General features: G+C 37.6%; 3 protein-coding genes and 1 non-coding gene across 4 annotated transcripts; 3 read left to right on the forward strand and 1 right to left on the reverse strand.

The window, feature by feature from the left end:
- Positions 1-12,038: 12,038 nt before the first annotated feature.
- Positions 12,039-61,220, reverse strand: LOC134801496 (protein boule). The gene is made up of 4 exons (XM_063774105.1): positions 60,499-61,220; positions 22,196-22,258; positions 13,606-13,786; positions 12,039-13,061 (listed from the first exon to the last, which is right to left on the reverse strand). The coding sequence occupies exons 1-4, from the start codon at positions 60,865-60,867 to the stop codon at positions 12,916-12,918; spliced, it is 759 nt and encodes a 252-aa protein (XP_063630175.1). The 5' UTR covers positions 60,868-61,220; the 3' UTR covers positions 12,039-12,915.
- On the forward strand, positions 43,338-43,410 carry Trnat-agu (transfer RNA threonine (anticodon AGU)). The gene has a single exon. It is a non-coding gene; the product is annotated as a tRNA-Thr (tRNA).
- Positions 61,221-64,921: 3,701 nt separating the features above from the next.
- LOC134801455 (dual serine/threonine and tyrosine protein kinase-like) lies at positions 64,922-96,165 on the forward strand. Its single transcript, XM_063774044.1, has 17 exons — positions 64,922-65,176; positions 78,821-78,939; positions 79,236-79,399; positions 80,059-80,175; positions 81,231-81,638; positions 82,481-82,668; positions 83,269-83,393; positions 83,911-84,119; positions 85,483-85,599; positions 86,245-86,359; positions 87,275-87,474; positions 89,272-89,410; positions 90,181-90,268; positions 90,545-90,712; positions 91,125-91,254; positions 93,354-93,564; positions 96,029-96,165. Exons 2-17 carry the CDS (start codon positions 78,825-78,827, stop codon positions 96,163-96,165), a joined length of 2,631 nt encoding a protein of 876 aa, XP_063630114.1. The 5' UTR covers positions 64,922-65,176; positions 78,821-78,824.
- A 332-nt stretch (positions 96,166-96,497) lies between these two features.
- LOC134801628 (dual serine/threonine and tyrosine protein kinase-like) lies at positions 96,498-101,779 on the forward strand. The gene is made up of 5 exons (XM_063774247.1): positions 96,498-96,508; positions 97,549-97,727; positions 97,856-97,966; positions 98,690-98,838; positions 101,435-101,779. Exons 1-5 carry the CDS (start codon positions 96,498-96,500, stop codon positions 101,642-101,644), a joined length of 660 nt encoding a protein of 219 aa, XP_063630317.1. The 3' UTR covers positions 101,645-101,779.
- Positions 101,780-144,179: the final 42,400 nt, after the last annotated feature.

Below are 144,179 nucleotides of genomic sequence, written 5' to 3' on the forward strand. Positions count from 1 at the left end.
CTTTTTAATGCTAAAAAAATGAACTATAGAACCTTCACTACTTAAAAATACACAAACAACTTAAAAACTATTAAAAACAAGACAAAAAAAAGAGTCAATCACCTATAAGAGGCCGACAGTATTTTTAACGAAATCAAATATTGCTTTATATCCATACTAATCCATACTTAATATTATAAATGCGAAATTATATTATTAATATTATAAATGCGAAAGTGTGTCTGTCTGTCCGTCTGTCTGTTACTTCTTCACGCTTAAACCGCTGAACGGATTTAGTTTAAATTTGGTATAGAGGTAGTTTAAGTCCCGGGGAAGGACATAGGATAGTTTTTATGTCAGAAGTCATCCCTAAAGAGGGTGAAAAGGGGGTGGAAATGAGAAAATTAATGAAGTGCCTGTTAATTGGTGTAAACAATTAAGCATATTATGCTCGAATTGCTATTAGATTTTATCCAGGCGCTGTACTTACTAGTTACTGGTACTAATTCCACGCAGACGAAGTCGCGGGCAATAGCTAGTAATGAAAAATGTCTGTGTGTGTATCCTCAAAGCTTCAATGTTACTAATAAAAAATGGCGGTCAGCGAGGAATTCTTTCCGTCTGTGGTGGTCTCTTGGCTATTCATTGGCTGAAGGCCAGACGATCGTGGAGTCGCGAATACGAGTAGATGGATGTGACTGTAGGCTTTATTCTAGTGTCAAATATCCTTTTTAGGGCTGCGTACCTCAAAAAAAAACGGAACCCTTATAGAATTACTCGTGCGTCTGTCTGTCTGGGTGTCCGACCATTCCCCTTTATCTCCGAAACTACTGATCTAAACTTTTGAAAAAAATACACAAAATAATTCTTTACCTAAAACAGATGACAGGAAAACCTGTTAGAAATGTGCAGTCAAGCGTGAGTCGGACTTAATTACTTAGTTTTTGATCCGACCCCTACAGGTTTTTCACAGGCATTTCATTCACGTTCCACATAAAAAAACTACTACATTGTTACAAATTGGATAATGTACGGAACCCTTGGAACGTGAGTCCGACTGGCACTGTGTAATGTTGTTACGCATGCCCCCTGTGACCTAGGGAGGTTATGTGGGACTCCCATCTCCCATTCCTTTCTCTTAGCGAGAAAAGAGGGAGAAGTCCTACCCACTAAACCCTCATCGGCTTTACCCGCATTGTCGTATGGGAGACGTCATGCGATCGCGAACATTCTGCCATGACGCCCCCTACAGGCTAGCGGCTGGGTCGACCCCACCAGAACGAAGTTTACCCGATGAGTTGGGGACACTCCGAGGTGCAAAGGGAACCTTACAGCCCAAAGTGCGCACTCAACCCATCGGCCCTACTACAGAAGACTCACTCTCTAACAAAACGCGTCTGTTAACAATCAGGACAGATATGGCCGCTAGGTGGCGACAGCGCCACGCGCGGCTTATGGCTAGCCACCAAAATTGGTGTGTAACGGATTTACTTGTAGCTACCTGTTGCAAAGCGACGAAATCGCGGAGTGAGCCATGCCTGGCCCTACTGAGAGATCTGGAGCACATCAGCTGCGTACTGTGCTCGCCTACTACGACGACGAAGCGGTATTCTGTGACTAAGGCTACAATACTTAATTCACAAAGGCTGATATTTGCTTGTAATTTCATGCAAAATTTTAAGGACAGTAGACCTTATTAACCTTAAATACGGTGATTTCAAACGTCAAACTCTCATAGTAGTAATCGCCCATCTCATTCGAAAACACTCGCTTTATAGCCGAGCGACAAAACTATCAGAGCTACACTCGCTTCTCGCTGCTTGCCAACTCGTTTCTAGCAATTTCTAGCTCTAATCGCTTCGTGCCTGAGCTTCGTGCTCATTGTTCTTGGTGGGACCAGTGACTAAGATACCGTAAAACGGGGTGAGTAGGTTTCGCGGGGAGAGGTGGGTTATGAATGGGGAGAGAAGGTTTGAGAGGGAAGTGAGAAGGGATTTTAAGGCTACTGCTACAAAAATAATGTATTCCAATTTAAAATGGAGCTATAGTAATACACATAATAAAAAAAAACGATCCAACAATCTTCCAAAATCACCTTTATATGAAAACCCCTCTCACCCCAAATACGAGGCACTACAGGGTGAGGTGAGTTTTCCTCTTTATCGTCAAAGTTATGAAATGGAACTACCCAAAATAAAATAAAAACTAAAATACATACGTCCGGAACACTTATTATATACACCACTCAGTTTTCATAGTATGTAAAAATAAAATGTAATCAAGGTTTGAATTTCAGTTTTGACCCTACTCACCCCATTTTACGGTATCGCTTGGGCTCCTCCCTTCCGACATGTTGGAAGCCGGTGTTGCTCGAAGGTTGGTGTAGTCTGAATTATTTGCCATATCCTCGTATTCCTGGCTCCCGGACCGTCTCAACCCAGTCAAGGAATTATTAGAGCGAGCCCGCTGTGATGTACATACATTGTCAAACATAATATTTTTAATCTACCGCCCTACGTTTTATTGACAGTATCGATTATTGAGGGTGCTAAGAATATGCAAACAGCTTTTTTATAGTATTTTTAATAATTTATTCGGCTTAGATAATACCAAAGATATAATTTCGTATGAGATAAATAAAGTCTAAGAAAAAAACGTGCCCCTAATATCAAGAAAAAAATATGCTCGAAAAGATAGCGCCATACCTTTGGCCTCATGTATAATAGATGGCGACACCGTTTGAATTTTATCACATATCAGTGAAAGAACAAGGCTTAAAGTAAAATGGCGTTCGAAAAGTTTTAATCCTGTGTCGAAAGATGGCAGTAAATTTACTGTGACTGCAAAATGTACTTTGACAATACGCCTCTATACTAAATTCTCTTTGATAATACCTAATCTTCCTACTGCTGGGCACAGATTCCTCACATGCGCGTAAGGGTTTGGGCTACTGGCTAATAATAGGTCTAGGCCTAGATTGTCCTACAGCAAGACACTGGGATAGTTTCCATATTCCCTCTTAATCTAATAATAGTTCCCAATAAATCATATCTTAAGTTTGACATTTTAATTTAATATCATTGTACATTTTCAGGTAGTTGTAACATTTATTGGTTAACCGACCAATTACAAAACCGCCTGGATCAGTCACTAAACGACCTGACTTTAACCTACATTATTTGATCGTGCAATGTTTTCTTCTAGCCTCAGGAACCATTTGAGGGTAGATTTTGTTTACTTTTATTGAAATACCTAAAGATACAGAGTATACGTACGTACTCGTAGTTTTCGCCGAGACGGCTGTATTTGTAGTCCTTTATTATTAACGTAGGTACACGCTCCCATTTGCTTGTTATGTACTAACATGATACATACTAATAGCCTCCGTTCAAGGCAGCGTATTGTGACGGACGGATAACTACGGAACCCTACATTGAGCATGACCCGACATGCCCTTATCCGGTTATTTCTTGTGTGGCTTGTAGGAGCTATGGTTCGGTTGGGATTGGGAGTAAAGAAAACAACAAAATTACCCATTAATTAAGTTTAATTATTATATGTGACTTAAATCTAATATTATTCGTTATTGCTTCATTGTAGTAATTGTACTTAAGACTACTACTTTGCAAATTTGTTTCACGTTTACAGTGATATGGACGAGTCGGAACGACACTCGCGGAAAAAAAGAAATAAATCAGTGTTTGTATAACAATTCTTTATATATTTATTGTTACTGTAACAATAAGGGCGTCAGCTAGCAGGCGCGAGTGCACAGGGTTTACTAATGTGTTGCAGAAAGTTTTTTGACATATTTTTGTATTGCATAATGTTACTTGGCAGAAATGTCGTTTGGCAGAATTACCTTTCGCATATATCATTTAGCATACAATTATTTCGCAGAGTTTTAAAATCCAGAACCATGTTTTGGCATACTGTTGATGTTACGCGGGTGCCATTGTAGGTAAAATCCGTCGCACGCGTTCTACGCCAATTAAATTAGATCCAAAACAGCGTTTTGAGGAATGAATTCCCAGCAAGCTAGAAATCATTTTAATATCTTCATTAGGTCCTAAATTCGTATAATCCGTCTCCATCTCTAATTTGCTCCATCCCAGGAGATGTGGATAAATTTTAGGGGCCTTAAGAGATACATTTTACCTTGGATTGATAAAACCACTCGATGTAGAAGGGACCCACCATCAATTACAATGTCACTATCAGCAAGGTTGTTGTGGATCAGACACTGGTGAAAAAAAATCGGATTTTAACACGATTATACAAAAAAAAATTCAAAGTGGCGGCGATTTTTTACAATCTTGCCTACGAACTCATATTAAAGTATCTTTCGGATCCTCAGATGTCAATTTTTATCATGATTGGAGCAAATATTCCATCGGACGTACCGGTTTTGAACTACAATTTTTTTTTCCACATCTGCTGGAATGGAGCAAACTCGGATTACGCTAATTTAGAATCAAATGAAGGTATTAAGACGATTTCCAGCTTGCTGGGAATTAATTCCTGGAAAAAATCGAATTTGATTGATCTATCCACGCTAGTTAGTAAGCGTTGCTCATAATTTTTCGTTAACCTGCTCACCCGCTCCGTGCAACCGCGGCAGCTAGAGCTATATATTTTTATTTATAAATAAGACATATATTATATAATTTCAAAATATGTTGTGTTATTGCACAAATAAAAATATACTTACTTAATTAAAAATAACTCAGGTTGGATGGATTTAAGAGAAACATTGAGCCAAGGGAAGTTCTTGTAGGGTATCCTTATACGTTTCTCTTGCCCCGAGCAAACTAAACTAAGTTTCTCTGAAATCACATCACACACAACAATATCAAATTATTACGTAAAAAATATTTAACCAAACGTTATATGTTTTATTTAAAACATCAAAATGACGCTAATATATATTTTGATTTACTTTTCATAGCTTGTAATAATTCACTAATAGGAAGAAATATTACACAAGACAATGTGACATGCATATATGACAGGTGTGACGTATTTAGTGTCATTTTGTGACATATTTATCTTTTATAAATTTTAATTAATGACACCAATTAAGAAGACATTTTTTTGTACTTATATTATAAGTAATTTATATATCTGACTGGAATAAATAACTAATATAAATATAATTAGTATACTATATCAGCGTATTGTCTATTGAGAGAATATTAAAGGCATGACAGGTATATGCTTATATGACCCTAGATGTTAATTAATTTTACTAATAAAATACCTAAAAGAAGTGGCAGTTTTTACTTTTTTAAAGAATTATCGCAGTTTCCAGTGACACCAAAAAACATGAAAAATTTTAAAATGTTCAAAATTACAAAAATTTTACACCGATAATAATGCATATTCTAGAGCCTGTGAAACGTTAAATTATATACTTTAACGCGCATAGTGCAACCCCACGAACCCGAGGTTAAGCTGTTAAACCGTTAACCTAATAGTGTCAAATTGTACTGGTAACCATGGTAACTCCAGGTTTAACCGGTTAGCCCCGGGTTAGTGCAATGGTGCAAGTGGGCCTTAAGGGAATAAAAATACCTAAAGCTTTATTATATTTCATATACGCAAAGACTTTTAAATAACTATTCGATATCCATATTATTACATTATATTCTTACGTTAAATACTTAAGAGACTTACGCTATAACACACAAAAGTCAACAAGAAGGATAATAGATTTATAATAATTATTAGCATTTAAAATATCTATTATTCCAATAACAATATCACATACATTAATAACTAGACAATAATTATAATATAACGATCAACAAGAACATTCGATGATGTAATGGTGTAAGTACCTACATACATTCCAATACGTTCTGCCTATATATAAAGACAAAAATACTTTTCTTTCTTGCCATCTACATCTTATTTTCTAATTATATGTGTCTTATTGCTAGTCTTATTTATTTTACGTGCGTAGCGAAACACAGCAATGATTTTATTAAATGTAATTTTTTATCTAAAAACCAAGGTCAAATTTTAGAGTTAGAAGTCTACAACGATTCTGATAGCATTGCAAGTGTTATTTTAAACGTCAAACTTCTCTGAAATTATGAGGTTCAAATAACACTTCAAAAATCGTTGCAGACTTTGGTTTAACTCTATTTGTATTTTGTTTGTTATTTTTATCACCGCATATATTTGTGCCACGTGATTTAGTGTAAGTAATATAATGCGGTAGAAAATGTGATATTTTGTTTACGAAAAAAGTATTTTAATATAATTCGGTATTTTTTGATATTTTTAGTAACGTTGAAAAAAAAAATATCGTTGTTTGAGCAACTTATTGTTTGTGTCGTTTTATGTTTCATGCCAATTTATTGCAAATTGACTTTAGCCGTTGACACAACCGACTATTATTAATTTTGTGTAAAGAAAAAATATGGATGCACAAAAGTAAATGATTTAATAAATTATAAATCTCATGGGATAATAATCTTACTTTATCATTAATAATCACGTACTTAATCTCATATAGTAATAATAAATTATGTAGACTACATTAATAGAAGGATCGATACTGTGTTGTGTTTATACTTTAGTAACTAATGGTTTGAAGCTTGGCGTAGCGAATGGATCTTACAAGTAGTCAACAATTAAATTATGTATTGCTATAATTTTATAACTATCACTATCACACAAAAAATAATCACTTCAGTAACTTTTTTTAGTTTAATATGATTGTAACAAATGAATATAATTTAGCAAAAACTACAGTAATACGTAACAAATTAACATCATTATATTTTCCGTTGAGTTGGTAATGGTAATAAAATTATACCGAGTTTTTATATTATTTAAATTATAAAAGATATGTTCCATATGGAATAATTATTAAATCAAAGTGATTAATGCAATTTCTTGTGGTTAAAAAATAATCTTAGTTCTTGATTTTTTTGTTATAATTTTTTTTTATCCCTTTATAGTAGTAAAGTAGACGATAAAAAATGTATTTTTTTTTATTTCATTATTTACTTATACGGTAAAATCGAAAGTGTTTACTTCATTACCAACTTAGTACGTCAAAATACTTTCATTTATTATTTCAATATTTGTGGAAGACTAACAAATTTGTCTACAAAATTAGACCTGTTTTTACGAATTTCTACGAATACTATTGCATTCACACATACCCTATACCGCTTTTAATGACTTATTTTTGCCACTAGGTGTTCTGTAGAATTTTTTGACAATAGTATTTCCTCAATTTCACTGTCCAAGGCCCTAGATCACGCGGCCGCGGTAGGCCTAAGAAGCGCTGGTTTGATGTCGTGACAGCGGACATGCAAGAGAACAATCTCACACCTGAGGATGCCGAAGACCGGGCAAAGTGGAGAAGACTGAGCAGGAAAGCGGACCCTGGCACTGGGCCTGGAAAATGCTAGGTTGAAGAAGAAGAAGAAGTAGTATTTGATATTGGTGACGCCAACTACTAGTCGCTGCTAGTTTTGGCAAGGATTAAAGTTGTCAGATACTACCAGTAATTACTGTAGGTATTTTCCTTATTTCCTGTATTTTTAATGTCAGAGTAAAATATGTATTTTTTAGTTGAGTTTTCAACGAAATTGGAACAAAACTAAAATATGAAAAGAGAAATACAATACACTAAATTATATCATCGGCAAATTATTCTAATAAAATAAAAAAAATAAACGACAAAAATATATAATTATTTGTCATTTATTTATTTGTAGAAGAGAATTATTGCAACATGGTGTATGATTTTCGAAACATGTAATACTAAATTTAAATTAATTTCCCAAAAAGTCTAAGATGTTCGAAACCTGCTCTTCATTATTCCTAGAATCTGACATACTTATTTTGAACAGTACATCTAAAAGTATTATGACGAAAAACAACTATCGGTCTACATACCTATTAGCTTGTAAACGTTTCCAAAATGTGCTTGGGATGCAGAGAGATTATGAATATTATGATTGCGAATATTTAAAATTCGGTAATTTTTTTACAGTTCTTAATAAAGGTTTTGCAGGTTACTAATAAAGCAAGCAATATACATAATTATTTAATTTGCCTGCTCAAGGAAAATTCGGGTGAAGTATAGATAAGTGCTGAAATGCAGCCTTAATTATGAATCTACATAAATGTTTTTTGTTTTTACAAATGAGTAAAATGTAAACGTCTAAAGGGTAAATTCCACAAAAGTTATATTCCTGTTAGATACTAGTTCAAATGCTAGTTACATTTCACATTGTTGGTTTAATATTAAAATCATAACCTCACTTAAAACAAACAGCATATACTATCCAAAAATTGGCAAAGAACATGTCAACAAAATTCCAAAATTGAGGATTTTTTGGACTTTTCCTTAGACGAATGATATTATCTTAGTCTATGTATGTGCGAAATTAAGTATACATTGGTATCATTCATTCTTATAGCAGTAAATATTTCTAGATTCTATATTATTCTATTTTGTCATCAAAGACCTACTTCACGACAACACAGATGATCACCAAGGGGAAAACGGGAAATTTCCTTTCGAATACAAGAATCAGTCGAATCTTTATCATAATTTTGCCGTAGTGATTTCAGCGGGAAAATCAAATAAAACTTTAATCAAAAAAGAATCATAGGACGCTAAAACAATTCCATTAATGATAAATACATAGAAGATAATCTTGACCTGGATAAAAGAAATACTTGAGAGATATTTGTATTTTTGACGTTAAAGACTTCAGATAAATATAGAAATGACACTGTTCTTAATGCGTGTATTCCAACACAAATAGAGATATTGAAGTAGTAGGTAAAAGGATATTTATATTTTCAAAAAACATACCTTCAACCATTTAGTCATTCTGCAGTTCTTATAAAATTAATAAAAAATGTAAAGTAAATAAATGTAATATGACGATATAATTTAAGGGCAATATTTAATTTTCCTCGCTGACAGCCTGCAACAACTTTCAATTTTATAACAAACGTGAAATTTATTTATCCTGACATCCTGAGATACAACACAATCACACCAATCGCAACTGTATTGTCATCGTCCCTGTACTTTAAAACTATGAAGGAGACGGATTTGCCCAAGAGCTTAACAATTAAACAATAGTTAGTACAGTTGCAGCAAACATTGTAGAAGATATTAAACCCGTAGATGATGAAAATGACGGTACTGAACAAATAGTTGTTAAAGTTGGTGAGAGTAAAGTTATTAGAAAAGATTTCGTTGTTAAGATATTTAAAAATACAAAATAATTAAAAATTAAGATCGATTAAGTGAAACGGAAATAAAGAATTAAGATAAATAAAATAATTAGTTTTAGTTTCTAGTCAAATGGCAGATACAACTGATAAGTACTCAACGAATAGAATTCAGGACGGAAGGTTTATAATCAAAAGATTCGTGAAGTAATTGATAGCACCCGCTACCTGAGGCAAGCTATTGCACGCTACATACAAGTCAATACACCTACACTGGAATCTAGATCATATATAACTACAAATAGAATACAAATCAACATGCCACCTAAATTACTATTAACTAGAGTTAAAAGTTAGTGAAATTTGATCTTAAAATCACAACATTACAAGCCAATTTACTTAAGACATGACTTACACTCACAGATATCGAATACACTTAGTTATATTAAATAACCTATTCGATTACATTAATATTGTCTAAATTACATCGTTTAATTTCACACCTATACGATCTAGCGAGAGATTATATACAAGTTATATAAAATAAATAACTATAGCATACTGATTTATTACTTTCGATATGTTAGGCAGTAAAGACACTAGGCCACGTAAGGTTGGTACAAGCATTGATAGTGATAGAGATATTTAAATATACTATGATAGATTTAAAAATTCTTGTACTTGAGTAATCCACTGTAAATCATCATCGCCTTTGTGCCAAACAACAACTCGAAGATGGAAAATAATAAAAACACCCCAAATTGTGTTTGACACGTGATGTTAATAAAATTAATAGGAGACAATAAAGTAAATTTAAAGGAACATAATTCACAAGCCGAGTCAAAAAGTACGCTTTGAGCAGTGAAGCTTTGCAATTATTCTAAACTTATAGCTAACAGTAATAGTTCGTAAAAAGATGATAAATTGACAGCATTGGTTACACTAGTCGTATATGATGTCGAGGTATCATAATATAGTAATTGAGATAAAGCCTTACAACTAAAGCTGGTCATTTGACATACTTTGGTAAACTAGCTTTATTACCATCATGTCCCATAACTAGTGTTTATACTCCTTTAAATATTTCACTCACTGTATATTCATCTGGATCATGTTGATTCTCCTTTTCTTGATTTTCAAAGAATATTTCGATTTTTCGTTTATGAGCTTTTTTTAACAATCACATTATCTGTTTCTGATGAATTACCTACTACATTTTACCAAATATGCCAAATGACGACAGCTGTTAAATAGTGAGAAAATACAACATCCAAATGATTAACATTCACGTACAACGTTACGTATAGATTTTTATTATTATTCCCATTCAAAAGCAACATGAAAGTTCGGATACTTGGTCCTATTATCCTTGCAACAAATAAATTTTAGATTTTAGTAAATTGGATATTCTATAAATCTATAAGAAACACAACTATGTCTACAAAGATCCCATTATCACATTCTTCATGCTTTATTGATTGTCTTTTAATAGGTTTAAACTTAACAATTAAAAAATGGTCTTTAGAATCTTTAACACGATGATCCAAATCTACTGCCAGCATGCTTGCAAGCTTGTAAAAAACATCACCGTGTTATGAATTCTCGGTACCAGAGAACATTTCCCCTTTTTCTACGTTATTATCAACTTGTTTTTTTATCAAAATGTGTAGCGGGCATTTCGCCTATAACATTATCATTAGTTATTGCAGGATTATTATCAATAATATGCCTAAAATTTTCCAACACAATTAAAACATTGGGTAAAGGATTATTGACTTTAGAATCATCACGTGGGTCATTATAGTTTTAAAATTTGTCAATTTATAAATTCTTGTCGGTATTCATTGGTGATCTAAAATCGATAGTCCTTTATCACATTTTGGACCCCAGACTTGTTTCAACAGTAACATTAAAAACTAAATATTTAAAAAATATTTCTCTCTGTTCTAGGTATGGGAATCCGAAAACAATCTTATACTAGGGTAAACAAAACTCCTTTTAAAGGATAACAAGCAGTAACAAATCTGTCTTTTAGAGGTAATGTCTTCTATACTAGCAACTTATCTTTGTGCTTTAATTCGTTGTGCTTATCACGCACATTCTTACACTTATGAATATTTCTATAGATGTTTCAAACCACTTTAGAAAAGATCCATTGAACAAACTTTATGATTGATCTAACATTTTTTTTATAAATTAATGTATTCCATGACATTTCTTTTTTTTTCAATAACAACATGTAAGCCACAACACCAAGACAGAAGTTTTGAAAAATTCATCGCACTTATTTAGAATAGTAGACCATGTTCTAGTTACAAGTACCTACAGCATTATAAATTAAACTTAAAGAAATAAAACTGTTCAACATAATATCAATTATGATGCTGTAGGTAAAACACATGCGAGCATCAATGTTTAACAGACACACAAGTGTGTTATTGTGGTGATTTGATTATATTTTCACTATTTGTACCTAAATCTCTTGTCAACCAACTAAAGCATACGATTTGATGCATCTATAGACGTATAATAATAATGATAGCACGTGAAACCTGTTCACTCTTAAATCTAACTGAAGCAACTACATTGTTACCAATGTAAGTAAGAGATAGACGCCCTTAGACAAAATCTTCAAAAACAACACACCTGATTAGACAAAAATCTAATTGAACACTTCTTGCATCACTTAAACGTTCCTATCTTTCATTGTTTATATTAAGTCACTCCATCAGGCCTTAGCAAAATAACAGCGTTGCAATATTGCCTCGCTTGCAAATTGCGACAGAATGCTGAGTCAAAGCCTTTTCCTTACTGCACACATTGCTAGACTCAAGTGTAATTTATTTTTCTGTCTGTGTATATAATTATGTCTGATGTTGTTGTTATCCTTTTATCTTTCACTATTTTTCATATTTTTGTTCCGTGTATGTGTGCTTTATCGAATAAATGACTTTTCTTTCTTGCTTTCTTTCTTTCTTTCATTGTCAACAATGAAATCCATCACACATTCTTAAGAAAAGAAAATAATGTAAGAAACAGTTGCCTTGAGCGTGGTGATGTTTGGAAGACTTGATTAAATGAACGGCCCGAAATAAAAACTGTTTTGAATTTAGACTTTAGTCTGGTGGGAAAATCACAAAATAACGAAATGAGGAAGATTTGTGACAGGACTGATGTACTAGATGCTGATTTACAAAGAAAAGTAACCAATATTTCATGGCCTATAAAACCTTTATAATGTATGACAATTAAATTCTCGTATCGTGGTTTCCCTTTACACTTTATAAACATTTTCAGCAGCAATATCATCCTCAAATTCCAATTCCATTTTGCTCGCTTGAACTCTCTCGTGTGCAAAATGTCAAATGTGAAGTGTTATCAAACATGCCAACAATTTACAAAATATCTCTTTGTCCATTCTTGAAATAACATTAAGTATTACTTTATTAACACCGTCTATTGTTATACGTACCTAAACGTGTTGCAGATGATTCATTTCTATTGATAACTTAGTTTTAGCTGAAATAAGCCTTTCATAGATATTCCAGAAAAATATGACAAAGGCATCATACAATAAGATATCAAGAAAAAAGCTTGAGAACAGCACCTAGTCATCAGAGCTGATACTTAAAAAAAATCTCAGAAATGTACTGAATCATATCGCAAATGAACGAAATTCTGGATAGCATCTAGTCCATCGCAAACCCCTCAGCGAATAGTTCAGTAAATATACGCAGGGTGGAGAGGGGGTGGCGGCACGCGGGGCTGCTTGTCAAGGGGGGCGCAGCATGAGGGCTCGCAGCAGGCGGAGTATGGCGCTGGCACTAAAGTGTACTGCGTTGGTGGGGCATAAAGCGCTGGGGTTGCTGAAATAATTTAAAAGGTTATTTAGATTATTTTATTTGCTGCTGAGGATTTAAAATACATAATTTTTATCTAAATAGACGCACATTTTTATTTTGTTCGTCAAATAATTTGAAGTTAGAAGAATTATTCTTCCTTTTAATTCGTTTAATTTAATGAATGTGTCAAAAATTTGTAAATTTGATGGTCTTGAACACCGCAAGTTCTTTTCTTATCTCTATCTTTTCTCTGCATATCAATTTTAAAACAGGAAAAATAGGACTAAGAACTTCTACACGGTTTCTTTAGAACTCGGTATTTCCTCTACGACGAAATAAATATTAATTGGTCCAACAAAGAATAGATACGATGTTTCTACATAATAGTTCCTTGGCTTTGTGGAAGAAAACTTCTTGGGCTAGATTTAGAAAGAGAAAAAATGAATTGGTATTCGAAGAGATAAATTTGAGAAATAGTGATAGAAAAACAGAAATTAGAAGACAGGGCTCAATCATTCTTTTAACAAAGGAGTAAAACTGGGATCTGGCAAGTAAATAAAAAAGTTACCTTGTCTATCAATGATGTACGTATTGTCAAATGGTAGTGGATACATGGCGTACGGTGGCGGGGGCAGTTCACAGGGCGCGCACGCGGGTAAGGGCGCCAGAGGGGGCGCGCACAGCAACTGGTAGCAGAGGGGGGCGGGGAGCGGCGCCGCCTCGGAGCCTAGGACTGGGAGTTGGCTCATCTGGAAATTTAAAAGAAGCTCTAAAGTAAACTTACTGGTGCTCGACGCGGTCCCAGTACATGTCATCTTGAAACTTAAGTCATTGTCAATAGAGGTGACGGCAAGGTATCATCTATTGGGCATTAGCATGTCGAGCACTAGTACGTTTACCTTATGTAATTGGGGCTGAAACTTAGGGCCTGTTGCATCACCTACCATTGTCGGACTGATCAACGTCACTTCAGCAGTAAACATCTCCCATATTTTTATAAAATATCTGGGGGACCAAGCTTTGCTCGGAAAACATATAAAAACTCAAAAATGCGCGTTTTCAAAGATATAAAACCTAGCCAGATCGATTAATCGCCCCCGAAAAGCCCCATACATCCAGCAAATTTCATCGAAATCGTTTCCGAGATCCCCGAAATATATAAATAAACAAGAATTGCTCGTTTAAAGGTACCTATTTATTAGATAGATATATACATACAAGAATTGCCGAGCCGAGCTCCCGTGGAGCGCCCTACTGTCACACGTGTGATGTTAACTCAATTTGGGTTGTAGCGACTTAGTATCAGACATGTGTTACTACAGATCAATATGGGTCAAATTGCTTTGCATCAATTTGTTGTATGGTGGGCGTTCGACGGGTTAAACGTATAAGATTAGAGAGAGTGACACTGATCGGTGCAACCGATTCGTACTGTTCAGACTGTACACTCTAGTAGCACGGCATCAATTTTTAACACCAGACGCAAAAAGAGGGATGTTATATGTTAGACGCCAATGTCTGTCTGTCTGTCTGTCTGTGGCATCGTAGCTCTCCAACGGATGAACCGATTTTGATACGGGTCTTTTAAGTGAAAGCGAGTTTCCTTGCGGTGGTTCTTAGCTGTGTTTGATAGAAATCTATCCAGTATTTGAAGAGTATCAGCTCTTTTCCAAAATGATGTAGGGCTTTTTTTTTGTATAAAATTGATAATTTTTGGGATATAGCGTAGGGGGTTGTTAAAATTTTTAATTGAACAAACTCTGCTCAAATCCCTTAGAATTCTACTTGTGTTTTCATCATTACTTTTATTTAACTTTTTCCTTAATGTTCACCTAAAATAATAAATTTATACCAGAAGTTCATGATCTGTGGAAACATTGTACAGTAAATACCTGAAAATATAAACTGTAATAGAACAAAGAAAAAGTTATTTATCATACAACAAAGAAAAAGGGACAAAAAAAAGTTAAAAAGTCCAACCCCTTTATTCATAAACGCGCTACAAACCTCAATTAGCTGCCCTTATCTGTCATTTTGACTTATGTATTTGTAAGAAAGGGTTAAAACATAATTTAACTAAATCAGTCCCGTAAAGTTTTATGAATAAGGAGGCAAGTAAAGAAGTAGGTAAGTACTAAGTAGTATCAGTGTCCAAGTGATATTACATTAAATAATTTTATTTGTTCCCTAGTTAGCCCTAAAAATATATTATAAAATAAATTACCCTAAAAATCTCAACCCAAATCCGATCCAAAGCAAATCTCTCCCACAGATTTAACCTTTCAGACGCCTCAAATATTTATCCCACATCGACCCGCTCTGAAATAGCTTACTCAACGCATTATTATTGCAAAAGGAATGATAGGCGGGTATTCTAATCGTTAGAGGAGCGTGGCGAGTCTATAAGTACTCCGTTTTTTAGGGTTCTGTACCCAAAGGGTTTGATGTATTGTTATTATTTTTGCTTGTATGTAAATTCAATGTTAACGTGTAAAAGTGCCCTTGTGGCCTATTTGCTGAAAATTGTTGAAGTTTTTGAAGTGAAAACTTCTTTAGCGGCGCTGGGCACTTTTTGAGGTGGGGGTAAAATAATAAACTCGAGACAGCGTAACGCGTAACGCGATCACGTGACCGTAACGTTAAGATGGCCACTCATTTAAATCAATAAAGAAAAACTCAATGACATTACATGAAAAAGGTTCTAATCTTGTACGTGTTGAAATACAAGGATCTCACAGGTAAGCTAGGTTCACACGGCAACTGGCGAGGTTGCGGAAGAGTACTTCGGCGTTCCTGGGACCTCGCCATATAGCAGCGAGGCGGCAACAGAGGGGTTTTAGTGGGTAAACCTGGGGTCTCATTAGCCCACAACAGGGAGTCCCACATAACCATCCCGGCCCGTCCCCGCGCCGGGTGGTATGCGTAAAGCATTTCCCCTCTTAAAAAAAAAAAAAAAAAAAAAGGTTCACACGGCTACGTCCTGCACGTTTATTCACGTATTCGATTTTAAACGTACAACCAGTCGGGTGTTCACATGGTAGATTTTCATTCGTTTAAAATCCATTTTCACGCCGAATAGCGACAGTTTTCACGCAGTTGTCGAAGTGGGCAGACGTCTGAGATGGATCCACGCTTCATCGTACTTTTATTTTGGTATCGATGGCGATAACGCTTTCGCTGCCGACAAAATAGAAGGTTTTGGGTACATCCTATAAATAAAAAATCTATGTGTAATAAAACTTTTCAAAATTTATAGGTACGCTAAACAAAATTTTTCAATTTCTTTCAATAGACGTCCGTTTTGTTCCACTAAATCAATTTATACTTCGTTATGTATAGAAGATTCGTCAACAATTTTGAAATAACCACGAAATTAAAAATAAAATACGTGCGATCCCTTCAAAAACGCTCGAGTACTATAGATGCTTATTCGATAAAAAACGTATAAAATCGTGCTCTGTGTGAATCAAACAGAACTGTACTACTCGCCACTGCAAACCGAATACGTTAAAGTTCATTCGATTTGCTTTGCAAGTCCGGTAGTAGGTGAAACGATGGCTTATCGAGCACACTTTTTACAGCTTTAATGAATTTATGGAGTACAAAATAAGTACCTAAACTTAGATTTTAATATAATTTTAATTGTATAGCCTGACAACAGTTTATTTGACCCTCGCCATTTTGCGGATTTTCAATGGTACTAATTTCTTTTACTGGCAACAAGTATTCTTTGACAACGAACGTTGGATGTCATCGAATGTCACCGATGTAAACAAACGGAAAATATCTACGAATATATTCAAATATAAACGGTTTTATTACAAAAATGCCAAAAAAATTTACCAAAGATGCGAAAAAATTGTAGTGAATGCAATCAAATACTTACAGCTTAAAAAAGACGAAGGATTACATAGCATTCCAATAAACAATATTTTGAAGTTGGCTGACATGACCGGTATTGACATTTTATAGTGCGGTTTTATTGAACTGGTTTGTTGTTTGGTTGAAACTTTAATATTTCATTTAAGGTTGTAGATCGACGATAAAAATCCTATGATCGAATTGGAGACTGAACGTTTTATAATCGAGGTTGGTGGTCCTGAAAGCGACACAACATCTGATGAAAATCAGACTTCGTCAGAGTCTGAAAACGAAGAATATAGTAATATTGAATATTTAGAATCAGATTTTGACGAATAGGTAAATTGAAAGAACCGAATTCTCTGTAAGCAATGTTTCTGACATTTTACGAGTAACAACATGAAGCCAATAAACACTACCCCGACTATACATGACGTACGCACATTATTGCCATACGTAAGCTGTTTGCAGCGACACTATCTCAGGGTTAAATAAACTGTTGTCAGGCTTTATATCATATTATTATGTAAAATGTTACAAATCTTATTTTGTAAATAATTTCTTGTAAATAATATTTTTGACATGTAATACGAACTATTATGAATAAATATATGAATATGAATATCCGTTTAAACGTATAAACAATGTACGTTTTTTTGCAGTACAAACGCCGTGTGAATGGTTCTATGCACAAAGTATGTGCCACTATTTATCCGTTAAGACGTATACTGCAAAAAAACGTGCAGGACAATGCCGTGTGAACGAAGCCTTACATTCTAACTTTATATCACTCAAATATAATTCAATAAAGCTACATCTTGATGAATTCGCTAGTAAAAGTGAACTCTAATACTGGTGAATTAAACTCAAAATATCATGACCAAATATATTTAAATGCGAGGTCTGCAAGATAACTTTACAATTTCTATCAGAATTTTAAACAATTAACGCTACAAATTTGAATTTCGAATTTTAAACAAACTCACTTTCAGCTTTCACTAACCAGCAATTTCGGAACTAAAGTTTTTCAATAGAAAGGAGGATGGGTCATAGTGCTGCAGACATTTTGGACTAGTCATTGAGTTTTCACTTCTGTCGGCACTCCCGTAGTGCAACCCGTTGTTTTTTTTTTTGTTTTTAAGTTTTTGAAGTTTCGTTTCTACATATGTTTTTTGCATGCCTGTTGGTCTAATAGAACACCACTTATTGTAAGATTACCATCACTGTATGTCTACCTATATTTGCAAATAAAACATTTTGAATTTGAATTTTTGAATTTGTAAAACGGTACCCTATTACCAAAAAGAATAGATAGTATAGAGGGGTCCTGTCATTGTAAATTTTGTAGTCACTGTAAATTTACTGCTATCTATCGACACACGACTAAAACTCAAAATGAAAACGTATAAAGTTATCAAAAAATGTATATATATGGATAAATGATTTTATTATTTTTATATCATTTTGATCCATGTTCATTCACTGATATCTATGTGTTAAAATTGTTAAATATGAAACGGTGTCGTCACGCCATCTAGCCGAGGATAGGCTAAAGGTGTGTGCGGCATCTATTCGAGAATGACTTTTACTTGAATTCCGAGGCACGTTTTTTCCTTAGACTTTATTCGTCTTATACGAAGTTACATATGTCTTTGCTATTACTAAGACTCCGCTTGCTGTCCATCTGTCCGTCTGTCTGTCTGTCTGCCTGCCTGTCTGTCTGTCTGTCTGCCTGTCTGTTTGTCTGTCTGTCTGTCTGTCTGTCTGTCACCAGGCTGTATCTCATGAACAGTGATAGCTAGATAGATGAAATTTTCACAGATGATGTATTTCTGTTGCCGCTATAACAACAATAACTACTAAAAACTGAATAAAATAAATATTTAAGTAGGGCTCCCATACAAAAATCGTGATTTTTTTTGCCGTTGCGTAATGGTTCGTGCGCGTGTCCGACTCGCACTTGGTCGGTTTTTTTAAGATTAGAATCTAATCTCAAAAGTTGTAAATTAACATTTTCTTCCGAAATGCTAGTGATCCTATGATATCTCATAATTACGGTACAATAACATATGTAAACGACACAATAAGTCAGTGCATAGTTACTCAGATTTAGTTTTGGAGGAAAAAGTTACCGGTACCTTAGGTTAGATTATACCATTTCTAATCTAAAAAAAAACACGTATAATATTTAGAACCATCCTACTGATTGCGCCATTAAATCTTACTAAAACATTATTAACCACTTCAAACACAAACCAAATGAATGTTAAAAAACAGTTTTCAATATTGATGATGATTATATTGATATTTTAAAAAATCGGGCATTTGTTTACCGTAATGTGCCGTAAAACATTCCAGGATTGCGAAATTTTCACATACTAAAATTTTGGAAATATATTTTTGTATCAGAATCGAAATTTTCCGTTTCCAAAATGAAAGTTTCCTTTGTTTCCTGTCAAATTTTCGGAAATTCGAAAATTCGAAAGAACTTATCGAACTTTTTGGAACTTACTGCAACATGCACTTTGTATAAGACTATCTACTTAAAAGGCTTAAAGGGGCCCACTGATTAACAGTCCGCCGGACGGTATCGGCCTGTCAGTTGTTCGGAACTGTCAAAATTTTGTTTTAACTGACAGGCCGATACAGTCCGGTGGACTGTTAATCAGTGGGCCCCTTAATGGACGGTATTGTGCCTTCATGGGATGCAATAATAAAAGAGCATAATAATGTCTTTACGGGCAACATACAGAAAACTATACGAGCATATTAAGAAACATCTTGGTGGCACCTACGTCTTTTTCATGTGTAGAATAAAATATTATTTGTTGAAAGTATTCATTAACTTTATTAGAAATGTTTGTGGCTTCAACTCAAAAGTTAAGTAAATATGAAGAAGACGTACGTTTATTTTTTTGTAGCCTTATTATTCAAAAATATTTTCTTCAATAAAAACATGAGCCTATATTACTAAATGTCAAATGAATTTATAAATATGAAATACTTTGACATGTAAAACTTTGTTTTATAAAGGATTAAATGAATGAATGAATGAATGTCAAGTTCCATGGGCTGGTAGTTAAATGATCTGTCCCTTATTGTCAAGGATCTCAAATTCCCAGTCATCCTGGTGTGTTATAGCAGTCTACTCGCCTCTCGATGGGCAATGAGAACATATAGGCCATTTGCAAAAGGCCGCGGGTTTGATGCCCTGTTTTATTAATGTGACCCCTTATGTGGGGACGTTATTAGCATTCCAGTTTTGAGGTCAGATGGATTTAGGTTCATGTAAATACTTTCATGCCTAACGCATTACTGCTCGGAAGAGATAGGCATCATGCATCGCCATTCTATGTATAACTTATAACGTTTAAAATAATGACTTTATGAGTATGTTGATATCAAAATGATTTAATTTAGTACCGTAAAATGGGGTGAGTAGGGTCAAAACTGAAATTCAAACCTCGATAACATTTTATTATTACATATGAAAACTGAATGGTGTATATAATAAGTGTTCCGGACGTTTGTATTTTAGTTTTTATTTTATTTTGGGTAGTTCCATTTCATAACTTTGACGATAAAGAGGAAAACCCACCTCACCCTGTAGTGCCTCGTATTTGGGGTGAGAGGGGTTTTCATACAAAGGTGATTTTGGAAGATTGTTGGATCGATTTTTTTTTATTATGCGTATTACTATAGCTCCATTTTAAATTGGAATACATTATTTTTGTAGCAGTAGCCTTAAAATCCCTTCTCACCCCCTCTCAAACCTTCTCTCCCCATTCATAACCCACCTCTCCCCGCGAAACCTACTCACCCTGATTTACGGTACAAACAAACATTTTACCCTAATGTCATATTAACATATTATTATGTATTACAATTCAGATTAAGGGTAACATTCCATTTCTGACCGCAGCTGCACTACTAGTACGAACGCGTCGGTGTTATTGTCAATTTTCATTGTAAAATGAATGGTAGTGCTGCTGTCGTTGGAAATGGACTGTCACCTTAACAATAAAAAACAAGTCCATTCATAGTTCGTGATCAGCAACGTAGGCTTCGTTGCTGATTAATTTAGTGTAACTTTGAAAACACACGAGAAATTATTCTTAGCGTATTTCATACTGCCCGATTCGAACTTTAAGATACGTCAATTAATAGATCTAGAAACGATATGGATTATGTGTCAGTGTCAAAAGTGACGTTTTTGTTTAAAGAAACGTCACATTTGACACTACCTTATCTAATCATTATCGTTTCTAGATCTATTAATTGACGTATCTTAAAGTTCGAATCGGGCCGATACAGGTTTTTATTGATGGATCTACCTTCTATCTACTAACTAAATATTCCTCAAAAACTATTCTAATAATCCAGAATTCGATTTGGATACAATTTTTCCGTTCCTTTGGCCATCTTTCAGTTGAAAGAATCAACTTTAGCATATTAGTAGATTATCTTTTAAAATAAGGAAATATTCCAAATTTTTGCTCAATGAAATATCTATAAGTGGTTTAAATTTAAGTTGCAAGACTGTATGAGAGACGATGTGAAAATAAAGGATATCGATAATATCGATATTATCGGTCTCGTACCAGTCTGTTCACCCCCTAAAAACTGTATCTCCCCGGCGTTACACCATACTATACGTCGAATAGACGAATAGGCTAGTGATGTTGATAAATGATAAAATCTGTGACAGAAACCTATGAAAGAGAAAGATAAGTGAATGGAACAAGGGCAAGAGAAAGATGACTATAATTTAGTTTTAGGTACGATAGGACCGGCGTAATCTTAAGATTAAAAGTCCCTAAATAAATAAATGAATAAAAAAGGACAAGAGAATGATGATGAAGTACATATTATAACACTTTAAACTCTCGCGTTTTGTACACATATTTAATGACACAAACGGACATTTTGACATTTGCTGGGACGTCAGTCTTTCCGTAACCACAGCTGGTGCAACTCAGCTGAAGCGTCGGAATTTAAGGTAAAAACAATGAAATTATATCGCGGCAGACCATTTTGACATTTGCTGGGACGTCAGTCTTTCCGTGACCACAGCTGGTGCAACTCAGCTGAAGCGTCGGAATTTTAGGTAAAAACAATGTAATTATATCGCGGCAGACCATTTTGACATTTGCTAGGACGTCAGTCTTTCCGTGACCACAGCTGGTGCAACTCAGCTGAAGCGTCGGAATTTAAGGTAAAAACAATGAAATTATATCGCGGCAGACCCGTTTGTGTAATTAAATAGATGAAGTACATGGAAATAATTGTATAATTACCTGCTTCCTGACCGCCTGCGCCACTCGCAAACGGCCCAGCGGTGAGAACATAACACCTCCACTCTGGAAATAAAGAAAAAAAATAATTAGCAAGGTCAAGTGGATATTACAGTAACTATTTATAGTCATAATGTATTTTGAATATAGTGGTTATAGTCATATTGGCTTATACAGCCATGAAAAACGGGGCATTTCATATGAAGCGGACAGGAAAAAAAAAGTGAGGTTCCCGAATTTGTTTATATTTGGTTTAGTTCTTCTTCTAGTAGGTATAAAACCGGACGCCAAATATTTTTTATATATGACGTTTATTTTAAAAATTATGAGCTTTTCAAAAATTACCGTAATTGAAGTTCCGATTTTTTGAAACTCGAATATCGAATAATTAAAATATATAACTTATTATTAAACCAAGCGTTTTGTATAGAATTTTTAATGATCTTTTCAGCGAAGAAATCAATTTTGAAAAAAAAAAAAAAAAATGGTTAAAACCGGAAGTAAACTTTTCGAAACCATTTTTCGAAAACTTTGACCAGTTTTTTTTTTATTTTTTTTCATCTCAAAATATAGCCCTAAGTATGTACAAAATACACTAGAAGTTGTAGAATGGGATCTCCATTGGTTGGTCCAGAAGAAGAACTGAACCAAATATAAACAAATTCGGGAACCTCACTTTTTTTTTCCTGTCCGCTTCATATGAAATGCCCCAAACGTTGTCGCCATGGCTGACACTGTTTCTATAGTCTGCAATAGACTTTCTAGCAAAGACATATGTAACTTCGTATAAGATGAATAAAGTCTAAGGAAAAAAAGTGCCTCGGAAATCAAGAAAAAGTCATTCTCAGATAGATGGCGCACACACCTTTAGCCTATACTCGGCTAGATGGCGTGATATCAGTGAATGAACATGGGTCAAAATTATATAAAAATAATAAAATCATTTATCCATGCAAATATGCCATTGATTCTGGTTGCATGTTTGAGCCGTTTGGGGTGGAGACCCTCGGGCCTTGGGGACCCGGAGCACATTCCATATTTAGGGAGCTAGCGAAGCGTCTCAATGATGCTACGGGTGACCAGAGGGCTGGGTACTTCCTTGCCCAGCGAATTGGCATTGCCATTCAGCGCGGCAATGCCACCAGCCTTCTGCGCACCCTACCATCCGGCGCGGAGCTAGAGCTAGCTCCCATTTTTTATTTGTAAATATGTGTATATAGTTGTTAGAGTTTAGTTTTAATTTTAATGTTTAGTTTAATTATTTTGTTAATTCCAGAAAGGAATGGTGCCAGATCAACCGACTTCGAACTGAGCATGGACGCTGTGCCGATTATATGTTCAAGTGCGGGTGGCGAGACTCGCCAGAGTGTGACTGCGGAGCTCCAAAGCAGACTATCCAGCACATAACAGTCGACTGCCCTAAGAGAAAGTTTATTGGTAACCATGAAGACTTGCTCGCTCCTAGTGAAGACGCAGCCCTATGGGCCAAGACATTGGATATAGTTCTTTAATTCTTTATTACTTTCTAATACTCTAAGCGACTCGAATCTTGCCATACGATTAAATAAAATTTTGTTAATACTTTTGTTTTTTGTTAATAAAAAGATTTATGTTTTATCCATATATATAATTTTATTTTGATAATTTTATACGTTTTCATTTTGAGTTTTAGTCGTGTGTTGATAGATGGCAGTAAATTTACTGTGACTACAAAATTTACTATGACAGGACCCCTCTATTATTATCTTTGGTTATAGTCAGGAATGGTGAAAGCCGATGTCGATGTTCCGGATTATTGGCATTTCGTGCAGCAATGCAGCCAGACTGCAACTTTGCTGGACCAAAGAACGCTGCAGCAACAATTTAGCGATTTTATTTTAGTGCTTTTCGGGTCAATAAAGGCAAAAAAAGCCGTAAGTACTAGTTCTTATAAACCCGCTGACAAAAGAATAGTGATCTAAATTATTTTTTAAATAAATCCCAACTAAATAGTTATTTGTTTTACAAGGGGGCAAAGTTGTTGTTGAACCGCTCGTGCTAATATTGATACCCAAGCAAGCGAAATATTGCAAAATTGAACCACGGAATCTTGGCCGTTGCGAGGGTTACAAAGCACGAGGGTTAAACAAAATTTGCCCCCGAGTGAAACACAAAATTTGTCACCACACCAAGCCGAAGCAAATATTAAATGTAAAATATCAAACAAAATCAAACCAAATCAAATCCAAATGAATGTTATTCAATATTTACCATCCAAATACATCATTTAAAAGGCAATTCTACCAGCAAACATAAGAAAAGAACTCAAAATTTGCATTTGATTACTTTCTCCAAAAATATCCACGGAAGCAATTACAACAAAAAATAATGACCCTGGTATTTCCTCCATAAGTGCCGTGTTTAGAAAGCCAAACAAACACCCTAATCAGGTCACCGTGGTTAAATAGCGCTAATAAACAGGGTGGTTTGATAAATTCTGCCGCGTCACTACCGATACACTATTTCTGCTTAATTTTAACGCGTTGTAGCTACAGTGGGCGGTTTTACGGAAATGTGTAGGTTAAGTTAGAGGAGTTAACGAGTTTATTAAAACTCGCAATCTCCTCAACTAAAATATCAACTTTTTAATCTATTTAGTTCATTCAAATTTGGGTGGACACAGACACAGTTTACCATTTTTCTTACAATTTATCATTTGATACGTCTGGTCTGGTTACAGACAATTCTAGCAATTACTGTAAAAGTACTATATATTATTGGTTGAAAAAGGCAAAGTGCTGTATGTACTCCGTCATAATTATAATGTACAGTCAGAGCCAGCAATACTGTAAGCTTTGCATACAAATTTACATGCAGAGGGGGTATCTTTTCTCTGCAGCTGGCTGCAGCGTCTGTTTCTCCCCTCACTACGCTAGTGGTAAAATTTTTGAATTTCTTGCTTGCTCGGGAATCAATTTTTTGTTTACAATTATTGTTATTTTATTGACACAATAAAAACAAGTATGTAAAACATAAAACAAACATTGGAAGAGAACCCTCAAAGGGATAATTTCGCCTTTGTACTTCTTACTAATTTAATGTTATCTTTAATATTGTCTTTTTGTACAATAAAGAGGTTACTACTACTAACATTTAAATTAAAAAATTATAAACTAAAAGTTCACCCCCTTGTCAAATAAATAACTATTATCAGCACAATAACTACTTAGTTTAATTTCCCAACGCTTGTGCCTTACACCCTCACCTGCGCTAGCGTGTACGCGTACCTTAATTCGACAAAGGCCGGAAAGTGCCTTCCCGTGTATGTGATTTGCAACTTTGTCGCAGCAGTACGGGCCTTATATTCCAATTGGTGTGAAAAGCAAAGGTATCGAGACGTTAATTTTATCATTATAACATAACAGTCTCGCACGCGCTGATTGGAGCGCGCGAAATGTGGATTTTGTGTCAAAATGGTGGTCACATACTGGTTGTTATAGAATGTTATATAACATCGGATGACAGGTACAACCACATAATAGTATCGGTTCTTCTGAGCTCTCGACACGCCATTATGGTAGGGGAGCCCAAGAGGGGATTTTTGTGTTTACTCGAGCGCGTCAGATTAAGACATGAATGATATCTTGCTACCCCGTGTAGTCTACCTTTACACCTTTTAGCCCTCTATGTTTAGCCCTTGGTTAGGGGGGGGGGTTTGGTGGGGGTTTCAACAAATTGTTAAGCAGATTGTTGATTTGGTCATATTAGTCCAAATTAACGCTATAGTTTAGTAATTGTGCTATTACTAAATCTGATAATTATTGGCACGCATTTCCTTAATCTGACGGTTACAATGGAAAAATTTGGCGTCAAACTTGTGTTCGTCAGTTTAAGAAAATACCTACAAATAAGTGTTATATTAAGTTATAGAAAAAATATAGCATTAACGTGGACAAAAACGACCAAACCCACAAACTGCTTAGCGATTTTTTTAACCCTCCACCAACCTCAAGAAATTTAAAAAAATTTGTAGACGCTTTCCGGCTCGCTGGAAAAAAAACTTTATATAACTTTTTGTTCTTATCATCAAATATTTCGATTCCAATAGGTCTGTATGACGCTCGAGTAAATCCTGATTTAGCATCGTGGGCTCCCCTACTATTATTCTGTAAGTAGGTGCAATGAGAACCCGGAAGCGTTTCCTGTTTCAGAATTTAATAGTAAATGAGCATACCATACACGGCTTTTGTTTCAAACGCCTTGATTCAAATTATCCCTTAGTCCAAAATTATGTAGTAATTGGGAAAATTCTATTCTATTCACATTAGGTTTAAAATTCTGTTATGGCGCATAGTTCTATTCTTGTGTGTTGATATGTAGTCTTGTGTTGTAATGTTGTAAATATTTATATATAAAGTAAGGATACATATCAGATACACTAGAGATAGGTACTCGTCAAAAACATAACTTAAGTAGTTTGAACGCTACAGAATAAGTAGTGCATAATTATTTTCCATCGTATTTTCACGGAAACATACGAACGTGTCTTGCTATTTCAGTCATATCGGTACAAAAAGTAAGTACTGAGGTTGACTGAAGTAGCATGACTAAAACGAACGTTTCCGAGAAAATATATTAGCGGAAGGTGCTGGGGGTGGGATACGGCGTTGCGTGAACAAGAGATTACCTTTGGCAGGGTTGGTCCTTAGGACCCAAGGATGGATTTAAGAAGTGGAGCCACCGAGATTTTTGATGTAAACTTTTAGGAGGGTGGGGGGGGGGGGGCTCTCAACTTGAGCTTGATATCTATGTCATTTTAGGTACTAGGCCAAGTTTGCTATCGTTTTCGTATAAATCCCTTAAAGGTGTGAAAAGGGAGGTGGAAATTTGTATGGGGATCCAATAACCGCTGAACCGATTTAGATAAAATTTGGTATACAGATATTTTGAGTCCCGGGGAAGAACATATGATACTTTTTATTCAAAAAAAAATCTCTTAAAAGTGAAAACGAAGGTGTAAGATTGTATGTGAAATCAATAACGGCTGAACCGATTTAGATGAAATCTGTCTACATCTTTGATTTAGTTGAAAATGATACTAAACTTGACATAGAACCTATACTTAAAAAAATATTTACCTCAGACGTCACCGATCCTTAAAACCCCCCCACCCCCCACCTGCATCAAAAATCGGGGTGGCTCCACTTCTTAAATACATTTTAGGAACACAAAAATTGATTCTACCAAAGGAAATCTCTTAATCAGTGAACGCCGTATTTGACCTTTTTATGGCTTGAGCACACTCCACTATATGGAAAACAATTGCACTATATCTGGACACGCAGCTGAGTCGGATATAAAGAAGCAAAGCTCTCAGTTCCTCTGAGAAAGACGTTTTTGCGATTCAATGAAATATGCAAAATGAAGAAATATCTGGAAGACCTTTTGTGATACTGGCAATATTACTGAATACTTTATTAGGTCTTTCGGGTATTCGTGTTATAAAAAGCTAGAATGTCTAGCTTTAGTATTGTAATAACAGGCCCCGTAGGCAGCTGTCACTGTCGCACTAATATGGAAGAGCGAGAGACACAAAGCGATTCGATGGCGAAGCGCTAACGATCGTCACCTTGGCTAAACCGCTGGTCTTATTAAAGCGATATCTTCCCAATAATCTTTGGGTAGCAGATGTTACAAGTAAGTATTGCAATAAATTGTCAGAGTTAAGAACTGGATGGAGATTATCTTTTTATGTCTGAGAATTTCAGTAGTAGTAGTTGTACTTATACAGGGTGTCCCTAGCCATTGGACAAAGCAAATGTACATATACATTAGGGTATTTAGAACCAGTATACAAAGTTTCATAACAATCGGTGTAGCGGTTACGAAGAAATAAACAAATTACGTTTTTTTTTACTTTGGAGCAACCTGTATGTGTTAGTAGCTCCTGAGGTAATAAATAGTATGAAACCTTCTTCGACCGTTTTGATTATCTTTTTCATTTATGACATTAATAAGATTCTGACTTTTGACAAATGTCATCATTGCCGCACATTTTCAAACAAATTGTCAAAAGCACTGCCAATGATTAATACAGTATGTTTCTTTTTGTTGTCGATTATTGGAAATAACTTTTGTTTGATAATTTTTTTTTTTATCTTTTGTTCTAATTAAAAAAAATATTACCGTTACAGCATTTCTGAGAAGTAACCCTACGTGGGATTTCAGGGTTTGTCCAATGGCTAAGGTCACCCTGTATATTGAAAATTGGAAATCGCTTTAGGTATACATCTCAATATATATGCAAGTATGTACCTATATTAAAAGGGACGGAACGGGTATCTTAGAACGGGTCTGGGGGCGATTTTTGAATATCGAACGCTCAATTTAGTCACTCGAATATCGATGGAAAACGGCTAAATGCAACTTTTTCAAATCCGAGTGATAGAAATTTGGAATCTAGTGGTATTGACCTTTTAGTGGAGATATTATTGAACGAAATACACGAAATCTAGCGGTGAAAATTCTAAAATCGGCCTCTTGGTAAGTAAAGAAATTGGCTTAACCTGGCCCACGATAAACAGTAAAAATAAACAGGCATGCAAATTATCCAGGGACGTGGGGATACAAACGTTGAGAGATTTATTTGGTACATAAAAAGGGTCAGGCAGTTATGTACGGGGCCAAGCAAATAGGTCAACATGAGGAAGTCTGGAATATAAGATACTAGATTCTGCCCGCGACTTCGTCTGCGTATAATTATTATTTCCATATACTTTCTTATTACTTCCAAGGTGAATTCTACCATACACCATGAAAACTATCTTATGAGTCTTATGATGACCTTCCCCGGGCCTCAAACTATCACTATACTAAATTTCATTTTAATTAGTTTAGCGGTTTAAGTACGACGAAGAGGTAACAGAAATACTCGGATCGTAGTTCTGTAGAAAGCGACCAGCTTTTTATTTTTGTCAAAGTTGCACCGATTTCAGGCCCAATTCGATTGTACAACAAATAACCTAAAAATACCACACCACAATTGAAAACCTTCTCGTTTACAGAGTTGATAACAACGCTATCTAAAGATTCAAATAACATCGTCCGCAAAAATCTTCCCCTTCAGAAATTTCCCAACAACTTTATCAGCATCGTAAAAAATTTCGCATTTTACAAAAGACCTTTAAATTTGACGAACAATAGCGAAAGACACACAAAAAGGAACTTCAGACGGATTAGACCCTTGGAAATATGGCGAGGGTTCCCCAATCGGGGCCACGGGATTATATCCGGTCAGGATCCGAATGGTAATTCATTAATATCTTGATATACCTACAAGGACGTCTCGGCAGTAATATTGTCGATGATTCTGAGCAACAATTTTCTGGGCTACATTAAATATTTCAGACTTCAAGAGAAAAGAGTTTGTTGGTTTGAATACTAATGTGTTCTTCTTTGTCGTCACACTCTTGTCAGAGTGGTCGTGGTCGTGATACCAGGGCCGGTGGCAAGCCTTCCCGTACCGTACTATTATATAGCCCTTGTTGTACATTCATGGAGTGGTTCATTGAATGCATTTTTGACTAGGTCTGACCAACGCATTGGTGACCTGCCGCGCCCTGTACCTTCGACTTTTCCTTGCACTACAAGTCGTTGCACAGATGTACCAGCTCTACGTGTAATATGTCCAAAGAAAGTGAGAATAATGGGTTAACAATAGATAAAAGTAGTTAGTCGTCCATATTTAAGAGCTATGCTCTTGTCGGTGGAGTAATCGCCACTCTTCTCTTTGCTGGGCCAGCCTTTTAACTCCCTCGTACGACATGACAAAAACTGATCCTGGAGGGCAAGATTGAGGGGAAAAGACACAGAGGAAGACCCAGGCTCACATATCTCAGCCAAATAAAAGTAGGTAGTAAAGCACATAAATTCCGCTACCCTTCGACCATTAAATAAAGAACGCTAAAGGGCAGGGCCGTGGGATTGCTACGGTTGTTTTTGTTAATATTTAAATTTACAGCGAACGAAAATCGCTGGGATGCTTCGAGCAAATCGTGCCCGATCCTGCTATATATATAATTATATACAAAATAAGAATGCCTAATGGCTTTCTACATCCAAAATATTCATGACGAAGTTTATAATAACCATTCAAGTTTGATTTAGATTTATTATGCGACTGTTTAAATCATACTTTGTGATCACATTTTTGACGAATCGACAGTAAAAGGTGATGGCATTTTTGAACAGGTCTACAGCCAGATCTTACAATAAGTGTAGTCATGAAAGTGATTATGTATATGCCTAATCTCAAAATAATGTTTTTTTTTTCTCCACACCCTGAAAATATGAAGCTTTCTAACATATTCCGTTTATGCATACAGCATATGTCAAAGACATGATAATATTTTTGCAACCATTGAGGCGAAAAATATGGACAGAGAAGCAAATTTAACGTTTTTGGTGCTCAAAGTCTTTTTCCACAGATGCTAAGGGTTTTAATGGAGCTCTTAAAATAAGTCGGGGATTATATTGAACACAGGATTAAGCTACAATGAAAAGTGTAGGTACGTTCTTCTGAATTATATATTATATTTCGCACTTGCATTTTCCTTTAATCTTTTGAGAAATCGACTATATAGCTGCCCGATTCTAACTTTACGATACGTCAATTAATAGATCTAGAAACTATTATGGATTAGACGTGTCTGTGTCAAAAAAGACATTTTGTTTGAAGAAACGTCACATTTGACACTGACATATCTAATCCATATCGTTTCTAGATCTATTAACTGACGTATATTAAAGTTCGAATCGGGCCGTAGTTTAATACCTCGACCAAAATTTGATAAGATAAGATGAAATTTGGTACTTATAGATATAGTCTGAGTTATAAAACGGGCATAGTTGTATCACGGAAATATTTTATGATGTTATTAGACGAATTTTATGATTTATTTCGAAGAATACGAGTAGTTGATTCTAAATAAAAAACATAGCATGATACAGATGTAGAGCATACAGCATAATTGTTTTCCTTCGTATTTTCTCGGAAACGTTCGTATATGTCATGCTACTTCAGTCAAACTCAGTATTTTTTGTACCGAGTTTGGCTGAAATAGCAAGTTTATTATGCACTACCTCTGTACAGTCAGCAGCAGAAGTTGCTAAGCGGGCGAGGTGTTCAAAATCACCTTGACACGCTCTTATTCTCCTAACAATAAAGTCGCGTCAAGATCATTTTGAACACCTGGCCCGCTTAGGAAATACAGCTGCTGACTGTAATTACCTAATATAGTGGAATAGCTGTACTTTATATGTTATTTTTGTGAGCGCGAACCGCTTTTAAAAATGTCTCAGACATCTGATGGATTAGAGACCCAACTAAAACCTTGACCAAACCATTTGCATATTTTATTCAACCAATTTAGAACCTTATTTCAATATAATAAGGTATATTTAACGCCTCAGCTGTATCTTCTTTAGGTACCTAAATAGTTGCTAGTTTCAGAACGTGTATCGATTTGGGGATGTTTCGAGATTATTTCGGACACGTCTTCTCTCGGACAGTGTGAAATATTGGGCCAAGATTTTTGGGTTTCTACGGAAATAGTTTGCGAATACTTAACTGAATTCTTCAAATTAAATTACTGAGTTACCAAAAGGGAGTAGGCAAATAGTACCGTAAAATGGGGTGAGTAGGGTCAAAACTGAAATTCAACCTCGATAACATTTTATTTTTACATATGAAAACTGAATGGTGTATATAATAAGTGTTCCGGACGTTTGTATTTTAGTTTTTATTTTATTTTGGGTAGTTCTACTTCATAACTTTTGACGATAAAGAGGAAAACCCACCTCACCCCGTAGTGCCTCGTATTTGGGGTGAGAGGGGTTTTCATACAAAGGTGATTTTGGAAGATTAATGGATCGATTTTTTTTTATTATGCGTATTACTATAGCTCCATTTTAAATTGGAATACATTATTTGTGTAGCAGTAGCCTTAAAATCCCTTCTCACCCCCCTCTCAAACCTTCTCTCCCCATTCATAACCCACCTCTCCCCGCGAAACCTACTCACCCCGTTTTACGGTAATTTGGTAATCTCTTTACAGGTAAGTATGGCAAATTCAAAATTTAATTTAACTTTAGTGGTTAAAATAGTAGCAAAAGTAGTACAAGACTTTATTGCTGTGTGAATAAAATACAAATCAAGTAATAAAACATTTGTAAGTACAAAGGAATACTTATCCTTTTAATTATATGTAAGTATGTAAGTTTTTAGTTATGGCTTGCCTGTGTTCGTCGATTTGTCTTCATGGCATAAGATAAGCTACAATTTAACCGATATCCAAAATGTAAAAGGAAGGGGTTATATATTTATATTTAGTAACCAATTATTAGAATCTGAAATAGATGTATTAAAGAAAAAGTGACTAAGGCCTCCGATGGCCGAGGCCATAATCGAACCAACGTCTTTAGCTAACGCGGCTTTAATGTCCTGAGGTCCTGACATAGGTCCTGACTCTAGACCGAGTTTAGAGCAATTATTTCATGCAACCGATGATGCCAAAAATGCGGGGTGCGCGGGACGAGGTGAGCGAAGTCCCGTGCCTTGATTGGTCCGTTCAAACTACGAACGAGTTCACGGACGTCACACAAAGACACTTTCGACTCGAACATGGAGTAAAATTACCGTATGCGTGGCAGAGGGGGTAGCGCGACTATGCTAAGTCTGGAGGATGTTTTGTCTGTGGGTCCTGACCACTAAACCACGCGGTCACGGCGGTACCCATCCCAAATTCTCAAGTAAATAGGTACATATATGCCATCATTGAAAGACTAAGCTCCTTTGATCAACTCTATACTTCGTTCGTTTTTTTAGCATTAGAAAAAAGGTACCTAAACAATCTTGATGTGTCTTTTTATTGGAAAACACTTTTGAAAAATAAATCACGGCAAAAGTAACAATGATGAATCATACGATTATTTACATTCTTTTGCTTTCATAAGTCATAGTTACTGATTTTTAAAAAGCGTTATTCAATTAAAAGACACGTCAAGATGGCGTAGTCTTTTTCTAATGCTAAAAAAGAAGAACTATAACGGGCGAGAAATTTTTTAAAATTATTCATAAAATAATTTGATTTGTTACCTAGTTGCAATCATCAAAAATTTATAAATATGTACCTTCATTTAACTACAGATGAAATCAGCGAATATCACTAAACAAAAGCTCGTAAAATACAAACTTTCCAAGCGAATTCTGATCATCGTAACTGTGAAAGAGCAGAATGAAATGCAAACGAAAATGCCTGTAGTTCTGAACCAATATTGCCACGGCCGATACCGTTCAAACGTTATTCATTAAATTTCTATTCCAGTTTTTTTGCAAAATCCTACTCGTTTTAGGACTAAGATAATGTGACCGAAGAGCTGGCGGCTACCTCGCACAACGTATCAGCATTGCGATACAGCGAGGAAATGCCGCCAGCATCCTTGGTACAATGCCTCAAGGGCCTATTTTAGATTTAAGCTAGTTATTCATTTCGTTTAGTAGTACCACTGTATATATATTGTATGTAAATAAATGTTTTAAAAAAGATAATGTTAAAGCAATTAAGAGCATAATAATGCATTGTAAAAATATAATTCTCTCTAAGTTCCGCACGAGTACTTAATGCCTGGTATCCTCCTCAGATCGCAAGGTAAGATCACTAGTAAAATAATTATATAAATTATTGTTTCGTTAAAAAGTCCCAATACAAGAAGCGTGCTACGAGAACGGAATCAAACACAATTAGTCGGTTCATAGATGTCTAAACTGGATTAGATTACATTTATAAATAACTATTTGCTAAGTTGACAATCGAACAATATAACGCAAAATTGATACATTAGATTCGATTAATCGAGTCGCAGCAAAAATTCGATTGATGTATAATCGACTAATAAGCCATCGATTAGCAACCCTGGCTCGGTGAACTCGCTGAACGAATAGGTACCTGTCATATTTTATTCAGAGCCTTCAACTCTTCTCAAGTTCCGATTCAGTTACCTCTAACCTGACAAGTCCGACAATGGCTAACCTTTTGTGAGATTCTTTTATTCGAACGCTGAGTTGACGGGTCTTGGGTCTTGAGCGTTGCATTTCAAACGCTTGCCGAGCGAAAAGTTCAGAGTTACGTCAAAAAGTAAAACACCAAATGACTTGACATTTGACAGGTCTAACATTTTATGTTTTAAGACCACTTAGAGCCACTTGAACCATTCACTAACCCGGGGTTACCTGGTTAAATCTGGAGTTTCCATTACAATTTGACACTTGGTTAACGGTTTAACCGCTCAAACCCGGGTTAGTGGGATGGTGCAAGTGGCGCTTAGGAGATAAACTCCGCCACCGTTTCGACCATTTAGCGCCACTTGCACCACTAATTCGGGTTAACCGGTTAAGCCTGGAGTTACCTTGGTTACCAGTACAATTTGACGCTGTGTTAACGGTTTAACCGATTAAACTGGTTATTAGAATGGTGCAAGTGGCCCATAGAAGACAAAGAATGAATCCCTGATTTGTGCGATTTATTTCAAGCGTGCGATTAAAAAAATATAATAAATACAGTGATTGTTTGTAAATATACAGGGTGGAAAAATCGAGTGCCACATGGATGGCAACTACCTTAAATATTGTAAATAACACATTTTGTGTAAAGAAGACTTTCCTTTGTTTTTAAAAACAATAAATTCTGCATTTAAGGATTTATGAAAAATCGCTTGCCTCAGTCAGGACTCGAACCGGTCAAATGTGACAAAAAATCAAATATAAAAGGTAATTGTTAGTTTTCATGGCCTTCCGTTATTCTGATTGTATTTGTTATTTAGAGAAAAATGAACCTTATCAGTAAACCTTTCAATCTGCATCATAAAATACGGCACGTTATTTTTTGTCACATTTGACCGGTTCGAGTCCCGACTGAGGCAAGCGATTTTTCATAAATCCTTAAATGCAGAATTTATTGTTTCTAAAAACAAAGGAAAGTCTCCTTTACACAAAATGTGCTATTTACAATATTTAAGGTAGTTGCCATCCATGTGGCACTCGATTTTTCCACCCTGTATAGGTAAGCTTAGTTGTTAATACCTCGAAGTCACGTAATGGTGGTTTGTTCAAGAACTCATCATGAGCTGGTTATGGCGCAATCGATGAGAATACTCATAGGCTTTTATTGAATACAGATGAAATGGCGTACTTTACTTCACGTGCGTCGGACGGTGATTTCATGAAACGCACGGTGACTTTTAATAGACTCTATGAAATAAAGAGGATTTAATGTTATACATGGCATGATGAAGGTTCAATTTAGACTGGCCAATACCCACATGAAATTGATAAATTATTATATGTTTGAATGGAAAAGTAAACGTTTTTTTCCAAGAATTACCAAGCTAAATGGAATCATTTTTCATGTTTGCAGAACCTAAGTAATTTCCTAGCTTTGACAGTCGATACTATTGTTTTATGTATCAATTATTGTGTGCCTACTATTTCAAATTTCAAATCGAAAGCATGAGTAGTTTGCGAAGTTCGCGAGATATTTAGCGATGTACCTAACAGACAGACAGACGGACGAAGCTGCACCATAAGTTCCTTTTTACCTTTCTAACTGAATACTTAAAAACAACTCCTAAACGTATTTAGCTGTAAAACAAATTTAAGAAAAGCTAAGAATTATGTGGTTAAATTTTAGGTACCTACGTCTACTTTACTTTAGTCTAAGCAGCGGCCGAAGAAAGGGGTGCAGAGCCTTCGTGAACCTGTTCACAAGGATCGGTCACAGCACTCACAGCTGACTCTAAAAGAGTCGGGATGCGACAGAGATGGCTTCAAAAAGGTGGAGAGGAGAAAGAAGTCAGCTCGTCTGAATCAGTGCGGTACCGCACCGACTGGACCTAACCATTTGCTGCGTCCTGCAACACCGACGACGCTGCTGTATGTGTCCCGATTACACTACCTTACGAAGGTCGAGGAGATCGTGAAGTATGTACGAGCCAAGTCCGGATTCATCCTGAGGGTCGTGAAGTTGGAATCTCGACACAGTGTGAATTTTAATTCTTTTGTGCTGAGCGTTCCGACTGAACATCTAGCGACCTTCACCAAGGAGGAGTTTTGGCCGAAGGGTGTCAAGTTCCGGCGGTTCCGCGGCCGGCTCCCTGACACTGCGGGGTTGCGAACTTCATCGCAGCCATAATTGTGTTTTTAGTTTTAAGATATATTTTGTAATAATATGTATGCTAGTTTTAAGGTATTTATCTATGGGCCAATAGTTGCCTGAAAATAAATGTTTTCATTCATTCATTTACTCCTGGTAATAGATTCCTATTTAATAGAGTCTACAGGCCGCCTAAGCTGGCTCTACACCGACTTAGATGTCAAAATGTGTGGAAGTGCGGTTATAAACATAAAAAACCGGCCAAGTGCGAGTCGGACTCGCGTTCCAAGGGTTCCGTATATTACCCATTTTTTAACAATCAGTGCCGGATTAAGATATGTTGATGCCCTAAAGATTTATAGGTGCCCCCTCACCCTCGGGTCATCAAGATTACATTGATTTTTTGGTAAATTGAGAGAAGTTCATTGCCGCGTTACAGCTGAGAATGGAAATCAGTCACATCATTTTATCACGAAAATTGACAGTGCCGCAGCAGTAATGTTGCAACAGAGTACCTAATGCTGTTGCAGTCGCCACCCGAATGTCACCTATATCATAGCTTAGAAAGTAATAGAAACGCGAGCGAAGCGAGCGCGGAAATTTTTCGATATAAAAACGCAATATGATAGACAGTTGTAAATTTTTACTTTTAGTATGGAAATCAGTCACATCATTTTATCACGGAAGTTGACAGTACTGCAGCAGTAACGTTGCAACAGAGTAATGTTGCTGCAGTCGCCACCCGAATGTCACCTTTATCATACCTTATAAAGTTATTGAAAACGCGAGCGAAGCGAGCGCGAAAATTTTTCGATATACAAACGCAATTTTACTTTTAGTCCCAACCAGGCGCGAATCCAGGATTTCATACAGAGAAGGGATGGGACAGTTTTCTATCAGCCTAGCTTCGCATAGGGCTCGATATTTCTTAGGCTTCGATATTCGAGGTTGTTTTCATGCATAAAATATGCAAGAAAGCAGAGCTTGGAATTGAATTGGCGAAGTGTGAGAAAGGCAGTAGGCCTAGCTGCGAAAGAGGAAAGCTTGGATTTGGATCCACGCCCAAGTGTAATTAAGGCAGAAGGCCTCGCATAAGACCTAACGCCGAACCGCAAAAGAGTGGGTTGAAATCGAATCTATGCATGTAATCACGACTCTTCTACTGCTACCGATTGTTTCCCAAAGAATTACGCGCCATTATTTTTGCAAATTAGCTCTTGGACAGCTTGAAAAAATCGTGTGGTAAAAACGATGTGTCTGTCCCTAATTTTAAAATTTGTTCACTTTTTTCAACCTGGCATTTTGGTGCCCCTCCTGAACGTGGTGCCCTAAGCACGTGCTTGTTTTGCTTATTGGTTACAAAGTCTTTATTAATTCAACCATTAAAGTCGACGAGTACAAAAAACTTTAAGCTAGCTCTCAATTTAACATTTTTTTTAACATTATTTTTAATTTGACCTTACAATTACTCGTAAGTAGGTAAGACCGTTAAATATTTAAAATGATTATCTTATCAGAAAATTATCACCAATTACTCTAAGAAAACTACTACTCTAAGTAATCCGGCACTGTTAACAATGTATTTTTTATGTGAAACGTGAGTGAAATCTCTTTAAAAAATCCGTAGGGGTCGGATTAAAACTGTAATTAAGCCCGGCTCACGCTTGACTGTACATTTCTAATAGGTTTTCCTGTCATCTATAGGTATAGACCTATTTTATGTATTTTTTTCAAAATTTTAGACCTAGTAGTTTCGGAGATAAGGGGGGGGAATGGTCATTTTTTGCCTATTTTCTTGAATAACTTCTAAACTGTTGATTCGAAAATTATAAAAAAAAAAATATTTGAAATCCTTACAATAAGCTCTTTCATTTGATATGTAACATAATATAGTTTGAAAAATATTTTTTTTTCATTTTTTCATTTACCCCCCAAAAGTGGCCCCCATGTTTAAAATTCATTTGATTACGTTACATGTCCGTATTCGGGTCACAAACTTACATATGTGTACCAAATTTCAACTTGATTGGTCCAGTAGTTCCGGAGAAAATCGGCTGTGACAGACGGACAGACAGACAGACAGACAGACAGACAGACAGACAGACAGACAGACAGACGCACGAGTGATCCTTATAGGTTCCGTTTTTTCCTTTTGAGGTACGGAACCCTAATATTTTTGATTTCCACATTCTGTCACTGCAGTCTGTGCACTTAGTCCATTTCTAACATAGAGAAATATATGTTGACATCTAGAGTCAAGTAGCGGATTTATCTGTACCACTAGTTAACACCAGGATGTCACAAGTGTCGCTACTGACGAAAAATGTACTCTAAAACAATTTATAATATTAGCTGAAAATTGTTGAGCATTAGACTTTTCGATCGTCGCGACATCGATTGTCGACTAGCAGTAGGTACTGATAAATTCCGCTATTGACGCTAGATGTCGACAACGAAATAACTCGCGTTTTGGTAAGAATAACTGATGTAGGTATGTACCACTATTTCCGTAATTATTTCTCTATGATTTCTAAGCACGCAGTTTTTAGATGATTGCTGGTATTTCACACGGACGTACAATATTAAAAGGTAAGTTCGTTTTCTTTTAACTATGTAGTACTGCGCCATATGTACATTTTCGATGCAAGAAACATATGCGTCTCCATGCAGTTGTTAACTTCTTCAACATTATAACCACCTAATAATGTTAGCATTTTGCTAATTTAAACACCTCGTGGCTCGTGGCTCTAAATTCAAACTAGACAGCATTTAGCACATGTGCTAACCGAGTTAGAAATAAAAGCTGCCCGTACCTTTGTTAACGCCTGGCTGGGCCCGGTAAAAGGTAATAAGTCTAGAACTGACGCTTTGAGGGAAAACAAAGCTTTGTGGGTTTCGCTTTGTTTTGCTATTTGTTTGTGATTTGTTTTATTTAGGTAGCTCAGTTTGTCGAGAATTTAAAAATAAATCTTTTGTTTGTTGGTTTAAATGAAAGTAGTTGTTTTAATGTTTGTATAAATGTCAGAAATCTTTTCTAGATATTAAACAGTAGCGTTATAAATACACTCTCAGAAATAACGCACAGCTTAAATTATTTAAGGTAGAACCTTAAAGTTTGGAGACTTAAATATTGGAGGAGAGGGTTCAAATATTAGAGAGCTTCATTTAAGAAAGGAATAATATTATTGAAATAAATAATAATCTAACGTAACTTAAAATACATACCTATAGTAATATAAATAGGTACTTGTAATTGTATACAGAGAAATCATTCACAACTCAGGAATAAATATTTTTGATAACCATACAAATAAATGCCCTTACCAGGATTCGAACCCAGGGTTACTGCTGACTTGGCTGGGAGGCCGTCAAGAAGAAACTAAGCTACACAACCCCCTTATTCAAAACACTTTACGGGCCCGATTTAGTCAAATTATGTTTTATCCCTTTCTTACAAATACATCAGTCAAAATGACAGATAAAGACAAACGATTATTAGCTAATTGAGGTTTGTAGCGCGTTAATGGATAAGGGAGTTATTGTCTAAAGACGCAACGGACTAACTCAAACTTAGACCTAAACAAAAATCACAGTTTTTCTCACAGCTGAACACCGAGACCATACATTTAAGTCTTTGCCCGTAACAGATGGATTTCATTTCGTGCCGTATCACGATCTGGCGTGTTCAGGAAATGAACGGATTTTTAGCGGCCATTTTGATTTTGTTTTCATTTTAATTCAAGTTGGGCCGCTTTGCCACGCGGTGTGTGATTAATGTGCGGCGCTAATGAGTTTTGATATTGATGTGTTTAGGTATACACTTTGTGTATGTATTGTTATGTTTATGTGTATAGTGGGTGGTGTAGCAGATAGTCGAAGTTTGGTAATGATGGTAATGCCAGATTACTTTCTAAAGGAAAATATGCGTGGAAGGTATACGCTGACAAGATTATGTTTGGCCTTCGCCTTGTTGCATATTTTCAGTAGTAGGTACCTACTTGTACTATTTCTTTGTATTTTGCCACAGCTCATGGGAGCCTGGGGTCCGCTTGGCAACTAATCCCGAGAATTGGAATAGGCAGGCTAGTTTGACGAAAGCGACTACCATCCGACCATCCAACATTGGGTAAACTCTCGGTAAACTAGACCTTATTGGTATTAGTCCGGTTTCCTAACGATGTTTTTCTTCACCGAAAAGCGACTGGTAAATATCAAATGATATTTCGTACGTAAGTTCCGAAAAAACTCATTGGTACAAGCCGGGATTGAACCTGCGACCTCGCATTAAAAGTCGCACGCTCTTAGGTACCGCTAGGCCACCAGCGCTTGAATAGTACTTGTACGCCACATCTTGATCCTGGACTACTAGGTCTCATCCAGAAATGGCTTGCGATCTTCCGAATGTCACTCCTGCGAGCTAACGGACGCCAGGCGCTTTTACCATACGAAAGCGGCCGCCAATCTGTTAACATTTTGGTCCACCTGCCCTGCCATCACTCTGTCTGGTAATATTAAAGCTTAAAATGTTAAATTGAGTTGAAGCTTTTTAAGTTAGGTACTTAAATAAAAATACCTAAGCTTCATAAAAGGACATTAAACGTTAAAATGGTACCTTTTAGGTGTTTTTTTTCCTCAAATATTGAATAAGTAGTATAAGTACGGCGGTACATACAGGATACATTAAGGACATTAAGATTGGCCAGCTCTCGAATTGTTAGGCAATTTAATAAAGCACTTAGGTACAGAATTTGAGCTAGACATCTTAATTACAGTCATTACAATGTTTTGTGCTTTTAATGTTTTAGATGATTGTTATTACAATTATTTTCTACCTCTTAGTAATAAAGTGGATTTTGTTTTAACACAGGCTGTGTACCACTTTGTGGCTAATAACCATAAAGAGAAAATTTGCTTGTAGGAATAACCTCTCAGAGCGTCCTTATGTCAAGCGATATGGTACCTTTTGATTGAGAACGTCACAAATAAGTGACTGATTGAACGTCGCAATCGCACCAGTAACGCAGCTGCGAACGTCACTCGTTTTATCAAGGAAATTGACAAGGACAGCCGCAGCAGCATAGAAGGTAGGATCGTATAGAAGTGGTATACGCGTGCCTCCGTGAGGGACAAAACATACGCAAATGCGACACTGTGATTGGTCGAATTCATTTGTTGCCCACCATTCTCCATACTAATAAAAAGGTGGGGAACAAACAAAAAGTGAGACTGTGACAAGGACAAGCAATAATACCGCCTTCTCTGTTACTCCTACTGAAAGTTCCATAAGCGCATCTCGTTCGGTCGTTTGGCCCCTCCCCCGTTTCATCTCTATATAATAATATAGAGATGAAACGGGGGAGGGGTACATAGAGGTACAATAGTACCTCTATGTACCGTTCGGATTCCGACTGTCTGAATGTCGCCCTGCATTACTGCAGCAGTAACGCTGGTGCAGTCTGGATCGGAACTTTACCTTAAACGATGACTCACGTTAGACCGAGCCGTGACCGGGCCGGAGCTTCCGGCGCTTACTTTTCTATGACATGACAGGCGATCACGTGATGCTTTCCATAGAAAACTATGCGCCGGAAGCTCCGGCCCGGCCACGGCCCGGTCTAACGTGAGTGATCCTTAATGCAGCTGCACGTTTAATGTGACGCATCAGTCGCAATCAAAATTTAACCACCATTTCTACCTTAGTTCGAATCAAAATTTGACGTGTCCAATTCGATTCATATTCCATTTCACTCGAGAACGAAGCTAGCCCCAGGCACGAGGAAATTTAATGGAATCCCTCTCAATCCAACAGGCCAATTCGAACGTGCACCTGACATCTAAACAATATCAGATTGAGCTTAGAAACAAATTAAAAGTGGACTCCGGTTAAACGGCTTTTTAAGAAGGGTAAGACTCTTACGATAGATGTCGCTAGAGCCTCCCTATGGCCAAAAAGAATAGATAGTATAGAGGGGTCCTGTCATTGTAAATTTTGTAGTCACTGTAAATTTACTGCCATCTATCGACACACGACTAAAACTCAAAATGAAAACGTATAAAGTTATCAAAAAATGTATATATATGGATAAATAATTTTATATTTTTAATATCATTTTGATCCATGTTCATTCACTGATATCTATGTGTTAAAATTGTTAAATATGAAACGGTGTCGTCACGCCATCTATCCGAGGATAGGCTAAAGGTGTGTGCGCCACCTATTCGAGAATGACTTTTACTTGAATTCCGAGGCACGTTTTTTCCTTAGACTTTATTCGTCTTATACGAAGTTACATATGTCTTTGCTATGGCCAAAGAGAATTTGAAATGGAGAGTTACTATAAATTATGTAGAGTCGCACCAAGAAAATTCTGCAGCGGATTTGATAGCCCACGCAGTGTAAGTGTTATTTATACGTTATAATTTCATAGAAGTTTGACGTTTAAAATGACACTTGCACTGCGTGGGCTATCAGAATCGCTGCAGACTATTTACGGTCTGACTCTAGCTACAGTACGGTCGACGTCAAAGATATGTTTACATTTTTCGCCTTATTACAAAGGAGTAAGGTGCAAAAGTGTAAACATATTTTTGACTCCGACTGTACATTTTCTGCCATCTTTCGACAGACGATTAAAACTGTTAGATATTCATATTAACGCCATCTACTCGAGAGTAGGCTGAAGGTTATGGCGCCATCGCTCGAAAATATTGCACCATACCTTTGGCCTATAGTCGAGTAGATGGCGTTAATATTAATATTTAATAAGTTAACACATAACATTGAAAGAATAAGGATCAAAAGTCAAATGGCGTTTTAACAGTTTTATCTTCTGTCGAAAGATGGCAGTAAATTTACAGTGGCTACATAATTTACTTTGACAATGATCTATGCACTCTATGCACTCTATTCTCTTTGCTATGGCTCATATATGGTGGAAATATTCGCTGTATTGGGTACGGTCTTGGTAGCTCAGATGGCAGAGCACTGTACTAGTGATCCAGAGGTCGTGAGTTCAAGTCACACCCAAGACAGTGAAGATTTCCACTTTTAATTTGTTTAAGCTTAATAGCATCGTTCGCAGACGTTTCTGCTTGTTACAAAATTAATTTTATATCGGATTGATATTGGAATCATATCATTTAGCTGTCATTCGCGAGGGCGTCTTGCTCGCATTAGAGCGTTTTCACATTGTCCGATCCGATATCGGATGTAGGATCCTACATCTGCATAGTCAGGCGGCAGGGGCGCGCCCGGGCGCCGTCTTTAGCGGTCACGCACACTACAACAAGCATTTGCCTACACATACTCACCCAACAAATATTATCGGTCAGACTGCCGACGGGGGGCTCCGACATGGCTGAATTTATCGGAAGCGCCTTTCCGATATCGGATGTCGGAAGACGCCTATGACAAAAACAGCTGCAGGAGAGTGCCATTGGCATTAAGTCCGCCTTTTTTGCGTTATTTATCCGTTTTTAGTAATAATGATTTATTAAATGCATAAATAAATACAGAGAAACACATATATCTTACATTTTACTTCCTTCCGACATCCGATATCGGATCGGGCAATATGGAAACGCTCTAAGTCCGAGCAAAATGACCACGCAAATGACGGCTATCTGATATGATTTCAATATGATACAAATAATGTATTGATGTCAGATTCATGTTCGAATTGGCCTGCCAGTCAGGAATATTCGAAGCAAGCCTTCCGTGAATTTCATTTGAGCAAAAAGGACATTTTAAAACAGTATCGGAGTTATTAATTTTTTTCAGACTTTAGTCGGGTTAGGTAAGTAATAAAAAGGTTGCGGAAAATGCTAAAAGTGAAAATGGAGCAGCTTTTAGGAAACAGGGGCTTTTTAATAAGACTTTAAATTATTCGCAGTAAATTTTTAGCATGTTTTATAATAAGTTTTCATCATTATCAAGAACATCATGAAGGTGTGTAAGTTCATCACACATCATCATCACACCACCATCACATCATCACATCATGATCACAGCTACTTGGGTTAACCTACGCAAAACCTAAAACCTAACCTAGCATCTAGCGCCGTCTCTTTTTCTGTGGCGATTTCTTCTCTTCTCCAGTCTCCATTTTCTCCAGCTTCTTCTCTTCTCCATTTTCTTCATGATGCTTTCTCCTCACCGGTCCGGTGTTGGTGATAGGGACCGCCCTTTCGCCTTTACTCTCCAACTCTCTCTCTAGGCGCTACCACTGTTAGGACTCCATCTACCGCTAGGCTACCAACGTTTTTCTTTTGCTATTAAGTAATTTTATTGTTGACGAGACTTATCTTTTCCTCTTTAAAAGTACTTGATCACAAAACTATAAAGGCAAATTGTTTTAAGTAAGTATAATTTATACCTTTTCAAATTTTTTCTACTCCATTTTATACAATATTAACTATATATAGGTATTTTCTCAAGACCAACAAATAACAACGCAAAAATGAATGACATCCTTCAAAGAGCCTCTTAAGAACGCAGCTCTACATTTTTCTCGTTGAAGAATGTCTTTGAGCCCTCAGGAGTGCTCGAGTTCTTAAGCCTCAATGGAGAGCGGTCAAGTGGGAAAGGTATTGAGATTTGGATTAATTTTACATTTTTGTCTTCGAGTTGTAAAGTCGCCATCGGATATATCGGAGCGTCCAAGATGCTCAAAAATATCTGAACGAATAGAAGATTTCTTGAAGGTTTGGATGTTTGTGAAAATATTTTTCACTCCGATTGATCTGACGGCGACTATAAATGAATGTTTGGATTCCACTTATATTTTCATTTTTAGCAAGGAGTTTTAACAAACTTACATACCTAGGTAAATAAAATAAAATATTTGGGTAAACATAGATATACCTATTTCTGGCAGGAACTTAACTTATAGTAAAGGTGACATTCGGATGGCAACCGCAGCTACACTAAGGGTAACATTCCATTTCTGACCGCAGCTGCACTACTAGTACAAACGCGTCGGTGTTATTGTCAATTTCCATGGTAAAATGAATGGTAGTGCTGCTGTCGTTGGAAATGGTCTGTCACCAACGGTATTACTGCTACTTAGACATGGACGTTGCCACTGCGCACTGTCGATTTCCTTGATAAAATGAATGAAATTCGTTGCCACACTGCCGTGATTAGAATGTTCAATACGACACTCATTTTATGAAGGAACTTGACAGTGGCAGCGCAGCGCCCACGTAAATTCCGCTGCAGTATTGCAACAGTAAAGGTGACAGTCCATTTCCAACGGCAGCTGCACTACTGTTGCGACGTTACTGTCATTCATTGTCTTGTCATTCATTTTACTATGGAAATTGACAATAACATCGACGTGTCGGAGCAGTGCAGCTGCGGTCAGAAATGGAATGTTACCTTAATGCAGCTGCAGTTGACATCCGAATGTCACTTTAACATCGACAAATCCTGTGACTGGGGACCCTAGGGCTGGCAGCTTCCTCGCACCGCTCATCACTATTGCAATACAGCGGGGTAATGCTGCCAGCATCAACGGCACCTTGCCGAGGGGTGATTTTTAGGGTTCCGTACCCAAAGGGTAAAAACGGGACCCTATTACTAAAACTCCGCTGTCCGTCCGTCTGTCTGACCGTCTGTCTGTCACTAGGCTCTATTTGTAGACAGTTGAAATTTTCACAGATGTATTTCTGATGCCGCTATAACAACAAATACTAAAAAGTACGGAACCCTCGGTGGGCGAGTCCGACTCGCACTTGTCCGGTTTTTTAAATGTAGTTTAGGTTTAGAGAGGTGTATATGTTGTGTTTATGTGTCATTCTTGTATGTTTATTGTTTTGTATATCTATGTGCGTTCATGTAATATTTTCCATCATAAATAAACCTGTTATTGATAAGCATTATTTCAACTTTAAATAGTGCACTAAAGTTCCTGGTATAAAATAGTAATACTTATTTTGCTAATAGTCGGCGAACGAAAGCACCTGCAGCGTGGGAAGAAATAACAAGTCATTTAAGCTCTAAAGATTAAAAATAAAAGTAAAATGCCTCGTTTTCCCTGATTGTTCGAATGCGGACTGCAGAGAACACCCACGTGCACGTGCACAACTAAACTATAGAAAGGTCACAGTTCAATGCAATGAAAAGACAAAGCCGTGAATATTTATGAGGGTTTCTTTATATAATAACCAGTGATCGTACATTTTCCAGCATTTTGGTGCAGCAGAGTGGTGTTAACGGAATTGGTATAGATAATTTCAACTGAAATGGTAAATTAAGGTTAATATTAACGTAATTAACGCTAATTAATCATTAGGGTTGAAATTATTTATACAAATTCCGTTAACACCACTCCGCTGCACGAAATCGATTCGCGTGGTGTTAACGGAATTGGTATAGATAATTTTAACTGAAATGGTAAATTAAGGTTAATATCAACGTAATAAACGGTAATTAATCATTAGGGTTGAAATTATTTATACCAATTCCGTTAACAACACTTCGCTGCACCAAAAATGCTGGAAAATGTACGATCACTGATAATAACAAAACTTCCGTGAGACACAGACATATTAAATATATAAAGAACGGGTCACTCACGTATTTCAAGTCGAAAAACGGTACGGAGTGAAACATGTCGAGCGTTTTTCGACTTAAAATACGTGAGTGACCCGTTCTTAATATATTTAATAGGGTGTCTTTATGTTTTGAGTACTGTTCTCTATAGAAAAAAATACATAGTGCTCACTCCATACACCAGTTTTAGTACCAAAACGACTATTTTTCGTAGTCGACATCTAGCATCGAGTAGCGGAATTATCAGTACTGCTACTGGACAATAGATATTGCGACGACTGAAAAGTCTAAGCTCAACAAAATTCAGCTAATATTATAACCGGATTAATCGGAACTCTATTTTCAACTCCTTCTGCTTATAATATTAGTTGTAAATTGTTGTTTAATACAATTTTTGCTAGTCGCGACACTCGAGACATCTAGTATCAAGTAGCGGTACTGATACTTCCGCTACTCGATACTAGATGTCGACTACGAAAATAATAGTCGTTTTGATACCAAAAGTGATGTATGAAGTGAGCATGCGTAGGTACTTCATTTCTCTATGGTACTGTAAACTGTGTTTACTTTTTGATTTAATAAATATTTACTGTAAAAGGTTTAGTCACGGCTCCGAATCTATTCATATAAGTGGCGATTAAAGTGGCGAAAGGTCAAGAGTTCATATTTGCGACATAGTCTAAGAGGTGGTACTAGTGTTGTGAATTTAAGCTTCGAGGCGTAAACTACAAGACTCGAGTCGCGACTTCTGAGTCTAGAAGCCTCGAACCTTAAAGTCTTGACCATAATATATAAGCCTCAACTTAATAAGTTCGCGTTGCTGCTCACGAGCACAGAAACCTCGAGTCTTTAGGCCTCAAGCTTTAAAGCCTCCTAAGCTTTGAAGGTTTGTCTATAAGGTTTGTAGCATTTAAGTCTTAAAAGCTGAGCTCAAACCTTTAACGCTCGAGTCTTCAAAGCTTGAACCTTCAAGGTTTGCAAGTCTTTAAGCTTTAAAAGTCTTCAAGACTAGTCTTTTAACAACACTAGGTGGCACTCTACAAACAGCAACATTCTTAACTGTCCATCGGTGGACCTTTATGCCTTTTGTTATAAGGTTTACAAATGGACACACTGAGAAAAAAAATCGTTTAAAACAATTGAAATTGCATTAACGTTTAATTTAAACAGTTCCATATGAGCCTATCGAACCAAGCAGTAAAGTTTACTGTTTGTACGTTCGAACGAACGTAATACATTATAATTCGTTTTTTTTAGCATTAGAAATAAGGTAAACAATCTTGATGTGTCTTTTAATTGAAAAACACATTTTAAAAATAAGTTACGGCAAATATGTAACAATTATGAATCTAATACAATCATTTATTAGTGTCCGACCGAAACATGTTTTTTTGCCGAAACCGAATGTTCGGCTTTGACTCTAGTTTCGGCCGAAACCGAAACCGAAACCGAAACTTTTGTAGACTTGTTAAAATCGTTGAAAAAATGTCATAAAACCACTTTTACACACATATTATCCCTTCGGCCGCGTACGCAACCGGAGCTTCGTAACCAGTTGCGATCGAATACTTTTTCGGTCTTGTACGAAACCGATTGCGATCAAAAACTATTTTCTTCTCATAGTTACGATCGAACATTTTTTGTTTTTGTACGAAACCTCTCGACCGTTCGTAAAACCAGCAAAGACTTTCTTATTATAAATTTTAATGTACTAATAATGCACACGTTATACAGGTAATTAAGCCCGTTTAAGCTGACTCTGCACCGTGTTTGACGATGTTTCACATAAACTAACCTTTATACTAGATTAATTTTAGACATATGTAACTTTTTATATTTACATAACCAATTATGTTTACATTTACCTACCTAGACCAAAAATCGGTAATAGTACGTTATTGTTGGTCGAGGCTCGGAAGTAGCTACTTGAGCGCCATTCATTTATTACGTAAGACGATTTAGGGGGGAATGGGGTCGAAAAGATCGCATTTTTTCTTACAAGGGGGAGGGAGGGGGTTTTCATAGTTCTTACGTAAGATAATAAAGATGCGATTTTTTTAATTTCTATTCAATGATGACGTATATTATATAAAATAATACTTCCATAATATATGCTATCAAACACGGTGCAGAGTTAGCTTAAACGGGCTTAATTACCGGTATAACGTGTGCATTATTAGTACATTAAAGTTTATAATAAGAAAGTCTTTGCTGGTTTCATGAACGGTCGAGAGGTTTCGTACAAAAACAAAAAATGTTCGATCGTAACTGGTTACGTATGAGAAGAAAATAGTTTTTGATCGCAATCGGTTTCGTACAAGACCGAAAAAGTATTCGATCGCAACTGGTTACGAAGCTCCAGTTGCGTACGCGGCCGAAGGGCATATTATGGCGCTGTCAACACCCTGTCCTTGAAATTGATGTTACTTAAGCAGTTTTTTAAGAAAATTACTAGAGTTAAACCAAGATAATTCTGCAACGATTTTGATAACACACGCAGTGCAAGTGTTATTTTAAACGTCAAAACTTCTATGAAATTATGACATATACATAACATTTGCACTAGTTGCACTGCGTATGCTATCAAAACCATTGAAGAATTTTCTTGGTCTAACTCTATTCATTCACCAGTCAAGCTAACATGTAGATACAGGGTCAACCAAAAACGCGAGCGCAGCGAGCGCGAAATTTTTTGTTAACAATATCGCAAGGCCGGGTACCGATCTTCACCTGAGCCTAAAAGTCCGAAGTGCCCCAGTGAGGCGAAATTTCATGCGAAGTCAAAGCCGTGCTTCAGGCTTCAGGATAAGTAGTTGAGCACAGACTTCAACCATTGTCCATTGTATAAAAAGTGAGGCTAAGGTTGAGCATTCGTATGAAAAACTGTACTGGGGACACTTTTAAGGGTTTTTTCTTCGTTTTAATCAATAGTCAGCCTGGCAAAATATTAACTATTGAGAAAATCAATTTTGCGGCACTAGTTGAGCGTAGCCTTTAGCCTCGCTTATAATTTGCCATTAGAGGTAGATAGGAAAATGACTGAATAAGTGAGTGAATAAGAGCGAAAAAGACATCGCTCGACTCGGGCCGAGCTGATACTCGGACAACTGCTACGTGCGACAGTGCTATCCCATTCACTTCGATACAATTAGACAGTGTGCGCGTTATAGGTGTTGACAGCCTCTAAAAACTGCGTCGACCGTCCAATGGCCAGACCACAAAACAGAACCACAGACAGAACAAACAAACAGAACCAGAGACCACAAAAAAAAAAGAAGAAGTCTTTCCGTGACCACAGCTGGTGCAACTCAGCTGAAACGTCGGAATTAAAGGTAAAAACAATGAAATTATATCGCGGTAGACCCGTTTGTGTAATTAAATATGTCCTACTTATTCCCCAACTTTTGGTCTTTGTCCGAAGTACCATTTGTAGTCCATTTCGTAAGTTTCGGCCCTGCCGAAAGGTTCGGCCGTTTTTTGGCCGAAACCGAAACTACAGCCGAAACATGATTTTTTGGCCGAAACTGGCCGAAACCGAAACCGAACCTTCGGTCGGACACTAATGAATATTGTTCTGCTTTCATAAGTAATATAGTTATTGATTTTTAAAAAGCGTTTTTCATTTAAAAGACATGTCAAGATCGCTTATCTTCTTTCAATGCAAAAAAAAACGAACTATAGTTGATATTGTAATAGCAGTTTAATCTTAATAAAATCACTTTATTGTGTGTTCGATTAATCATATTTTTTTCAGTGCAGTTAACAGTGTGGACAATGGTACCTATCTATGGTGTCTTCAAAAATATGACACACTCACAGAATATGGCAGTTTAAAAACCCTTTGACATTAAAAACATTAGTGTTTTTGTATAAAACTTTGATATGAAAAAAATGTAGTACTTAGGCATATGAGTTTGACAATTAAGAAGTGTTTGTATTTGGTATATAATTATAAGGTATAACCCGTTCTCTGGGTATAACATAATTTCCTAATAAGGGAGTTTTCAGAAAAAATGGTATCATTTACTTTTTTTCGAAAAACCATCATCTTTTGGGTTATTTATACTCAAAATCACGAGTACTATTGAATGAGACAAAGAAAAAAAGTGTCCCCAGTTTTTCATACAAATTTTGGGTGTCAGTTTTGTAACGGTCCATACAAAATGTATGTGAAAATGCGTTACAAAACTGATTTTTTTTTATGGGACACATTTTTTTTCTTTTTGAATCGATAGTCCTCGTGATTCTGAGTAGAAATAACCCAAAAGTTGATGGATTTTCGAAAAAAAACAAATGGTGAGTACAAGTGAAAATGCCCATAAATCCATGAAATTTGTGTTTCTTTTTTTGGATTTAGTATTATCTGTTTATTTTTTTCGTTTTATTACCTATTTGTACTTTCTGTGTGTAATGTGGCAAACAAATAAACGCATTATCTATCATCTATCTATCCATGAATAGTTACTGTAAAGCTAGATTTAGGTACTTAAATCGTTTTGCCGCGGGAAAACAGTACTTAAACTAATGAATAACATTTCAAGCTGGTGCCAAAACATCTTAATTGTACGAGGCACGGCATATTTCCATCTGGCGCTTACTTGACTACGTCTAGTAACTTCTTAAAGTTGGGGTTTTTATATGCGCAGCTCATACACGAACAAACCTAGTAAAATCGCCATCAGATATACATGGTAGCCAAAAAATAACTGCATTCCCGTTGCCAGGGAGGTTTTGGGACTATACTGAGCAACTTTTACTACGGGACCAACCACGAAATGGTGACTGTACCTACTTCTAACCGGATATAATGCTAAAGGGTATTCATATTCACTCGTAAACTACCAGTCCCGAGTGTATGTATGTATGTATGTCACTTTATTGCACATAAACAGGTTTACATAAAACGGACAAGACAAAACAAAAATAAAAATGTTATGTACAAAGGCGAACTTACCCCTAAAAGGGATCTCTTTCAGCTAACCTTTGGGAGAATGCGATAGCAAATGCTTTGTAAATTTCATTCGATAGCGTGACGAGCGTTCGCGTTTGCGTTGTCTATTTTTGTACGGGATTTTGAACAGCGCGCCAAGCGGGACGTTTAGGAAACTCAAAATCCCATACAAACTGACACTTAACGCAAACGCGTACGTCACGTCACGTTATCGAATGAAGTTTAGACTAGGGGTACAGTTTATGGAGTACTACTAATATAATAATAATAATAATATGTTTATTGCTTTCATATTGGTGTTTACACAGATGTTCTTAACTAATAATGTTTCACAATATGAGACCCTATAAGGGTATGGCAATTTTATCTAACACTAACACATAAAACAATTATAACATACAAATTACAGAATACACAAACAAATAGTAGTCACAATATTTTTTTTTATAGTATAGTATTAGTGTCCGACCGAAGATTCGGTTTCGGTTTCGGTTTCGGCCAGTTTCGGCCAAAAAATCATGTCTCGGCTGTAGTTTCGGTTTCGGCCAAAAAACGGCCGAACCTTTCGGCCGGGCCGAAACTTACGAAATGGTACTTAGTACTATGAAACTAAACTATGTGACAAAGACCAAAAGTTGGGGAATAAGTAGGACAACAATATTAATATGTACCTACATATACTGATTCATGTATAGGTACAGAAATTAATTGGTTTATTATCAAAACACAATTCCACTTATGAGGGCGCCACTAGACGCAGTCTTAAGAGGCTGTTAATACCTATAACGCGCATACTGTCTAATTGTATCGGAGTAAATGAGATAGCACTGTCGCATGTTACTGGGCCTGGGCAAAGGAATAATAAGAAAACTCATCATCTTCCTCGCGTAATCCCGGAAATTTTGCCACGGCTCATGGGAGCTTGGGGTCCAATTGACAACTAATCCCAAGAATTGGCGTAGTCATTAGTTTTTACGAAAGCGACTGCCATCAGTCAGACTAACCTTCGAACCCAGAGAGTAAACTAGGCCTTATCGGGACTAGTCCGGCTTCCTCACGATGTTTTTCCTTCACCGAAAAGCAAATAGTAAATATCAAATGATATTTCGTATACTTATAAGTTCCGGAAAACTCATTGGTACGAGCCGGGGCTTATACCTGCGACCTTCGGATTGAAAGTCGCACGCTCTTACCGCTAGGCCACCAGCGCCCAAGGAAATATCTCGCTTTTTAATACAATGGACATTGGTTGGAGTCTGTGCTCAACTACTTATCCTGAAGCCTGAAGCACGGCTTTGACTTCGCATGAAAGTTCGCCGCACTGGGGCACTTCGGACTTTTAGGCCCAGGTGAAGATCGGTACCCGGCCTTGCTATATTTCAATAAAAAATTTCGCGCTCGCTGCGCTCGCGTTTTTGCTTGACCCTGTATCTACATGTTAGCTTGACTGGTGAATTAATAGAGTTAGACTAAGAAAATTCTGCAATTATTCTGATAGCATACGCAGTACAACTAGTGCAAGTTTTGACGTTTAAAATAACACTTGCACTCCGTGTGTTATCAAAATCGTTGCAGAATTATCTTGGTCTAACTCTAGTAATTTTCTTAAAAAACTGCTTAAGCAACATCTTTTTCAAGGACATTGGGTGTTGAGTTGACAGCCCCATAATATGTGTGTAAAAGCAGTTTTATGACATTTTTTCAATGATTTTAACAAGTCTACAAAAGGTTCGGTTTCGGTTTCGGTTTCGGCCGAAACTAGAGCCAAAGCCGAACATTCGGTTTCGGTTTCGGTTTCGGCAAAAAAACATGTTTCGGTCGGACACTATATAGTATATGCCTATTTATGGTATTTATTATCATCCAAATATTCTTCTATAGAATAAAAACAATTACTTATTAAATAAGTCTTCAAGCAACCTACAAATTTGACATATTTTAATTCTTCCGCTATTTCTTTATGAAGACTGTTAAAAATTCTTATAGATATGCTATAGGGGCTTTTATTAGTAATAGTAATAGTAATAGTAATAGCCTTTATTTCATGCGTTTTTGTTACACTTTCATTGTTATTACATTTATTTATTAAATTATTTTCTTTAACTTTTATTGTTTTTCAATTTATTTTATTCATTTGCATGTCGCGTTTGCGGAAAAGGCCTCCCCCAGTTTTTCCCATTCCTTTCTATTCTGGGCTGTTCTCCACCAGTATCTGTCGAAATTTCGTAGCTCATCTCTCCATCTTGTATTCGGTTTTTTCTGTTTTCTCGGTGTGTCTATTAGTAACCATTCTGTGATATGTTTGGTCCATCGGTTATCTGTAGTACGACATATATGGCCAGCCCAGGCCCATTTACTCTTTTTTATTGCATGTATTACATCTTTTACCCCAGTTTTCTCTCTTATAACTTCATTTCTGATTCTGTCTTTAATTTTAATTTGTAACATGGACCGTTCCATTGCCCTTTGACAAATTTTCAGTTTATGTGTGTGTTTCTTGATGGGGCTCCAGGTTTGGGCACCGTAAGTTAAGGTAGGTAGGACTGCAGTATCAAATACTTTTTTCTTAATGGCCATCGACATGTCACTCTTTAGAATTGATTTTAGAGACCAGTATTTTTTCCACGCTCTACTAATTCTGTAGTCTACTTCCTTGTCGAGTCTGTCTTTGAAGGAAACTATTTGTCCCAGGTATGTGAAATCTTCAGCATATTCCATATTGTTTCTTCCAAGATTTATTGGTATTTTATCTCCATTAGTAATAATTTTGCATTTTTTCATGTTCATTGCTAAACCTGCTTCCTTGCATGCTGTGTCAAATTCTAAGATCATTTCCTCGAGTATTTTTGGTTTTTCGGCCACAATCAAGACGTCATCCGCAAATCGTAGGTTATTTATGTACTTCCCATTAATATTGATACCTTTGTTTTCCCATTCCAGTACTCTAAATATGGCCTCCAGGCATGCGTTGAACAATGTCGGAGAGATAGGGTCTCCTTGCTTTACGCCTTTTTGCAACCCGAATAGCTCACCATATTTATCGGTTTTTATTCTGGCCTTGCTATGTTGGTATATCCGTTTTAGTATGTTGACATATTTTACCTCTAGGCCCTGTTCTTCAAGTGTTTTGAATAGAAATGTATGGTCTATCGAGTCGAAGGCCTTTGTAAAATCTATAAACGCAATGTATATATCTTTATTTTGGTATTCTGTGCCTTTCTCTATAAGTTGGTTAAGCGTATGTAGATGATCCATTGTGCTATAATTTGACCGAAATCCAGCTTGTTCCACTGGCTGGTGTTCTTCTAGTGTATTTTGTATTCTTTGGTCATCACTGTCATGAATAGTTTATAGACGCAGGATATGATACTTATAGGTCTGTAGTTGTCTAGATCGTCTTTGTTTCCTTTTTTATGTAGGATAGTAATGTTAGAGATATTCCATTGTTCGGGTATTATTTCGTTCTTTATTATTTCGTTGAACACGTAGGCAATGACTTTGTGTAGTTCGTAGCTTGAGTATTTTAGAATTTCACTGCAAATCCCATCTGGTCCTATTGCTTTCTCGGTTTTAAGTTTCTTTATTGCTGCCGATATTTCATCCGTGAGGAATGGCTCCACTTCATTGCATGTTTTCCTGTTATATATTGTTGGGTCGTATTTCTTATTTATGTATAGCTGTCTAAAGAAGTCTGTTGCAGAATCCACTATCTCTTTTCTACTTTCAGATTTCTTATTATTATGTTTTATGCTAGAAATGAGTTCTTTTCCTAATGTCATTTTTCTTTCTGCTCCTTTTACAGCGCATTTAGAAGCCAGTAGCTCTTCTACTTCTTTCATTTTTTGATTCTCAATGTCTCTCTTTGTTAGTTTTCTTATTCTTTTATTTACTGCTTTTATTCTGTTTTTATCGGCCCTGGTTTTCTTTTCTTTTTCTTGCAATTGTGTCTTCAGTTCTAAGAATCTTTTTGTTTCGGTGGAGTATATGTTTGTGCCTTTATTTTCTTTTCTTTTAGTAGACTGTTCTATAGCCTTCTTCAATGTTTCTTCAATAATATTGTATTTTTTCTGTACCGTCTCGCAGCCTCTAACATTGATGTCTGTAAATAACTTTTCTGTTGTGGTGTGTACTGCGTCTGCAGAGTCACTTTGTATGCGTTGCTGACTATGAAAGATCTTTCTTCGGCTTTGCTTTGTATTTATTATTATTTCGACTGGCCTATGGTCTGATATAAAGTCTATATTCCTTACCACTGATATGTCTTGTACATTGTGTTTGTTCTTTATTAAGAAGAAATCTATTTGGGCTTTATTTGTTTGGTTAGGGTGTGCCCAAGTCCATCTTCTGTTTGGTCTTTTGTTGAAAAAGGTGTTTCCTACTTTAAGATTCAAGGTCCGTGCCAGGTTAATTAGTCCATCTCCTCTTTTATTTCTTGTGCCAAAATTATATGGTCCTAGTGTATCTTCTTCACCTGGTTGTCGGAGTCCAATATGGCTGTTGAAGTCGCCCATGATGTATTTATTATTTGCTTTACTACTCCAGTAAGTAGATTCGATTCTCATCAAAAAAGAGTCTACTTCCGTGTCCGAGGCACTGCTGGTGGGTGCATATGCTTGAATGAAAGTATAGGTTCTCTTATTTATTTCCAGATCTAGGGTTATTATTCTGTTACTTATATGGGATATCTTTGTTATGTGTGGCTTAATTTCTTTGTTTATGAGAAATCCCACTCCGTGTAATCCTTTTTGTGCTCCATAGTAATAGAATAGATGTCCGGATTTTAATTCCATTAGGCTCTCTCCTTCTCTTCTTACTTCACTTAGTCCTATGATATGCCATTTCAAATTTTCTAAACTAATCTCGAGTTCTTCTAGCCTGTAGTTATGCATGAGTGTACGGACATTGTACGTCCATACATGTAGTTTTAAATAGCTCTGAGCATTTGTTGGGAGGGGCTTTTATTACTCATTTGTAAATTACTGGCAGGAAGGGCAATCTTATTTTGATTTCTTAAGGTTTCTTAAGCTTCTAGGTACTTTTATGTTTCAATTCGCCTGTTTTCTTATTTAGAAAGGAGGATGGGCAGATTTGTATGGACACTGGCCCATGAACCAATAAGAATAAGTGACATACCACCGGAAAAGTTTTTTTATATACTCTATTTTTTTTGTATGGCGAGACTTGTCAAATCGCTGTTTAAAAAAAATTTACACAAAAAAATGTAAGAAAACTAATATTAAACTAAAATATCGTAACACAAAATCATCGACAATAACAAAACCTTCATGATCTGCGATACAGGAACTTTTTAGTATCGAAAAGAAACTATATAGTCACGTTTCAACTCACACTAGTTTCGGCGATAACTTTTTTCACACAAAGATTTGGGACTACCTGCCATAGCAAATTAAATTAAATAACATATAATTTATTATCAGGCAACTAAGGCCCATAGATACATAGCTTACAAACTAACATACATATAGTAGTAAAAATCTTACAAGCTAAAAATTATTTCGGCGACACGGCGGTTGTCAGTTTTAAAACTTAAAACTGACAAAAGTTAAAGTTTTAGAACTTAGAATAAGCTATCCAGGGGTATATAGCTTGTCCTTATTGGTCATATAGGCCAATTTGCCCTCCCTCCTTATTTATTCCTCACTTAATCCCCGTCATTACTATCTTCTGTAAGCTTCTTACGCGAAGTATTCTAGACTCAATTTCAGTGCACATGAACGCTACATTGCAGCCAAATTGCTCAATAAATTGTGCCTCCCCCGTCGTTTCAGTAAGACCCGACACCCTCTAGGACAGACTTTTAAGAAAATCTTGTTTACTGTAATAATTTATATAATTATAACGACGGGTGCTGCCTGGGAAGAAATTAAACGCGGGGATCGAACAAATAAAAAAATTACTTGACTCTTAGTTTATAGGCCCCGTGCATGAACTATAGGGGGCAGCATAGGAGCTATCAGATTTTTGGCGCGAGGCGTAAATGTGTCGTGAGTATGCACATATGTTTCCGATTCAGGCCACAAGATGGCAGGCCCTCCAACGTGCGCGTACTCTATTGGTAAATCAATCGGTTTTTTATCGCAGAAATCGTCCATTAAGGGGGTAAAGCCGGCGGATAGGTCTGAGCGCGGGCAACCCCATTTCCCGCCGAGGTATGTATAGTGCTTTTCTCAAACATGCAATGAAATAAATAAAATAAAAAATCCACGAAACCCAAGTTATATTTATAGAAAAAACTAAAAGTAAACTACACCCAAAATATAACCAACACGTACCTATATCATTATCACGCGTATGTTTTACACGAGTCGTGTATGTTTACTACCCGTATATTTTCATGTATCTTTGATTTTTTCGCCTTGTATCCGTCTGACTGTCGTTTTCGTCACATAAGTTTACATAGTCTTTCATGTTGATATCATGTTTCACATACATCGTTGCTTTATGCATGGAGTAAATAAGTATAATTTCCACAGTGTTAACGAGTTTGTAGTTACATTCATTTAAAATATGCCACAAAACTGTTTCTAATAAACTGTAAGCCATTTTTCTTAGTTTCTCAAGTAATAAAATTGCCATAAGCAACCATATACATACTTCGTCTTTGACTTGGCGGCAGAGGCAGCAAGTTTTAAAATCAATTCTGCTTACGCTGCCAATTCCAACACCTACGATTACAATTAATATTAATTTCATTATTTCGTCGGAACTCATATTAAAGTCAAAGAATCAACAACGCACCATAAATCTAATAAAACAGAATGAATATTTTTCAACTTTACCTCCATAACAATTTAAAAAATATAACTACGCGTGTTTGAGTAGACCTTTTTACCGCTAACGTTTAGATGAAATATTTTAAATGTTTTTATTTGTGTAGTTAAATTTATAATTTAAAATTATAAAAGTATTGAATGTATTATTTATTAAGTTCATGTTGATTTTATACAAATAAAACTGCAAATTATAGCAAACATTGTTTTTTGTTTTTTTTTATAGGCGTAGTGGCAGAGTGTCATTACGAACCATAAAGCAAATACTGCCTCTAGTTTTTTTTAATGGATGAATGCCACGATGCTGTGTCACAAATATCTGTGAAATGAAAATTAAAAAAGAGGACTTTGCCGGCCTAGGCCTGCAAGATGTGTATGAAATTCCATTAACGACCTTTTGTCCTAGCCGCACCTGAAACGTCATACTTCGCAGCCTATTGTAAGGAACATAACATCAATATTTCATTGCATGTTTGAGAAAAAAAAATTACGTGGCTTAGCTTATTGGTAAATCAATTGTAATTTTTTTCTTTATAGAATAGGTACTATACATTCCAAAGTCTCTGACGGTCTGTCTGTTAGTATAATATTTGGCGCTTAAACCGATGAACTGATTTCGATGCGATTAATTATTGAGATAGTTTGAGTCGTGGGAGAGGACATAGGAGAGTTTTTATCACTGGAACCTGTTGTATGATAAGGATTCTGAGCGAATTTTTAGTTATCTTTTTGTTTTGTTTTTTTCGGGTGTCACAACGCAGTTTAGGTACATTTGGCCGGCGCGCCGCATGGGCCGGCAATCTTATGGCAGACTGGCAGTGGGCGCCGCTCGACCGCAAGATAGTCGTATCACGTGGCGCTTGCGCAAAGAAAATTCACGGTTCGTGCGCGGTTATAAGTTTCAATTTTGTTGCAGGCGGCGAGTATAGGTATAATTTTATACCTAAATCTGACTTTTGTGAAGGAGTGAAGTTTCTGTACGGTAGTACTATTAGTTATTCTGTGATACAGCGGCGTCTTCGACTGGACAGAAACGGCTTTGGACAGAGTAGCATGGCATTCTTTGGTGTCACAGGCCAAGATCCACTCCGGGTCGTTGCGCCACAGCAGTAAGTAAGTATAGATACAACACAACCGACGTTTGAACCCAAGATTTTTGGCCACCACACAAGTCTATATTTCCTAACCTAAATTTCCTGAAAAATTCTACAAATTCTGAATAATAATTGCAAAATATGAAAAATGACGCGTACCTACTGCAATCTTATCAAATCACGATAACGTGTCAACTCCGTTATCGTGATAAAAAACTCCTCTCGTTTCGAAGTGGTAAAACAAACTGACAAAAAATACACGCGATTGACTAAAATAGTTAGTTAATAAGAGTCTGGAGGTATTACGTTTATTAAGGTAAGAGAAATTAAATATGTATAAATACAGGCTATATTTATTTAATGCAGAAATTTGTCTAAAATAGGACTTTTTGTACTCTTAATTATTTTTTAAATTATGTTAGGTATCATACTCGTAATAACCGCATTTTACTAAGTTTCATACAATTTTAAGATGCAATTTATGGTGTTATACATAAACGCGTTACAATAGCCTCAATTAGCTAGGTATTTATCGTTTGTCTTGATCTATTATTTTGACTTGTGTACATAGGTATATATTTGTAACAATGGTATATAACTTAAATTAACTAATTGAGGCTTGTAAGTTTTATAAATAAGGTGGTTAAGGTGTAAACTTCATGGACCTTTTGTAACCAATTTTTTTTTTAACTTTTCTTTTTTTTTCTAATTCATAAAAAAGTCACTGACCTGTTTGACGATCAACCGCGCGACCCTCGGGCTAGCAAATGTCACAAAGCCATAACACTTGGACACTCCAGCTCTGTCGTAAATGACCCTCGCAGCTGTCACAGTCGCGAACCCAGAAAAAAACTTCCACAAGTCCTCATCCGTCGTCGTCAAAGAGAACCCTCCTACGAATATCCTGTTGTGGATAACTGTCCCGAATTTAGGAGCGTCAGATGGAGGCAAGCTGTCATCCGTGTCATCCTCAGGCGAATTCAACAACGCTTTCAACTTCTCATGGGGATCAACGCTCTTTCTATTGTTCGCTGCACTTTCTTCGACCATATGAGCACAACTCGCGGATTCACTCCTAATGTATCTTTTAACTTCCATCTTTAAAACATGATCCCTTGTTTACTAATGCTAACGCTAGCGAGGACTACTGTGGGACAGAAAACAACTGAGCGCGTATCGATTTTACATATATTTTTTTAGATATGTATAAACCGTGCGTTGCGCGGTAGGCGTACGGTTCAGCTGATTCTGTGGAGTGATGGTGCGGCTTGAGATAAGCATGTGGAGTCAGATTTTAGAGATACGCGATATAAATAGTGTTTGAGCTATTGTACGGCGCTATTTTTACGAGAAGCAAGAACTGGGTCAATGGTAGACATCTAGCGGCGGGATGCGGCAACTTGACGATTTTCGTTTAGTTTATTCACTGTAGGTGGCGCTTATTTTTGAAACTTTGGTGAAAAGATTTTTATACTTTTATAGAAGTCATAAAAAAAGGAGTAACTTATATTACAGGGGGCAGTACATTGCATAGAATAACTTTTAATCAAATGGGAGATTAACTTTGAATATAAAGATTTCGGGTGGGGTTTACCGAGTTTCGAAAAGTTTTCAGTTTATCGGGTTTCAATCGGAAATTGGAAAAGTTCGAAGCATGTGAAGGTTTAACTTCCTATGTACAAAGTATGCTTTAATGCACCTTAAGAAAGTGTTTATGTGAAATAATGAATTAATTATGTGCGTGAGAATACCTACGGAATAAAAGTGGGAAAACAGCAAACAGAAGAGAAGAAGAGTAACTCTTCTTCTCTTCTGTTTTCTCTCTTAGCCGTGCATCTTTAATTTTGGGATCAGACGCAAGAGAATATTGACGTAAATATAACTAGTGTCATTTCAAAATCTCTGACTCATCATAACTCCAAGAAAATAAAGTGTCTTTCTATGGAACTTGCTAACTATGGAATAGGGGATAATATATTACTGCCGACAAAAAGAATAGATAGTATAGAGGGGTCCTGTCATTGTCAATTTTGTAGTCACGGTACATTTACTGCCATCTATCGACACACGATTAAAACTTAAAATAAAATTGAAAATGTATAAAATAATCAACTGCCGACTCAGTAAATTCATAGACTAACTTATACATACTGAGCCTTAAACTGTTTTTGACAAGTTTTCACAGACAATAAAATATGACATTGATGCATCAAGGCGGTTTGTTAACAAGGGCCTACCGGTAAACGCGAAAATCGAAATTTAGTTATCTGCCTCTTTATCGCTCGAATATGCAAGAGTGATAGAGAGATTAGATAACGAAATTTCGATTTTCTTGTTTCGCGGTAGGCCATGTGATTGACGTGACGTGTGATGTGTCAATGTGGTTTGTTTACTGTATGTGCCACAAAGGTGCCACCTACGCAGAGCTTTGCCTAATATTCCCTAATATATGGCGGTTTGTTTAGGTACAGTCGCCATCAGATATATCGGAGCGGCCAAGGTATTCACAAATATCGGAACACGCCTCTATTGTCAGGGCGTTAGAGCGCGTGTTCAGATATTGTGAACACCTTGGCCGCTCCTATATATCTGATGGCGACTGTACATAGTTAGCAAGTTCCATAGAATGACACTTTAAGTACTTAGTAGGAGTTGGATATAAGTAGAATGTAAGTAAGTTCTTAATTATTACAGTGTGAATTTCAAACATAATAATAAATTTGACTATGTTTGAAATAATATAAAAATACCCCAACTACAACAACAACATAAACAATGTTATTTATTTTTCAATTTTGGAATTTGCACTATTATAAGTAAACACTTCAATTTTATTTGTAAAAAAGAAATGTCCCGCCCTGTCATGAATAGCTACTAAGATAAGTTAGATAAGACTGATAAAAGAGACGATTGATATCAATAAAAAAAAGAAAATATTTCGAGGTCAACGTAAATTTTAAAATTCTTTTTTAACAGCGCTGTTCGCTGCCATCAATTTTCGTTCCTCCACCTTATACATCTCACGAATAGTTAGCCAAAAACGAATACTTGCATGATAGGTTTTTCTTATTATTTCATAAATACAATTGATTATAAATAAAACCCGGATTTTTTGTAAGTACTTACATTTTTTATAAAATATACCTAATTAAGTATATCATTATGATCTCTTTATTTATTTTTCGTCTTAAGTTAGGTTATTTATAATATGAATATAAAAGTAAAATATAAAAACACTTACAAAACGATAAAAAATACATATAAACACATTATAAAAAACCTAACCTAGGGTGCCGCCAGCAGCGGGGCAAGCAAGGGGCAAGGCCCAAGCTACCGGTGGTCAGGGCTGCAGAGAGAGAGGAACCGACTATCCGCGCCGTGTCCAAGATCACTGCCTTATCATTATTATTATTATATCATTATTTATTTCATAAATACAATTGATTATAAATAAAACCCGGATTTTTTGTACACTTTTTATAAAATATAATTATCGTAAAAGATCAAGTCGATCAAGTACAACATTGCAATAATAAAACGCAGTTGCGAAATCTTGCTAAATGTCAAGTTGACAGTTGACATTAGGTTAGAGTTGCCATACGTATAATGATCTCCCTTAGCAACGGGTAACTAGAAAAATCACCCGTTGTATTGCTCGTCAGCAGATTGTACCAAATAACCAGGTATTGGTTCTATTTTTGCTAAAATAGTTCGTAGCATGACATTTTGAGACAGTATATTGCCTGTTTTGAGTTACACAATAATTGTAACATTAGATTTATAAGATTGGCCCTTGCTTCTGATGACAACGAGTACTTACAATAAAAAAAAATTATTCGCAAGTTGTTTAGTGTATTTAAATACTTATAAAATTATTTATTTGCGTCAAATTTGCGTTAAAAAAACTGACAAGGATGCAGATAATATATTTATTTATTTGGACATGAACAGCAAAACAAAGAGTTAATACCAAACAAAAAAAACGATGGCCACTTTTTATGCGCTAAGTGTATTCCGTGATAACGATTTTATTGTCACTCACACACAGCAGAAAATGAGTGAGTGAGTGAATGAGTAAATGTATGCAATCGCATGCAGGCGCTTTTATACTATCGTGGACTGTAACGGTAAATCTTGGCCAATATTATCGTCAACGATGGTACAAAACAAAGGCGTTTCACCCCCAAATTTTGTTGTAGAATTTCGATTTTTTAAATATATTTTTTTTATGGAAAGAGCTCATAATTCTGAGTAGGAATACTAATATGAAAATTCTCAATTCAAATGCAATAGTTAGGGGTACAACTTTAAATAGAAACGCTTTACGTTTTTATGTGACACTGACACTACTAGACAAACGCTCTCTGTGATTAATGATTATTATAGAGTCTGGCTAGCCAAATTTTGTTGACAGATATTTCCTTGTTGCATCACCAATTGTCTATGCTTTAAAAAAAAGTTAAAAGTCTGTTGTCAATTTATGTCATTCATTCAAATTGTTCGCGGTATATAAGGCGTTTATTTTAAATAATACTTAAATAATATTAATAATAACTATACCGAGTGAGGTCCGCAACCTATTATTTAAGCTCGTAAACAATTACGACAATGTGCGAAACGACGTGAAGCGTTTTATAACGAAAAACTGCAATGTTTACAAGTCGGAAACAATTTAGTAGGTTGGTGCTCTATTAATATTTTGATACTTTAAGTGCTAGTTCTAAACTTCTAACATTTCCCTATAACTTTGATTAATTATGTGAATTTATTAATACCTGAATCTCATAAACAGGAAAAGTGTGTAAAAAAACGGATAAACTAGAAGTTCTGTAAAATATCAATAAAATCAAAACATTGGAACGTAATCATATGTGTTTGTCGTTGACTATACTTTACATAGTGGTAGAAATTAATGTGAGCTGACTTTGAGTGCAGTCAACGTATATTTAACTTATTTCCTTAGGTACCTTACGTGTGCACAGAAAATCAAAAATATTTTCTAGTATCACAACTATAATTCCTACTACACACAGTGTGACCGGCCCAAGATTTTTTGAATTTCCCGCCATAACTTTGGGTAATATTTCAGTAGCCAGACTCTAAGTTTAAATAAAATCTCATAACAGGGAAACAACTGTTTAGCACTGGCAACATTGTCATTATTTACTTCGCGTACTTATGTGTGCGATGCGCTCGTTCGTTTTCTCTTTTATTTTATTATTTCCCTTAAAATCCTGTGTTTATTTCCGTTTCTAAAGCCTGTGTAACAATGCAATGAGAAAGTTCTACATTCCCTGACAATAACGTGCTCAGTGCAAGTTTTTGCGAACTTTCGCGTGTGTTTTGTTGCTTCGCTCCAATTTTTTATCAAAATATTCACCAATGAAGATACTCTGACTGGCATTGAGTAAGTATTTCGTTGTACATTAATTACTTCATGACCTGAATAGTTAACCATGTGTCTGTAACGCGAATTTATCGAGTTCTAGCCGTGTAAAATGCGTAAATTATGGGTACCCCCGAGTTTCACATTTATATTGTGTTAGGCGATTATGTTGTTATAGGTATCCGGTATGTTTGTATGTTACGTCAGGATCATAAATAAGCTAGAACAGGTTTTGCATTGAATGCATGTGGAATCTATGTTTAGTAAGAGGACTACTTTTCCAATACAAACAAAAATTATGTTTATTTTGGCAACAAGAAGTGCAAGATACTGTTTCTATCTGCAGAACCTGAAGTTTCTAGAATGTTTTACATTTAACAGAGTTAGGTAACAAAGAAACTTAAAAACTTTTTTAATCTACCCCCATTTGGTGTAGTTGGAATAACTATTGTAAATTTTGATATTAAACACATCTTAAATTTAATCTAGAGAATTTAAACATGTATCAAAAATGAGCATTGTGAGTCGCTTCCCAATTTATGTTTTCCAATTCAAATTGTGCAAGTTTTAAAACTAGTGACTCTGTGAGCTGTAGACCTCTCGTGTTAAGCTTAGAAAATTTAAAAGTGAAAAATGCTTAGTTTATTGAGTTATCACAGTGAACTCACTACGAACTTAAGCGCCATACACGCTATGGTCACTTAAGTTATTTATGCTAATTTTCGCATCTTGAAAAATTTCCAAACTCTCACTTGATATAAAAAATCTATTTAATTGTAGAAACTGGTCTCAAATTTTCACGAGACTCGGTTAAGAATTGCAACTTGTAGAGGAGAACATCCGGACAGTGTACCAAATGCAAAATGACGGAGTTAAAATGGAGACCTTCGCTAATGGTCAATGAGTGTGTGACTTTGATTGTATGGCAGTTAGGTTTGTGTGAGTCTTAATGCTGTCAACAAACTCTTTTGAGAGTCAATAAGAATTGATTTTATTTGATTGTCTGTAGGTGAGTCATCATTAGTAAATATTATTTTGTCCATTACTACACAGCTGTATCAAATATGTATGTTAAATACACAAACTATTCTATGCAGTCATCTTCCATACTATAATAAAATGCAAAACTGACTTAGACTGCCTCCCACTATTCCTCTTAAATCTTCTTGTTTTCCTGCAGAGCAGAAGGACATCTTTGAGTTCGACGTTCTTTAGTTCGCTCTCTTTAAGTGTGTCTTTACCGAATGTATTGTATCGTGGTGCCGCATACATAACACAACTCTACTAACGATGGTAGCTTTTTAGGGTTCCGTATCCAAAGGGTAAAACCGGGACCCTATTACTAAGACTCCGCTGTCCGTCTGTCTGTCACCAGGCTGTAACTCGAGAACTGTGATAGCTAGCACAGCATAGCTAACAGTTGAAATTTTCACTGATGATGTATTTCTGTTGCCGCTATGACACTTTGACCTTGTACTACAAAATGTATTAACTAAATTACGCGTCATTACAGGGAGTTTCCTTTTTAATCTCTAATGACTTGATACATGAGTCATTATTAGGAAATTGTTAAATAAAATGAGGTCGATATTTTTATGCATAATGAAACTGGTAAAGTATTGTGCATCGGAAATCGGGTCAAATTTAACTTCCAAGATTTGACCCACACTAACATATGTACATACTAACAGGCCATGTATTAATATAATGTAATTTAATAATATGATTTATTGTAGTACCTATGTAAGTATGATGTAAGTGATTTGGTTTAGAAACAGTAAACTTGCATACTTCGAAATAAAAATATTAAAAAAAGAAAAGAATAAGATTGATAAAAAAAGTTACAGCTCAAGAAAATTTAAAAAATCAGTGGTGATAATTTGTGTAAGTAGTTTTGAAAATTGGTACAGTTATGTGAACCATATATGGGTCCAAAAAATATGAAAAAAATCGTGATAGTACAGCTTAGGTAGTAAAGACTTTCAAGGAAAAATATAGCGAACCTGATTGGTCCAGTAGTTTTTGAGTTTTTGCAAATACTCAAAAACGACTACTACAATAATGATTTTTGTAAAATAGTCTATTGTCTATTTTCACGGGCGGTAAATACGAAACCCTACATCGAACATGGCCCGACATGCTCTGGGCCGGTTTTTTTTGTATTTCATCAGCAGGTCGCTAAGCTTGCTTATTCTAAACTAAAAATTTGATTTACATATGAAGAACAATAATGAAAAAACGTAATAGTGAAATTTTCTGTTTTAATAGATTTAAACTATACATAGTTCATGAGAACACAGAGATGTCATTATGATCTTGTAACTGAACCGATATATTTGGCCATTTTGACCATCACTGTCTATTTGACGCGGACTGTACCTAAGCGAAGCGATATCAGCGAATCCTCAGTTTATCTAAAGGTGGGATCAGACGGTTCATTTTCGTGTTTCATTATTCATCTTTCACTCAAAGTGACACGTGTGAACACAAAATGAACCAAAAGTGAAAAATGAATTCATTAGTGAAATGATCCAACAGTGTTGGATATTTTCATTCGGCAACTTTCACTCGCACTCCGAATGAACAAAAAATGAACAGTGTGAACACAGAGTGAATGTTCATTCCGATTTTGCATATTGTTCTCGAATCCTGTGGGTAGTATTACCTAGACTTCTAGGAAAAAGCAGGATATGGTATTTGTAGGTACCTACTCTGTATTCAAAGTATTCAAAGCTCGCGCCCACCACCGTTACGTTTTCTTTGCTTTTTGCTTGTTTAGATCTTTATTAAATGATCACAAATAAAAATTAATCCAACACGCACAACTGCATTCGAATCCATAGTGAAAGAAAATGAAAACTGAATAAGCTTAGCACCAGCACCGTGTGAACATGCAATGAAAGGAAAATGAATCATTCACTCAAGTGAACATTAATTCGAGTGAACCGTCTGATCCCACCTTAACGGCGCTTGTTATGATAACAAACTGATATCAAAATAACCTTATTGTTTATTATAGTAATAAAAATCATAACAATCATAATACATAGTCAAAGGGGTATATAATATATATATATTTTTTTTTTAATACATAGGAAGGGTAGAAAAGGGGTTCCAATCAATGTGTGGAAGCCCTTCCACACATTGATTGAAACCCGGCACCGTCGTGGAACCCAAGCCTCCTGGCAGTGGACTTAAAGCGGTGGCGTGTGCCTCGGATGCACATGCTGGTGGCGCGTATAACGGCGATACTGATCCTGCATCTTAGCCAGCCCAGTATGATATACAAACTGATATACCTGCATACATTGTTACTTAGTTGTTAGACTAGTCGCGCAGCTCCACGCGGTGGCAGTGTGTGAATGGCCTTAATATCTTAACAATTGTTTTCGAGCAGGTCAGTTACTACACAAACAAATAACAATTCTGGTACTTCGTCACAGTTCTGATAAGAATATTGTGGTCTGAATGAGTTAAATGACTTTAACCAGAGATAAGACAATTTTATTAGAAATATTCATCATCATTCCAGGCTTCAGTCGCCCACTGCTAAGCATAGGCTTCTCTTCGTGTACGCCACTTAGAAATATTAGAACTAATTGAATTATCAGTAAGAAGTGCATATACATGGAAAAATTCGACCTATGCCGCTGTGGCCCGGTGGCCGAATAGCACAGGCACCTACCGCGATAGCAGAGGACGCTGGTCCGATTCCAGCCTGGGGCACTGGAGGCCTTGGTCACTTTTTCTTAGTATATGACATTTATTTCAGTTTATAAGTCAATTTTAATAGACCGTCAATCTGTATACACGTAATTTCTTTTGTAGTTATGTCTGGTCTAGAGTGAACTCGCTGAGAAAGATAACATACATTATTTAACCTGTCATATATGTGCGGTGGTCAAAAATCATGGGTTCAAACCTCGGCTGTGCTCCTTCATTAATTTGTGCAGAAAAAATTAAAAAAAAAATCTCAGGATCCTTATCATACTCAGACATGAGGGCGTTTTGCAAAATTCATTGAATTGTGTTGCGTATCATACCATCTAAAACCAAAGACTACCGTAACTTTGTATGCAAAATATCAGTCCTAATTCTTGACTTGTCTTTGGTTTAACACATTGCAGTAAGGTATTAAATAATTAACTAACTGTTCTGCCGACACTATATCAAAGCCTACGTCATAGTCATATTCTAAAAATAAAAGATGATATTAAAGTGTAGACACGTAAAAATAATAAAGGCGTTATTTGAGTTATTTCATAACGTCTGTCAAGTCTAATAAATAAGGCCTTGATAATAGTGTTGTGAATAACGCTCATTTCGAGGCTTAAAGACTCGAACCCTTAAGACTGTCGAGGCTTAACGCCTCAAAGGCGGCAAAGACGATTTCTTACATGCATATGCGTAAAATAAATAAATACAATTCTCAAATATAGTGGAGTCTTCAAGACTTACGAGTCTTGAGGGCTCGAGTCTTTAAGCCTAAAAATACCTCATCCTAATCCTAATCATTTGTCCCTGTCCGCCGTATTTAATTTGTGTTTGTTAAAAAGAGAAAACTTTACAGAGGTTTGCCAAGTTTTATGAACAAGGGAGAGTTTATTATCTGCAAGAGTGAATGTAGGGCACGAAGACCTTGTGATAAATAAAAAGGTCTTTATCATTAGGGTACTTTCAGAAGATAGTGGTTTTATAATATAAACAATAACAGTCACTTTATATTACGTTTATATTCTTATCTTTGCATATTTGTGACGTTATCTATGAAAAGGGACCTTATTGTCGATGGCGCTTACGCCATTATTAACGATGCTCCGATATAAATACAATGCCGCGCGACGCTGTGCGGCGTAAGCGCCATCGGCAATAAGGTCCCTTTTCATAGATAATGCTCCATTTAGTAAACTGGCTTTAGCTCACTAAGGCTTATCAGCCTTATAATACCTATTATCATAGGTGTTTACGTCATTTGAGGGAGTTAACCCGATAAGTCAAGTTTATTCGTCACTAAATATCTCATTCTCAGAGCAAGTGCATAAGTTAGTATAAATTAAATACTATTGAGCCTATGTGTCGCTTAACTTCAATCTCGGGTAAATCCATTCGACCCTCTCAGCAAATATCTACCCTATTATATTCTTAATACCAAAATCGCATCATCTGACAGATGGATTTACCCGAGTTTGAAGTTAAACGACTCCTCTTGTAATTTTTTCCGGGATTCCATCGGATATTGACATACAATGGTGACATAAGCTCCTAAACAAAAAGTATTTATTCAAATTAGTTCACGCTTTTTCTAGAAATCGGGGAAAAAAATCAAAGAGTTGGTCTCACAGAAAGGTTCGTCGCCAAATGGTCGTAGTTTAACGCAAAGAACCCTAAAATTTGTCATTTAAATGATTGACTTTTATTTGATCGATTTTTGCAGATTGGATCCTTTTTACAAGCTTTTGTTTAACTTGCAATGTACCTATGTATGTATAGTATAACTGTTTGTACGGGTCAAATCTTGCAAGATAAATTTTACCCACTTCCCGGTTTCCGATGAAGCTGAAAATTTGCATGCATATGTAGGTCTGGTGACAATGCAATTTGATGGTACAATCGAGCTGATCTGATGATGGAGACAGGAGTTGGCCATAGGTACTCTGTGATAAAATAACGCAACCTAATTGTGTTTGGTGTTTTAGAATAGTCTCAATGAATATTAGTTGCCTGTGTAAAGAAAAGTACAGTCAGCGATAGAAGCTTGTACCAAAAACGAAATTTTTGCCAAAAACTTATTTCTATATTACGTCCATTAATAATTTGGGATGGGAGCTGCCTTAACGCATCTACATTACAATTCATCTGTCGTTAGTTGATCGAGTCGTTAACGTTATCTTATCTTGTTTACACTCGCCAAGGTAGTTGTTCTTTAGGTTATCGTCTGTATGCAAAGGGGCTGCAGACATTTCTTTAAACGAAAGAAGAACTTGGGATGGGAGCTGCCTTAACGCATCTACAGTACGGTTTTTTGCTGGATCCGGTTTTCTGTAGTATGCATGCAGGATCCCGCAAACAATCCTCGTGTGAAAGTTACTAAATTAGCACCTATACTACTAAAACTGGATCCTGCAAAAAACCGTACCCGCAAAAAACTGGACGTCAGTGGGAAAGCGGTCTTAACGCATCTACATTACAATTCATCTGCCGTTAGTTGATCGCGTCGTTAACGTTATCATGTTTACACTCGCCAAGGTAGTTGTGCCTTAGGTTATCGCCTGTATGCATAGGGGCTGCCAGACATTTCTTTTAACGAAGGAAGAACTTGGGATGGGAGCTGCCTTAACGCATCTACAGTACAATTCATATGCCGTTAGTTTATCGCGTCGTTAACGTTATCATGTTTACACTCGCCAAGGTAGTTGTTCCTTAGGCCTGAGTTACACTTGTAAGTTTTACTTACGTAAGTAGGGATAAAGCTATTTGTTAGAATGAGATAACGATATTCATCTCTCATTCTGTAGTATAGCCGTGTCCCTACTTACGTAAGTAAAACTTACAAGTGTAACTCAGGCCTTAGGTTATCGTCTGTATGCAGACATTTCATTAGCATTTTAAGCATGATAGCCAATAAGTCTGATTGCCCTCTGATGTGCTAAATAAGCCAGAGGACCAAATCACTTTTATATGTTTATTATTAGTAACTAACATGTAGATTAAGTAGATTAAGTTCAAAACTAACAATATTTGGACCTAATGTTGTCTAGTAATAAATACATTCATTCATTAGTATGAATGCCGAGATAAAACAATGGCTACACACCTTCCGTAACGACCTGGCCACGACATTGCGCGACTGGCTTCGGCTAAGGCGACAAGCATAGGTTGGAGCGAGACACAGCGATCGGACCTTTCATTCCCACCTATGGTTTTCGCCTGGGGATGCCAGACTTTTCTTTTAAACCTAGTAGGAATGTCGTAATGAGACAATGGCTACACACCTTCTGTAAGACCTAAAGATCAAGGGCTAACTCAAAATAGTTAAATCATAAACGCCATGAAAACAAAAATGTCCTAAAAGCTCTTCCTCCTAAAAACGAAACGTATGGAATTTTCGCAACTCAACGGAAAATTATAATTATTTTTTGGCCCAAATTGAGATTTCATGTTTTTCCACTCAGAATGAGAAGCTCTTCAAACTTACCAAATTTTATCAAAATCTACCGAAAAAAAAATTATACTACCTATACAGGCTGTCCCAGAAATCGACGTCAAGCCGTAAACGGATGATAGACCAAGTCATAACAGTTATCATAAAAATACAAAAAAAAATCCAACTCATGTTCTTTAAAAATTATGGTCACTTTAAAAATTCACTAAAAAATCCACACCCTGTAATTAACAATAACAATAACAATATTTTTATTGACAGTAAAAGTTTAACAAGCACGTTACAGTGAACCCCGCACTAGGCATGGCCTGTATCGCGGGGGTCATGATCATCACGAGTTACCAGTGATACAAAATTATAAATATATTAAACATAAGAATAGGAATTAGGAAAGAAAGAGGAGTGTGAACTAGTGTGTTTGTAAGCTTGTTGTGAGAAGGGAGTGGAAAGTGTGTGAATGAAAATCTAAGAATGTAATGAATGTAAAAGTTTGTTAGATTTAAGTGTGTTCGAGCGTTATGAAAAACTGAAACTGAACTCGAAGAGGAATGAAGAGGTAATCCTATGAGTACGTGGAGTAAGGAGTCACTTGGGAAGGATTCAGAATTTCTTCTGATTCCTCGTAGTTCCAAGACTTTAGCAGGTTTAGTATACGATTCTTTGCCTCATTATTCAAGATTACATAATAATAATAAAATTAGGGTGTTGCCCTTGAGCCATCCTAGATGTCGCTTTTTGTGGGGGCCCATCTTGTGAGGGCGAGTCACCGTCTGCCGGAAATAAAATTGCATACCGTTTTATTAGGCAGGCGTCCGGTTTTTTACCCCATAGCTCAGTTCTTAGTCCATCGCTTTCACCCAATAACCTAGTTCATTTTAGATTCCATCAACTCTCAATAGTCCTTACACCCTGGCGGGTGCTGCCTCTGCGTGCGTCCCATGACACGGGCAAGGGCAGCCTCCGCTCGGTGTACCCCTTACATTTCATTAAAGTGTCAAAAGGGCCTCTACGTGTTGGCTTCGGCTCCGCGCACGCCTCCCAAAGGTCCGGAACACCATTGTTCCGTGATGGGAAAGACATAAAATTAGAATAAATTATGGAATTTGTAGTAACAAGAGTTAAAGAACCATTACAGGGTGTGGATTTTTTAGTGAATTTTAAAGTGACCATAATTTTTAAAGAACATGAGTTGGATTTTTTTTTGTATTTTTATGATAACTGTTATGACTTGGTCTATCATCCGTTTATGGCTTGACGTCGATTTCTGGGACAACCTGTATAGAAATCGGGCGGCCCACAGGTATTTATTACGAGTAAAAATCAACTCGAGCCAAAACCGCATAACTTATTAACACATCTTTCTGTGTTTATGTTTGACTTCTATCGAATAGCTACAGGTCAGCTGCAGAGAGAGGTGACCCCCCCCCCCCCCCCCCGTGCATACAATCAGTCTATGCAGGGGGGTCACCACTCTCTGCAGCTGACTGTACCTATATGTTTGATTAATTTAACATTATGAATGGAAAGTTCCCCCAAAGGATTCCAGCTCAGAAATAGGATGTGCAGTTATCGTTCGGTGAAAGGTCGCCCATCACCGTTTGACTTATGGACGAATCTGTATCAGTACCAACAGAAACACAACTGATCAGAGATAGTCCTTATCTCGGTGTAAGAAGGGTTACTTATGTTCAGTTAATTGTTGATGAAAATGATGATACTCGAGCGCAAGTTATAGTTAAATCATAGCGAATACGTAATGTTCTCTTTGTCACACTTACCTAAGGCGGGTAGGTGTGACAGAGCGCACATTACGTATTCGGTTGCAGCGAGTGTTTGATTTTATTATAGTCGAGTTGAGAGCCAGACTACATGAGATCCGAAAACGATCTTCTCAAATACCGACTTTATTATTATACCAACAAGATTCAAATTACAACGACAGGTCGGCCATCTTGGACAATCCCCTCAGAACGGACAGTAAGTACCACAGACAAGACATCCTCCAGACTGAGCATAGTCGCGCTACCCCCTCTGCCACAAATATACGGTAGTTTTACTCCATTTTCGATCAAGTGTCTTTGTGTGACGCCCAAGAGTCTTTGAACGGACCAATCACGGCACGGGACTCGCTCACCTCGTCCCCCGCTCCCCTGCATTTTTGGCAGCATCGGTTTCATGAAATAATTGCTCTAAGGTCCGTCTAGAGGATGTCTTGTCTGTGGTAAGTACCTATATTGGTTTCGACAAGTGATTTGAATATTGTTTGTACATTGCTAATTTATTGACGTTTCTGGCTCCAATTTCACCACGGTGACAGGTGCGACAATTGTAAAATATCACTGTTGCTGACGTCACAGGCATCCATGGGGTACGGTTACCGCTTACCATCGGGCGGGCCGTATTCCTGTTTGCCACCATCATTGTATTATTAAAAAAAACTTTATTATACCGGACAAAAACAGATATTTCTCTTGCTAAGTTTATGACAATTGTCACAAGAAACACTACAATTGTCACGAAATTCCGACATATAACTCATTACCTGTCAAGAATTACCTACAATTCTTCTAAATCTTGACAATTGTCAGAAACTTCGCAAAAGAAATATCTGTTTTTTTCCGATATAATAAAGTTTTTTTAAATAATACAATGATGGTGGCAAACAGGAATACGGCCCGCCCGATGGTAAGTGGTAACCGTGGCCCATGGATGCCTGTGACGTCAGCAACAGTGATTTTACAATTGTCGCACCTGTCACCGTGGTGAAATTGGGGCCTGGTGATTTGTATTATTGTATTGTTGATTCAATGAACTAGTCGATAGTGAATAATGTAGGTAAATACATACGTGATGTCATAGCATTTGGATATATTCATATGTTATGTTTAGAAAACACTTGTAGGTAGGTACAAACAGCAGTCCATCGGTGGACTGGTTATGTTCAGTTAACAGTATCGGCGATGGTACCTACTAATTTTTTTTTTTGGGATAGTAAATAAAAAAATTCCCAAAAAATGTTATTGAAGATGAATATAACAACAATTTGTTTGTGTTGTCGTTGACTGATTCAGTAGGTAACTTTTCTCATAAACGATGTACATAAACCTACATTTGTTGTCAGGGAATTTCGAATTGAGAAAGGTTATACTGTCTGTATTTTTTTTTGCAATGTGATGACATTAGTCGTATAGGGACCCTGCGCGTTGGAGGGTCTGCCATCTTGTGGCCTGAATCGGAAATATATGTGCACATGTAAATTGCCAAAGCAAGTGCTACCATCTACCGTTCTCGTCGGTACGTTTCCTTGTGCATAGTAGGTTCTGCCATCTTGTGGGCTACATCGGAAGCATAAACGACACATTTAGGCCTCGCGCCAAAAATCTGATGGCTCCTATGCTGCCCCCTATAGTTCATGCACGGGGCCTATGGGGTTGACCCACTTACTACTAGTACTTAAAGTACTGATAATTCCGCTACTCGATGCCAGATGTCGACTATGAAAATAATAGTCTTTTTGGTACCAAAACTGATGTATGGAGTGAGCACTCTATGTATTGTTTTCTCTATGACCTTCTAGAGTTTGTATAAAGGGTCAAACTAATAAAATATAATGTTGTCAAGAAGTAATAAGAGGTTATCATTTAATCACATTCCCTGTAGCTGTAATAATAATCACGATTTTCTGCACGTTTGTGGTTTTAATAAATAAAAATAATAATAAATCCGTTTATTTATAGACCACACATTAAAATGTAAAAAAAAAATCCGAACAGCAGTGTAAAAATATATGAACATTACTGACATTTATAAAACATTAAGATATACCTAAACTATTAAATTTTGTTTAAAAATAATAAGTTATTAAAAATAAAATTAATACAACAACAACAATATTAATTTTATTTTTAAATTAATAAAAATGTCAGCAATTTCATAATATACAATGACATCAATTCATTAAAAATTTGTCGGTAAGTAATTAAAAATAAGTATGTAGTTTTGTGCATTTATTGATTAACTTATGAGTTTGAACCACATGTTGTAGCACCTTTGAAGCTGCAAGCTACCATAGGCTACGTAGTCCGTTTATGAATCACATTGTCTCCTTAGTAGTCTCGCCGCACACTAGTTTGCCACCTTTGTATTATTTAAAACACTGCAGCGTTAGTTTTAATCATGTGGATGTTATGAAATAGCTCATTAAATTGCTACATATGATTCATCTACGATTACTGTTTCACAACATTACTACATTCCGCGCGGTTCGGGAAATGAATTAGAGATTAACTAGATACGATATAGTAAAGACATGTGACGTCCCACGGGTAAAGGTACCTTATGGCGGTTGTCGCTTACGCTATTATTAACGCCGCTCCAATATTATTGCGGCGCTATGCGACGTAAGCGCCAGCCGCCATAAGGTACCTTTTGCCGTGGAACGTCACATATCTTTACTATTTCATATCTAGTGAATCTCTAATTCACTTCCAGAATCGCGGCACCAGCCGCCATCAGGTACCTTTTGCCGTGGAACGTCACATATCTTTACTATTTCATATCTAGTGAATCTCTAATTCATTTCCCGAATCGAGCCGATTAAACATGAATATTATGATGTTTATTGGAAAGGGACTAAGGTTTAGTTTTCTTTGGAAGACACAATTTCACTCGTATTCATTTTCTTTAAAAAAATTACTTACCTACTTGAAGGAAAATCCTTAAGCACAAAATAAAGAATTATTATTTATTACTTACCACACAACTAAAATTACACCTAAAAACAAATCATGGTAATTAATTAATTACGGTAACGCCGCCAGCCTTCTGGGCATCCTACCGGACGGCACAGACCTGGGGCCAATTTTCTATTTGTAAATAGGTTTTACTTATTAGGTAGTTTTAGTTTCGTCTGTTTAGTTCTTAGTTAAATTTATTTTTGTTAGTCAAAGTAAAGATAATTTTATTTGTTTTGTAATTTTCATCGTTTTTAGAATATTTAATAACATGTTCTTATTTTTATCTGGCACAATGTAGACAAAACGATAAATCCTTGCTTGAATTTACACACTTATAAAAAAAAAAGATTAAACTCAAAACCTTTAGCTACAATTTAGTGAACTTTAAAAATCTGTTACAATTTCGTTATCGATATCACATTACTCTTAGTGCGTCTTTCTCACATCATTATGCATTGCAAGTACGACAAAGATGCACTGAAAAATATATCAAATCAATATAAAATCAAGATCAGATTTTAATGATTCGAATTCCGCTCCGACACTGAACGGGACCTTCACAGCTGATATTAACCGCAACTAGTCGGGCATGAATGACATACGTGTTATAGGTATACTCGTATATATTATAATGGCTCCTCTGCACGATGGCCCAGCGCAGGATCAGCAAGATGGTCATGCGATGGTTATGGCTCCTCTACATGATGGCCCAGCGCAGGACCAGCGTAATGGCAATGCGATGGTTGAGAGCATGCACTATGGAATGGGCCACGTGTAATTGCGTACGCACCATCGCTGGCCCACTACCTTTGATGTGCGGACGAAATACCGACACCGTGTGGCCATCCAATCACCATTCCGCCGCGTCATAAGCCATATGACGCTACTACCCTCTCTACACGCTGGCCCATCTTAGTGGCCCAGTATGGTGGCCCATGGTGTAGAGGAGCCGTGAAAGATCTAGATATTATAACATACATATAAGATACTATACGTGTGCGTGTTAAAAGGCAGTTTTAATAAATCAGTGACTCGTACTATTTAATGAGTTATTTTTTCTTGGAACTTTAACGATATATCGTTTATTGAGTTATTATTTAATTATAGTAAAAGAAGATACTTTCAGGCACAACCTCGCGAAGATTATTGAAAAAAATGGCTACACATTTATGAAAATAATATAATGTTGATTACATATTCTACGAGTAGTATACTGTGTTTTTAACAAGCTTTTATTAGGTCGACCTGTATGTAACTATGTAATGGAATCTATGGTAACTAATTTAACCATCATCCAAGGATCGTAGCGTCATGAATACAATAATATGGTACTGTCGAACTGATCTGATGATGGAGACGGGAGGTGGCCATAGGAACTCTGTGATGAAACAACGCAACCTAATTGTGTTAGGGGTTTTTAGAATTGTCTCGATGAGTATTAGTTGTCTGTCGTAAGAAAAGTACAGTCAGCGATAAAAGCTTGTATCAAAAATGAAATTTTTGCCAAAAACTTATTTTAAAACTATCTATTTCTGGGTTATTACTACTCAGAATCACAAGGACTATCGATTCCAAAAAGCTTAAGGTTAAATCAACTCTAATTTTCACATGCCTAACGGCCGAATGTATTAAGGTTCAGTATCTTTATTGTATATAACATCCCATGTATAATTATACCATGTGTTTTGTGAATAAATGATAATTCAATTAAATTAAAAAAAAAATTGTGAAACCCCTTTTAACTTCATTGTCCCTATTTGGTTTCAGGGAAATGGCGAGCGGCGTGTTGTGGTCGCGGCGGCTCGCGGCGCGCATGCGCGTGCTGCGCGGGCTCGTGCGCGACACGCGCCGCTCGCTGCGAGACGTCGCCGACGCACTGGAGCTCGGTAGACATTCTTCTTCTCTCTCTCTTCTTTTATCTCTTCTATCTCTTACTGTCGCATTACTTTTACCGTTGATCTACCTTAACCCATTTGCCATAAGATACCTTTTGATATGCAGTTGAAACGTGGCTTCCTCCTCCAAAGTCATGGATACAAAGGACCAGATGAACTTTCAGAAATAAAAGCGTCTGTAAAAAATAGTTGTATGACAATGCCTACACTGACAGGATGATCTAATACCTGTTGTATAGCGTAGCTAACATTATAACAACGTGTTCATTTATTTCTACATATTTCAGACATAAGAGACGTCTCCAGCCGCGTCGAAGAAATAGGAGACGCATCAGCGCGTCCGGCAGCCATTATTGTATTGGGGACCAGCGCCGCCGCGCGGGCGCGCTTGCTGCATTCTCTCCTCGGGCGTCGCCTGCTGCCAGAACCGGCGCCAACTCATTGCCGCTGGGTAAGTGAGGATTTGATTATCCTTTTTTTAAGCTTTCGAACCTTAAAAGTAAAAAAAATACATCCATAAGCCACTTGACCTAGGTATGCCAGTGACTTAGAGCATTTAGTAACTAGAGACGCCTTGGCTGCCTTTTTTATCTACAAAACAGTGCCGATTTTTGCGGGGGAGGGGCACGTCAAATGCATGGCTATTTCTGCATGATTTGTTCGTAACGTACAAATAGCCATGTCAGATAAACGTCAGTCCATACAAAAGTTTGCACAATTGTGCAAGGTTTTCGGCAGAGGGGTAAGCTTTTAAAGGCGATTCCGGTTATTAAATGCTCTAAGGCCGATGATTATCGTGTTAGGAACGCATGTAAGTGTAGGTATCAATCAGAAATTTTTACCTTTCTAAATTCTTAACTTATGCTATATGTATATTATATAACACACACGGGTAGCACAAGCAAAGGGAAGAATCTGATAAACCAAGTCGCGTAACTTCAAACTTGTGTAAATCCATCTGACAGATTATGCGATTTTTTGTATTAAGAAATGGAAATAGGGTAGATATTTGCTGAGAGGGTCAAATGGATTTACCCAAGTTTAAAATTAAGCGACACAATTATGTTTTCAGCAATCAATATTAATTTGAAATTTTAATTCTTCTTTCAGCTCCGGATACAGTATGGTAGCAGCACCCAAGTGCATCTCACGCTCGGCAACTCGGAATTCGAGCTGGTCGAAGATTTGGAGTGCAACAAGGCTCCCTGGGAAACTTTGCCGCTTGAAGTAAGACTGATTTTGCGTTGCTTAAATCAATATTCTTCTGTCTCAGAGATTTTTTTCTGCGTGCGATTGTGGTGTCCGTGCGATTTCTAAACTGGACTGCTCTTACCAACTAATATGTTCTCAGAACTTATGTAGGAATTAACTTATTTACCAGTTGCTCTACGGTGAAGCGAAACATTGTAAAGTAATCTTTAGTTTCCCCTTAATGTTGAAAGGCAGTCGCTTTGCTAACAGTGTTTGTGTAAATTCTTGGGTTTAGGTTGCCGAAAGCGGTCCTGCAGTTCCCTTTCAAAGTAAACGGGAAAGCTTTAAGATGAGGAAAAACATCTACTTTACGCGGGGTCCCAGAATTGTCACTGTTTTTAACAAAATCGATGTTTGACAGTGACGTTACCCTTACTACGGCAAAACATGTTATATTCCCATTGAACTATTATTACTAACTTACTATAGAACCGGCACAGAGAACCAGTCTTGCGCCATGAGTTGATGTTGTTTTGACATCAAACCGTAAAAGCGGAGCGTGAATCCCGCGACCTAAACGTCGCTTACGACGTTTTGGTCGCGTGACAGGTTGTGATTGCTACAATTTTATTGTTTGGTATGGTTTCTCTATAGTAATAATAAGTCAATGTATATTCCTTGCCCTCTAGACTGTGCCTCTATTACTTGCTCGGAGCAGTCGTGAGCTGTACACCCGTACTTACTTACTTAGTTGTTTGGCGCGATGACCCAAAATGAGTCTTGGCCTCCAACACAAGAGTAGGCCACTTTGATCGGTCCAGAGCGGTATCCCGCTAGCTTTCGCCGACGCCGAGCTCACGGAGATCTGCCTCCACTCTAACTGCCCAACGGAATTTAGGATGACCAACAGGACGGCGTCCAGTTGGTCGACCCAAGTAGGCCCTTTTGGCTGCCCGATCTTCACCCATCCTTTCGAGGTGGCCAAGCCAGCGGAGACTTTGTGCTTTGGTCTCACCTATTATAACCGTACAACACTAATAATAAGGCTTTAAATTTCGATGATGTTACTTCTTTTTAAACGTCTTTTCCAGGATCTCATCCGCCAAGACTCAACAGACTACTCAACCATGTTAGAAGTCGAACTGAACATTCCCATACTAAAAGACGGTCTTCGCATCATCGTCCCACCAGACATAGCGGCCGACGAGACCACCCTGCCCAAACTAAAACAAAAATACTTAGAACTGTACGAAAAACGAGATGTGATACTAAAACTGTTCAACCCCATATACTTATACGCGATAGATAGGATAGGTAAAAATGTGTTCAGTGATGATATATCGAGTGATAACGTAGTGTGTTCCAAGAGTGAGGAGGAGTTTTGGACTATGTTCGACATGTATCAGTCGCATAATAGTGAGACGGAGGAGAAAGAATGTGTTGAGAAAGTGAGGAAGTGGAAAGCTAGGGATGGCGATGATTTCGTGCTTACGGCGGAGGTGAGTAGTCTTTTCAATTTGTTTTGGTTCAGATCAGGGGTCTACAAACCCCGGCCCGCGACGCGTTCCAATCCGGCCCGCCGACACCCAAAGCGAGTGCCCACTGTCTAGCCTGCGGGAGCCAGGCTCCAGGGGTTCAGCATTCATTGAGAGTGGAACTGTTCCTAACAGCAGCAACCAGACACCCTCCCCCGGCGCAAAAACCGACGGTGGCCCGCGCGAAAGTTTCTGAGGCGCAATATGGCCCTCAGGTAAAGCAGTTTGGAGACCCCTGGTTTAGATACAAGTTATTTATGAAGATGTGACACTTTCAGGTAAAAGATAGGTTTCCAGGTTAAAATGAAATAAGAAGCAACTGCTGTTATAATATTTGGAAGTTGGAAATCGCTTTATTGCTCATCACCAAACTGATACCTTTTACCTTTACTAAAAAAAATAGATTTTATACAAAGGGTCGTAAGAAAAAAAGTAATCAACATAGTCGGTACATAAACACGCATAAAATAGTCTGCTAAAAATATTCGAACCCATCAAGACTACAAGGGGTGTATTTTATAAAGCTATAAGTTTCAATTATACAAGTCTAAAGTGGCAGCACTGTCCAAAAGGCTCCTCGTCATTGGTCCAGCGCGTGTCAAACGCCGTTTTCACCTAAACCATTACTTGAAGTTTTATAAAATAGGATCCAGGTTCGTTGACAGAGTCATTAGCAACTAGACAAATTAATTGACACTAGAATTAGTTCGCGAAACCTCCTATAGACAATCAGACAATTTGTTGGGCTACGAAAATTCGTGTAAATATAGAACATGATCCTACTTAATCACTCATTAACTTTACAGAACTGCCTAGACCTCCATCAAATAAAAGAAATCAACCCCAACGCGCAAGTTTTCTTCGCATTATTTGCGGACAGCCAAGCCGGAGAACGAGTGGACTTTTGGTACGATGCCACAGAATCTACGGAAGAACCGTGCTGTTTAGGAGAACTGCCTGAATCGGACCAGGAATTGGTGGAAGGCATAAGGAGGTGAGCATCTTATTAAAGTTCCAATGGATGATTTCTAGATACGGTGCCACAGAATCTACGGAAGAACCGTGCTGTTTATGAGAATTGCCTGAATCTGACCAGGCATTGGTGGAAGGAATAAGGAGGTGAGCGTCTAATTAAAGTTCCAATGGATGTTGTCTAGATACGATGCTACAGAATCTACGGAAGAACCGTGCTGCTTAGGAGAACTGCCTGAATCTGACCAGGAATTGGTGGAAGGAATAAGGAGGTAAGCGTCTTATTAAAGTTCCAATGGATGTTGTCTAGATACGATGCCACAGAATCTACGGAAGAACCGTGCTGCTTAGGAGAACTGCCTGAATCTGACCAGGAATTGGTGGAAGGAATAAGGAGGTAAGCGTCTTATTAAAGTTCCAATGGATGTTGTCTTAGATACGATGCCACAGAATCTACGGAAGAACCGTGCTGTTTATGAGAATCGCCTGAATCTGACCAGGAATTGGTGGACGGAATAAGGAGGTTAGTTTCTTGTTCTCTTGTTCGTTCGCGTTCACGACTTGATTTGCACGATATAGGTGCTTGAGGTGGTATTCAAATAATCGGTATTATTTGTTTCAGACACTCAGATGATTCTCCAATAAGCAAAAGACTGACAGTAAGATATAGCGAAGAAAGACTTGAAAGACTGAGCGAGGAACGTGTGGCCTTCATGAACGAATTGTTAGAACAGTGGGAACTTATGTGTAAGTATAGCTTATAATCTACGATTCCCAACACTGCTCAAAGGAAATTGAACCTTATATAGTCTTTACAACACATATTTAATTACCATCGCCATAATTGAAAGCAAGCTTTGCGTTGCTGCCATTCGAATGTAAATTGTAACTATTGCATTGAAGGTTCAAATTATTTTGACTCTTGTACGTTGCGCTCCAAACCCAACTGAAGACGCTCAATGAGAATTGCACAGTCGAAAGTTTTAATTTATGACCCATTTTGTACCTTGTCACAATGACAATAGTATGAGGTCTCTAGCGACTTTCATATTTGATTATCACTGTGTCAAGGTACGAAATGGCTCACAAATAAATTAATACTTTCGACCGTACATTCGATTCCTGTGACGAAACATAGTAAAGGAATCTAAATTAAGTCAACCTGCATTGAGTGAGTGCCACTGCACTCACTATATGTCGGCGCATTTTCTGTATGTATACATAATATCAACTCACTCTAGCCACCATTTTTATTTTTTTTCAGTTCACCCGCCCCCAAAACACCAAACAAAAAGTCAATGGCTAATAGTCGACGATGTCGAAATACTAAGAACAGTCGACAGCAAACCAACAGAGCGACAGGAAAGCGACAGGGTCGTTAACACTAGGACTGCTTTGACTAATAGTGTTGTGGCGTTCGGGAGTGATTGTCTACAGGATTATTTGTTGGAAAATAGTACTAAGCTAAGTGAGGTAAGACATTTTCTATCTCTCTCGGTAGTTGATTATAGACTACATTTCCAATTTCTGTGAATTATCGACAAAACAGCAACAGGAGAGCGACAGAGTCGTTAACACAAGAACTGCTTTGATTAATAGTGTTGTGGCGTTCGGGAGTCATTGTCTACAGAGTCATTGTCTCAACAGGCTTAAACACTTTTTACCTATTAAAACTAAAATATTACTTGTACAAACTTTAATCCTACCAATAATCGACTATGGTGATGTGTGTTATCCGGACTTGAATGAGGAGCTCTTGGACAAATTAGATCGGTTAATGAATAATTGCATTCGTTTTATTTTCTGTCTCCGTAAATACGATCATATCTCCTCTTTCCGCTCTAAACTTGGCTGGTTTCCTATTCGTATTCGTCGGAACATTCGCATACTCTGCACCCTCTTTTCTGTTCTTAACGACCCTCAGATATCCCCCCCCGAATATCTAAGATCTTTCTTCCACTACTATGGTGTCTCGTGTCCGTCAGCTTCGCTCTTCTGGCAATCTTTCTCTGTCTATACCATCTCACCTAACTGGTTACATGTCCGATTCCTTCTCTATTCAGGCAGCTCGCATTTGGAATAGTCAAAATTAAACAGTGCCCGAACAGGTTTGCTCTCAAAAAATTCCTAAGTGAGCACTTTACTGGCAGTACTGGAAAATCTTAGTGTTTCTGCTTTGCAAGTTCATCTGAATTCATATGTATGTGTATGTATATGTATTTGTAACTATATATATATATTTATTTGTATATATTTATGTATGTTTATGTCTGTGTATTTCTTATGATTGTATTGTGTTCGTACAGGTACGTAATTGTATCATCAAAGTAATTATACCACATATTTTTGCACCGCCTACAACTTATCTGCTTTGCCTAAAGGTTGACTGGTAGAGAATGCCTTATGGCATTAAGTTCGCTTTTTGTACAGTGTGTTTTCTTATATGCACTAAAGATTAAATAAATAAATAAATACAGGATTATTTGTTGAAGAATAGTACTAAGCATAGTGAGGTAAGTGAGATATATCGCGCTCGCATTGCTTACTGTACGGCTTCCAAAAAGGTATCCTTTAGGGACATGTGTTCTCCGTTAATGCATCTTCAGGAGCTCTGGCAACCTTCCCGACACAAATAGTACACACAACACCAATAGTCTTCATATTTAATTACACGTACAAATTGCGATATAATTTCATTGTTATTACCTTAAATTCTGACGTTTCAGCGTCTCTCCGTGACCACAGCTGGTGTAACTCAGCTGAAACGTCGGAAATTAAGGTAAAAACACTGAAATTATATCGCGGTAGACCCGTTGACATAAATCTATGTTTTCAGATCCACGTGAAGTTAGTGCAGCAACTGATACTATCATCGTTCGAACTAGCTAGAGAGTTGCAAGTTGTTCCCAAGAAGATACAGTATGTCGCCGTACAGGAGAAGCAGCTTTTTGAGGTATGGTCATTCACTACAGGGTGATTCAGGAGACGTGAGCGAGACTAACACTGCGCATTTCGTAAATTATAAGCAACTATGTACTTTGTATCAGTATTAGTGAGGTTAACGTTAATTTGATAGTCGTGTTGAAAAAAAAAAGTTATTAATTTATTTACGACATGCATGGTCACCCTAAAATTAGAATACTAAACTAGGTACCGATATTCTGTGTCAAATTGAATGTCATCACGGTCTGGTTACTTTTGAAAATTCGTATCTCACTCAAGTTTGACAGTTTATTTTCTTCGTAATCAAAATGCTGTCATTATGGTTAAAGAGGTTTTACGTTTATTAATAAGGTCTTGTAGGGTGACCATGATTGTAGAGAATTAAATTTGCCCTCACCAAAAAGTTAGAAAATTGGAAAACGTGTGGTTGTTTCACAGAAATACGATGCATGATCGATCAATTTTCAGTTACTGAGTGTGCAGGATTAGTCCTGCTCACGTCTCATGAATCATCCTGTATATTATATTTATAAAACAGTTAAAATGACATACAATATCTTCAACAAGTTGTTACACGACATTTATCTAGTCAGCCAGTTACTGGACATAAATCTCGTACATCTTCTCCAATAATTTATGTTGTATTTATTTACAGACAATTTACCAGAATTTCTCTGAGGGCGATAAGAAGAGTGCTCTAGTAGAAATGATGCAGGAAGTCTTACAAGAACTCAAGGATGAAGTAAATAATATGGACTGGAGTATAGACGGTCAGTACCAAATAACTTGCTTATTAGATAAAACTATTTTCATGATAAATTTCATCTTAATTGGTCAGCAGTTAATTGAAGCGTGAATAGGTAACATACAAAATTATTTTCGCATTTAGATATATGATTTGTTCGTATAATTCCTTTTGAAACAACTTATCGACAACAAGTCGGAAAACGCTCGACATGTTTCACTCCGTACCGAGGAGTGTCAGCAGGAGCGGCGCATCATCATCGGGGGTTCATCGGGCGCGGAGGGCTGCGGCCCGCAGTCTGCGCCGGTCCGTCACCGTCGACGCAAGCTCCTGATGTCACTCCTCGGTACGGAGTGGACCATGTCGAGCGTTTTTCGACTTAAAATACGTGAGTGACCCGTTCTTAATATATTTAATTAGGGTTCCGTACCCAAAGGGTAAAACGGGACCCTATTACTAAGACTTCGCTGTCCGTCCGTCCGTCCGTCCGTCAGTCAGTCCGTCCGTCCGTCCGTCCGTCCGTCCGTCCGTCCGTCTGTCTGTCTGTCACCAGGCTGTATCTCACGAACCGTGATAGCTAGACAGTTGAAATTTTCACAGATGATGTATTTCTGTTGCCGCTATAACAACAAATATTAAAAACAGAATAAAATAAAGATTTAAATGGGGCTCCCATACAACAAACGTGATTTTTGACCAAAGTTAAGCAACGTCGGGAGTGGTCAGTACTTGGATGGGTGACCGTTTTTTTTTTTGCTTTTTTTTCGTTTTTTTTTGAATTATGGTACGGAACCCTTTGTGCGCGAGTACGACTCGCACTTGCCCGGTTTTAATTTGCTAAAGGTTGAGACTATGCATTGGCTATCCTCCATTTATTTTTTATTTTCTCCGTATTCTTGTGTAAAAGTGAGCGATAATAAGTTTTACAATTTCTTTTCAGAATTACCATGTCACCTAGATACTCGCTATCTAATGACCAGCATGTCTAACTCAACCCTTCTGAGCCAGTCCGTCCGTCCGTCCGGGTCAGATTCCACATCGGACGGCGAAGAGGCAGTTTCTTATGACAGTTGCAGCTTCGACGATTATGATATTATTAATAGTCATAGCAGCTTGGGACTGAGTGTGTTTAGTAAAGACGTGAGTACTTCCAATTTTTGCTTTTGTTTAGAGTTCCGTACTCAAAGGGTAAAAACGAGACCCAATTACTAAGACTCCGCTGTCCGTCTGTCCGTCTATCTGTCACCAGACTGTATCTCAAGAACCGTGATACTCGTAGCTAGACAGATGGAATTTTCACAGATTACGTATTTCTGTTGCCGCTATAACAACAAATACTAAAAAGTACGGAACCCTCGGTGGGCGAGTCCGACTCACACTTGTCCCAACTCAACCCTTCTCAGCCAATCCGTCCGGCCGTCCGCGTCAGATTCCACATCGGACGGCGAAGAGGCAGTCTCTTATGACAGTTGCAGCTTCGACGATTATGATATTATTAATAGTCATAGCAGCTTAGGATTGAGCGTGTTTAGTAAAGACGTGAGTACTTCCAATTTTTGCTTTTGTTTAGAGTTCCGTACCCAAAGGGTAAAAACGGGACCCAATTACTAAGACTCCGCTGTCCGTCTGTCCATCTGTCTGTCTGTCTGCATGTCAACAGACAACTGTCGGACAAGTGCGAGTCGGACTCGCCCACCGAGGGTTCCGCACTTTTTTGTATTTTTGTTACTTATAGCGGCAACAGAAATACATCACATGTGAAAATTTCAACTGTGATAGCTAGATCACGGTTCATGGGATACAGCCTGGTGACAAACAGACGGACAGACGGACAGCGGAGTCTTAGTAGTGGGTTCCGTACCCAAAGGGTAAAAACGGGCCAAACGGGCTCCGCTGTCCGTCTGTCTGTCTGTCTCTCATGAACCGTGATAGCTAGGCAGTTGAAATTTTCACAGATTATGTATTTCTGTTGCCGCTATAACAACAAACACTAAAAAGTACGGAACCCTCGGTGGGCGTGTCCGACTCGCACTTGTCCGGTTTTTTGTGCAAATATGTCAGCATCACTGTCGTTTAAACCTGAATATTTGGGCAAATACAGCTTCTGTGTCTGGCACCGACGTGGTTTAAAAAAGTACGATCCGAAATTCATCCTACCTATCTAAGAATGTTCTATTTTATTATATAAATAATAAATAAATTAATATTAGGGGACATCTTACACAGATCGACCTAGCCCCAAACTAAGCAAAGCTTGTACTATGGGTGCTAGGCGACGATATACATACTTATATAGATAAATACATACGTATATACATAGAAAACACCCATGACTCGGAACAAATATCTGTGTTCATTACACAAATGAATGCTCTTACCGGGATTCGAATCCAGGACCATCGGCTTCACAGGCAGGGTCACTACCCACTAGGCCAGACCGGTCATTGCTATAATGTTTATTACTTACTTCCGTTGGCGCTACAACCCTTTGTGGGTCTTGGCCTCCTCCAAAATCTTCCTCCGGAACCACTACACCAGTTTTGACATTGACAGATACGCTCGCGACTAAGTAACTTACTTTCTATGCATCTCGCTCGTACTCGCTTATTAGTGCAAGCGAGATGTATAGAAAGTAATTTACGTAGAGCGTATCTGTCAATGTTAAAACTGGTGGTAGCCGTACAGATATATTATAACGTTGCCTGGCGACCTTCTTCCAGTTGGTAAACTTTGCCATCTTTCTGAGATCTTCCTCGACACGATACAATGTTTCTTGGGCCTGCCTTTTGGTCTTTTTTGTTGCGGCGTCCACCTCGTCATTATTTTAGCTGCCCTATCATCTGGCATCCTTTCAAGGTGTCCCGCCCATCTGAGCAGTTGCGACTTACATATAATTATAATATAATGTTTATTATGGTTTACCTATTTATTTTTCAGTCCGTCCAGTCACCAGCCGAGCGTATACCAATCGCCAATGAATCAGAATTGTTTTCGTTACAATTCAGCAGCACATCACAGTGTACCACAGGAGACTCCATATCCATCAAACAGGCTTCGCTAGATGTGCAACGGACTGGTACGTAAATTAAACAGTGTTGCACGTAAAAAAACCTAATTAACATGAAACATGAGTGACGCGTGGCAAAGAGAATTTGAAATAGAGAGTTATTGTCATGGTAAATTATGTAGCTACAGTACATTTACTGCCATCTTTCGACAGACGATTAAAACTGTTAGAACGCCATTTGACTTTGATCATTATTCTTTCACTGATATGTGTTAATTTGTTAAATATTAATATTAACGCCATCTACTCGAGAATAGGCTGAAGGTTATGGCGCCATCGCTCGAAAATATTGCACCATACCTTTGGCCTAAAGTCGAGTAGATGGCGTTAATATTAATATTTAATAAGTTAAGAATAGGCTGAAGGTTATGGCGCCATCGCTCGAAAATATTGCACCATACCTTTGGCCTATAGTCGAGTAGATGGCGTTAATATTAATATTTAATAAGTTAACACATATCAGTGAAATAATAAGGATCAAAGCCAAATAGCGTTCTAACAGTTTTATTTTCTGTCGAAAGATGGCAGTAAATTTACAGTGGCTACATAATTTACTTTGACAATCCGTCTCTATGCACTCTATTCTCTTTGCCCGTGGTAGCCCGTTGGCCGCCAAGGACGTCAGCTGACGTACGCGGCTAAAGCCCAATCTACCTTCATGCATTCCGACAACGTTCACAATGACGTGCCGTTAGGCGTGACGTTCAAAGGGTTAAATATTTCAAATACAACCATGATTAAATTGACGATAACCGTGCACATAATTGTTTTTTTTGCAGTTCTCTCTAAGCTGAGTCGCAAAATAAGCCTGAAGTTGGTTCCTTTCGTCGACTGTTTGAAGCAGACGTATTTTGGTACACTACAGAGGTACTTAATTATAATTTTTGTTTAATTTTGACAGCAAATGATAAAGATTAAAAAAATCTAGAACGAAAGGTCGGATCGCTGTGTCCTATGGCCAGTCGCAGTCGCGGCTGAGCTGTACGGTTGTCTGGAATAGATCGCTTACAGCGATAAGACAGCCTGTTCGTACCTTCATTTACCGTTGTATTTACAATGATTTTGAATTTGTCTTGGTGTGTGATGTCGTGAAACAAATAATATCTACTTACTTTAGGTACTTACCTACTTAATTTCTTTCAGGTGTCTAGACGCCCTAGAATCAACCTGCAGACAAGAGCTAGGCGGCAGACCAGCCAGTGAAGCGATGAGAGAACTACTCTCAGTGACTCGTCAGGTGGACTTACAGCCCTGTGCTTCTTTCTCCACGCTCAGGACGCTGCTAGAGGCTGCTAGAAGACTGTTTCACAAGTAAGTATATCTCTTTAAAACCGACTTCCAGACGTTATATAACATGAGGTATTGATAAGCACTAAATTGTCGCTAGATGTTTGAAATTGTATTTGCTAAGAAATGCGATTAAAAAACTAATCTATGTAACAACGTTTTAACAACGGTAAGATATTACAAAACTGTAACACAAGTAACAAGCATAATTAAAACCATAGCAAATATTATAAGAAGGTTATTAATCTATGTTTCACGTGTTGTCTCTTTCTGCAAGATTTTTTAGTCTTGAAAGTAACTAGTCCCCTTGAAAAAATATACAGTCTGTCGCCACTTAAGGATTTGTCTGTGCTTCAATTTTTGTACCTCGTGTCCGACAAAGTACCCGCAAAACGCCTTTTCTTTAGCGATGCCTTATAAAATTGATTTGTTTCAGACTGCGGATCGTCGGCGGCGACGATGACGGCCCCTGCTGCGTCATCAGTCCAGTATGGCGGCGGCAAACCGCACTTAGCTGTCAACAATCTCTGAGCGCTACCAAACTTGCCCGCCTTATCGCTACACAGGTAACTTGTACTATTGATTACGGCTAGTCAGTGCTAAGTCAGCACAGTAAGTGCTACATTGTCATTGCCAAGTGCAAACTCAGTGTAGACAGACCTTTGTAGGCGGTGACGATGACGGCCCCTGCTGTGTCATCCGTCCAGTATGGCGGCGGCAAACTGCACTCAGCTGTCAACAATCACTGAGCGCTACCAAACTTGCCCGCCTTATCGCTACACAGGTAACTTGTACTATTGATTACGGCTAGTCAGTGCTAAGTCAGCACAGTAAGTGCTACATTGTCATTGCCAAGTGCAAACTCAGTGTAGACAGACCTTTGTAGGCGGTGACGATGACGGCCCCTGCTGTGTCATCCGTCCAGTATGGCGGCGGCAAACTGCACTCAGCTGTCAACAATCACTGAGCGCTACCAAACTTGCCCGCCTTATCGCTACACAGGTAACTTGTACTATTGATTACGGCTAGTCAGTGCTAAGTCAGCACAGTAAGTGCTACATTGTCATTGCCAAGTGCAAACTCAGTGTAGACAGACCTTTGTAGGCGGTGACGATGACGGCCCCTGCTGTGTCATCCGTCCAGTATGGCGGCGGCAAACTGCACTCAGCTGTCAACAATCACTGAGCGCTACCAAACTTGCCCGCCTTATCGCTACACAGGTAACTTGTACTATTGATTACGGCTAGTCAGTGCTAAGTCAGCACAGTAAGTGCTACATTGTCATTGCCAAGTGCAAACTCAGTGTAGACAGACCTTTGTAGGCGGTGACGATGACGGCCCCTGCTGTGTCATCCGTCCAGTATGGCGGCGGCAAACTGCACTCAGCTGTCAACAATCTCTGAGCGCTACCAAACTTGCCCGCCTTATCGCTACACAGGTAACTTGTACTATTGATTACGGCTAGTCTGTGCTAAGTCAGCACAGTAAGTGCTACATTGTCATTGCCAAGTGCAAACTCAGTGTAGACAGACCTTTGTAGGCGGTGACGATGACGGCCCCTGCTGTGTCATCCGTCCAGTATGGCGGCGGCAAACTGCACTCGGCTGTCAACAATCACTGAGCGCTACCAAACTTGCCCGCCTTATCGCTACACAGGTAACTTGTACTATTGATTACGGCTAGTCAGTGCTAAGTCAGCACAGTAAGTGCTACATTGTCATTGCCAAGTGCAAACTCAGTGTAGACAGACCCTTGTAGGCGGTGACGATGACGGCCCCTGCTGCGTCCTCAGTCCAGTATGGCGGCGGCAAACAGCACTCAGCTGTCAACAATCACTGAGCGCTACTAAACTTGCTCGTCTTATCGCTACACAGGTAACTTGTACTATTGATTACGGCTAGTCAGTGCTAAGTCAGCACAGTAAGTGCTACATTGTCATTGCTAAGTGCAAACTCAGTGTAGACAGACCTTTGTAGGCGGTGACGATCACGGCCCCTGTTGCGTCATCAGTCCAGTATGGCGGCGGCAAACAGCACTCAGCTGTCAACAATCACTGAGCGCTACTAAACTTGCTCGTCTTATCGCTACACAGGTAACTTGTACTATTGATTACGGCTAGTCTGTGCTAAGTCACCACAATTAGTATTGTCATTGCCAGGTGCAAACTCAGTGTAGACAACCCCTAGTAGGCGGTGACGATGACGGCCCCTGCTGCGTCATCAGTCAACAATCACTGAGCGCTAACAAACTTGCCCACCTAATCGCTACACTGGTAGATTGACACTTGTGTTCATAAACCAATTTTTAAGAGCCCATCCACGTGCACACTAGCGCCACTGCTAAATAATCGTGATTATTTAAATTTAACGACAGGTATTTAAAAAAGGGGGCCGCTACGTACTGTATTTTGTATTTAAGTACCTTTTGAATACATCAAACTAGTTTTTATGTTGCTGGATTCGCCAGTCCATGCGTCCAAAGTTAAAACGGCCGTTTTTGTTTTGAGTTCCACGGGCGACTAATAATCATCGAGACAATTCTAAAACCTCAAACACAATTAGGTTGCGCTGTTTTATCACAGAGTTCCTATGGCCACCTGTCCATCAGATCAGTTCGATGGTACCATATTACACCCGACTTACATACATAATTATGTTCTTCACAGATTTTAGAACGGCTCAGCGTAGCCCACGAGCGTTACCAAGCTGCCCTAACCTCACTAGAATCAGCTCTAGCCAGCCGGCTACACCACACAGAAGACGTCAAACTCGCCATTAGGAAGAAATACGCGCCCACCTTCGCTCGGTTGTGCTTGGAAAGCACCTCGGTGTGTGATCTGCTTATGTACGGGACACCAGAATTGGGAAGAGAGATAGGTAAGTTATATTCCAAATTTTATATTAAAGGAAAAAAATGGAAAAATTACGCTTCCGGCAAGACTTGAACCCGCAACCTCCGCAATCCGTGCGTTAGCTCTCCCAATTGAGTTACGGAAGCCTACCAGAATCTCGCGAATCTTTCCATTCCTTCCCTTATGTATACACGCCTTTGGGGTGGCGTATAGCGACATCTACCGAAAGACGATTACATCTTTTAACAGCACCGGAGTCTCAAGTTGCATTGAGAATTCACCAGTAACAATGTGCTAACCCATACTAAATCAATTTTTTAACATACAAAGTACATATAGGCAAAAAGAATAGATAGTATAGAGGGGTCCTGTCATTGTAAATTTTGTAGTCACTGTAAATTTACTGCCATCTATCGACATACGATTAAAACTCAAAATGAAAACGTATAAAGTTATCAAAAAATGTATATATATGGATAAATGATTTTATTATTTTTATATCATTTTGATCCATGTTCATTCACTGATATCTATGTGTTAAAATTGTTAAATATGAAACGGTGTCGTCACGCCATCTAGCCGAGGATAGGCTAAAGGTGTGTGCGGCATCTATTCGAGAATGACTTTTACTTGAATTCCGAGGCACGTTTTGACATTGGAAATGTCTTTTCGTTCGCTCCAGTATACGGTCCGATTTCACGAAAAAGTGCGATCCCCTTATATCTCGGAAAGTTGTGAAGATATGATATAAAAAAATAGGCTCAAAAGACGCATAATCACGAGAGCTGTAAGGTGCAAAAATAATTATTCGAGAAAGTCAAAAACAAAAAAAGTTATGGTCGAAATAGTGAAAATAAAATTCAATTTTTTCCGAATTTTTGATTTTGGTGCTCGATAATTTGGAAACGAAGAATGATATCAAAAATTTGAGAAAAACGGCTCTGGACAATTTAGTCAGCTACAATTTGAGCCTAAAACAAAGACGATCGGGTTAAGGGTTTGCCCTGTAGCCTAACCTTAAAATAGTCAAAAAGTCAGAACGACATTTTTCACAGGACATTTATGACTTCATGTTTCGCAGAGTTCGTTATCGGTGTTTGTTGTGAATTATCGGGATTATGACGGCAGAATAACACTTGCACTGCGTGGGCTTTCAAAATCGCTGCAGATTTTTCTTGGTCTAACTCTATCTATCCTGTTTGAGACGGTGCGCCCGTCTCAAACAGGATAGATAGAGTTAGACCACACAACGCACAACGCACTATTCGACAATCTATGCATTCTTGTGGTGGTGGAAATAGAAATAGAGATAGAGGCAGAGGCAGAGGCAGAGGCAGAGGCAGAGGCAGAGGCAGAGGCAGAGGCAGAGGCAGAGGCAGAGGCAGAGGCAGAGGCAGAGGCAGAGGGAGAGGGAGAGGGAGAGGGAGAGGGAGAGGGAGAGGGAGTAGTACCCAAGATAGAGCTGATGCTGAACCCTGGCTGTACCTAAAGGAACTCAGGTTTGTTGCAACATAGGCACACGCTGTTTTGGTCATCCGACTCGTCTTGATGAGCACTTAGGAGAGTAGTACCCAAGATAGAGCTGATGCTGAACCCTGGTTGTACCTAGCGGAACTCAGGTTTGGTGCACCATAGGCACACGCTGTTTTGGACACCCGATTCGTCATGATGAGCACATGGTAGAGCATTACCCAAGATAGCTGATGCTGAACCCTGGTTGTACCTAGCGGAACTCAGGTTTGGTGCACCATAGGCACACGCTGTTTTGGACACCCGATTCGTCATGATGAGCACATGGTAGAGCATTACCCAAGATAGCTGATGCTGAACCCTGGTAGTACCTATTGGAACTCAGGTTTGGTGCAACATAGACAAACGCTGTTATGGTCATCTCTCGTCGCGTCAAACTGCTGTCAAGAAAATTTCATATCTTGCAGCAAATGGGCCGCTGCCGATCACCACTTCTCGAGTTGACTACGGATTTGCCGTGTAATAATTTTCTTGTACTTTGAACATTAATATCATGCTTATTATGCTTATTAATCGAAAAATGAAATATGTACCTATACTTATGCGCCACGGCGACAATTATTCAAACTTGGATACGCGTGTGGAAATTTTGCAATTTGTTTGTTCACATGCGTTATGTCCAGGATACTTGTGTTAGTCTAAGAATAAAATAATTATCATTCAACGTTGTAGTTTTATTTTGTAACTTTTTCCTTATCCAGACTTTCTCGTCGCTCAGCTACAATATTTTTTCGAATTCCGTAGATTCATTTCCAATGTGCTCGATAGTCGTGTGAGGCACGAAATCTGTGAATTTTTTCCTTAGACTTTATTCGTCTTATACGAAGTTACATATGTCTTTGATATAGGTAAGTTATATGTGTACATGGCATACATGCCAATGGTATATTATTTCCGTTATACAAACTATGTAGTTTTCATCATTTTGTTCATGGGTATCCTTTCTAATGTTCCGTTAGGGCGCGGACAATATGGCGTAGTGTACGCGGCGCGAGGAGCGTGGGGCAAGCATGAACCTGTCGCTGTGAAATCTGTACTACCAGCTGATGAGAGGCATTATAGAGAGCTGGCTATGGAGTTTTTCTATACAAGGTGAGGTATTTCATTTTTTTTCAAAACCAATAGGGAGTATTACTGCAATGTTCTGCCGACAGAGTGCAGCACCAATTTGTTTAGTAAACCATAGAGTAAATTATACATACTAGGCCTTAAACAGTTTTTTGACAAGTTTTCACTATGACATTGATGCGCCAAGGCGGTCTGTTTACAGGTGGCCTACCGCGAAACGCGAAAATCGAAATTTCTTTATCTGGCTCTCTATCGATCGAATGAGCAAGAGTGATAGAGAGGCAGAAACCGAACTTTCGATTGTCGTGTTTCACGGTAGGCCATGTGATTGACCTAGTGACGCATGATGTGTCATTGATGATGTCAATGAGGTTTGTTTACTGTATGTGCTAATGGTGCCATCTACGCAGAGCTTTAGCCTAACATTTCCTATTGTCAAAACCAATTTGAAACTTAGGGCCGGTCGCAGAACATCGCGTGCAATCGTAATTGTAATTCGTCGGAAGTTGCTTTTATGGAACGACTTAACGGTACTGTAATAATAGGCAGTGGAAGATTTGCGATCTTTGCCGCCCTAGGCCCCTAAATAAATAATATTATAGGACATTTTTACACAAATTGACTAAGCCCCAATGTAAGCTCAAGAAAGCTTGTGTTGTGGGTACTCAGACAACGATATAAATAATATATAAATACTTAAATATTTAAATACATTGAAAACAACCATGACTCAGGAACAAATATCTGTATCATCATACAAATAAATGCCCTTACTAGGATTCGAACCCGGGACCATCGGCTTCATATGCAGGGTCACTACCCACTAGGCCAGACCAGTCGTCATATATAAAATAGAAATAAAAATAAATAAATATTATAGGACATTTTTACACAAATTGACTAAGCCCCACGGTAAGCTCAAGAAAGCTTGTGTTGTGGGTACTCAGACAACGATATAAATAATATATAAATACTTAAATACATAGAAAACAACCATGACTCAGGAACAAATATCTGTATCATCATACAAATAAATGCCCTTACCAGGATTCGAACCTATAATGTCATATATTATAGTTTAGTGCTTTTTTTTCTTTCCAAATTTATTTTAACAGTATTCTGAGCCTGCACCAATTAGATCTTTCGATTTAGCCCATGGTTGACTGGTAGAGAATGCCTTCTGGCATTAAGTCCGCCATTTGTACTCTTCATTTATTGTGCAATAAAGTTTAAATAAATAAATACATTCTTATTCTTCTAATTCTTAACTTAACGTCATTCCTAACCTTGTGTTTATAAATGATATTAATAATCAAAATTTCATTCTGAATTTTTATTGTATTCCATCAAGTTGTCAAATTGAAAAATTGCTTCTGAAATTCAAGACTAATTATTATAATTTTATTTCTAGGAGTATCCCCCCTCACCCCCGCATCGTGGCCGTCCACGGCTCCATAGTGCAACGCCGCGCCGGAGGAGCGTTAGGCGTCCTGCTCATTTCCGAACGGAAAGAAAGGGACCTACACGCCGCGGTACGAGCTGGTCTACATTATGCTGAGAGGATGAGAATAGCCTGTGACATCGTTGAAGGTATGTAGAGTTAGGGCGTCCTGCTCATTTCGGAACGGAAAGAAAGGGACCTACATGCTGCGGTACGAGCAGGTCTACATTATGCTGAAAGGATGAGAATAGCCTGTGAGATCGTTGAAGGTATGTAGAGTTAGGCGTCCTGCTCATTTCCGAACGGAAAGAAAGGGACCTACACGCCGCGGTACGGGCAGGTCTACATTATGCTGAGAGGATGAGGATATCCTGTGACATTGTTGAAGGTACGTAAAGGAGCGTTAGGCGTCCTGCTCATTTCGGAACGGAAAGAAAGGGACCTACACGCCGCGGTACGATCAGGTCTACAGTATGCTGAGAGAATGAGAATAGCCTGCGACATCGTTGAAGATATGTGCCGGGCTTCTAACCTCCGTGTTGACCTGAAATCGACTGACTGGCTGACTGACATAACATATTTGGAACAGACATTTTAAACCTAAAAATAACACGACAAAACAAGACAGTTCACGATATACAGACGACTCGGACGATACTGACACTGAATAGACCGTTTCCGTGAAAATACGATGGAAAATAATTATGCACTACATCTGTATTATATTGTTGTCATCGTCGTATTAAGGGGCCCACTGATTAACAGTCCGCCGGTCGGTATCGGCCTGTCAGTTAGAACAATTTTTTTACAGTTCCGAACAACTGACAGGCCGATACCGTCCGGCGGACTGTTAATCAGAGGCCCCTTTAGAGTTCTTCTGCGTTAAGTTTGCACCTACTAGGCAGTTACAGTGTATGGGCGTCAAAATAGGCGTGAACACTTAGCGTACTCAAACTCAAGTATTACCAGAGAAAAGTAATGTAGTATGATAGCGTGAGCCCTCTAAGAAGGTTATTATGATGGCGCCATTTACAACAATGCTAAGACACGTGGCTTTGTATGGAGAATGGAACAAACACACGTATCTAATAATCATATTTAACACCTCCAGGAATCCGCTATCTCCACTCCCTCGGCCTTGTACACCGTGATATCAAGATGAAGAATGTTCTCCTCGATTCTAACAACAGAGCGGCGCTTTCAGACTTGGGGTTCTGCGCAGCCGAGGCGCTCATGTCTGGATCTGTTGTTGGGACCCCGGTAAGAATATTTTACTATTTAAAACCTACAGGAATTCGCTACCTCCACTCCCTCGGCCTTGTGCACCGTGATATCAAAATGAAGAATGTTCTCCTCGATTCTAACAACAGAGCAGCGCTTTCAGACTTGGGGTTCTGCGCAGCCGAGGCGCTCATGTCTGGATCTGTTGTCGGGACCCCGGTAAGAATATAGTTCTTAATTCAAACATTTATTCTGCGCTATAAAAGCTTGTATAGACGTCGTATTAAGGTTTCAGAGATGACCACCTGTCGTATAAAAGCGCTTGCCAACACCTTTTTGCTCTATAGGCTTATACAGCTAATATATTCTATAAGCAATTGATGTAAAGGTTTACTTCATCATTTTATAGAGCCGTTACAGGCGTGTACTATAACAGGTTCAAATATAATCACTATAGAGCAATATTACTGTATAATAGTATTTGGAATCACTTTTATGCAACTAATTTGCGCTATTAAGGTTCCCTGCCAAGCCGCTATAGTTTTGTGTTTTAACAGTGACAAAAACCCAACTATACAACGATTTTAGGATATAGTGGCTTTAGAGATGACTGCTATAGTACATAATACTTTAGTAGTTTGCGCTATTAAGGTTCCCTGCAAGCCGCTATAGTTTTGTGTTTTAACAGTGAGAAAAACCCAACTATACAACGATTTTAGGATATAGTGGCTTTAGAGATCACTGCTATAGTACATAATACTTTAGTAGTCATATGAACACTATTATAGAACTGTTTTGCTCTATAGTAGCGTTTTTGGGACATATTTATAGCGTTAAAAAGCGCTTTAGTAGTTTTTAAATCCCTATTATATCTCATCGCTGTAAACGTCACAATGACTCTTTTATATCACAAAACTGTTGTATAGTGGCTTTGTTTTTTCTTTTAAAAGACAACAGGGTTATAGCTGAGTTTTTATGTCTTTTATAAACCGAGTTAGATACATAAAGGTAGAAAACGACTACTTTTAAATGATCAATTTGATCTGTAATGGCTACTTATATCTTGCTTATATAAGTTCAGGCCTAAGCCACATAATGTGGTTCCGTACAAAATATTTTTATATTTTAATGAATTGATAAAAAAGACCCCAGTGATATTAGTGATTGTAGGTGAGATTTATCATCAATGATTTAATACAAGCATAAAATCGTGACGGTTAAGATATTTATCGACATCCATTTATTAGCACATTTTTTTTACCAATCACATTGAAAAAGGAAACAACAGTAATGACTACATCTAAATTAAAAAAAAATCCTATATCTTTCTAAAGAGTTTGTAGGTGCAACTGGGTCACAGCAAAATTCTTTTGGAACCCTAATTTTAATCATGATGGCGGTGAATATTTCGTCGTAAGTTCTATAGTTAGCCTATAAAAGCGTCGGATTTACTTCTTGGCTGTATAGTAGTAACTATGGTGAATATCATAATATTTTATTAAATTATTTTATTAAAAACATAAATAAATCGAGGGGGCATTTAAAATTCCTCATTAACCTAATACTATTCTAACGGTAAAACTTCCGTCCCATATACTTTTTGCACTAAGGACCGAATTATTCGACATCTAAATGGCGCATATTAATATAACGTCTTTATTTATCACCATTTTACTTAGTACCGTTTTTGTGAAGTAAACACACAACAAAACCACTCACAACAGTTGATGGAAAACTTGATAGCAAATTTCGTAGTAAAGGAACTATGAATTCTACAATAGTATAAAAAAGCACTATAATAGAATTTCAAATACTACTATAGTATAAAACAAGCACTATAATGGAATCTCAAATGCTTCTATAGTATAAATTAACACTATAATGGCGTTACTGACAACAAATTATGTAGTACAAAAGTGATCATCACATCACTTTTATAGACCTAAAACGTCACGACTGACACTGCTACAGGTCTACTATATCACTGAATGGCACATAAGATGCGCCATTTCGGCTTTATACAATCTTCTTTGGTCTTTTATAGCACCTTAGGTGGTATTTGAGAAACGTTCTATCGACTACTATAGAACCACAAATTGTTACTTGGGGAGTAACAGTATATTTGATTACCCATAAAAAATAGAAGATCATAGTAGAAGAATGTTAGTTTAATTACCTTTCTTTACTTTCCAAAAGGGCCCCAAATTCTTATGTGCCTAAGTTCCCCAGCATAGTTTAAGACGGCCTTCGTTACTTGTTAACCCTTTAATCGTCAAAGCCGTCATCTGACGTGCCCGGTTACTGTCCAATATCAGCCTTTCTGTATTCTGACAATGTTCACAATGATGCGCCGCACACCAAAAGGGGAAACTAGGCCTTATGGGATCACTTCAATTTCGTCCTCATTGAAAAGACTGACAGTGACAGTGAAAAATAGTTTTAATAAGGTGTCCGTTTTGGCAAATTCGATACGATTATACACCACGTGTACACTTATCAACGCTGTATTCGGAACCGGTCATGTTAATCACTATATATTTACAGACATTACTGGGGAAAATATATGCCCCCTTTAAAGATCTTTGCAAAGTGTAAGGCGGATCATAATTATTGATTGTAAACTCTTCATCATCAGGTTCACATGGCTCCAGAATTACTCGCCGGCGATTACGACGCTGCAGTAGACGTGTACGCCTTCGGCATTCTGTTCTGGTACCTCTGCGCCGGCAACGTGAGGCTACCGGCAGCTTTCGAGGACTTTCAGAACAAGGAGCAGCTCTGGACCAAGGTCAAGAGAGGTGAGGAAAAACTGCTCATCAACAGGTCCATGTGGCACCAGAGTTAGGTGACGACGACGCAGCAGTAGACGTGTTCTGGTATCTCTGCGCCGACAACGTGAGGCTACCGGCAGCTTTCGAGGACTTTCAGAACAAGGAGCAGCTCTGGACCAAGGTTAAGAGAGGTGAGGACAACCAACAGCTCATCAACAGGTCCATATGGCACCAGAGTTAGGTGACTATAACGCAGCAGTAGACGTGTTCTGGTATCTCTGCACCGGCAACGTGAGGCTACCAGCAGTTTTCGAGGACTTGAAGAACAAGGAGCAACTCTGGACCAAGGTCAAGAGAGGTGAGAACAATAAACTGTTCATCATCAGGTCTAGGTGGCACCAGAGCTAGGTGACTACGACGCAGCAGTAGACGCGTCTTAAGCATTGTGGTCTGGTATCTCTGCGCTGGCAACATGAGGCTACCGGCAGCTTTCGAGGACTTTCCGAACAAGGAGCAGCTCTGAAACCAAGGTCTCAACAAACAAACTCGTTCCTACGCACACAGTCTAAGCTCGTGTAGGTGAACGCGTACCTTGCTTGTGTGAGTGAGATAAGACGTGCTAGGGTTCCCGCCATTTTGTTGTCAAGTTCGATGACCTCAATGACTCAAAACTCATTGCGCGTATTAGGAAGAAATAAGAATCGTATTATGCTGTAAGGTGGGTATCTAAGCTCGATTTATACAATAGTTTCCTATTTTGAATCAGTTTAAACCAGGGATGTAACGGATGTGGTTTTATCGGAACCGAAAACGGAAACAGATGTTTTCAATTTAGTTTAACGGAACCGAAAACGGAACCGAAAACGGAAACGGAAACGGAACCGGAACCAGAATCGGAGCCTGACTTTTTAACGATGTAGTCGTTTTCCCCTTTCTAGAATAAACCTTCAGACAAAGTTTACACTTAGCCGTGGGGACACTTACTTCTTACTTACTTCATCAAAATAGTTCCAAATCGAACTTGATTTCGGCTTCATTGTGCGTTTTTTTACACACTAACATTCACCACACACACTACATACAGTCAGTAGTCAGTACACAACAGAACACATACGATTTTAATTTTAATAAGACGAATAAAACAAAGTATACATACAAACAACAAATTAGCGTAGCACGTGGCAAGCGGGGCGATGAGCGAATGACTGGTATGAACCTGTTTGTTTTTGATGTACGCCGCCGCCGCACGAAGCATTGACATCCGTTATAACTTCCGTTTCAAACATAACGGAACCGGAACAGAAACGGATGTGTAATACCAAACGGAAGTTCCGCCTTAACGGAAACGGAACCGGAGCTCCGTAACATCCCTGGTTTAAACGAAGTTACAAAATTTTTGTAAAGAAATTCAGGCCACAAAAATATTACGTAAGTTGAAAACATGATTTTTTGTTCATATAGATATTTTGTTGTTTTCAGTGTGATCTGATAGATTTTGTAAATATTTGTTTAATATTTGAATATTTTACGTGGCCTCCGCTCTGCGCACCGCGTCGCCGCGTGTTTGCCAGCCGGTAACTGAGAGGTTGGGCGGCACTTTCAACGGGAGGCAGGGAGTGTCCATGCTGTACGTTAGTACTATTTATTATACTGTGTCTCAAGGTTACTCTATGGTCACAGACCAACCCCTATAGACCGAGCTTATAGGACGACTCGCGGTCACCGCCCGTATGGTGTATAGGTCAAATATAAGATTGTTCGCGCGCTGCTCCGATCAGTTGCGCCCAAGGTTACGACCTGTTAGCAGTGTGCACGAGTCTAAGAAAATAAATCGTAAACTATTGAATTCATTGGGAAATCATGGGATATTGCAGCGTAATATGGTGTGGCAAGTCATCTAAGACATCTACTTACGAAACAGATGGAATAACATCCCACGGGAAAGTCAAATTCATTATTTCATTGAATAATGTTTCTTGTCCGCGGGGTTCATTTTATACTGGTCAGTAAGCAGAGGCGAAGTATGTCCGTCCCTTTTCGTCAACTTGAAAATGCAATGCGCTATCCCTTTCCCTTTCGACTAGTGATGTGACGATGATGGTTTTTCAGTTGCGGAAACTTCGTGCTTCGTCATACCGTATTGTACCATTTTAGACATAATATATAGGTAACATGTTGTGTAAGTTTTTTTAGAATCCTCTAGGCCAGCGGAGCAGTTAGGCCGCATGTCACGAGGTGGACCTGATGATGAACTTCAAAGAAGTACCTACGAGGGAACTCGGTGTTGGTTTGTGATAGACATATGTTGTATGGGTTATTTAGAATCCTCTAGGTGAGCAGTTAGGCCTCATGTCACGAGATGGACCTGATGATGAACTCCAAAGAAGTGCGAGGGAACTCGGTGTTGGTTTGTGATAGACATATGTTGTATGGGTTTTTTAGAATCCTCTAGGTGAGCAGTTAGGTCTCATGTCACGAGATGGACCTGATGATGAACTCCAAAGAAGTGCGAGGGAACTCGGTGTTGGTTTGTGATAGACATATGTTGTATGGGTTTTTTAGAATCCTCTAGGTGAGCAGTTAGGTCTCATGTCACGAGATGGGCCTGATGATGAACTTCAAAGAAGTGCGAGGGAACTCGGTGTTGGTTTGTGATAGACATATGTTGTATGGGTTTTTAGAATCCTCTAGGTGAGCAGTTAGGTCGCATGTCACGAGATGGACCTGATGATGAACTTCAAAGAAGTGCGAGGGAACTCGGTGTTGGTTTGTGATAGACATATGTTGTATGGGTTTTTTAGAATCCTCTAGGTGAGCAGGTAGGTCTCATGTCACGAGATGGACCTGATGATGAACTTCAAAGAAGTGCGAGAGAAGTCGGAGTTGATTTGTAATAGGCATATGTTATTGGTCCATTTGAATATGTTTTCAATACAACCTTCTATGACCGGACAAAAGAAATATATATGATTAATAAAACGGACAAAAGAAAATAATTGTATGAGATTTTGGCGACACTTTTTTCGCGTAGGTATCGAAAGAGATTGCGATTCTGAGTAGAAATAATATAAAAATTCTAAACTTTAAAATTCATGTTCTGGGTACTTTAAACAGAAATGCCCTAATATGTTAAGTAAAAATTTCAGGTACATTGTTAAATTACTTAATGAAATATTAAATTAATCAATATAATTATTAAGTAAGTTTACTCTAAGTATACTAAATTGGTAACAATTTTACCACAATAAATTTCGGTGTCACTGGTAGCAGTACCCACTACCTGTAATGAACATGTCCCATCCCTACGCTTACACGTGTCAGCGCGCCATGTTTGAAACGACCAATCGCAACGCCGTGAGCACCCCTCCCGCACCTCACAGTTTGGTGATTTGCGTCGGGAACAAAATGGCCAATATTAGGTTTCTAGAGGCGGTGTTCTGTGCTCTATGGTTTACTAGAGGAGCTAGAGCTGCACTCTGGCGGCAGAACATTGCAGTAATACCCCCTATTGTTACAGGACTACGTCCCGAACGACTGCCACATTTCACGGATGCGTGTTGGGCACTCATGGAGACATGCTGGACCCCCGAGCCTGCCCGGAGAGCATTATTGGGGGACATACAACTACAGGTATACGGTTTTATGCTCTATAGACTAACCCCTTTAAACTTTACGGGCCTGATTTAGTTAAATTATGTTTCATCCCTTTCTAACAAATACATAAGTCGAAATGACAGATAAAGATAAACTATTCATAGCTAATTCAGGCCAGTATCTCTGGTCTGGGATACTCTTAAAATACTAGTTTTTAGTGTTCCGTACAAAACTTTGTTCACGGAACACTTATGGGATCACTTCGGTCTTGTTCGTCATTAAATGAACCAAACTTGAATATGTCCGTAGTTATAAAACCTTTCCATAATGGGACAGATGTTTGTAGCTAACTGTTATGTACAGATATGTGTGTACTTATAATATGTATGCATACCGTCAGTCGGAAATGTCGGAATAAAGCATCAGCAGTGTTAACGCACTCTCGTTTTAATTATCAAATACTTCACTAACTAAGCACGTTTGTAGTGGTTAACATGGTACCGCAGTTCTTCTAACAAACTAATGCTACTATTGTCTCCTGGCTGATGGGACAGAATAACAACAAGAAATAGTTGAACGACCCAAGAAATGCATATACTTGGAAAAATGCGACCTGTGCCGCCGTGACCCCGGTGGCCGAATGGCTCAGGCACCTGCCGCGATAGCAGACGCGGGTTCGATTCCAGCCTGGAGCATTGGAGGCCTTGGTCACTGTTTCTTAGTATATCCTCCTGAGTCCCCCTTGTCATTAGTGCAATTTTGAATTTGGAACCATATTATATTCCATTTTAATCCATTTGGATTAAATCCTTTATAAAGGCCTCAGGGACTCAGGAGGATATGACATTTATTTCAGTTTATGAATGTATTTATTCCAGCTGGAAGGTATCCTGCGTCACGCCCAGACGCACCCCGCGCCGTGCGTCACGCCCGGCGCCGACTCCGACGACAGCCTGGACATGACGCTGCACTACCGGCCCAGTATCGACTACACTGCGCTATGATAACCACACTTAAGCCCTCAAATGCCGAAACGGGAATCCGCGTACGAGCAAACTATTAGAAAAAAACTTGTCACACTATAGGTTAATGAAGAAGGCCAAAATATGGTTAGCATAGAACTTAACGAAAATCGAGTTTATTGTGAAATGTGAACACGCCTGGTTCTGTATCTATAATAGACCCAGTAACGTTAAATGACAATTCCAAGGTTATTTTAACAGTAAGTTTTTATGTAAAGGCGAAGGAAAGAATTACTTCAACAACAGTGAAAGGACAGTCATTATAGATCTTGAAGCCCCGCGTCACACCCGGCGCTGACTCCGAAGACAGCCTGGACGTGACACTGCAATACCGGCCCAGTATCGACTACACTGCGCTATGATAACCACACTTGAGCCATCATTATAGATCTCGAAGCCGTGCGTCACGGCCGGCGCCGACTCCGACGACACCCTGGACATGACGCTGGACTACCGGCCCAGTATCGACTACACTGCGCTGTGATAACCTGATAACTAACACCCATAATGTCTTTGGTTACCGCGGTTTGATTTTGATTTATCTTACACGCAAAAAAGACCAAAACGCACCGAACGAAAAAAACGCTCATAGATTCCAAACATCACAACAGTATATCACAAAAAAAATTTAATACACTAAGTGCCACTTGCACCATTCCGCTAACCCGGGGTTAACCGGTTAAACCTGGAGTTAACATGGTCACCAATTTGACACTGGGTTAACGGTTTAACCGCTTAACCTCGGGTTAGTGGGATGGTGCAAGTGGCCCTAAAACATCTATTAATATAGTATTTTTCGAATATTGGTTGTTAGAAGTGTCAAATAAAAAAAATATCTTAGAATATGATCTTTATTGAGATGTTTTTTTGTTTCTATAATATTGAACATATTGTGTTTAAATATTTGATAAAATATAATATTTGGTACATTAACGAAACATCGGTTCATCACAGTAACCATTACCATTATCTTTATCCATTCTTTACTAAGACGGAGTTTATAATCAAGTAAATCATTGCATGCGACTATTTTGAATGCCTGTAATTTTAATATACATGGTGATTCATGAGACGTGAGCAGGACTAAGCCTACACAATCAGTAAATGTTAATGAATCGTTCACCTCAATATTTAAGTAAAACAATCACTTTTTTTTCTGTTGTTAAACTTTTTGGTAAGGACAAATTTATTTATCTACAATCATGGACACCCTACAACATTTAATTAACAAAAATAAAACCTTTTTAACCGTTATGACAGCACTTTTAATATGAAGAAAATAACATGTCACACTTAGCGAGATACGATTTTTTTTAAGTAATCAGACTGATGACAGTGATGACATTCAATTTGGCACTTGTAATGGATAAAACGAAGAGGGTGACCATAAATATCATCAATAAATTAAAACTTTTTTTAAAACAGTATAAAATAAATTAAAGTTAATCTCACAAATACTGGTACGAAACAGTTGCTTATAACTTACTGTATGCGTAGGCTTGATCCTGCTCACGTCTCATGAATCATCCTGTATACACGATGTAACATGAGGCAACCGAATAATTTTAACAGCGTATTCCTGATCATATTTAGAGACAAAAATGTCCTATAAACTTTTTTGATATCCGCCTAGTTTCAGAGTTATTACCAATTAAAAAAACCACTAGTTTTTATTGTTACGTAATGCAAAACGCCTTTTTAATGGCGATGTTGCTACTATGGGATGTAGTCTAAATATCCTTATTGATAGATGTCAAAAAGTGACAAGTAACACTTTGCAAAATCTAGGTTAAGTACTTATACGAAAAAAAAGTAATAATCCATTTTAAGTGACAAGTTTACCAATAACATTTCCTTTTTATGTACAAATACATTCAAAAAATTGAAAAAACAAAACAACATTTTATTTTTGCGTAATTGACCTAAACTCATTTTTTTTTCCTTCTTTTGACCTCAGAAATGCGTGGTTAAAATCTTTCGCATTCCTCGTGAGCACCTTGTATGTCAACTTGAATAAAGTCTACATTCCTTTCAGTTCTTGATTCTTAGCGAGGCTCTTAATGTCTATGAGTGAATGTACTCTCGATTTGTTTGATAAAATTAGTCACGTAAGATTTAAGATTTAATATGAAAATTTGTATTTTTGAATGATAACTTAGCTAGTCTTCTTTAATAATATAAGATACTACAAGTCTTGTTGCTATATTTTTAGAGCGAATCGAGGAAATTTCGAATATTTTTGAATATGAACAAATTTTTTTAATATTTTAAATGAAATCTTCAAAAAAATTTGGCTTAATGTGTGCTCTTAAGCGTCATTAGTTTTGAAAATGTGATGCGATGTGATGAGATAAATATTTTGTGTTACTACATTTTAAAACATACATATATATATATTATTTTTAAGGCTTTTGCTATTAAGTCTGTGAGAATTTACTGTGTTGACAGCTTGAAAAATAATGCAGGCTAAACTCAGTATATTATCTTTAAAAAGATAATTCTTTGCAACCTTATTATCAGGGGCAAAAAAACAATACCTACAGAGACCGTGCGCGTTGGAGGGTTTGCCATCTCGTGACCTGGCCGTGTAGCCAACATGCCAATCGCTTACGCTCCGTAGCGATCGAAACGCAACTGTCACTGTCGCACTAATATGGAAGAGCGACAGACACAAAGCGTTTCGTTGTCGTAGCGATAGCGATTGTCACCTTGGCTAGGCCGGCTGAGTCGAAAGCGAAAACAATTCGCGCTTCTAAGCAGGTGCTGCCCTCTACTTCACGCTGGTTATATTTCGCATAGTAGGGTCTGCCATCTAGTGGCTTAAATCTAAAAATGGAAGCTACATAATGCTTCGCGCCAATGAATAGGGGGCTTCTGTGCTGCCGTCTACAGTTCATGCACGCTCCCTATATGTATTCCATACCGTCGGGTGACAAGCAAAAGTCACTAACTAACATCATTGAATTACACAAACGGGTCACAAATATGTGTACAAAACGCGAGAGTTTAAAGTGTTATATAACATCATTGAAATTATTGGACAATAAACCGTGTTACAAGTGTAATAAAGTGCATTGTTACTTTAATTTTTTGATAGTACTCAGTGAGTTTTGCTTGTCACCCGACGATACAGAATATCATATTGTTGAGAATATTTTATAAGTGCGTTGTAATTATTTTTAAGCTATTTAAAGGCGTATGTGTTCCTATATTCAGTTTAAAGTCTTTTACTGAAGTTTAAACAAAAAAAAAATAGTATATAGAAAGCAAATAAGTGAGTAACTTGAACAAAATGTATTTTTCTAGCATGCTTTTCCCGGCATGATCCAGTAAAACGTATAAAGCATTAGGTTGATTTCAAATTGAAGTAGGTTTTGGTTGAAAATGGCACATTTATTGATGTTCCTTGTGATCTTTAGTTAAAATGTGTATTTAAAGTTCATTTCTTTTAACTCATCTCACTTGGGAAAGTCACACATTATTATAACGGGATTCTTAAAACCGCCTAATATTGGTAATATTCTAAATTGTGATAAAATATTTATACAATTCGGTGTTATTTTTGTCCAACAAAAAATTGTATTTATGAAGGTATTTATACTTAACTTAATATTTAAGAATCTCTATAAGTTTGTCTTGAGTTTGAGCTATTATTTTTAAGAAAGTTATGTACCTACCTAAAACCAGGGTGATTGGCACATTGCCAAATAAATATTTTGAACATGTATTACGTTATTTAACTTTTTCACATTTACTATCGCACTACTTAGGGTAATTGCGTCAGTTTACCGTCCGGTGTCAGTTTCCGTCCACTCGACGGATTAGCAAATAATACATTTCATTTATAATTTGCTTCTTGCGAAATATATGTTTTATGTAGATAGATAAATTGTTAAGATATTAAGGATTGCAATAAGTACAAATTTGTGCAGCAATGAGGTTTATATTCAAATTTCATCAAGTGGACGAAAACTGACACCGGACGAAAACTAGCGCAATTACCCTATATCATTACTAAATTGTCTTCATAAAAATAGTCAGACTATGAATGTAAATACGACCTTTACTCTAGTACATGTTTTAGCGAACAAATGAAAATGACGATAGTCGATGAAATACTAGGTATATTTAACTCTTCTTGCATGAGTTTTTCTTTTTGCCTGAAATGAATATATGTGTCACGTAATTGTTTGCTGATTCTGGGAAAAATAGTAAAAAAAATATAACATCGATTTTTACTGAGAAAACAGTGTCAAGCTTTGCACAGGCTAAATCATATTTATGTAAATTATATATAACAAGACGGGCCCGCAGCTCCGCTCGCGTAAATGAAATAAAGAGTGTGTCAACCCTGCCAGGGTTCATAACGGTGATAGGGATTTCTTATTTGTACCCGTTATTTAGATAACTATTTACGCAAAATATCTGAAAAAAATTATGTGATTTGATAAAAGGCAAAATTATACTTTTTCATCTACGTAGTTATTTATTTAAAACTCGTTTCAACATAAAATTATTATTTATTTTTATAAGCCTAATTGCAAAAACGTTCATTAGATTAATTTCCGCCTTAAGACGAATATGGACGACCACCGCCCATAAATCGCCTTTTGGTACAAACGTACGTACTCCCCATTTCCCTTTCTGAATACTAACATTACTTACTACGGTTATGTGAATCCTGGCCTCCGAGAAAAGATCACACCATGTTTCTCGGTCTTGCGATAGCTCTCGCCAGTCCCCATGGCCGAGGATAAGCAGATCTCGAGCAACTACGTCGTTCCAGCGGTAGGTACCTATGACGTCCAATTGGGCGTCTCCCATTTCGTTGTCCCAAGTACGCTCTCGTCACGGCACGATCCTCTCCCATTCTCTCTAAATGTCCGAGCCAATGTAAGCTTAGCCACTTTTGTCTCTCAGTATTCCGCCAGTATATCGGAACACATCCTTATTTCTATAGCAACAGAGTTATATTACGATATTTGGCCGACTGCTGACTGTACGTTTGCTTATTTTCACCAGGTCGTTTCGCTCAAAAATATCTGAACATGCACTTAAATTTTATCTACCTACATTATAACTTGCTATCAATTTTTGGCCCATCTCGGCAGCCCGGTCCCCGGACGAATTTGTTTGCCGAAGCTGTGAAAGTAAATCTGAATAACATAACTCAAAAACAAATTTAAAACAACAAAATACAAATTACTATTGATATTGATGTCATTATCAGTCATTATATGGCATGTCACTCGTACGGGCATAAACTAAGGTAAAAGGTTGAGGTTGACAGCACTTTTTATTTTACTTCGAGTAAAAAAGGCCGAAATCACTGCATACTAACATAACAAACATAATTTTGGTTATTTGAAGTTCGAAACGAAACCAACCGAGAGTTTCCGAAAATAGCCGATAGTCGTAAAATGAAGAATGTTATGAAAATTTCTTTTGCTTATTGTAAATTAAATACGCATCGAAAGCGATAGTTTTTATGCTCTAGTTATATTCTCATACTTAGATAATAGATTAGAACAGTTTTTTCTTATCATACGTGCGTCGTATTTGAGAAACGTGTCATAAACTTTTTTAGAAATTTGTAAGGGCCATCTCGCTTCTTCCCTCGTTTTTTATCCCGTTCTGGTTTTTCAATTTTATATATATGATGATGATTGTCAGTAAGAGATACATGAAAAATCTTAGTACCATCAGAATGGTACACTATTTGTGATATACCTATGATAAAGTTTATAAATATAAAACAATTACAAACTCCGAAAAAAACGGCCAAAATAACATACTAAAAATCATCAACTTCTGGGTTTTTCCAAATTTTCCGATATTTAGTCTTAAAACAAATGTAATTTTTATAAATTAAAATACTGCGTAAATTTAAGTAAAAAATCGGAAAATGTGTTGAAAGTTGACAGTCTTAAAAATAAATTTCAATCACCTCCAAAAGTATTTTTTATTCATAGGACAATGTTATGATGGAAATTTCCATCACCATGCAAAGAACGGTTAATTAAAAACTTCAAAATATGATTTAAATGTCAAATTTTACGAAGTTACACAATAGGCAGGTAAGGCAGCTATTCGGCCTTTGCAAAAGCAGTTTTAACACTTTCACCGTCAAAGGCGTCCTTTCACGTCGACGTGAAGACAAGTCCCAAACGCCAAAACGATTATAGACGTCAACAAATGATTAAACGTCACAGGTACCTATACTGTTATTTCTGTACTTACTCTGGTATTTTTCTTACCTTTGAAGAATCAGTATTTTATAACATTTTACTTCGTCCAAAAAATGGAGACCTACTTCATACATTTTTTTACCTTCTCGGCTAGGCGTTATTTTTGTTTGTTAAGGGGCCCACTGATTAACAGTCCGCCGGACGGAATCGGCCTGTCAGTTAGAACAAAAAGTTGACATTTCCGAACAACTGACAGGCAGATACCACCCGGCGGACTGTTAATCATTGGGCCCCTTTAGAGTCGGTCGTTTCTTTACCATTTTTTTTTTCACATGAATATGTTTTTTAGGTTGTAGAATATTTATTAAAATTCAGATCTGATGCGGATCCATGAGGAATAAAAAAACTCAAACCTTCAAGGCATTACATTGGGCGTCTAAAGCAGATTTTTTTTGCGCCCGTTCGTCGGTTGGCGGTGAGAGGGTTAAACGTAAAAGTTTGTTTGTCCGTTTGTAAGTTTATTTCTGTACTGCTTTAATACTGTTTCGTCTAAATTCTTCCACGAATTAATGCATGTTTTTATGATGCGTGTGTGATCGATGAACGTACCCTTTTTTATTATAAGTCACAATTTTTATAAATTAAAGTGCTTTTTATAAATATTAGCTTTTCTTTCTACTACCATCTCTTACCTGCTGTGGCCTGTTTATCAAAAACTTGTAACTTGTAATAGGTACAAGTGGAAGTCCCTTTCTAACAAAAGCTGTCAAAAAGGGACTTCCACTTGTATTACAGCTTTTGATAAACAAGACACTGGGAACCGATTTTTGAATTTCGATCGTTCGATTTCGTCACTCGAAAATCGGTGGACCACGGCGAAATGCTAATTTTTGAAATACGAGCGATAGAAATTTGGAATGAGTGGTATTGACCACTCGTTTTCAATTCTATAAGTAGAATTTTAATGCCTAGTAGTGGAGATATTATTGAACGAAATACACGAAATCGAGCGGTCGAATTTCAAATATCGCCCCCCAGGTCTTTAATTTCGTTGTGGAATTTGCATAAACGGGTAAGAAAGGGTCCAAAAAGTTGACGTGTAAAGACTTCAAAACATGTAACAAAGGACATTGTTAGAACTAAAATATAATATAGGAATAACCTACCTAGACCTTGATTCAGAGTTAACAAATTGCTACGGTAAACTTTTTAATAAGAACCTAAATTAAAATAATTTACTCACGCCACGCAATGCATTTTCAATCGATATTTAATTGAGTCAAATACTGATGCGTTAATGGACTCACTAGGCCTAACTTACACACGTAACTAAATGTGTGTGAGTGTATGTTGCCAGTTATTATTAGTGTGCATAGCAAAAGTACCGTCAACATCCAAAGTAGGTAGCGAATAGAATGCACAATGTGCCAAAAGTATGCAAATCTTGAATACCTACCTAGTTTTATTACAAATCGAGACACCTATATCTTTACAGATTTAACTGTACTATAATTATTATACATATAGTACTGTACATATCTTCTTGAAAAAAATAATAGTAGTAGTAGGGGAGACTGGGGTCAATTGAAACGTGGGTCATTTGAAACAACTTTAATAACTAAATAGTGTCGATGCTGACTGTACCTAGGTTATTAATTAACGGAACTCTTTGAAACACAATTGCTTCAAGAATTCTGACATTTATAGCTGTTTCATGAACTAAGTTAGTGATTTAAGTATGTGCTATTAATCTAAACTCGTCAGTTCATTTGCATTAATTAAATTCGGTTAATACGCAACATGTGCACGCTTTATCAATTTAATTGCATTAATAAGCCGTAGTTGCATGGTTTTGCACTTTGTTGCAGTTGTGTGTATTTTTTGCTTGTGCTTGTAAATGAGCGTTTTCCAAAAAAAATCTACATTTCATTCATATCTTCAAAATATTGACTTCTTGGGCTCATTTTACTCAGAATCATTTGCCTCATACATGAAAAACTGTTTCCCAAGATTTCCTTTCCAGATCGTAACATTTTTGTATGAATTTTTTTTTTATTTCTATGAACGTAACGCACTGGAAAAATATTTTTTCATGCAAAACTTTGGGACACATTTTTTCATGTATAATATGAAGCGTGAATGTACCAATGATTCTGAGTAAAATGAGCCCAAGAGGTCAATATTTTGAAGACATGAATGAAATGTAATTTTTATTTTGGAAAACGCTTATATTCCATATTGATTGACGTGTAAAAGTGCCTTTGTGGCCTTCACATTAAGCCCTGTTTACCCATTTTTTAAATAAATAATTTGCCGAAATTTTACAAGAACACGGTGTAAGTAGGTATATTATTACAGGGGGCTTTAAAAAAACTCCGAAGGTACCAGTTAAACACCGAGAAACTTACAAATACATAGTCCATAAAATAGAGCATTTCCAACAAAACTGTTAAGGGTCTTGAGCTCAAAGGTCCCCCGGCCCGGGCCTTATTTGCATAATGAGTTGGCTGCCGTGGCAAATTGTTATGTGAACTTGCTAATTCTGGATATCTAGGCATAAGTACAAGTTGTGTCAGTAGTAACAGTAAAATAAAATAAAAACTAGGTAAGTATAGGTACTACGTCTATTATATAGGTAGTACGTCTACACAAGGATGAGAACTTCCGAGAAAAAAGCCCATGTTCCAAAATTAAACTAATAATCACGTCAGAGGGGTAGGAAATAGTAATTGCTTCTTAACGTCGTGATTTGTGGCCTTGGCTGTATTCCAATCGCTTACCTAATGCTTGCCTATCAAACAGTTAATTAAAGTTAAGATGACAGTCCATTTCCAACGACAGCAGCACTACCATTCATTTTACTATGGAAATTGACAATACCGACGCGTTCGCACTAGTAGTGCAGCTGCGGTCAGAAATGGAATTGTTACCCTTACACATCGATTTTGACATTTGCGGCAGCAATGCAATTGAGTCGCTTAACTTCAAACTCAGGTAAATCCATCTGTTAGATTGTGCGATTTTGGTGTTAAGAAAAGGTTATTGGGTAGATATTTGCTGAGAAGGTCGAAATGGTCGAATGGATTTACCCGCGACTTTGAAGTTAAGCGACACAATTGGCAGTAATGTCGCGCCCAAAGAGTATAACACAATATTATTGTCGCGCCGCAATACTGAAGCCGGGCACGTAGCCAACATGCCAATCGCTTACGCTCCGTAGCGATCGAAACGCAAATGACATTGTCGCACTAATATGGAAGATTGATAGAGAGACACAAAGCGTTTTTTTGTCGTAGCGATAGCGATTTTCGCCTTGGCTAGGCCGGCTGTAATGCTGCTGACTGCATTAAAAGGTACTGAAAATCAGCGCTGCGGGTTACATTAGCATTACGCTGAGTGGGGGTCCTTTTTAACGTCCATCTGATCTGTCTTGTTTGTAATTTAACTGGTTTGGTTTGACGTAAATAAATGTATTACCATTCTTTCTTTCTTTCGGAAGCATTTTAATATGATCTCACACAAAATATATAATTGGTCTGTGCTACCTCGCTTGAGCTCAAACAGCCAACGGCGACATTTGTATTCAAAGCGACGTCAGTCATTCCATCGAAGCTTAGCATCGCCTCCAGCTTGATGGAACCAAACGGGAGGTACCTAAGCACTCGGACTGAATTCACTTTTAGATTTAAGATGAAAGGTGGACGGAAATACAAACTCTTGCAAAATATGTCTTTTAATCTAAAACTAACGTTTATTTCAAACTTTTTCTATACTAGCACAGTCAAAGTATTAAAAATATCGTCACGAAAAAAGTGCCAAAAATAAACCTATAGGTAACTACACGACCGTATTGCCCATACAATAAGATAATCAATATATATATATTATAAAAGAAAGTGTACAATGTGCGTGCCGCTAAAACTCAGAAACGAGTCCCGACACGATCAAGGAAGTTATCTGGTGTGGTAGCCCTCTACCTCCCGTCCATGAAGAAGTTTCCCGTTTTTACCTGAAGTGTGTGTGTTTTTTTAAGACATAATAAGGGCTTTAGCCTCCTGAGACACAGAAGCAGTTGTTTTCTGTTTTGAATTTTGAACCTGAACTTAATAAACGAAAGTTCAGAATAGATCGTGAAGTATGTACAAAGAAACCTGGTGTGTCAGGAGGCTAGATATTTCTAAAACAGTCCAGAACATTCGAGAGCATTTCATTCTATGTTCGGGAATATCCCAGTCATCCCAGATCATTGTTAAACGTTCCAGAACACACTCGACTATTATGGAATGTTCTAGACTAGAATATTGTGGCATATACGAAGCCTTTTTTGTATTTCCATGGAGAAAGTTCCCATTTTACCTAAAGGACGTAGTTTTGAAGATATAAGGGCTGAAAGTTTCGCCCTCTAGACATTTTTAGAACAGTCCAAAACATTCGAGAGTATTCGAGAGCATTTCACAACATTCGACATTCTGGGATGTTCGGGAACATTCCGGAACAGTCGAATGTTGTGGAATATTCTGGAACACTGTGAACTATTTTTGTATGTGTGGAGCTACCTATTGGTAAGGGTATGTAAAACAAGATCCGTCATTTGTCGGGGCATCGATCGCTTGGCAACATTTAATTTGCTACAAGATGGAAAGGAGGTACATACCTACTTTACATTTTTCAACAAGGTAGGTTCAACCTTGTTGAAAAATGCAAAGTAGCTACCTTTCCAAATGTCTTCACCGTAGTTAAATCACACTACCAGCCTCCAGGAAACATTAATTGCTTCACAAGATTGAAAGGCCGATCTCCATCTGTATGCAAAGCGTTCGGCCATTTCGATTCGGGAGAATTAAGCGGGCCCGAATTATTTTTGTTTACATTGTAAAGGGTTTTAGTAATTAAATTTTCGTGTATTTGGCTTCGTTGTAATATAAATGTTTCATAAGGCTGCGGGTTTCGGCGTTTTTTTGCAATATGTTTTTAGCGTTTGAAAAATATCACAAAACCTACCTTTTTTAGAATAAAAGCCTGTGCACACCGGCTTGCGTGTAGGTGATGTGCAAGTGCTCGTGCGCTAAAATTTCGGAGCCGCCCACGCACACGTCACGCAAGCGGTGTGCCGTCTCTCATAATGGTCTATATACTACAACGCCGCTCGCGCACGTGCACGTTACGCACACGCAGCCGGTGTGCATAGGCCTTTAGAGCAACAAGTCTAACTAAACCATACAGGGCCGATATCCGATAAGTACTGGAGTCTTACCCAGAGAGGAGCCGAAGGGATACCTTACCATACAAATAGTTCTGCCATTTTTTGCGGGGTGGAACGTGCACACAGTCGCACTTCTCACTCACTACATACAAAATCCAATCTGTAATGACGACACAAATACCCACATAGAAAATGAATGACACACGTCAAACACAAATTTAGTTAAAGACGGGAAATAGTGCGAATGCCGACTCGTCCCTTCCCGGTGTCTCTTGAAGCAAATGCGAATGCTGAGGTTTAGATAAAAGGCGATCACGATACATTCTCGTGGGCTATGTATCAAACGAAGAAAAAACGCGTTTGTTACTCGCCTTCCCAGTCGCAAGTTTGTCATGGCAAACATCTTTTGACACAACCCTCAGGCAACTGATTCCCTTTCCTTTACAAAAGCGCTTACACTCGCCAAATCTAAATAGCATTTGAATGTCGGTAAAAAACAGGTTTGATGCGTAACAGATAGGCAGTATAGAACCCTTCAAAGGCTCGTATTCTACAGATACAGTGAGCCGGTAAAGGGGACGGCCATTTACATAATATTCTATTTTGAATTTTTGTGTTTTTCTGGGTTCCGCCTAAGGATATTTCTACTGATACATACAATATGATTGAGTCATCTTCTAACCAATTTTTCTGAACCCTACGTTTCAATACTCAATACTTAGTTAGTTACACAGGAATATAAACATAACTAACTTAAACTCACGTTTCGTATCACGTGTTTTATCTCATCGGGCGCCCAGCGCGCTGCGCGGCGAGCGACGACAGTACGCGGCGTACCTATCGTGACCGTTGCATATTTAATTTATGCCATGTTTATGTACACTCAGCGTCAAAAAAATCGCACATCTTAACTTTTTTTCTTTCAAGCGGTTTTAAACCTTATATTATATAAGGCAAGATAAGACTACGGGGCCTTATTTAAAAGCTTATGAAACCCTCTATTGAAAAATGTCGAAAAATTGACGATCTACCCCGTAAACAATTTTTTTTTCATGAAAAACGAATCAACGTGTATTCAGGTTAAAATTACAAAGAAAAAGAAAACACACTACAAAGTCAACAGATACAGAAAAAATAAACTTAAAACCTAATGCTACCTCCTCTTGCCCTCCGAGTAGCTTCCATGCGATCAGTCATGAGTCATGACTGTCATGAGTGCCACGATGCGTTTTTGAGGAAAGTTGTTCCTCTCCTCAATAATGGCGTCTTGAAGCTTGTCGAGAGTGGCAGGAGCAAGATCATGCGACCGCACCCTCCGTTTTAGCTGATCCCAAAGATGTTCGATTGGGTTCAGGTCAGGGCTCCTTGCTTGCCACTCCATTACGGTGATCCCAACCTAACGCAGGTATAGTCTCGCACAATTAACGCAGTGTGGCAGCGGGCGTTGTCATGCATTAAACTGGAAGTTGGGTCCAATCAAACCAGCATATGGGACCACATGCTCCTCTAAGAACTCCGTTATGTAACGCCGAGCAGTCGGGGATCCCTGGCTGTGACCACATTCAGTGCGGGAAATGCACACGAGATCAGTTTTCCCGTCGATCGAAATGCCGTCCCAGAACATGCGAGATCTGTGCTCTTAGCAGATGGTCTCTTCGCTGCAGGCTTGCGTGAATTGCTCTCCCTGCGTCCTATACACCCTCCTGCACCTGTCGTTGGTGCCAAGGCACACCCTGGTCTCGTCGGAGAAGAGGACATTCCTCTATTGTTCAAACGTCCAATCTTCGTGCAGTCGGGAAAATATCCTCCAGGCTATTCGATGCTCTAGCTTTAATTGGGGGCCTGTAGCAGCTCTACAGGGCAACATCCTCTTCTCTTCCAGCCTTCTTCCGATCGTAGAGATGCTTACTGCTTTTATTCGAGCTGCTTGAAGCTGCTGCTGCAGCTTAACAGCGTCGGAAAAACAGTTCTGCAAAGAGTTCGATACAATGTACCGGTTGTCTCTAACGGAAGAACAGCGTTATCTTCCAGATACAGACTTCCTGATGTAATCACCAGTATTCTGGAACCTCTGCGAGACTCGACGCACTCGGAAACCGCTTATGTTAAATCTTTCAGCATCTCGATTCTGCCATAGTCCTGTTTGCAGCAGTACCACCTCTTGAGGTGCTTCTTCTGGCCTGGTATCCATGTCCAAGGGTTTCTTCTTGCTGTAACTGCTCAGTAGTGACCTCATTGACCTCTGGAGAGCGAATGACCCATAACTAACCTATACCCCTCATTTTATACCCGTCCATGTTTGCACAAGGAGGGACCCATTAAAATCGGATCTCGGCCCTTTTTTTAAACAAAACGCCGCTATTTGGCGATGGTTATTTTTACGGATAATGACGATGAATCTTTTTAAAGTTCATTAATTGCGCTTTCAAGTGATACCAATATTGACAGGGTACGATGTTTAAGATAAGAGCTATATTTGCTTGAAACGAATTTTTGGTGAGATTTTTTTGAGAGAGGTGCGATTTTTTTGACGCCGAGTGTTCATATAACATATGTTCAGCATCAAAAGTAGCGGATCGTATCATTCTCTAATAGTTTAAAAAAAAACATTACATAACATAAAAGCATGCCTCTAATATGTAGAACAATAAAATTGCGACATAATATACTATTGAACAGGAACTCTAGAGACATAAATTATATCTGGAAAAATATTCTAGGGTGGCAGATACTTTCGGTGTGTTCGGATGAAACAATCCGCCATTATTGTTGCTGACTGTACCACAAAAATATTATAAGAGTTAGACCAAGATAAGTCTGCAACTATGTTGATAGTACACGCAGTGCAAGTGTTATTTTAAACGTCAAACCTCTATAAAATTATGACGTATAAATAACACTGGCACTGCGTGTGGGCTATCAAAATCGCTGCAGGCTTTTCTTGGCCTAAGTCTGCGAGATCATGCAGAGAGTTACCCTATTTTTATACAGAACCAGATCCGCTTGACAATTTTTTCTGGATCACAGTCAAATCCGTTATAAATATTATATCTCTCAGACACCACGAGTTGCCCCAAACGTTATGTTAATCACCGAAATATGAAGCTATTTTACATATGTGTCAATACACAGGGTTGGACAAGGGTGGCAAGTGGTAGGTACATACAAGGGCAGTTCTATAAGAAACAAAAATGGTGGTCACATTGAAACCACCTACTTGTTGGTCCAGCCTGTGTGATCTGTACTTACCTTCTAGCTCAAGTCAAGTTTGGTATATCGTTGTGTATTTATATACAGAAAAAAAAAATCGTAACTGGATCAAAAACTTCTTTAGTATGAGTTAAAGTTAAGGTGTCTTTTCTGTTGATAACATGAAGTAAGTTTACTTTAAAGCCTAATTTTCTTACTTTATCCTTATAGGTATCCATGTTAAAACCTTTTTTTAAGTTGTATGATTAAAGTCTTAGAAAATTGTATCCAAATCGTTTGTAATGTCCACAGAAAAGACGCCAGTTTCTTTTAACTATTTTGCCCCAACTATTTTATCGGACACACATTCTAAATTAAAAAAAGAAAACTACAGTTTTTTTCTAGTACATACTTAATAGAGTTAGACCATGAAAAGTCTGCAGCGATTTTGATAGCCCACGCGGTGCAAGTGTTTAGGTATAAGTACGTCATAATTTCATAGAAGTAAAATAACACTTGCACTGAGTGGGCTATCAAAATCGCTGCAGACTTCTTGGTCTAACTCTAACAAATTATGACGCATGTAAAATATGTCCTTCAAAATGGCGCCGAGTAATGGGAACGGAAGCGAGGAGGAACGTCGCATTTTCCGAAATCAAGCCGTTTTTGTACAAACAACCCTTGCTAACTCGGCCCTCGTTAGAGATACAACTTTTGTCCGAGAGCACAGAATAAAAGACGTCACAGATGTGACTTGATGTCCGTCACATTGTATCAGAGGGCCTAGCCAAGTCCAGTTCTGTTTGGGTTGCAATAACAAGTAATTTAACTGTTAAATTAGTGTACCGAAATATTTGACACAAAAATATTACTTGTCGAGGACAGAAATAAGTGACGCAAACTGTTGTTCGACGGTCGTAAAATCCACGATGACGCTTGGATTAAGGCACTCGCAAGTAAGCGAGCCAAGCGTCATCTGGGGGCCGATTTTTGAATTTCGATCGCTCGATTTCGTCACTCGAAAGTCGGTGGTACAACGGCGAAATGCTAATTTTTGAAATACGAGCGATCGAAATTTGGAATCTAGTGGTATTAACCACTCGATTTCAATTCTATTAGTAGAATTTAAGTGCCTAGTATTGGAGATATTATTTAACGAAATACACGAAATCGAGTGGTCGAAATTCAAAAATCGGCCCCCAGCGACAATGTAAGTATATGACATCTGTTCGCGACGGGCACACTACACCGGCCTGTTTTGCGGTCGTGTCGTGGTTGTCGCGTATTGGCTTATACAGCCATGAAAAATGGGGTGTGTAATGATCCGTATAGCAATTTTTGATATATTTTCAATAGATATAACAACTTTTGATATAATTTCATGGTGTATAATCACTTAAGCGGTATAATGAACTTTTGATTTAACAACAAAATAACTATTTTCATGGGGTATAATGCTTAATCGATATAAAAGCTATTCGATATAACGTTTACTGGATATAATGAATATTTGTTATAAGTATTTATGGTATAATGTATTCTAATGTATAAAAATAAGTTGAGGTTTGTAAAAAAAGTAAAGTAATAAAAAAAGTCGGTTCTGGCGCTTCGCCGGCCGCTACCGCGGCACGCTCGCTTCGCTCGCTCGGCTCGCGCGCTGTAGGGTCGCAGTTCTACCTAACACTCCTCCTCGCTTCGCTCGTCGTCGAACCTAACTGAGACCTGCCTTAAGTTCGAATACGTAGGCTGTTATAATAGTAGTAAATATTACAAATTATACCAGTACTACATTATGCCAACTGAGCGTTATATCGAACATAATTATATCACATATACGTTATACGCTGTTAATGTTAGATTAGAAGTTGTTATATTACACGTTCATTATACTTGACGATAGTTAGACTCTCTAAGAATATACTATGTATTGTTATAGCAAAAGTGCATTATGTCCCTCGATCGTTATATCGACTAAAAATATATCAAAAGTTGTTATATGGCCCGTTACGCACCCTGAAAAATGTCACCCTACCTGACACTGTTTGTTATAGTCTGTAATAGACTTAAAGGCCTATCACGTTGACAATAGTTATTTGTTTTACAAGGGGGCAAAGTTGTTGTTTAACTGCTCGTGCTAATATTGATACCCGAGCAAGCGAAAGATTCCAAAATTGAACCACGAGCATAGCGAGTGGTTCGAAAAATGGAATCTTGTGCGTTGCAAGGGTTTCAAAGCACGAGGGTTAAACAAAATTTGCCCCCGAGTGAAACACAAAATTTTTCACCACACCAACCTGAAGCAAATATTAAATGTAAAATATCAAACAAAATCAAACCAAATCAAATCCAAATGAATGTAATTAAAAATTTATCATCCAAAATTATCATTTAAAAGTCATTTCTACCAGCACACATAAGAAACCAACTCAAAATTTGCATTTGATTACTTTGTCTCACATGTGAATAAAATGCAACTTTGCTATCAGTTTTTAAAGTGCAAAGTAAGCCTTTCCGAGCTGGTGTGGTGAAAAAATATATACGTACAACTGGTGTAAAAAAAGTAAACCAGACAATTAAATGCCCAAAGTTATTTCAAATATTCCAGCACTAGCACTAGCTACTGGTAGAGTCAGGCTGAGCTAACTCTGCACCGTGTTTGACAGCACAGAATGTAGTGCAAGTGTTATTTTAAACTATTTATTTAAAAATACTTCCACACTCTGTGTTATCATGTTATCAAACACGGTGCAGAGTTAGCTTAGCCTGACTGTATACATAAACCCAAATTATCTTACGGCTCGGCCACGACATTGCGCGACTTGCGACGGCGGCAGCGATAACCATAGGTTGGAGCGAGACACAGCGATCGGACCTTTCGTTCCCACCTACGGTTGTCGCTGTCGCCGTCGCCAGTCGCGTAATGTCATGGCCGAGCTGTTAAGTGACCGCTCTATCCCGCGCTACTCTTTGCTCCACAAAGGAACAATAAGTAAAATTATATTCAGCGTGATTTTTTGTGCAAATATTTTGCAACAACTTTCTTCGTCTGTTTGAGTTGGCCTTTGTCTTCTGATTACGACGGACGGTTTGGAGACTTGTTGTTTTTGTCAAGTTTCTTTAGTACTTACTCATATAATGAATAGGTAATACATACTTAGGTGACCTTTTTAGGGGGGTTCCCAAGCCAAAATGGCAAAAAACTGAACCCTTACCTATACTTTTCTCTCTCTGTCTGTACGTATGTCACAGCCAGGGCTTGAAAACTGTTTTATTTTTCAAATTTCGTTCATTCACCCGGGAACGAAAGGGATTTCGTTTCCGTTTGCGGTTACCGGTTAAAGAACTTCTATTTATGCCAAATTCGTTCCTCTTTTGTTTTTGTGGAACGAATGTAATACTATAGACGTATTTTTTGAGCCACTACTAAGTTTAAAAGGTAAAATTAAAAGAAATATTTTAACTACCTAAATATCAACGTATGACGTCATGTGATAGGTCTTTAAGGTTAATATCGAGCTGCAATAAGTAAGTATACCTAAGTAAATATTATTTATTGTGCACCATATAGTTAGAAAAAAAACACTAAGTACTACCTATACTATTACACAGCAGTTCGAACGGTACCAACACAACATAAACATAAAGTTAAAAAAATACTGCTACTTTATACTACTACAGTAATCCTGGTATACCTATTCTGAATCCGAACCGTACCTTTACTTCAAGAGCTGACACTAGATCGACCTGCGTAAGATTTAGTGATGTACCGACTATTGATTTGGCCGACTAGCCGACTAATCGGCGCTCGGATGGCCGATTAGCCGACTAGCCGATAAGTTCGGTTCAGATGCACTTAACAACAACCCCTTTCGTCGCGCTATTCATCAATAGTAACGCTGAAAAATAAAATAAATAAAAAAACCCTAAGACTATACACGGTGTAACATGAGGAAACCGAATAATTTTAACAGCGTATTCCTGATCATATTTAGAGACAAAAATGTCCTATAAACTTTTTTGAAATTCGCCTAGTTTCAGAGATAATATTAATTAAAAAAAAAACAAGTATTTATTGTTACATAGTGTAAAAGGCATTTTTGATGGTGATGTTGCTGCTATGGGACGTAGTCTAAATATCCTTATTGATAGATGTCAAAAAGTGACAAGTAACACTTTGCAAAAAGTAGGTTTTACGAAAAAATAATGTAAAAATCAATTTTAAGTGACAAGTTTACCAATAACATTTATTTTTTATGTACAAATACATTCAAAAAATTGAAAAAAAAAAACAAAACAAAAAAAATTTTTTTTTTGGCGAAATTGACCTAAACTCATATTACATTTTTTCCTTCTTTTGACCTCAGATGTGCGTGGTTAAAATTATTCGGTTTACTCATGTTACACCGTGTTTACTCTATTTTTGTGAATATCTATATTATTTTTGTAAAGAAAACGTAATTTTATTATAACATGACTTTATTGACTGACGTGTTTATATTTCATCAACTAAACTAAAGAGTACATTTGACAAGTAACTTCAAAGAGACTGAACATACCGCCCACCAAAATACTTATTTTATACTTAAATAGCTTTGACTTACAGTCAAAAAACCGGCCAAGTGCGAGTCGGACTCGCGTTCCAAGGGTTCCGTATATTACACAATTTTTAACAATCAGTGCCGGATTAAGATATGTTGATGCCCTAAGGATTTCTAGGTGCCCGCTCTCCCTCGGGTCATCAAGATTACATTGATTTTTTTGTAAATTGAGAGAAGTTCATTGCCGCATTACAGCTGAGAATGGAAATCAGTCACATCATTTATCACGAAAATTGACAGTGCCGCAGCAGTAATGTTGCAACAGAGTACCTAATGCTGTTGCAGTCGCCACCCTAATGTCACCTTTATCATAGCTTAGAAAGTAATAGAAACGCGAGCGAAGCGAGCGCGGAAATTTTTCGATATAAAAACGCAATATGATAGACAGTTGTAAATTTTTACTTTTAGTATGGAAATCAGTCACATCATTTTATCACGGAAGTTGACAGTACTGCAGCAGTAACGTTGCAACAGAGTAATGTTGCTGCAGTCGCCACCCGAATGTCACCTTTATCATACCTTATAAAGTTATTGAAAACGCGAGCGAAGCGAGCGCGAAAATTTTTCGATATACAAACTAAATTTTACTTTTAGTCCCAACCAGGCGCGAATCCAGGATTTCATACAGAGAAGGGATGGGACAGTTTTCTATCAGCCTAGCTTCGCATAGGGCTCGATATTTCTTAGGCTTCGATATTCGAGGTTGTTTTCATCCATAAAATATGCAAGAAAGCAGAGCTTGGAATTGAATTGGCGAAGTGTGAGAAAGGCAGTAGGCCTAGCTGCGAAAGAGGAAAGCTTGGATTTGGATCCACGCCCAAGTGTAATTAAGGCAGAAGGCCTCGCATAAGACCTAACGCCGAACCGCAAAAGAGTGGGTTGAAATTGAATCTATGCATGTAATCACGACTCTTCTACTGCTACCGATTGTTTCCCAAAGAATTACGCGCCATTATTTTTGCAAATTAGCTTTTGGACAGCTAAAAAAAATCGTGTGGTAAAAACGATGTGTCTGTCCCTAATTTTAAAATTTGTTCACCTTTTTCAACCTGGCATTTTGGTGCCCCTCCTGAACGTGGTGCCCTAAGCACGTGCTTGTTTTGCTTATTGGTTACAAAGTCTTTATTAATTCAACCATTAAAGTCGACGAGTACAAAAAACTTTAAGCTAGCTCTCAATTTAACATTTTTTTTAATTTGACCTTACAATTACTCGTAAGTAGGTAAGACCGTTAAATATTTAAAATGATTATCTTGTCAGAAAATTATCACCAATTACTCTAAGAAAACTACTACTCTAAGTAATCCGGCACTGTTAACAATGTATTTTTTATGTGAAACGTGAGTGAAATCTCTTTAAAAAATCCGTAGGGGTCGGATTAAAATTGTAATTAAGTCCGACTCACGCTTGACTGTACATTTCTAATAGGTTTTCCTGTCATCTATAGGTATAGACCTATTTTATGTATTTTTTTCAAAATTTTAGACCTAGTAGTTTCGGAGATAAGGGGGGGGGGGAATGGTCATTTTTTGCCTATTTTCTTGAATAACTTCTAAACTGTTGATTAGAAAATTATAAAAAAAAAATATTTGAAATCCTTACAATGAGCTCTTTCATTTGATATGTAACATGATATAGTTTGAAAAATTTTTTTTTTTCATTTTTTCATTTACCCCCCAAAAGTGGCCCCCATGTTTAAAATTCATTTGTTTACGTTACATGTCCGTATTCGGGTCACAAACTTACATATGTGTACCAAATTTCAACTTGATTGGTCCAGTAGTTCCGGAGAAAATCGGCTGTGACAGACGGACAGACAGACAGACAGACAGACAGACGCACGAGTGATCCTATAAGGGTTCCGTTTTTTCCTTTTGAGGTACGGAACCCTAAAAAACATTAACATAAATAGCAATTAACTCTTGTCACAAACCCTAATGAAATGAAATATTCAACTTAATATACATTTCATGTAAAATAACAACATAACATTTGTAACTGATCAATATTGGTCATGAAATACAAATAAAGTACCTAGCTTAGAAGAAACAATTCAATCAGCTTATTGCGATAACAATAAATCCTCTTTATGATATTGCAAAGTTAACCACCCACCATGAACCTATAGCGGTCTATGTCATTTTACTTGGCAATAAAATTAATTTGGATAAAGGTCTTTTAATGACATTATCACCCTTACACTGAAGGGTAACAACTCGGACTAAACTGTCCGCCCCCGGATGTAGCTCCTTAATTTTACCCAATAGCCATTTAGCTGGAGGCATATCATCTTCTTTGACAATAACAATATCTCCAATACAGGGAGACTTCACAGTGTCGTGCCACTTATATCGTTGTTGTAAAGTGTTAAGATACTCCACTCTCCACCTACGCCAGAAATCTTGCATTCTATTTTGTATGAACTGCCATCTAGTAAGCAAATTCACATTTCTTTCTTCATAGTTTATCCCAGGTACGTTGATTAACGGTTCGCCAATTAGAAAATGACCCGGTGTTAGTGGATTTAATGTTGCTAATGTTTCGTCCATTTTACACAAAGGTCGAGAATTTAAACACGCTTCGATTTGAGCCAATAATGTTGATATTTCTTCATATGTCGTTTTTGTAGTACTGCTTACTCTATTGAGGTGTTTTTTCATCGATCTCACACCAGCTTCCCACAAACCACCAAAATTTGGTGCTCTTGGTGGAATAAAGTGCCAGGTAGTTCCATCGTTAGCTAGCAGTTCTGCTATTTCACTTGCTATATTTGTTTTACCTTTGGAAAACATGTCCTTTAATTCTTTGGCTGCTCCTGTAAAATTTGTACCATTATCGCTCCAAAGGTGAGCACAGTGACCTCTCCTGGCAACAAACCTTCTAAATGCTGCGATAAATCCTTATGCTGTAAGATCTGTAACCGCTTCTAAATGAATAGCTCGCGTAGACATGCAAACGAATAAGCAGATATAACCTTTCGTAGTCTTATAACCTCTCCCTTTCGAAGTCTTCAACTGTACAGGTCCAGCGTAGTCGACACCACTATTCAAGAAGGCGCGATGAGATGTAACCCTTGAAGCAGGACGCTGACCCATTAATTGTTGTTGTGTTCTTGCTTTGTCTATAATACAGATTTTGCAATTTCTTGTAACTTGTCTTACAGCTGATTTCAAGCTTACTATCCAGTACTTGCTGCGCAGGTATGTCATCATCTGCTGTATGTCACCATGTAATGTTTTTATGTGAGCTTCATTTACTAATAATCTTGTTATGTGTTGTTTACAAGGAATAATTATAGGGTGCTTCTCGTCTTCTGATATTTGTGCATTATTAAGCCGCCCTCCAACTCGTAATAAGTTATTTTCATCTAAGTAAGGTCCGAGATTAATTAAGGAGCTCTTGTTCTTTATTTTACCGTTTTCTTTTAGATCTTCTATTTCTTGATCATAGACCAGGCATTGATAATATTGGATGCATCTGTTTTCGATAGTATTGAGTTCCGCGGCTGTCAAAAACCGTTCTCTAGTTGAGCTATGAGTATGATCTAGAAATCTAAAACACCATGCTAAGACTCTCTTCAATTTGGACATAGATGAGAATCTTTCCCAAACTGGGTTGTCATCCAATTTTACATGAAACGTCTTTCTCATCTCGAGGTCAGTACTTGGTATTTTGGTTCTTTCAAAATCTACATTCTCTGATCTAAGCCATTTAGGTCCCGTCCACCATATATCACTGTCCGCCATGTCTCTTGAACTTACACCCCTTGAAGCGAGATCCGCTGGGTTGTCTGCTGACGGAACATGTCTCCATTTGTCTTGGTCAATAAGTTGTATAATGTCGGATACTCTATTACCGACAAATAACTGCCATCGACTTGGTTGAGACTGTAGCCAAGACAACACTACCATTGAATCTGTCCAAGCATATACATTGTCCATCGAAACCTGTAATAAATCTGCCATTTCTCTTAGAAGTTTCGCTGTCAATACCGCAGCACATAACTCTAATCTTGGTATAGTCAATTGTTTCAAAGGTGTTACTTTTGTTTTTGCTGCAAGCATACTAATGTGTATAATATCATTTTCATCTGTCACTCGAAGGTAGACTACACCTGCATATGCAACTGATGATGCATCCGCAAAACCATGAAGTTGAATATCCTTGCTACGAGAAGTTATCTTGATCCAACGTGGTATCTGTATTGATTGAAGTTCACTTAACTCTTCTCGGTAATTTCGCCACTCCTCGACAACTTCGGGTGGCAGTTCATCATCCCAGCTCAGATTATACAGCCATAATCGTTGTATCATCACCTTGGCTGTTATTATTACAGGAGCTAACCATCCGAATGGGTCGAACAGACTTGCGACTTCTGATATTATCTGTCTCTTCGTTGTCGGGATTCTAGAATTTGGTAAGTTTACTGTAATTTTGAATACATCCTCTTTTCTATCCCACGTAAGTCCCAATATCTTTATAACCTTGTCTAATTTAATTTCAATTTTGTTCTCAGGTTCTTTACATGTTCTCCCGTTTCGGAGAAACTCGAGCAGCTCTTCAGAGTTACTTGACCATTTCTGCATTTCAAACCCGCCTGCCTTTAACAGACAATTAATATCTTGGCACAGTTTCTTAATTTCAGACTTATCTTCATGTCCGGTCATTAAATCGTCCATGTAGAAACTGTTTTTTACTATCGATGCCGCACGTGGGTAAGTGTGTGCTTCATCATCGGCCAATTGATTGAGGTGCAGCAGCAGTTCCGAATGTAACAGTAAGTAATTTGTAGCTCTCTATTTTTTCAGAAGGTGTATCTCTCCAAACAATCCGCTGTAAGTCTGTGTGTTCGTCTGTCATCCACACCTGTCGGTACATCTTAACAATGTCTCCAATCACACAGATTCTATGAGCTCTCCAGCGAATTACTAGACTTCGTAAGCCCGGTTGCAGTGTGGGCCCTATCATCATAGCGCTGTTTAACGAGATGCCACGAGAGCCTTTCGCTGAAGCGTCAAAAACCACACGAACCTTCGTAGTGTCTCTAGTTTCCTTGACGACAGCATGATGAGGAAGGTACACTGCTGCAGCATCGTCTTCCACTTTAGTTCTCTTCATGTGCCCTAATTCCAGGTATTCATGTATGACCTTTGCGTATTCTTTCTTCAAATTATCATTTTTCTCAAACTTCCTTTCCAGCTGTTTGAATCTCAAGGTTGCTTGCTGTTTGGTCTCTCCACATGATTTCACCGTATCCTCCACACTTTCTTTCAACGGTAAGTGCACTATATATCTTCCAGTGTCATCTCTCGTTGTAGTTGTTTTGTAAATTTCTTCGCATAATTCTTCTTCCTTTGACCATCCCTTCATGTTTGTATAACCTTGTGTTTCAACCTCCCAAAATTTCTTCAAAAGATTGTTGTCTTCTTCTACTTGACGGATAACATGAAAGCTCGCATGTTTGCTAGGTCTGGAAGAAGTTGTATTAGTGTCACCTGTCACAATCCAACCTAGGCGTGTATATTGTGCTACTAAATAGCCCGGTCCCTTCATAAGCCCAGATTCAAGAATTTTGCCATAAACATCTGCACCAAGAAGAATATCAACTCTACCCGGAATATTAAAGGTAGGGTCAGCTAACTTTAACTTTGCATCATCAAGTTGAGGCCACGGTTCACAATTTACTTCCCTAGCTGGTAAACTACGAGTTATAGATTTAAGTACATATGTATTTACCTTGACGACGAAATCGGGCTCATACCTCGACGAGATTTGTAGTTCCACCTTGTTTTTTATGCACACGCTACCTTCTTCAATTCCTGAGACTACTCCGCTAATTGTTGTTTTCTTCAAGTTTAACATCTCGACGACTCGAGCTGCGACGAAGGATATTTCGGATCCTGGGTCAATGAACGCTCGACACATTTGCGGCTGTCCACACTTCGATGCTACATCTACTAACGCTGTAGCTAACATAATGTTTTTCTCAGTTGCGTCTTCATTTGGTCTAACGTGTGCAACTACCTTTGAGTCATCTAAGGTCGTGTCAACTTTATTGTTTTCTTGCATTTCTTCTGTCGGTTTTGAATCTCGATGCAGTAAAGAATGATGACGTCTCTTGCACACTTGGCATGACGACTTCTGTCTACATCGCCACACTGCATGATTGGGTATGAGGCAGTTAAAGCAGAGATTGTTTTCTCGAACAAAGTTGTATCTGTCATCTAATGGTTGCTTTGCAAATTGTTTACAATTGAAAATGTAGTGGTCTTCTTTACAAAATGCACATTGTATCTCTAAACAAGCATCGCTGGCTGTGATATGAAACGTCCTTGGAGCGGCTGGTTTCCAACTCTTGTTATCTGGTTCTACCATTTCTAAAGTTCTAAACCGAGTTTCCAGGAACGACTTCAATCTTTCGAAAGTTGGAAACACTGATGAATCTTCGCCATTTATCAACTCTTCCCAATGTTTATGGCTATCAGGGTCCAATTTTGAAACGATGATGTAAATTACAATGGCATCCCATTGAGTTATTGGTAAACCGAGATTTTTGAGAGAATTCAGACATTCTACAGACGTATCGAGCAGTTGTTTCAAAGCAGTGGCTGATTCTTTGACAATTGTCCTCTGGCCAAAAAACCTTTTAAAATGGCAATTTGCGATGTACCTTTTGTTATCGTACCTTTTCTTCAAAATACTCCATGCTTGTTGGTAATTTTCGGCGGTAATCGAAAATTGTCTTAATAGGTATTCTGCGTCACCTTTCAGGTTAACTTTCAGGTAGTGCATGCGTTGCACATCATCTAGCGAGTTATTTTTATGAATTAAGGTGTTAAATAAATCGTGGAAAGATTGCCACTCCGTGTACTCACCGCTGAATGTCGGTATAGTGATTCGGGGTAATTTTATTTCACTGTTTGACGTTTGAATGCCTGAACTATTTTCTATATTGTCCTTTATTTCGGCATTAAATTTCTGCAAAACTGTCTTTAACTCACCCTTATACGTGTAATAACGTTCTTCAAAGGTATCATATAAATCTTCCGTAAAATATGATGATTTGCATTTGTCTTCCTTTGAAACGCCGGTAATCAATCTTTGATGGATGGTTTTGAATTCTTTGTAGTTATTTTCCAATGTTTCTAAACGTCCTTGTACGTATCCTAAAGTAATTCTTTCTTTTGGTGATTTTTTGAAATTCACGTGTGCCTTTCTGTTATTTCTAAGTTGTCTTGTTGAAGTGCTATAAGACTTATAAGTTTCTCGGCTGTCGACATGTTCGTTGTGAATTTCGAAAAATTTGTCTAAAATACGTAAATATAATTTGCACAATTTTTTACACAGCTTCACTGTTTCTCTTTATTTTAATTATCCGGTTCGAAGGACCATGTTTACTCTATTTTTGTGAATATCTATATTATTTTTGTAAAGAAAACGTAATTTTATTATAACATGACTTTATTGACTGACGTGTTTATATTTCATCAACTAAACTAAAGAGTACATTTGACAAGTAACTTCAAAGAGACTGAACACACCGTGTATTTCATACGACAACCGGATAATCGGACAAGAAAGCGACCAAAAATTCGTCAATAATTCGAACAAAAGTTTTCGTAAGCACCCTGAATAGGAATTTGGGTAAAATAGGTGAAAAGCTTATGGAAAATATTAGCTGTTTATTTCTTTTTGTCCTGTTTTTCTGTCACTTATAAGGCCGGATAGTCGGCTTTCCCGACTAGTCGGTACATCCCTATTAAGATAGTCCCCAAATATTTACCTAATATCAGTAATTATACAGTTGGCCCAACTATTCAAGAAGTCTCAAGTAACCTTCATAATGGCAAGTTATACACTTCAACAAAAAGCTGCCCCTGTCCCAATGTGGACTTTATTAACTTATGCCATGATTTACAGTCTCCATAAATTTGGTTCTAGAATTTAAACTGAAATTTAGGACCTACAATAGGTATCTATAAATCTAGAATACGAAGGTTTTTTTGAGACTCCCTTATTGATAAACTTTGTCGTACTGATGGTATGAATTTGGAGGAACGAGGATCGCGATACTGGATATTTAAATTAATCAAATAGACATTAAGGCCGGAGCCCCACTGCTGCGCACGCTATGTACACGACCCACGTTCCTATACAAAATTTCGTGGGCTTGCCCACGGTTTGTATTAAAACGTGGGCCGTGGATGTAGCGTGCGCAGCAGTGGGGCTCCGGCCTAACACTAAAGCCAGGGATTAGGGGGACTGCACGTGGTCGAATGCTGATAGCGACCCTGCGGCACCCCATCTAAGGCGGAGTCGGTACTCGTTGGCGGTTTTAGACGGTAGTCCTCCACTGGTTAGTCCGTCCCCCTGGTTCCCCCGGACCAGGTGGCATGCGTAAACGCATTTCCCCAACGTAAAAAAAGGATTAGGGGGACTAGGAGATAACTGTGCGTGTCGGCGACATATCAAGGGAAGTCGAGCACTTTCACTTGACGTATCCGGCGGCATCGCGCGTGTTTTTGAAAGAATTATAATATGGGATATTACTGCAATGTTCTGCCGCCAGAGTACAGCACTACCGACTCTAGTAAATTCATAGACTAACTTATACATACTGTGCCTTAAACTGTTTTTTGACAAGTTTTCACAGACAATAAAATGACATTGATGCATCAAGGCGGTTTGTTAACAAGGGCCTATCGGTAAACGGGAAAATCAAAATTTAGTTATCTGCCTGTTTATCGCTCGAATATGCAAGAGTGATAGAGAGATTAGATAACGAGATTTCGAGTTTCTTGTTTCGCGGTAGACCCCCAGATTGTGACAGATAGTGGTAGTGGAGCTACCTACGCAGAGTTTCGCGTAATATTCCCTATTCTGTTTTTATTTATTTTATTTATTAATTTATTTAAAATTTAAGTCAGGCAACAAGGCCCATATTACAAATACCTTACAGACTAACATACATATATATTTTATAAACTTAAAAACTAAACACTATTTATGCGACAAAACGGCGTGACTCCGTTGAATCGCCGTTTATGCCGGTCATTATCATATTACGCATTATTTTTAGTATGTTTACGTTAGTAATATTTTCTTTCTTATGTTATAAGCTTAAGGGTCCACTGAAAATCAGCGTCGTTGCACTAAGTGCTCCGACACAATTATGCTGAGCGGTATCCTCTTTGGGACAACCAATTACATAACCTATGTTACATATTTGTCAACTATAACACTTTAAACTCTCGCGTTTTGTAGGTACACATATTTAATTACACAAACGAGTCTACCGCGATATAATTTCATTGTTTTTACCTTTAATTCCGACGTTTCAGCTAGGTTGCACCATCAGCTGTGGTCACTGTGGTCTTTCCGTGACCACAGCTGGTGCAACTCAGCTGAAACGTCGGAATTAAAGGTAAAAACAATGAAATTATATCGCGGTAGACCCGTTTGTGTAATTAAATATTTGTCAACTATTAATTTTAAGATTGTGTTGTTACAAATAAATTCTTTTCATTTCATTTCACTTATGTCGGTAGTGACGTCAGACGAAGTCGTGCGATTTCGCAAAACATCCCCAGACAGTAGCGCCACCATTTATTTTTAGCCGCTAATCCTTATTGCTAATTGTGAATATCAGTTTGTCATATAAATTTATCAAATATATTCTGACTCTTTGTCCAACGCATATATAGTAGTATTTCTAGTAGGCTTCACTTGCGATGAATTAATTTCATTACACTCGAGTACATTTGGTCTCTGTTACATTATATTGCGCTTCCAATTTTCTTAATGACTATATCTTACGTACACGCAATATTGGAAATTTGATTTGATTGTAAACCAAAGCCATTGTTGTGACATATGGATTAATTTAATTAAACTCATTTGTAATACGAAGTGGCGTGTAAAGGGCGATCATTTAATATAAATTACTCGACATTACAATAACAAGGTTTATGATACGTTTCTATGATAATATTTATTGTTTTAGCATGTCTTATGGTTATTTTGGGTAAGTAAGAAAGAAATATAATTATTTACTACCAGTGAAGTGAGTTTACCTACTCGTATATGTATTTACTTGACAATTTAGCAGCAAATTTTTATCCAGCGCATATTTACGTCTGCGAGCGGTACTACAATCTATTATATTAAAGAAAAAATGGAAAAATTCACTGCTTCGGGCAAGACTTGAACTTGCGACTTTTCGGAAAATCAGTACGATCGCTTTTAAGCAAATGAGCTACCGAGGCTTAACAGAAGCGTGCGAATATTTCCATTTCGTTATTTTTGTTTACATCCGCTTTAGGAAGGCACAGATATACACGGTGGCTAAAAAATAGGGTGCATTCCCGTTGCCAGAGAGGTTTTGCGATTATACATACTGAGCAACGTTTACTACCTATGAGACCAACCATAAATCCTGAAAAAAGAATTACCCTGCAATAGAATTCCATGCCAAAATGTATGAAACAGCCAAATTTTTTTTTCGCGAACTTAGGGTTGGTCCCATAGTAAAACTCTCTCAGTATAATCCCAAAATCTCCCGGCAACGGGGATTAAGTTACTTTTTAGCCACCGTGTATAGCGACATCTACCGTAAGAATATTCTATCTTAACGGCACCAGAGTCTATAGTTAATATTGAAAATTCAATATTGCTGCTGTAATGCTCGTGTAGGATGACTGCTATAGTTATTGGCCACTAAATAGTAACTGGCCACTCTTAACAATAAGGCTTCAATTGGCTTGTTACTTTTTGATTTGTTAGGAGTTAGGAGTGGCCAATTACTATGTAGTGGCCAATAACCTATAGCAGTCACCCTAGGTAGTCTGAATCCGAATTATTCTTTATACGCCCCTTCTTGTATAGTTTCCATGGTGATCTGTTTCAAATGTAGCTTAGTAAAGCAATCAACCAAATAATTAACTTTCCTTTAAGAAATTCAGCACTAATTAGGTTTCAAAATCAAAGACTAGGTACTTCAAAGTGAAGTGATATTGTTAAACATGATTATAATATCGAATTAAGATCTTTAGCTGCTGAGGCAAGTTATTTTATTAGATGATTGAGTTTAGGTAATCAAGTTGCCTAAATTTTGATGGATAATAATTATTATTAATAGTAGTAAGTTATACACGGTGGCTAAAAAATAACTGCATTCCCGTTGCCAGGGAGGTTTTGAGCAACTTGTACTATGGGACCAACCCCGAAATCGCGAAAAAAAGTTTTACCCTCCCGTAGAAAATGGACCAGCCAAAATGTATGAAACAGCCAAATTTTTTCGCTATTTCAGGGTTGGTCCCATAGTAAAAATTGCTCAGTATAATCTCAAAACCTCCCTGGCAACAGGAATGCAGTTATTTTCTAGCCACCCCGTATAGTCCATCCCGTTACATGATATTAACTGATCTACAGACCGACAAGAAATTCTAGTATTTTTTTAAGGCGCCACTGAGAACAGGCAACACAAGATGCAAACATCCATACTTCATCTTCTTCTGCCGCATATAGGCGTCCTTTACGTTTATTTTTTGACATTTGACGTTTGCCGTTCACATATAAATGAATAATTTCAAGGAAGGATTCATAATTATTTGGATTATTTGTAGAGATGCCAACCTACCTAAAAAGAAAAATTATTAAAATATTATTAAAAATTAAAAAGAAAAATTACACACTAAAATAACCAAAAACTAGGTATATTTAATATGTATTTTTGGAAAGTAGTTAAATACAAAGGCACGTTTTTGAGAATTTGTTGATTACAAAATATTATATTTTTATCATGGGTCCGATTTGATTGACTCTAACTACGTTCATTTAATTCTGTTCAACATAAAAATATATTTTAGCAAACGTTGTGCTTTGTTGGCGAACAGTTTTCATAATAATTGTGACTCAAAATGTTCGCTTGTCATGCCGAATATTCGGTATTCGACCGAGAGTGGGGTCGAATATTCGGTATTCGGTATTCGGCCAAATTCACTATTCAGGTCATTTCTAATTATTTGGCCTTGTAATTTAATTGTAAACGCCAGCAATTCATCAGGTTCCTCATCAAATCCTTTTGAATAATCACCACACACCCTCCATTATAAAGTTTCTGATTTGATTTGAAATCATTACACAAACTATTTGATAGCGTTCTAATGATGTCAGACAAACAGAGAGTTTCCTAACGAGTGACGATTGCTGACTCGTTTAACCCGTCGTGGGAGATGGTGAGGGATTTTTTACTATAAGTATTAAATTAAAAATTTATAATAACCCCCTAACGCTATATCGTCAAAAATACGTAATTTTGGAAAAGGGTTGATAGTATTAAAACTGCTGGATCGATTTCTATCCAACATAGCCAAGAACCACATCAAGGAAACTCGCTTTCACGTAAAAAACCGCATTGAAATCAGTCCATCCGTCGGAGCTACGATGCCACAGATAGACACACAGACAGACAGACATTGGCGTGAAACATAATTATAACACAAGAGGGATTTTATTAACCAATAAAATGAATTGAACTAGATACCTATTAAAACTTATAAGTCAACGGGATATTATGTAATAATTTTACATAATTATACACCTGTACAGTTTTAAAACACCGTGTGTATATTTTATGGGTAGAAACATGTATAATTGCACACACCAAATTATGTTTCGGCTTTAAATAATCACTGAGCTAATTCACGATACTCATGATAAACCGTGAACAAAAATTTACCTAGAACAGACCCCTCACCTCAGGTACTCCAAATTTCCCATCAAGAAGTTGATGATTTGATTTGAAACACATTACACTAATAATTTGCTTGCGTTAGAGTAATATGAATTAATGGCTGTATGCTTATTTGCCACAGGCGGTATAAAAATGAAGTAATTAAAATATATAGGTACATCTTCAGCATTTGTTATATATATTACAACTCCTGGTCTATAATTTAACACCTAGCCACAGAATAAGTAGATACAAGATTGTGCCCACGACTCATATGTGTACTATTTTCGTTTGCAAAATTATCTGCACCGCACATTCCATGTACATTCCGAACATAAATCCATAATCTACGCCATCGTAACAAACTAGTCCATGCTATCCCCGCCAACCTGAAAATGTTTAACAGAGGCCCCTACTCAATGTCAATTAAAATATATAACCGTATACCTCAGAACATAAAGAACATAACCAACTACCCAACCTTCGTAAACAAACTAAAATCTTACCTAACAATTGAATGTCCATATACTTTACAAGAGTTCATGGACAGTTAGCCCAAATACTAGTAAAGACGATGCTCAACTGTTATAATTATTATGTGTATTGTCCGAATATGTTATATTCTATCTTTATCCTACGTTTGTTACAACTTAGTCTTAGATTAGTTATAGTTTTAAATATTGCCACGCCCTAGTAGGGTCCATGTATGTACTGGCTTAAATAAGAACACCTTGTAATAATACCATGGCTGCAATAAATGATTATGATTATGATTATGATAAATATTTTGGCATTTTTTTATTATATTAATTACCAGGTTTTTTTCTAACTATATTTATTGTGTATGTTATTTTTGTAAATACATCAAAATGTATTTCACGATTTTAGTTTATGTCGAAGTTACGAGGTAAGTCTTTATAAACCAAGAATAACAATAGACCTAGGACAGACCCCTGAGGTACTCTGAATTTCACTTCAGTTCCACTATACCAAGTTTTATTAAGTAGGTGTACAACTATTTGTTAGGTATCTATAGTTATTTTAACATGATGACTTAGAAATACTCACACTGACCATAAGTTTTTTATTTTAATATAATAGTTCCATTAATCATGCAATCAAACGCATTAGAAAGATCACGTCTCAAAATTTTGAATTTTAATTCTAACGTTTTAAATGTAACGTGGGTTGGCATCCCCAGGGTGGTCGTGGCAGAGGCAGACCGAGAAAGAGATAGCGGGACGACTTGGATGCATTCCAGTGGGATTGTCGGGATCTTGCTCAGCACAGCGAGGATTGGAAAGGGAGAGGGGAGACCTTTGCCCAGCAGTGGGACATACACAAAATCTAACGTTTCAAGCTGAAAGTGCACCTTCTTCATCTTAATGTTCCTGCCCTAACCCAATCAAGTCAGCCAGCTAACTACATTATGTTTGTTCGTCATATTTGCTGATACCTTCTCGGGAGTGATTACGCGTATGCAAACACGTTTATATTTGGTTTGGAGCTTTAATTGGTGATTCGTCGGCGTTAATTAGGTTTGTTTAAGTTAGGGTTAGGAAGGTTGATGTAGGAATATTGTAATGGACCATAGGCGAAAAAACCTTGGTATTAAATAGTTCGATAGCATTGTAGGGCAAAACCAAATAGCTGGCTTTTGCTACCAGATTGAGTTGAATAGAGGCGTGTAAATACTTATACCTATGTTTGGATCGTTGGCTTGTAAAGATCTTGTGAGCTCGACTGTACCAACAATTAAGCGCCCATAAGCTACAGTGGCCGTCACAAGTGTCACAACAGCCGTATACTTTTGACCGGCATAAAAAACTCCAACAAAAACACAAAAAGAAAAAAAAGCAGCCCCCAGTCCACTCGTTAAAAGATCACCCCGATTCCAACAAACGCCATAATTGCCCCATTTCCACCCCGCATGCATTCAATCCCAGCTCAATTGTGAATTCAGGGAACCTTCACTCAATTTAAAAGGTAGTTGAGAACTCAAACACTCAACCCTTCCAATTTGGGGAGCAAATACTTCGGCGGCGCCCGATTCTGTAACTTGGAAGGAGCTTAGTTTGCTAGTTTCAGTTTCACAGTGTTTGTATAAAGTTTTGGGATTTTCACACGTTAATTTAGTAAACGGGAACTTAAAATTTTATTACTAATGTGTACAAGAGTTGTACCTACTGTTAGATATAGTGTAGGGACGCCCGGCTGGAAGCAGGCGGGCTGTCGATCAAGTGTCGCGTTCATTCAGCCCAGTTCCCTGAAGTTGGAGCTGCAGGTTTCTGTCCCGGCGGCATTCCCACACTATTCTCCTCAAATCTTCTTGTTTTCCTGCAGAACAGAAGGACATCTTTAAGTTCGACGTCCTTTAGTTCGTTTTCTTTCAGTGTCTCTACCGAATGTATTATATCGCGGTGTCGCATACACATAATACATTCTGCTAGTATGTAAGTGAAAGCTAGTCTGTACCTACTGGTAGTCATGGGGTATTTAAATTATAAAACTATAAACAACTTGGCTTACATTATTGTAGATTATCCATAACCTTGTAATACCAAAAAATCTTTCTTTCAGATTTAAAAGACTTGAATTTTTGTGATCTTCAAAGCCGCTTCGTGTACCTTACATATCATTAAATTGTCCGGGTCTCTACGTGTTGGCTTCGGCTCCACGCCGGCATGCGTGGAAATATCCGGTACACCACCGTGGCTGTTCCGTGATGAGTGAAGACATAACAAATAATACTGCATAAATGCATATTTACTTAAGTACCTACTTAAAAAATGAAGTTAAATGTCAGTTAATTGATGAATGTTACAAAAAAATTCTTTCAGTTTAATGACTCGCTGAAGAATTTGGCAAACGCCAGCGTTCAAAAATCTTATATTTTAAAATAAAACGTCCAGAATACACCTCTCCTTGAATCGCAGTGTCTCGCTACTTAATATTAATGTGCTGGAGCCCGCTTGCTGATATAATCACTGAAATAAGACGGAACGTAAGGTAGGTCATTATAATGTATATTTTAGGTGTTCTTAGTGCTCTTTGTTAGGCTGGAATGAAATGAAATAATTAAATTGGACAAGTACATATAGACTCTAAAATCCATTATTCTTATAGCAAAAACTAGTTTGTCTAAAAGTTGTAGGCATGCCTCTATGACTCCGCCATTTTGAAAAAAAATCAAAAACTGAATCGACAAAAAGTTTCAAGATAATCAAATGAGTATTGAGTAATAGGGTCGGCAACACGCATATAACATCTCTGGAGTTGCAAGCGTCCATAGGCTACGGTGACTGCTTACCATCAGGCAAGCCGTATGCTGTTTGCCACAGACGTGGTATAAAAAAATTGGCTGCTATTTAACTGATCACCAGATTTAGTAAAATTTAATACCAAAAAAATCTATTTTACCACCCTAAAATCATGAATGATCACCAAAATTATAACACCATTTTAATGTGAAATGATTACCAATTTTATTACATTTTACTATCCTTTTAAAGGAAATGACACCAAAATAATCATTATTAACCCAAAAATAGTCAATGATTACCAAATTTCAATCCCCATTTTAATGTGAAATGATAACCAAATTTTTACATCTTGCTATCCTATTAAAGAAAATGACACCAAAATAATAATTGTAAACCCAAAAATAGTAAATGACCACCAAAATTAGAACTCCATTTTAATGTAAAATGATAACCAAATTTTTAAATCTTGCTATCCTATTAAAGCAAATGGCTCCAAAATAATCATTGTAAACGCAAAAATAGTAAATGATCACAAAATTGTAACCACATTTTAATTAAAAATGTGCAATCATTTAATATATCGTTATCCTATTAAATTAATTAATCCACTTCGTCACCTTTTTCTAGTAGCATTTTATTTCTGTAACAGTCGCAGTTCTAACCTAACCTAACCCACTTTTCTAGTAGCATTTTGTTTCTGTAAGGGTCGCAGTTCAAACCTAACCTAACCCACTTTTCTAGTAGCATTTCTTTTCTGCAAGGGTCGCAGTTCAAACCTAACCTAACCCACTTTTCTAGTAGCATTTCGTTTCTGTATGGGTCGCAGTTCAAACCTAACCTAACCCACTTTTCTAGTAGCATTTCTTTTCTGTAAGGGTCGCAGTTCAAACCTAACCTAACCCACTTAACTGATAGCAGTTTAACTTACTTTTCTAGTAGCATAACGAAATGCTACTAGAAAAGTAGATTAGGTTAGGTAGGTATGCGGTGCGGGCTACGGGGGGTTGAGCGGGAGGGGCTAGTAATTTTGGCATCAGTTTACTTTATTTGGTAATATGTATAAATTTTTTGGTAATCATAGTGGTTTATTTAGGTGAAAATATCGCATTAATTTGGTCTTCAAGATTTGGTGATCATTAATGATTTTTGGTGATCATTCAATATATTTGGTATTTGAATACAATTTGAAGTGCAGTCGTAATTAAAGTGGTGGTACTTTTGTATTTTTAGGCCTTATTTTTTTGGTGTTCAGTAATTTTTTTTGGTAAGCATGATTTTTTTATTTAGGGTACCAAAGTATTTTTTGGTGGTCATTATATTTGTAGCCAAAAAAATTTGAACTGCAGAGCAGAAGGACCAGACAGACGAACTTTTCTGTCCTAAGGGACATCGGTCTCTGCCACTTAAATTACCTATTAAATAAAAACATGGCCGCTATCAAGAAATAAAAATAACCGTCGATTTAAAATCAGGGTCCAGTAATGAGGTCTGCGCCGTCGGTATCGAGTACACACCTTCGCAGATAAGTTAATAAGGTTTTTACAATTAAGGACGCTGCACACAGTACGAGTAAGTATCTGATTTATTTATTAATTTTATTTTTTTATAGTCATTTATTTATTTAAACTTTATTGCACAAAGAAATACAAATATGTACAAATGGCGGACTTAATGCCAAAAGGCATTCTCTAGCAGTCAACAATAAGGCCAAAAAGAAACACTAAAAGTTAGTCCAAGGAAAATATATCAAATAAAAACAATTGAGAAATACAGGCGGCCGGTTTTTTCCCATAGCTCAGTACTTAGTCCATCGCTTTCACCCAATAACCTAGTTCATTTTAGATCCTCAACTCCCAATACTCCTTACGCCCTGGCGGGTGCTGCCTCTGCGTGGATCCCATGACACGGACAAGGGCAGCATCCGCTCGGTGTAACCCTTACATTTCATTAAAGTCAAAAGGGCGTCTACGTGTTGGCTTCGGTTCCGCGCACGCCTCCCAAAGGTCCGGAACACCATTGTCCCGTGATGGGAAAGACAAAGCTTGTAAAAACCAACTTGTACTGTATGATGCGGACTTTAGAAGAGTATTTCCAAGGACCTGAGTGGCCTGTCGATAGCGTTTTAATTACTGCCTTATTTTATTTATTTTTAACTACCGTGAATATAGAAAACTTTGCCACCAGGGAAACTTTGCCCAAAACGACAATTTTAAACAAATTCGTTAATGTAGAAAAAAATTAAATACTTATGGCCACCCTGCTATTTTTAGCAGAAAATAGGTTAAATTTGTGCCAAAACTATATACCGGTCATGTGCAAAACTTGACTTGGGAATTTTCAGCGAGTTGTCAAATATAGGGTATATTTCGGCGAGCAAAAAATTGTTGAAATTTGAATGCAAATATTTGTTTTTGAAAAAAAAAATGAGAACCCTTAGACAAATATTTCCGGGTTCCAGTTATAAAACATGAAGCATAGATTATGTCCATTGAGGTTTAATCTAAAAAGGCCTAAAGACACAAAAGTTTTGGCGGTGGGCAATGTAATCCGGTAATTTACAGACCTATGGATGCCAACATTGCCCACCACCAAAAACGGCTTAGGGTTGTCACTTTTGACAAATTTATCCAACTTCGCAAGTAAAAGAAGGTCATGTTTGTACACTAAAGTAAGTTTATAAATATATACTGTATTTGATTGGTCTTATTATCCTTTATTTAGATGTTTTATCCCTTTAACGCATGAAAAATACAGCAAAACTCATACTTTAGGCCATTAAACTATTGTAACAGGTTTTCTCCTAAGTGACAACCCTAGCC

This window comes from Cydia splendana, chromosome 22, assembly GCF_910591565.1.
Source record: "Cydia splendana chromosome 22, ilCydSple1.2, whole genome shotgun sequence".
Classification (NCBI taxonomy): Eukaryota; Metazoa; Arthropoda; class Insecta; order Lepidoptera; family Tortricidae; genus Cydia; species Cydia splendana.

Coding starts and splice junctions, on each gene's coding strand:
- LOC134801628 (XM_063774247.1), top strand. Junction 97,967..98,689: donor ATCCTGTGACATTGTTGAAG/GTACGTAAAGGA, acceptor TAACACCTCCAG/GAATCCGCTATCTCCACTCC. Junction 98,839..101,434: donor GATCTGTTGTTGGGACCCCG/GTAAGAATATTT, acceptor CTTCATCATCAG/GTTCACATGGCTCCAGAATT.
- LOC134801455 (XM_063774044.1), top strand. CDS start 78,825: ATGGCGAGCGGCGTGTTGTGGTCGCGGCGGCTCGCGGCGCGCATGCGC. Junction 85,600..86,244: donor AGGAGAAGCAGCTTTTTGAG/GTATGGTCATTC, acceptor ATTTATTTACAG/ACAATTTACCAGAATTTCTC. Junction 89,411..90,180: donor GCTAGATGTGCAACGGACTG/GTACGTAAATTA, acceptor TTTTTTTTGCAG/TTCTCTCTAAGCTGAGTCGC.
- LOC134801496 (XM_063774105.1), bottom strand. CDS start 60,867: ATGGAAGTTAAAAGATACATTAGGAGTGAATCCGCGAGTTGTGCTCAT. Junction 22,259..60,498: donor CGCGGTTGATCGTCAAACAG/GTCAGTGACTTT, acceptor CTTTATTTCCAG/AGTGGAGGTGTTATGTTCTC. Junction 13,787..22,195: donor CGCAGGCGGTCAGGAAGCAG/GTAATTATACAA, acceptor TTAAATTTCCAG/ATGAGCCAACTCCCAGTCCT.